The 144,179-nt window shown below is 36.5% G+C and overlaps 1 protein-coding gene across 1 annotated transcript; it reads right to left on the reverse strand.

Moving 5' to 3' along the window:
- Positions 1-34,172: 34,172 nt before the first annotated feature.
- Positions 34,173-94,961, reverse strand: HGF (hepatocyte growth factor). The gene is made up of 18 exons (XM_074827911.1): positions 94,829-94,961; positions 82,585-82,750; positions 77,792-77,904; positions 77,090-77,204; positions 70,947-71,089; positions 69,146-69,266; positions 64,270-64,388; positions 55,340-55,514; positions 53,231-53,358; positions 51,621-51,723; positions 49,510-49,649; positions 47,402-47,440; positions 46,827-46,923; positions 44,030-44,104; positions 43,288-43,434; positions 42,480-42,586; positions 40,475-40,620; positions 34,173-38,306 (listed from the first exon to the last, which is right to left on the reverse strand). The coding sequence occupies exons 1-18, from the start codon at positions 94,902-94,904 to the stop codon at positions 38,136-38,138; spliced, it is 2,181 nt and encodes a 726-aa protein (XP_074684012.1). The 5' UTR covers positions 94,905-94,961; the 3' UTR covers positions 34,173-38,135.
- Between the last annotated feature and the right edge of the window lie 49,218 nt (positions 94,962-144,179).

Here is a 144,179-nt window from a genome sequence, read left to right on the forward strand (position 1 = left end):
CATTCTTCTCCCTAACCACTAATTACAGAGTAAAACTTCCTCCTGCTTTCTCTGATTCCAACATCCTTATTTCTGAACGCAGCTCCAGCGTGTGAAGGGGAGGCTACCAGCACACGGGATCCTGTCTAGGCCTTCAGTACAGTACTGTGCTTTACTGAGCACAGGTTGGACATAGAAAGACTGAAGGGAATGATCTGACCCACAGATTATTATGTGAAATGGAGAAAATCACTCCACTAACAACTATGTTTAAGAAAATAAAAAAAATTGGCACCTAAGCCTGGAAGAGGGTTTCAAGCACTAAACTGCAGTTTCATAGACATTCTTAACCGTAGCCTTGAGATGGACATCAAAACACTTCGGTGAAACAATCTCAAAACTGCTGTTTTGGCATTCCCTATTAGCTGTCTTAGTGTTGTCAAACCAGTTTTCAGAGCCTGTCTCCAACTGAGTACACAGGATACAGAGCAAAGATCTAACTCCTCATTGTGAATGCTATCACCATATTTATGGCACCTGGATTTTAGGCAGTGCAGTGCTAAGTTGAATTAGCTCCTAACTCTTACCTGAAAAAAAAATTTTTGACTTATTGAGCATTGAACTTTAGCAACTCTAAACATTTTTGAGAATTACATTTTTTATGTTAATTCTCTGTTTAACACTTTTTGCAGGAAGACCTAGATTCCTGTTTGCAAAATAGTGGAGCGGAAAAGATCTTAAAAAGAAGAGTAAATCATAAACTTAACAGCAGAAATTGTAAAACTCATTCTTCCTGAAGGCATAGGCTCACGTAGGGAACAAGACATCATTAAAGTGATCCAAATTTTTCCATTCCATCTACCCATACTATTTTTAGGACTTTACTGTTTCAGATTTTTGAAGCCTGTTCGTACTGAAATGGTGATGTGCCATACAAAATAGAAATTGGAACATGCTTACTTTTTTGGCTCATGACAGTTAAGTAGGTGAAATCATCCTGGTTTAATTACAAAACAGCTCTCCCCAAACTATGTTTCTTACATTTAATGCTTTTTCCTCTAATAAAATGCAAAGGATTATTACTATATAGAAAATGTTATGTCATTTTTTGACAAAGAAAAAATATTTTTTCTGTCTGCCATGTGTTTAAATATTGTTCACTTTCCTCGTTCAAACAATACCACTGATTCAAAACCAGCTTTTGCATAAAGCAGGATTTGACCTCATTTAGGTTCATTCTGAGGAAGATATTTAGGGAAAATGAGTAATATGCTGAGAAATGTTAGTCTGAAGTCACAGGACAGGGAAAGTGGTTTCTAGCTGTCGTCTTCATGATAAAAGTACATTTTATTTAATTTAATAGAAGTAAGATGAGCTACTCAGAACCAGGTTATGTTCCCCATTACACTGGAAATATCACTACAAACTGAAGAACTGTCCCCCACACTACATGTCAAGTATTCATTACATGTTTTTGATTTACAGCTCTAAGTGCCAAATGATATAAAAGACATTATGTCAAACATTTGTCATAACTGTTGTAAAAGCTTGTATTCTGAAAGTGCCATTTCTTGGGCTCAGAAAACACATAGTTCTACTTAGAAGTGCTGACTTCTCCTGCAAACACAAATGCCATGGGCATTCATTCAGAAGGACAGCTGTCAGAGAAGAAGAAGTTATGTTCTTTTCTTGATGTCTGTCTTGATGCCAGATCATATACTCAGAGGCAAGAAACTTGGATTTAAAGCTCCTTAAAAGTGAACTCTACTAGACGTTTTCCTCTTTCAAGAAGAGGGCCTCAACTACCGAACTCTTAAGATGTTGCCTGCTCCTCCTGGTGGAGCTTTTGAAATAACCTGTCTGGAGTTAGAGCAAAGAAAGTTACTTCTCCCAGTCTATGAGCACACTGTTCACCTGAGAAGAGTCTCTATTCCCACTATTGATTCTGTGTTTTACATGATTCCTCCTTGTAAAACAAGCATAAACAGCCCTGGAGAAGGAACTAAAATTTGCAATCCTTCGCTGATCTCCAGAGTGGGAAATCATATTCCTTTCTTCACATTCAAGAAATTACTGACGATTTCCCTGAAAAATAGAAGATAAGATGTTGATCCTTTCAGTAGTAGGAAAAGCACTGAACTACCATTTCATATGACCTGAAAAAATGTATCAGCTGTTGCTTTGCTAATGACTCTTTTAATCATAGAATGATTTAGGTTGGAAAAGACCCTCAAGATCATTAATGTTTGTCTTGATTTATTTTGAAAGGGATAGTTTAAGGAATTTCCCAAGCGGTGAATCTTAATCTCAAATATGGTGAAACACATGAGCATCTGTAATACAAAATCTCTCTTTTCCTCAGATACGTTATTAACAGATGTCTCCCTCCCGCACATTCTGCAAACTCTTTACAGGTGACAAGGAAATTGTTTTAAAACACTATAACAAAGACTCAGAGCAAGCTTGTACCACCTACCCAAAGAGACCTTAAAAGATCCCCAGAAAATCATCACAGAAGAATAACACAAGGTTTTAGAAACAGAAGAGCATTCTTCAGGAAGTGGAAAGTGCTTTCAAGCAAGAGAAGTGGAATTGAGCATAAACTCTGGTAAGTCTAGAATAAGATAGGCCAAAAATCACTTTGTTAAATGACTGCATGAGGGACAAAAACTACAAAAAATTCTTCTTTAAACTTATCAAAACCAGGAACCATGCCAGTTTGTCTTCAGGGTTGATAGATGATATAAAAGGAAAAAATTATTTCTCCAACAAGACACAGTCATAGCAGAAATACTTAAGTGAATTATTTGCATTGTTGTTCCCTATAGAGGAACACAGGTAAGCTCTGACACTGAGCCTTTCCCTGTGGCAGACAAATCCAAGTAAATAACTCAAACTGAAGTGTGCTTAGAAGAGTTTTAGAGTTCTGATGAATTTTTTATCATTGATAACATGAAGAAAGCAAAATGTTTTCCCTTGAAAATTCAAAATCAGATTATATTTGAGATTGTCAGAATTGCTCAGATCAGCTCAGATGCTGAAAGAATAAAGGTGCTGAATGAAATGGTGTGATTTCAAAGAATCTGTCAGGAGATATCCAGGAAACTACACACTAGTAAGCCTTTAGTCTTGGACCAAGCAACTGAACTACACAATGAACGACATGAATAAATATAATTTAATAGAGAATGTTCAGCATAAGTTTTGCTGAGATAAATCGTGCTTCACTACAGATTGTTTGAGAAACAAGAATTACAGGTGAGCTACATAATATACTATACCTGGATTTTCAAAGAACTTTCAAAAAGTTCCTTATCAAAGTTCTTAACCTAACAGGAAAAGTCCCCTGCACAGATTAAAAGCTGGGAAATAAATAATGAGAACAAATAATGTGAAATGTTACTAGTTGTAACCCATGAAGATCTGCATTTCAATGCATGTGGCTAAACATAAATGGCCTGGGGTGAAGAGTAACACAAAAACTTTGCTGATACACATATTTTCAAGGCAGCCATGCCAGAAACTGACTTTAGAGAGCTGAAGATATCATATGATACTGGATGATTAGATATTATAAGGTCAAATGAAAATTGTTGATAAATATAAAATAGTTAGAAGAAAGTCTAGTTACTCACGATGGACTTTAAATAAACTGCTCTTAATGAGGAAACGGATCTTTGGATCATTGCTATTTCTCCAGAATCACCAGTTTAATGATCATCAGCAATCAGAGGAAAATAGAATGCTAATAGAGACAGAATAAGAAACCTTGTACCACTGTAGAAATCCGTGGCAAACACAGGCTTTTTATCCTGTGTAAAGTACTCCTCACCATCCCCCTCTCCAAATAAATATAGTAGAACTTGTAAAGGTATAGAGAGCTGTGACAAGGATGATGAGAGGTAAGGAATGCTTTCCATATGAGAAGATTTTAAATAGACTAGAACTCTTCTCAGAAAAAGAAGGAACTGAGAGTGATTTGATAGGTTGTAAAATCACGAATGGGCTAGAGAAGGTGATTGGGGAATAATCATTCATTGGATTTTATAACAGGAGGATGAGAAATCACCAAGTAGAATTATCAGGCAGTAGGTTTGAGGGAAGTAAAAGGAGTACTTTTTCACACAACACCTCATTATATTGTGGAGCTCACTGCCACATATTATTTCCATTGCCAGAAGTGTAAATGGATTCAAAAACACATTAAAAAAATTAAGGACTGGAAGATCCATCAAAAACTAATAAACCTGATGATGTGGCGCAATCTTCAGTCTGATAAAGCCCCAACAAGAAATGGCTGGAAACTGCATCGCTGAAAATATTCACTGACCACTACTGACAATATGATATTGACACAGATGAGTTTTAAATAAGACTAAAAACTTTTCTTAGCTTCTGTCACAGTTTCCAGCGAGTTCCCATTACTCTGAGCACAATTTCTGAGGTACATTACCCCTGTGTTCTGTCTTTAGTGACTATCTTCATCTGACAATTTATTTGAGCCTGTATGTTACACATGCACATCCTCATTCGTCTACGACCCTTGGATTATACACATGAAGAGAAACTGACATTCATTTTAGGTCAAATAAGTCCAACCAGGACCATGTTTCTCCCTCTGGAATTACATGTTCCTTTCCTTTGACCACCTAGGTTTTTTAATTAGGCATCTTAGTTCCATCATAATAGTTGGATAGGGCAGATCTGGATGGCAGAGGAGTTTTAGATTCCCTTGGCTTTAATAAAACAAAAAAAAAAAAAAGAAAAAAAAAAAAAAAAGAAAAAAAGAAAGGGGTGAAAAGAAAGATGAGAAGATATCTAGAAACAGAGAGGGAAACTATGAACACTAAGTTATAAAATAAATTGAAATTATCTCTGATGATTGTTAAAAATCAAACTGGCCAACAATATTAAGATGTAGTATTTTTAATATGTGTAACACATTTCCACATGTGAAAATTTCAGTCTTTAATTTTATTTTAACCCACCTTTTCCAGCCTCCTATGTTTCAATAATATGAATAAAACATTGAAAATTATTCATCTGTTAACCCCTTTCCTTGTTATTGGACTGCAGAGGAATGTTATTGAACAGTGGGAAAAAAAAAGTCACAGTTTATAAGGAATTTAACTGAAAGTACAATGAAGATTTTTTTTCATATTTTGTAGAGAGGACCCAACAATCTAAGCGGAAACTGGAGTGTTCAACATTTTTTTCATCACATGCACTATATTCTATTCCAGATATTATATAGTATCTGTACACAGACCATTCCAGAAGAATGATTCAATTCAACTATCTCAGAAATAGAAAACAGCCAATAGTACTGCTAAATACATATTAATAAGATAGAATACATTAACCTGAGTATATTGGGTTCATTTAAAGAACAGGGGAGGTCAGTACAATATCCCAATCAGCAGTATTGCTTTAAATATGGAAACTAGATGCATTCAAATGATAACAAATACACTTTACTTGACTATTATTGAAAAAGAAACAAAATGCAATAATGTGGTTTAATTATGCCACAATGCTACTATTACTGAGGCTCTCAAAATAAACAAACAACCACCAAAAATTAAAAAATTATTATCCACACAATTAACTAGCCGTTCTCAACCATTCAACTACAGGTTCGAATGGCCATGGTAGGAGAACAGAACAATGTCCTAGGGTTTAACAACAACCCCAAACACAGAACAAAGCTCAACTTCCTAGGGTTTAACAACAAACCAAAATGCACTATCACTCACCTAACAATGAGGACTCTCAACCTGGAGGAATCTCCTGGGGCAGCATCCCAACCTAAGTAACCTCAAGGAGTTTCCTTGGGTAGTGTCCTGACCCAAAGGGAGAGTCCTAGACCAAGGCATACTCCTCCAGGGGAGGGCTAGCTCAGAACGTCTCCTGCAAGGGACTCCATTTATACCCAGGCCGAATCTGATCTGTGGCTCCCACTGGCCAAACATCCCAACTAGAGTGAAGCCCTGAGAACATGGGCACTCAATAGCTGCTACACTTCAGCAGCGAAGAAACCCTGTTTTCATCGGGTGGGTGCACCTGCCACAGTTACCAAGTAATTTAAGACTGTGGCCCTTGCAGAGAATAGATCACCCTGTTTTCTCTGTTGGTTTCAATGTTAGGTATGCTATCAGCCCCATCTTTTCCTGTTTGGTCCAAACACATCACTGCCCTCCTCTGTACAAAAGTTCAGGAAGTTATATGCTTTTCTCTATATGTGGATAAAAAGATAGATATTTCTTCTGTATAATATCTTCAAACTCACTGGTAGCTTTTTCAGGTGGACTCTTCTAATTCCAACTCCAACTCATCAGGGAACTGTTTTATGCCTGATCAGTGTTTTAGAAAATGTAAATTTTCTTCACTAAGAGACCTATACTTACATCATGGTATTGCTGTCCAAGAATGAAAGAGAGACATCAGCTTTTGTAGAATGTGCTTTCATACTCACTTCATAGTCAAGTCCAGCCTCATTTGAAACAACTTGCTAAGTCATTAAGTCCCTCTTATAGATTTTGAGTATTCACACCAATTGACCAATTTACATATGTCTAGGTTCCAGGACCTACAAGAGTCTCTTTTAGTCTCCTGAATCCAGTTTCCAAAATCTGTCACCCATAAGCCAGGTAATATCTTGAATTACTTAATATATGACTATAATTTCAAGCTTTGGTGAAAAAAAATTTATTCACAGAAAAGTGTCCTGATTTTCACAGGTCCTGTACAATAAGTCTTTACTGAGGTTTTCTAGATAAAAATTTAAGCCTAAAGTGGGCAAGATGATTTAGGTGCTTCAAAACAGATTAAAATGATCTATGTTTGAAAAAAGATATGCTTTGATAATGGCCTGCCTCTCTTGTTACTGGATGCTATTTGTGTTTCAGGCAGTTGGAGACTGAGAAAAGGTGTTCCCTTTCAGTACTCAAATTTCATGACACTCTGCTATTTTTTTCTCATCACATGGGAAATCCCATACAAGAGAGAAGATATATATGAGTACAACTTGCAGTTACTTCAAGATGACAAATACCATAATGAAACAAAAGAAATTTCCCATTAAAATAAACCACATATCAGATTTTAGCTCAGATTCAACCGGCTCTCAACTAAGGAAATATGGCTTAGCTATAGATCACGGAGTAAATACATATCTGCTTTACTCAAAGTGGCCCATAGAGAAACAAACAGAAATATGAGCTAGCATTGACTATAAGAATAAAGAGGAAAGCCTTCCAAGAGCAGGTCATCTCATGCTTTTACCAATGTTTCCCTGAAAGGAAAAGATGCACATGTCTCCTTGCCTTTGGCAATGCTTAATTACCTTATATCAAAATAAGCTGTGGAATTCAAGGCCAAACATATCCAGTGAATGCTGGATCTCATACAGCTCAGAGTATTCCATGTCGCTGGATATAAAAACCATGAAGAACTGAAGTTTACCACAAGGTCCAGCAAAATGTAATTAATTTCCTTTGCCATAGCTAAACAGATTTCTAAGGACCTTTATTTATGCAATTAAAAATAATAAAAAAGTAGATTTAGGGAGTGCAGAAAATACTGGAAATAAGAAAGAAAAAGTAATAAAAAACTCCCATGTTACATGTGATTAGCTTTCTTCATCCTTTAATTAAAAAGACCACGCAGATAAGCTACGTGCTTAGTATTCAGTTTAGTCCCTTCAGACTGACTCCATCCCCACAAAAAACAATCTTGAAGTGCTTAGGAATTTTTTCACGGATTTTTTTTTTTCCTTAATACTGCATTGTTTCAACAAAAGGAAAAGATTTTTCAAAAGTGTATACATTAACAAATTTTCTTTGGGCAAAGTTTCATGTCTACCAGGAAGAAAACTCAGAGCAGGAATGCTATTACTGCTTCTACCTCCCCTATCTTTCTTTCACTCCCCCTTAATCATACTCCATTCTCAATTTCATAAAACCTAATTTTGTCTTGACTCAGACATTCAACAAAATCTACACAATGATTACTTTCAGGTCAGCTTGCTTTGGTGTAATTTCTTAGATATACACTGGGGAGTAAAGTATTCCAGAAAAAACAGGTGAACTAACTTTCCTGACGTGAGAAAAAGAAGCCTTGAATGGCTGACAGGATTTCAGACCTGATATTTGAAATGTCCTGGCTGTAAGGTACATCTTGTCCTTCTTGGATGAAAAGTCAAGATTAATATTTTTCTAAAATATTCATTTCATTCAATTCAAGGCTCAGTCATGAGTAAATTATATAGGCCTTAATAGGTCATCAAATGTTTTTTTCTCAGCTAAAGTAGTTGAACAGCTTTTACGGAGTTCTTCTATGAATGGGACAATCATTATCCACACACTTAATTTGAAAGAAATAGGAATGGATTGTTGGAGGGATCCTAATCCTTATGTAAAACTCCCATTCCCCTTGAAACAAGCACTATATACTAACAGAGTAACAGCTCTGTTTGTGCTCTTCTTTAGGGAAAAAAAAAACACAAAACAAACAACCAAAAAACCCCATCCTATACATGATTGCTTTTCACTGTAAAACTAATAGCTAAAATAATTTCTGGTGAAACTGAGTTTAAACAAAAGTCAGGCAAAGCAAAATGACTGTTGTATATTTAAAGGATATACACTGGTGTGCTTCAATAGTCACTGTCCTAATTGAATAGTTGGATGATAGCAAGTGTCCATTTCTGTTATGGAGTTGACTTTACATTTCTTTAAAAGATCCATTTGGTACCATTTTTATTATTTTATATTTTGCCACAAAGCACAGACGTGCTTTGGGAATTCATTTGGTTCCCTGCTTTAGGATGTTTTATGCAACCCATTTATCTACCCATTCAGTACAAAGTAGGAGAATAAGCTATACAGGTAAGGTAAGGTACAGAAGTCATATAAGGTAGAAGTATTTGTACAGCTAATGCTTTCAGGGATAGGCTGATTTTCCAAGGTTTTGGTTCAATAATTGATTTAAAATTGTTTCTTCCTGATTATTCATACTAAATTATCTGCATTCTTTCTCATGGTCTTCAGTATATATTCCAATATGGAATACTTCAAGGCTGTGAGATGTTAACAGTCCCACTGCCTCTTGCTGTGTGGGCACAGATTAATTCCTGTAGGAGAGGTTTCACTATGGGTAACTCTAATGCTATCAACCCTGGTTCCATCTTGCTGGGAAACTACTAAGATTCTCACACTTGTTTGCCATTGGAGGCAATGATAATATCCGCAGCATTTTTACATGTATTTTTCACTTGTTAGGATAAAAAGCTAAAATATTCAGCTGAGTTTTCTTTAAGCACGATATATAATTATGGAATTCCATCAAATCGGAGTAGATTTAAATATAAAATTGGAAATCAAGATACTAAAGTCATGAACAATAACGAAACACAAACTAAGATGGTATTTTATTTATTCCCATGTAGAGATCAGCTCCAAAATAAATTGTAGATCTTGTTGAACCATCAGTAGGTAAATCATGTGATGGCTCCTCTGTCCAGATTGACTTTCCCTTTGAACATTACCACTCCCTGAACAAAGCATTCAAGCTTACTCCAAAACAGAAACTATGTGATTTTACCTTCTTATAATCTGTGATTCTGGTCCATATTAAAAAAAAAAAAAAAAAAAAAAAAAATTGCTTGAAGTCGAAGGACCATAATGCTCCAAAAATCTTTAAATTACATGCTGACTAAAATCTGCTGATGACTGAACATAGAAACATTTTTTGTTCCACATATTTCAGCTTTCATTGCACCCCACAATTTCCTTTATTTGCCAGATTTTATATTATGTTTGATTTTGCCTCTCGTAAGTATTTGGAAAATGAACATTTCACATGAATATCATGACACATAATATTTCTTTCTCTTCCATGTCCCACAGGCAGTAATTCACCTGCCTCTTTTTTTTCTCTCCCATATAATATAGCTAACAGTGTTTCTCCTGCAGACACCTCCTCCCTCATCTTTGTTTCACAATTACTAACTGTCATTTTTCCCCAAAGATCTAACTGATAACATGTTTAGTAAACTTTGGAGCAATCTCTTTCTGGCTTTGAGGATTGCACCATTTCAGACCTGAAGAAAGGCTTCTGTGCTGGAAGCTATGTTTATTCAAACTGTACCAGCTGCTCTAATAAAGGTGTTCCCTTGAAGAAAGCTGTCTGTCTTAGTGAGGACACCTATTCACTAACAAAAACACCTGTTTTTTTATTATCCATTAGTCTATCTTTTATTTTTAGTTCAATAATGAAAAAGAGATTAAATGTGACTAACAATTAATATAGTGCTAATATAATGTAATTAGCACAGTATGACTAGCAAGTAATCACATACCACTAAGAATAAATAAATCATGACTTTGTGAATAACCACTGAAATTTAATGTATTCACAAATATAATGATCGTTGATTATTTCAAGTAAAATTAGAAGTATACAGGAGTTAGTATAAATGGTTTAGAGAATAAAAGACCGACTTTTCAATAGACAATCCAGCTGAGCTTAGGCTATATCAAAAACTTGGAGGCATCATCATTACAGTTATAGATGAAGCTGTATGATTTCACCTTTTTTGGTATTATATTTCAAAAGCTCTTTGTTGAAAGAAATGGCGTGATGGAGACAGAAGTGATGAATGCACTGAAAAATTGCTTCCTGTCATAAATGACTTTATAAACCTACTGGGAAATTTTTCATGTCTACATCTGGTAGATGGTGACTAATGCAGGATAATCAAATTAGAAATCATTCAGCCAGTAGGGACTAGTGACCACACAAAGGTCCAGTGACTAAAGCAAGATTAGAAGTTGATATATGTAAATCACAACTGATTCTAATCAGAAACAGATGCCTGATTTCAGACAGGTCTTCATGGACAAGATGTCAAAAAAGATTAGAAATAATTGAGTAGATGGAGACAATGACATGCAGACTATCTTATAGTACAAACAACTGACAGAAATCTATGCAAGTAGGTATGCATAGTTTAAATACAGTGTCCACAGAGAATACATATAACAAAAAAAAAAAAATTACTTTCTACCTGATGATCATTTCATTTAAATGAATAATATTCAGTGTGTACATCATGTGTAAACATATTGTGAAAATGTGGAATAGTTGATCAAATTGGACATATGAGATAACATTCCCATTCTCTGGTTTTTCATGGGCTAACACCATTAGAATCAAGCATTTGTTATTAATTTATAGACTAAAAGTATGCTTTTGAGGATTACAAGTTTATATTTATTCTAAACCAATTCTAAACTGTAAATTTACATTTTAAAATGTTCCTACCAGTGAACACAATTTAAAAATCATAGACTAACTGCAAAATAAATTTGCTGTGGTCTTTATTATCTCAATTTCTTTGTTTTGTTCTGGAACTTTTACTGCAACTCCATGAAAAATTTCTATACTTACTGATATATATCTTTTGGGGTTTTTTACAGATCCTATGTAGAATGTATATTGGTGCCTAATAAAGAATATAGGAGCTAAATAAAGGGATTTTTTCTGTTCTAATAATTTTCATAATCCATTGTCATAGTTTAGGGGTAATGAATATAGATATGTGTCTCCATCAGTACTTTGAAGAATAAATGTTAAACATATAACACCTCCTTCTCCTCCTACCTTATTCACATAGGTGCAGAGAACTAAAGGGCATGAATTTTATGTTGTATTACACAGGTTTGAATTTATGCAGTACACCTTACACAAAGAATGTTCTAAACTGTATCTGGAAGGATATGTTTTGCCATAAAAGGCTTTCTAGTGTTAGCAGAAAACAACAATGCTCTCTCTATAAAGCCATGAGAATATTTTACCAGTAATAAACATAAGAGTGAGCATTGAGAAAAGTTTGATATGCAGATAACGAAGTGCTTGTGAAAAGTCAGGGCATAAGTTAGTTTTACTAAATGAGATATTTTTATGATTCTCTAATTTTTAGTTATTTTCTGCTTTTGATAGATGATTCTTCAGACTCCGATTTTTTGCTAACTTCTCAGTCTGAATACTTGTGTGATGCATTTACACATCACTCACATTTTTGACTGGCCAACTAAGTCTCACATCGCTCCATCTCCTGTTTGGATGACTATTTTACAAATTATATTTGCTGATACTTAATCACAATTCTGTTCGTAAATACTCCTGTGAGTTGAGATTTAGAGGAACACATACACAAATACTACTCTGACATAAATGTTCTTCTAAGCCAAAGAACAATTTAGACAAAGTAAGAGTTGGAGACTGTTAGTAAAAATGTGAGTCAGAGGTTTTCCTGCAAACTGGGTGGGTGGGTAAGGTTAATGGAAAGGACTGAGCTTACAATAAAGTTAGACCTTCACTTTAGCTGACTGAAAAGGGCTGTCAAAATAATTTTCCACCAATGTCTTTTAGCAAAATGTCTTTATTGATTTTAATGGTAGGATCTTCAATATGGGTTTGGGCATAATGTAAAAGTTTGTTTCTACTATCATGTTTATAATATGCCTGGAACTCTTGCAGGTAAATGTGATTACATTTGAGTAACAATTATGCACCACTAAAACCAGTATCAGTAAGAACAGGCTCAAGCTGCTGGCTGCTATTAGAGTACATATAAGTCATGTATACTAAACATAATGTCACTAATCCAAGGATGAAATCATACTCCAGTGCAGAAAATAGGAACTTCAATTTACCCAGCCATATATAATAGTTTCCTAAAGATCAAGACAAATGTTTGTACTTGTACTGTTTGTTCAATGACTGATAGATTAAGACAGAAAGGAAATTGTGTAAGTGTATGTAAGATATATTTAGAAGGATAAATTCATGACTCAAAGCACATGTGTAATTAACGTCTAAGTCCTTCTCAGCTTCTGAATGCAAACACTTAGAAGCAGGAGAAATTAGCAAAAACAGAAAGTATATTACACGCACTCAACAGACAGGATTTTTGAGCATGAAAAATTCCACTCTTTTGTTAATTCTTTGAATCAACAACATATGTTGTTTACTTATTGTTGCATCTTGCAGAAAAAATAAAGTTGGCTTCAGCAAATAATGAGCAGATGCATTTTGAAGAGGACTGTGTGGCTAGAATTACGAATACCAGACAGTAATGCCATTATACTGTGGGCTTAAGGTTTTTCCACAGCAAAATAATAGCCTGCCAGGCAGACAAACAAATTAGCTGATGATGGACCTCCCTTCCACAACTAACCTTTAATCCAAACCAGCCCATTTAACTAATGAAGAATCTTCTTCTTGTACTACTATTATAATACGAAAGTGGTGTGGAACTGATAAACTGAAAAGAGTCGGTCAAGTTTTTGACCTTTCTCAGAAGTGCTTTTGACATCAGCTAGGCGAGAATGTGAGGATTCAGCCATTTGAGTAAGTCTCTAGTGATCTAGCCCCTAGAAAGTCTCAAATAACTTCCTTAGTCATAACAGGCGCTTTGGCCTGACTCACAAAACAGACTAGCATGTAAGTTCAACTCCCACTTAAAATTGTTAGTGGTTTGAGTTCATCTCACTTAGCTGTAACCAGATTAAACATTGGGGTCTAGTTTAAGGTAGTCACTTTCCAAGATCCCCATATAAACTCCTAAAAATCTTTCAGCTTCTGAATTTTCCTTGCAAAGTCCTCAGATTCTGCTTTAAGGAATGTGTTTATTTTGAGTAAAATATCGTAAATTAGCTTAGCAGCCATCTCCTACTTTACTCCTTTTGTACTCACAAAACAGGAGTTTTCCAACCTGTGACATCTGTTGACCAGCAATTTCAGCGTTTATGCAAATCCTCATGGAGGTAAAGGAGGATGAAGTGTTGCCCTTCTTCTATACAAACATTTTGCTCTTTGATGGTTTAGATGATGGAGCATTCAGCCTTTTATTCCACTGCCACATGATATGGCTTGAACTCACTTCACATTACTAGGACTAAGAAGTCGTAAGTGTGCTAAGTAGTAAGCTCTTTGGAAAGAGAACAAAAAAGAGAGAGAGCACACAGATTTTTTCTCTTCCAATTTTTAGTCAAGTTAGTCTAATTTTGACAAAATGAAATAAGAGTAAGCCAATAAACAGGTGAAGGCATTTTTCCCTGAAGGTTGTGGAAACAAATGTGAAAACATGTTTAAAAAGTAATGTAAGTCTAATCAAAATTTGCATGACAAAAGTAAGCTACTGTAATGGAATTGGCAATGTTACATTAGTACTGTTTGAAAAACATAGATTGATTTGTGGATAGAAAGTACATGTTTTGGGACAGATGTTCTTTCCCTCACTTGCCATTGAGTGCAATGTTGTCTCACTTTGTAGCAGCTTTGTGAGAAGACTTACAGTGTCAAAAAAACGGAGGAGGGATGAAAGTATACAAAGGGTTCTTTGCTCTTAATTTTTTAAAGTCCATTTTATAATGCATTCCATGAAAAAGAACAGATTTAAAATAAAGACCATGGAATCAATATTTTTCTTCCAAATCAGCCCTTGTGTCTTTGGTATCCAGAGTTAATGACAAATGGCTCAGAAGGTCATTAATTTTTCTCAGAGAGTCATTGTGGATCTTCATTGAATAAAGTTCATATCATGCTCTGATACTCAGGGAGTAACACTGGGACAAAGCAGTAAGATTTTGTTTGTACAAGAGATAAACTGCTGGAATGACTTTACCAGTCCTTGTCTGCATGACTTTGTTTCTAACTTCTGTAGACATTTAGCCACACAACCCAGTACAGCTGTCTTTCTAACTGTACTTATTCAAAGGCAAAGGGCTAGGCAAGTATATTATGAAAAGGACAATGCTTTTGGTTTATTGTTTGATGTAATTGACAGGACTGTACTGCCATTATTGTCCTCAAGTTTTGTTATGGATTAAAAACATTATGAATTATCAGAACAAGACCTGTTTGTTCATATGCTCCCCTGATTCCCACAGTACAATACCGTTTGAAAAGATGTATTCTTCCTTGAAGGTGGATCTTCCACGACTTCTCTTAGCCTGCTGCTCCACACTCCTGAAGACCTCATGCTTATGAAATTTGTGATTAACTGTGCCTTGATCTTTCATTTTCTTATCTGTTACTCAAAATTCTCTCTGCCTCATGATTTCTTTGATAAGGTGTTGCTTGTGTATTATAACTGGTGGTGGAGGCTGTGAGATGTATTGGCAATAAGTTTCCATGAGCAGAAGGTGATCTGAAGGTAGGTTGTGCTTGATAAACTGCAAGAAGAGAAAGTTAAGAAATGGCAGGACCCAGAGATAAGGCAGGAATGAGCTTTTTCTTTGTTTTGTTGGTGGACCAGAGTCAGAACAACGTGGGAAACAATATTCTGGAGAGCACATGTGACCCCACAGTGCCTATCAGTACGTTAACAAGTGTCCTACTCTACTGGTAAGAGAGGGGATGCTCTAGCTGATCAATATAGTTTGTCTGCAACCCAAAATCCTTGTAACACTAGGTGATATTCCTCTTTCTACTTGTAGTAAATTCACTTTTGATTTATCCCTGCTTTTACACACTTTTCTGTGACAATACCAATCATGAAACAATGTTTAGCTGTAGTTGCATCCACTCTGTTACTTCTGTGCTAGACAACGTTTCCCTGAATCACTGAAGTTAGTTCATAGTGTCTAAATTTCAGTGGACCTGTGTTCTCATATTCAGAGCAGTGCAGAAATAGGTTTGGGATCTCATCTTCTGCCCCTTCTGATCATGCTAGTACTACTATGATTTCAGAAAGATATTCCTCGAGAAGACATATCTCTGAACCAAAGCAGACATTTTTTTAGAGTATTTTGATAGGATACTGCAACAGAACAGTTTTAATAACAATAGACCAGGAAGCCGACCCTGACTTTGCTTATAAGCTTAAAAGCTCTTTGTTAAAGACTTTAAGAGCTAAAATATGAACTCAGCATCTCATTGCAGAGATTAATCTCAGAAGGGATTCTTCCTTTTATATAACATGTAAACCTCAAGACTGCTGATCTGTTTATCTAATGACACTTAGTATCACATTATCACAGTGAACGACCTTAAAAAGTACCATATAAATCTGGTCAAGTATTGCTAACTTTATACTTGGTTCTTTTCTCTAATCTCTACATTCTCAAAAATTTCCTAGTCTGAAATGATTCCACAGTATTTTATGGATAATCTAGATATACTGATTATGTGAAGACCAGCATATCACTGAGGATCCTCTCCCCAAAATGAAAGATATGTATCAGCAAGATATAGCATATTTATTGTTCAATCAGTTTTGGTACTAAATGAAGTAAAAAGTAGTAAACAGTACAGGCTTGAAGAATAATATATGGTATGCTCTTATTAATTGGAGGAGGTGATCATGTATATCCCATTTCAGCATTTCCAGGAAAAATTTGTTCCTGTACAGTAAGTTACAGAGGAACTATTTGCCCTTTACTACTCCATGAATTTCCAGAGACTATAAAGGGGATGGACTATGACAATAATACAATAATCCAGGTAGTGCAGAACTATGGTAATTTTTTTAAGAAATCACCTACCTGAATTGAATCTGATTTCAAGTGTCAGAACAACATGGGCTGTTGGAAAGAAATCCTTCAAGATACTTCAGACAAAGGCAACAGGAAATATAACATCTGGTGACCCTAAAATATAAAAGGTTTCTCCAGTAACTGCAGGGTTAAGTGTTTTGAATGACTGAAGGAGTAAATGGTCTTATGAAACTTAGGTACAAATTACCTTCAAGGCTGGTGCAGCATAAATTTAAAAAAGACATCTTTCTCAACATATATACCTTCCCTCATCTTATCTGATTTTATCAGGAAAACAATATTTTTGCTATGCTTTTTGATCCACTGGCCTCAGAGTTCTGATGCTGTCTGTAGATACTGTACCCTGCTGTTTACAACTGAATTAAACACACAAATTCAGACATTTTAAACCTGTCAAAAATTCTTGTAGTAAGCAGGCTGTGCATGGAAGGATGGCAGATAGAAAAAGCTTTCAACTCTAATGAAATAATTTACACCAAAATCATTCAATCCAGTCAGTCAGTTCTGCGGAATCATTCTTCATAAGGACATATCTGAAAGACACTTCAAGATGGACTCAGTCTACAAAGCAGTTTGGAAATGAATGAATTATTGTTGTGCTAAATGACCCTTTAAAAAACACAGGTTCATCCTTTCTCATGTACAGTTGTCTACAAGCATTCTCTGTTCTGCTGAAACTCTGTTATCTTTTGAGGCATCAGGAGTTGGCTGTTATCAGAGGACAGATACAAAAGTTGATTGTCCTCTAGATGGATAGGACATGACAAATTTTGTTTTGATCTGCCTTGGGGCATAGGAGATTCCAGCTCTTGTCTTAAAAGGGTGCAATGCAAAAGTCTTGATGTGAAATAAATTGGAATAATTACAATAACTGTCTAATTATACATGGCATGAAATAAACCTCAATTTCAATACATTTCAGGAAAATCTAATGAGGTCTGATGTTTACACCTATTTCCTGGCTCCAAGCCAAGTTAATGTTCTCATCACATCTGATTGGCTCTGGCAGGTTCAGAGTATGTGGCTTTATAGTAATACAAACATTGGAAATAAAGTTTTATAACACAGTATTCTAATCCATATTTATGTTAAAATTAACAAGTTTTCTGTCTTTTTGCTCTTTTTCTACCATTTATACTTTTTACCTTTATTTTTAAAATTGGTTTTCACTCTCTTGACAATCCTGATATATAAGAATATCTTCATTGGCAAACAGAGAACTGTGGCACAGGGTAGAATAAATAATTTCGTTGAGTTATGGAAAGTATAAAATCCAGAAAGTTTGATTTCACTCCATAGAATGAATTGATGCATCTGTACTTACCATTCACACCTAGTTAACAAGAACTCTTGTATCAACCAACAACAAGCTTCTGATGAGGAAGAATAGAAGAAGCAGTTCTGTTCCCTCTCCCATATAAACACCATAATGTTGTCAACTGCTGGAAATACAGGATAAACAAAAGCAAATTAAATCCTAATACCATAAACCCCATATCAGTTGGGACTTAGGTCTCTAGAGCATACCACATCCAAAACAGCAGCTCTATTTTCCAGGACAGCCAAATCTTGTATTTGAGAACTGCCTCCCTTCACAGCCTTAAAGTTCACCTCAGGTTGATCACAAGTACTTCTTCTGATGAGATGTCAATCTTTTAAATACCAGCTAAAGTTCTGCTGTAGTCTAGTTTATGGGCAACCACACTAGAAATACATCTAAACGTTCTGGAGAAACTCCTGAAAAATTTATGTTGTCATATTTCAAGCCAATTTTTATAGTGGACAGATACCTGTATATAGGTTAGATAACTTTCATATGCTCATTGGCCCAGGTCAGTGCCCAGACCATGACCTCAGGGAGGGAAACACTCTGCTGGTCTATTGATTATATCCTGAGCAGAGCCTAGAGTCCTGCTGTTATGATGTCTTACTCATTTTGCAGATTTGGAGATTTTCGATTCTACACAGACAAAATTAGTAGCGTGCATCCCAAGTGAATGGAGGAGATGAACATTTCCTGTTATTTCACTGTATTCTCAATGGAAAAGCATAGACATGTACCTTAGACTGGTTCATTCTCTGGTAGTTGCATATACAAGGCCACAGAGCAGACATTTGACTTCAGTAGCCTGGGACTCCATCTGCAGATCTCAGAAGTGCTTGTTTCTTTTCAAAACTGTTCAAGGAATGCAGGAAGATACATTAGAGAAGCTCAAATATTCTTTCTTCCCCTATCTGGGGCCAGGCACTTCAAATTGGAAGTGAACCAGTGCCTAAAGTGAATGGACTAGACACCACCATATTATAGTATTAAACAGGAAATCCTGAAAGAAGGAACTCAAGTCTTTGGTTCACATGAGAGGTTCAAGGCCCTTGTCTAGAAGGGAAGTTCAGAACTATGGATCAATCTGCCAAGTCCCAGCATAAACCATGGCAAGAATAAGTATATGCATATGAAAACAGGAAAATCTCTCTGGAAACCAACTAGGCAAGTCTGATTTTATGTTAAAATATGAGGAAAAGGGTAAGGCTAAGCCTCAGCTTTTCATGGGCTGCAAATTCCTCTCTCTCTGTTAGAAGAAATTATTTCTTTAGGATTCAATTTCAGAGTTTAATGCAGAAATTCAAACTTCATCTGGTCATTGATGCCTTCACTGAAATTAATCAGAAGGAAAACTGTGCTTCTTCACTACTGCGTAATTATGGTGACCCTTTGGCAGATGTGTGTGGATAAATTGCAGAGAGAATAACATATAACAACCCAAACCCTCTCCTTTGCCAGCCTAATATTTCCCACTATATCCCCAGCCGTATCTTGCAGCCAATAGTGAACTAATATAGAAATCCCGGAAAAGAGTACTAACATTACCTTGTCATTGCAAAGTCAAGTATCAGAGTGGACTGTAGGAAGTACAGCCTGAAGAGAGGCTGAGTTTAATGAGTGTCCAAACTGATTATCAAGGGAACAAAGTTCTGTAATACAAGTAAAATTGATTGAGATTTGAGTACAGAAGTTGGTTTTGCACTGAAACCACAGGAAAATGAAGCAGAACTGAGAGTCTTTTGGTCAGAAGGGAGGATTTTAACTGGTATAAATTTTTACCCCTAGAAATCAGGTGGACTGTTGCCATTGTTTGTCAGCTAAAGCTTTGGTCTTATAGATTTGATTATTCATATTTCCAGGAGACTGTTTTGGGAAAATAGAGAGACATGATGCATGATATAGACATTTTCAGAGACCTGGGGAGATATTTCATAAATGCAGAAAGCTTCATTCTTGACCAAATAAGTCCATGCAGAATTTTAAAAATGCTGAACAATATTTTATAAACAAAGTCAGTACACTGAAGATATACTACAAATTGAATTAGTATCTTTCCCTGTTTGCTGTATTAACTAAAACACAGACTTAAAGTTACACCAGAAATCTTTATAGAAACTTGGCAGAAACTTAGTACAAAACCCAGAGGGAGTCAGAATCATTATCTTACGTAATACAATGAAATACATTGGTAATGATTCAGAAGACATGATAGAAGTCTGCACTGTACATGTAATTCCATTACATTTAAGAACAATAAAAAAGAAGCAGACGGAATAGTACTTCTCAGTGAGGATAATTTTTCTGCTCCAAACATCACATGGGAATATTAGATCTGTAGCGACAACAATAACATTTTCATAATGGTGAGTGTAATCTCACTGCTATATTGTTGGAACTAAACTATAGTTTTCTGAACACAATGATCTCCACGGATCATCTCTTCCAAATGACTACTGTGTGTTAACCAGACAAGATTTCTTCAAACACTACATGTTTTATATCACTGTGTGCACGTTTGTGCATGTGTGTGTCCATGCATGTAACTTAGATTTTTTACAATAGTCTCATCAGAAGAAAAGACTCATTAAATAGTATCCCAGCCACTGCAGAATATGTTACAAATGAATGGGTATTGTTCTTTTTTGACTAACAGCTGCTTTTAGTTTAAGTAGTTTACTGTAGTTAAAAGCTCTGACAATCCAGATACTTTTTGCTATCAAGGTTTATCTCAACCTTCTAAAGTCTAGATAAGGGGTTGCCAGTTTTCCTGCTTCAAAGGAGACAAGAGTAATTGAAACTATAAACTTGCCCATTCATCATTAAAACACACATTTTTATAGGACCACAAAAGCATCTGTATCTTTACTAAGACAAAGCATGCATTAGACAGATTTAAACTGAGACTGCTCAATACAGCAGATCACTGTTCTGGCATTTACAGATGTTAATGTGCACACACTCCTTTCAGAAGAGGAGAAAATAGCACATGTTTAATCAGAAGATTATTTTACAGAGTGACATCCTCATCCTGCATAGTTCTTTGTTTTACCTGAAGCCAAGGACCTTAGTCCTTTGCCAGAGTAATTCAGTACCTTCCATGATGAGGCCCTATAACATTTTACAGTGTAGTTTCTCTCACTTGTGCCTTGGCATAAAGACAGTTTGGTACAGCTAGATCCAACACCTATACAGTCCTGAAGATGATTACAAACACTATGCCTTGGGCAAGTCTGACAATTATTCATTTCCACAGTCCATTAACAAAAAGTGGACTCTACCTACCAACTAAATAGCCCTGGTTTGTATAAAATGTACATAATTCCTTATGGTCAATTTGATGGAATCATCACTTCCTTTGTCATAGCTTGCAAATTCATCAAAGTTAGAAACAGTTTCAGAGTGAGTTAAGTTTACTCCGACAGGCTGCCATCATCATCAGAATGTATAAATTCCACTGTCTAAAGTAAGGTTTTGCCAGAGAATGAGTTCAAAACCAAAAAAAGTTTGGTTCCTTTCTCTTGTATTCGATAACTCTAAAATGAGCCCCTGCTTGTTTCCACTGGAACACTGCAAAGAAGGTTGCCTGATAAGATGTCCATTAGTTTCCTTAGTAAAAGATATTTTAGTATTATCATAAAAGAGGATTTTGGTTAACAAATCCCTGACAGATAAAAGTACAGCACTTTTAACAAACCTAAAGGTTTCCAACAAGTTTTTTTCCACTCAGATGTTGTATATTCTTCAAATGGTGGGTTTTGCAGGATATACAAGTAACCTCCAGTAAGCAAAATTACTTGTTTCATGAGAATGAATGAACGAGAACCAGTTGCACAGATATTCTGAAGATTTTATATGTATGTGTTTAGATGGGTTTCCTAAGGAAAGAGGATCACAGAATCACAGAATGGTTGAGGTTGGAAGAGACCTTTGAAGGTCATCTTGTCCAGCTCCCCCTCTCAAAGCAGGTTCACCTACAGCCGGTTGCCCAGGACCCTGTCCAGGTGAATTTTGAGTATCTCCAAGGATGAAGGCTCCACAACATCTCTGGGCAACTTGTTCCAGTGTTCAAACACCCTCACAGTACAAAATCTGGAGATTTATTTTCTTATATTCGAATGTAATTTCCTGTATTTCAGTTTGCGTCTATTGTCTCTTGTCCTGCCACTGGATACCACTGAAATGAGTCTGCTTCCATCTTTTTTTGCACCCTCCCATGAGATATTTATACTCACTCATAACATAGCCTCTGGTGCTTATGTTCCCCAGGCTGAACAATCCCAGATCCCTCAGCTACTCCTCATATGTCAGATGGTCCAAGACCTTAAACATGTTTGTGGCCCTGCAGCACAGGAAGCTGTTGGCTATGCTGTGATGGTACATCGCTGGCTCACGGTCAGGTAGCCACTGATCCATCCTTCTCTAACAACTTTTGAGTCCTCTGATCAAATTCACTTTAAAAGAAGGGTAGGAGTCTACAAAACAATTATGTTTCAGCACACACAGAGCCCTGGACCACTCACGTTACTGCTCCCTGTTGTCTGGTGAGGCAGATATGGTGTTACCCCAAAGGAAGATATTTAAGGGACACACATCCATAGGAAATCAAACTTCCTTATTTCCTATGTTAACAACATATCTTGTTTATTGTAATTGCACGGGCTATAGGCATACTATAGCCACACTTGCCAAGTCACTCAAGTCTGCAATCCAATCATATATGAAAATATACCCTAAAATCAACAGACTCCTGAAGTATTTAAATAGGATAATAAAGAAACTACTCCTAAATTATTCTATAATGAATATTATATCTTACACTAAATGATCTTAATGAGCCCAAAACCCAAAATAAAATTATATTTTTATACTACAGAATTTTGACAGCCTGTTATAAAACTTTCTGGGTACCTCTCTTTATGTATAACTTCTTTAGAAGTCCTTCTAGATCTATGTGATTAGTGTTTTTAAAAATATGTTTTGCCAGCCTCTTAGCCTCTTTTATGACAAAAGTCTATTTTATGTGGTTTTCTTGCTTGTGTCTTGTATACTATTTGTCTGTGTGAATATGGTTTGACTGGTTCCTTTTCTAAACCCCCAAGTGTATTAGTTACTTGCATACTCTGAGATCAAGCTTTATAACAGCCTTTGATGCTCTAACCTGAGCCTTAAACATTTTATGTTTGGAAGATCATCTAAAAAGAGAGGCCCTTTTGTTGTTCTGCTGTTGTTTTATATATGCACAAAGCCTTACATGTGCCTGGCACTTCATACACCTAAGAGCTTACAGAACAGAGTTTGGGGTGGTTTGTTAAAGGATCCTAAAAAAAGTCAGTGCTGAATATCCTCTCCTCAAAAAGCTGTTGCATGGTAGAACTGAATGAATTTTAAAACTCATTTTAAGATCTGGCAGTATGAACAACATTGGCATATAATTTTTCAGCAAAATGAAATATGCATGTGGAAGAAGAAAGAAAAAACCAAGATACTTGCAGTCTAATCCATTTAGCAATCTGTCTCTAATTTTAATGATGTATTTGTCATTTTATTACTCACGAAATGTCATTTGTATGAAACTGTCACTATGATATTAGAGAGAAACAGCTTGTGTTAAACTGTGTAACGTCTTTGCCAACTTTCAATGTTAGTTGCATTCTACCTCTTCAGAATTTCCCTTACGCTTTCAATTCAGCTTGGATATATTACTTCATGTACCAAACTTTTGTACATAGCTGCAGTACAAAACGTGTACATTTCATCTTGGGGTGGATACAGCAACTATTGTGTTTAGTTAATTCAACAATATGGAAATTATTCTCAAAATCATTGTATAAAAATAGCCTGCTGTGAAATGAATATCCTGCAGGATCCTGAAATATCTATCATAATTATTAACATTAATATTGAATAGGTGGAGTTGTAGTCACTTTCAAAGAGAAAGAACAATAATTTTTTAAAAAGCAGTGATAGTACATTGCCCTTTCTCTTAAAGATGCTTAATATCATCTTCATGCCTGATAATCATTGAGCTAGAGGAAATGTAGGTTTCTTTTTTTTTTTTTTTCATATATTTATATCAGCAACTATGACATGCAGTTCATTACAGTTAAATGCAAAAAATTCACAACTAGTCAATAATTCCCAAATTTGTAAAATTTTCTTCAGGAAATATAGACAAACACACACAAACACAAAGTTTATTGTGGTTTTACACATAGAAGGAATTTAGGGGTCTTTAGGTTCTCGTATGCCTTCTTTGAAAACCGTACCATTTTTCTCACATTTTTCATATTCTATTCAAAACTGTTGCTGTAAGTAGCTAGAAATAACTAAAATTAACAAATCTTAGAAGCACAGATTAACCTATATCTTCTTTTGTGAAATGAAGGTAATATCTGCTAGTTACCTTTGTATGGTCTCATAAGGATTCAGGAGAAAGCAATAACATTTAGTACAACAGTTTGAAGCATTAATCATAATAGAATTGCAATACTCTAGCACTCAAACCCAAAGAAGATTAACACTCAAACCCAAAGAAGGAAGTGGTTTTATTAAAATTAGATTAAATTATAGCTAAATTAGAGATATTTGCTAAATGGAAAATATTTCTAAAATGAAACTTTCTGTTTAGGAAGCTCTAAGCAATTTTTTTCCCATGTGTTCTAATGATCTGTCTTTGATTTCCATTTTGAAACAAAGTCTGTCCATTAGAAATTAACAATTTTTAGTAGAAAAGAAATTTGAAGAGTTAAATTGATGAACAGGGGAAAGATGTGAAGGATGTTTCATACGAAACAAAGCAATTCAGGCTGACACTCCTTTTTGCAGGCACAAAACCTTGACAACAGCAGGAAGGAGCATCAGAAACTTTCCTCTTGATTTTGTACTTCTTCCACTAAGCTGAAAAAAAAGTATCACAATTATTTGAAAATAGAGAATCAATGTTATCATGCTGCTGGGAGAGCCAATGTTCTCTGGGCCAGGGGCCAGGGGTGTCAAGGGCTCCCTGGAGCTGCAGGGCTGGGCCTGTCAGCCAAGGTCTGTCCTCCAGCCTTGACAGGGCAGGCCAGGGGACAGCCAGGGCAGGCCCAGTCCTGGGCATGGGACACCTCCTTGGGAATGAGGACAGGCTGACACTGGGATGGGCCAGGACAGGTGGAGACAGCACCCTATGGCCTCACAGGGGCAGGGACTGATGGCCCTGGGGGCTGGAATGGGGTCCTGGGCTGTGTCGGGCAGGGGGAGCCCTGGAGGTGGGCAGGGACAGTAGGGCCCCTGAGTGCATGCAAGGGTCTTGACAGACAGTCAAAGGTAACGTGACTGTTGACAAGCCAGAAGCAGAGACAAGAACTGAATACAATGCCAATAAATTCTATATTAATTATTTGTATTGTCATTAAAAAAATAAAAAGTTTAATGGTAATAAAGAATTGATACATATGTTGATTGCAAAGGACTATTTAAGAACTTGTTCTTGCTCTAGGGAGGAGCATATCATCAAATTCTACCACGTGACTCCTCATTTGTCATCAACATTTGTTTTAAATCCACAAATCTTTGACACTAATCTCAAAGCAGTTGCCTTGTTTGTGGAGCTGTGGAATCAAGCTTTGCTAAATGACTTAGCATAATTTCTTGAATATAATTCAATTAGCTCGATCAAATAATTCATGAGATTTAGGTATTTGTAGTACACTTTTCCAGTATACTTTTCAAGTCTTATTTAATCTTCAGAATTCCTTCTGAGGATGGACCATAGTTTAATTTATAGAAAAATGTCTGGAAAGCCAAGATCTGGGGCTTTTGCACATTTACACATATACTTTTATTCTATAATGTAATCATAAAGGGATGTTGACCCTGCCACATGTGAATGTTTTGGGCTTCATTCTGATCTTAGATGAAGCACATATCAGATACAGTTATCATCATGTTATAAATATCTCTATATTCTATCACATAAATGTCAGGCCTGGTATACAATCTGTCATTTGTAATTCTGAATCCTGAGATGTGTCTAGACAAGTAATACAGATGCTGCAGAGATATACACTCTAAATTCAGCTCCAGAGCACCAGCCAGTTATAGTTACTCCCCACAGACTCTGAAGTAATTGGACTGAATGTCATTAAAATGCAACCATATTAAAATGTTCTCTGCATTACCTTTCAACTACACAAAGACATATAATAAGACATCTAATAAGACTGAAGACTAAGCCACGACACCACATCTATTTTCACAGGAGTTACACAAGCTGTTGTTAAAGCAGAAGTAAATTTGAATATGTCCTTTCACATATAGTTGCGGCTGTTGAGCCTTTGAATGTAATTTTAAGCTGTTATTTTAAAAAGAGAAGAGGAATGGAAAGGAGCCATTAATATTTTTAATGTCAGTTTTGGAAGTCTTTTTTATGTTTATGGTGTTCCTGGCTTAGGTACTGTATAAACAAATCCCATCCCCAACTAGAATCCTTACCCACATTCATCCAAAGTCACAATGCTTTATAAATTCACTGGATTATTTGTGTCTTCAAAGAAAGGCACTTGTCAATGGGACTTATTTTATGCTTGAAGTTAAACATATGTTTAATTATGGTCCCAAATGAGGACCTAAGTCATTTGTTACAGCATCATCTATTCATGTTCATGTTATCGTGCTAAATATGTAAGAAGTGGAGGTCTACCTATTCTGTCTGAATTTCTATAGGTACATTCAGTACATAGGAATAATGTCACAAAGTCTGTGCATGAGATTCTTTCTCAGCACTTTGAACATTATGACAGAATTTGAAAAGCATAAAAAAACACAGCATGGTTGTAGCATGCACAGATTCATCTCTTGCTACAAGTATGATTGTTCCTGCTGTGAAATTTTTAAATTGGGCAAAACCTAGCGTGTTAGTTATCTGGTTCATCTATCTTGCAGATTGTAAACTGACTGCTTTGTCTCATGCAACTTCCCTAAAAAGAGTTATGTTAAAATTCACCTCAAAGATTTCCTGTTAGGAAAAATATCCACTTTTGATTCTTGCCCTCTTCCAGCTACCAAAGCTTTACCCAGCTAGCAGTCTCTAGGAAATACATCTTAATTTTTTTGATTTTCATGGTTTGACAGACTGCACTGCATCTGCCCAGACAGAAGAATTAATCAAATGAAATATCTTTGACAAGATTTGCCAGCTGGTTTTGACTGCTACATGGCAGTGCAAAACTGCTGTAAATACAGCAATTGAAGAAATTTATGGCAGCTCTGTATCATCAGGGAAATGCAGCAAAGACAAAATCCACTGTTGAGCCTGACCTTGGAATATTTCAGGTTATTTTTATTCTTCACATCATCATGTAACTGTTTTGTACAGAGATTCTGACTAAAGAGATCTCATTTAGTATCACATTGGTAGTAGCCTCCGTCCCACATCTTCCAACTGACCTAACATCTATTACAATAAATCCTAAGAAAGGTGACAGAATCTCCTATAATCAGATCCATTCTAGTTCATGTTATTTATTTCAATGAAATAAAAATTAATTTTGGAGGGAAAACCAAGCCTAGTGAGTCATACCTCTAAATGGGCTGTCCATCTTTGCAGCTGCGGTTTTGCAGTAGATTATAGGCATGCAAATTCTACTGTGCAAAAATCATTCACAAAAAGATAGTTCTCAATAATGTGAAGTACTGGACAATATCCTTAAGGCTGTAAAGGTGAAATATTAGGTACTTAAAGATCTTTTTAGTTTCTATTAAATATTTTCTTTTCTTAAGAGCTAATATTTTGTTTGTTTTGAATGTAAGACAAAACATTAGGAAAGGCCTGGAGGGAAGTCTAGTACACGAGTGACTAGTAACAGTCTAATCTCCCTCTACAATTGGAGGAAAATATGTTTTGGTTTCTTTCTTCTTAGTCAAGTAAACAGATAAATATATTTCCCCTGGCTTCCATTACAACAAGTTGGCAGTTACAGAAGAATCCTTTCAGTTTTGATTTCCTGTCAGCTTTACCAACAAATGACCGCAGAGTACAGTATTCTCTTGGTGTGGTTTTTATAGACTCTGAGCCTTAAAAGGAGCATTTCTGAATGAAATTGCTATATGTTCTCACTTGGAAGGCTTGGTTTGTTTTCTGTATGCAGTATATTTCCCCTTTTAATGAATGTGTGAAACTGGGAAAATCATAGCAAGGATGTGGCCTGAAAGAGAACATTTTTTTAAAAAATCCTCTCTTCCCTTGATCTTCATCTTCTAAGCTGAAGTCAAAAGACTGACTAAATTCAGATACAGATATAAACTGGTTGAGGCCACTTTTTCAATCTGCCCATACCAGGCAGAAAAACCAAACCAAACCAAACAATCTCTACATACAAAGAGCTGATCTCCTGGAAGTCAGTGGCACACTGCTGAGTGTTTTCAGCAGAGCTTGCTGAAATTTCTCCCTCAAAGATGAATTTTTTCTCATAAGTTGATCTTCTGAAGAAAGAGACCTGACAACAACAGGGTTCATATGCTGTTGTCAGAAGCTATGTAGTTCCTAAGCTCCTCAGTGACCACTCCTATGAGCTGGGACCTAAAATTATTACCCTGCTTTCTCACACCTAAAATTCTCTGAGGGTAGCCCTTTTCATTTGTCTCTACAGAACTTCTCTATTTCAAGACAGACATCCACTCACTACTCATGTGCAGGCAGTAGCCCATCTTGAAGAGCAATCAAAAGCCTACCATATGTGCAACAGTCTTTTCTAGCAGTTTTTCTCTTTTCCAGAGTGAGTTTTCTTTTTCTGCTCTCTCACACACCATGGAGCTCTATCTTTACAGGAATGGTCTCTGGAGAGAGTAAGACAAATGTTGTAGAAACGCCACTCCACTCAGTGCATTTGCTATATTTTGTTCTTCAACACATGTGTGCCCAAGTAGACCTTTGCTTTGTATTTTGCACAAGGAAAATGTCCTGCAGTGAAGTGTTCAGTACTGTTGCTGAATCTGCTGAGGGATGTAGATAGCAGTGTGGGATGGGGGGGAGGGAGGAAGAGAGACAAAGTGACTTCATCACTTCCATCCTTACAAAGAAGATAATGAGGAAAGCACTTTCCAAATAGAGAAAGTGAAGCATCTTCAGACAGCTAAGGAGGCCAAGAAAACTGCCAAGAGAGGAGTGAAGAGAAGAACATTCCAAAAATCTGTCCTTAGCAGACCATAAATCTTATCCATTGGACAGTTCAAACGCATCACTTGCACCAGCACTACTCTTTCCTGTTTATTTTCTTCCTGTCAGCATTAAAGTAGAATAATAAAGTACCAAACAAACAAACAAGACTAACAAGAAAATAAGCAAGAAAACCCAGCAGAGAAGAAAAGGAATTGGAGTCCTTGTCTGTCAGCAGTGTTGAGGAGTCCTTTGGATCACACTGTGATGCAGCCTGTACAAACACCACTGCCTCACCACGTCCGATCCAAGAAAAGAACTCACAAACTCTTCTTAAGTGTCTGAAATAACCATTCAGACGCATACGGGAATGCCAAGACTATATTTAAATATTTAAAAGGGAAGCACATCCAAAACTTTTGGATTATGCCCAAGCGAGGTGTCTTCCTTTAAGTTTTGGCTGCCCTAGCTCACATCAGCTTCACAGATTCCTTACTGCATTTATTTAGAAATTGTTTTAAAAGTAAGGAGTATTTTACACTCCTGAAGAATTTGTCAGGGAAGTAGGGAAAAAAGTCCATCCTTCCCAGTGTGGAGTGGGAAAGAGAGGAAATTCTGCTGCCAGTTTTGGAAGGGAATGCACAAGCCATACCCAAATAGGCAGGGAAACACCTCTTTGGAGGAAGCCGCAGAGAGAGGGAGCCTGGGGAGGTAAGCAAGCACTCTGAAGGGAAAACAAATGGATTTCAGTTGGAAACCAGCCTGGTGTCTGTCAAACGTACCAATAAAACTGACATGTTCCTGCAGACTGAGTTGGTAAGATCTGCAGTTCATGGTGGGAAAAAGTACCAATAAGAAAATATAGTAGCACTAACACAAGGGCCAGCTAAAGAAAACTGAAAAGACTTTTTTTCCCCCCCTTTTTTTTTTTCCAAGCATGTTTATAAACCAGGCAGGAAGGTAAGGCTAAATAAAACACTTCAGTAGAAAGTTAAAGAAATAAATGCTCAGGGATTAGTGTTAGGGGGTTATATGAACTAAAAAGTTCTTAACACTAAAGTGGCATCAGAGGCGATTAAAGAACACCATGTTTACAAATACAGTCCAGCCTCCCTGCTAAAATAAAGTGAGAAGTCAACCTGGAAAACCCATCCAGAACTTTAGAAGAGAATCCTAACCAAATTAACTAAGATAACAGCCTAGAAGGAGCTCCAGTAAGGAAGCAAGTTTCTACAGGAAAAATATTTGGGTTTAAACCAGCTTTAACATTAAGGCCAGCCTCTGGTGTTACCTAACAAAAAATAAAGTGGAATAAAAGGAAAAAAAGCATTCAAAAGGGTCTCCAAAGGCTGCGTACCATTTCAATTATTGTAAATGCAAATGGTTAGTACTGATTCCCTAGCGGGTTTGAGCATCTTAAGATCCAAGGCTGAGCTTTTTAATTCCTAATCTTTGGGGCCTTCACATGCAGATTATAGTTATACTGATGGGTCCAAACCAGCACACAGCTGGCTGAACACTAGTCAGGTCTACATGTCTGTTTCCAGGACAACAAACACTAATGCCAGAGCTTCTACAAGGCTGCAGACACAATAGATACATGTGTATATGCACACATAAACATGCACACACACCAAGACAAATGTAAATATGCTATCACTGCAGAACTGGTTGGATCAGTTTAGACCCAACTAGTGCAGAGTGTGGGAAAAAGGATCTGAGGTATATAAGGCTTTTTCTTGCAATTCAGGTTTGCACTACGGAAGTTTGCCATCACAAATGTGCAAATTCAGGATGTGAAAAATTCATACCCTCGGCTGTCACCACTAAGCTTCCTCTTGTTATTCTTGGTTACTAGGCAAAGTGAGACAAGTGGTCCTGGTAGGAAGACCTCTCTTCTCGGGTTTTCCTGTTCCTATACTAAGACACTTCAATTAGCACAGCTCTGGGGGACAGGGAAAATCCCACCTTATAACCCTTTTCCCGAAGTATCTGTGTAGACAGAGAAGTTCTGAATTAGTCAGCTAGATATCATTGTGAAGGCATCTGTGTACATTTGTGTGGGCGTGGTGTGCCTTTGTTTGTGTGTTCATGTGTAATCTGTGTACTTTAGTGCTCAGTCACATCAAGTCTCTTGTTTGATACAGAGGGCTGTGGAGCACCTCCTCAGGGATAACAAAGACTCACTGATGCGGGATCTATAGAAGCCACCTAGGCCACTAGCATATTCCTTTCCCTGTGTTAATGTACTTGATGGCAAACTAGGAACCTCAGTATGGTTAGTTGAAGGCTGGTATCTGAATATTTCAGGTCTGCAATGAGTTTTCACCTCCTACAGGTATTCTTAGTGACATATTCTGAATATGTCAACAGGAAAAATTAAAGCTATGTTGGGACTTTTCCAACAGAAACATAGACTTCGAAGAATTATAGGATCAGGCAATAACTGGGACTCAGCTGCCTCGTGAAGATGCGCAACGATGAAAAACAGAGGCTTTCAAGTGAATGTTTAATGCAAAGCTTCCACAACTTACAGTGCGGTGAACAACAAATTTTCTGAGCTTTCATTTAAATTAAAAAAAAAAAAAAGAGAGAGAAGAAACTATATGATGGCAGTTTTGTAACTGCTATGTGAAGTTACAGTACTGTTAAACACAAGGCTGAACAGCAGATGGCATATTTACGCCCAAGACATGAGACTTTTGTTGACATGCCTTGTAATAGCAATGTTGATGTAAATGCATATTTGCTCAGTCTGTGTATCATGTTGACATTAATCCTCAAGGAAAGAAAACCATCTGGAAAATTTTCAGTTAGTATAATCTGAACTGAATTAAATGCTATAAACTTGCATATTACTCAAGGTAAATCTTCTCTCAAGTGGAGAGAGAGGACTATATCCATGCTTGTGTTTTACACTAGCCTTGTCTAATCCAATGTGTGCCTCTAATGCTGTATTTCCTGCCTTATTTTTAATAAATTGGTATGAATTGCACTCTTCTGTATATATTTTTTCTCCCAGTAGAATATATCAAATAACCAATTGAGGATAACCCTAGCTTAAACAGACACACCTTAAGATATCTCAAGCAAATGTCAACGTCTCTTGGGCTCTGAAGTGGTATAATTTTTTGCTCTAGTAGAGAGTTTTCCCCCTAAGGAATTTATTAATATGTGTATAAAACCTATAATAGTAACTGCAACCATTGTGGTTTTTTCATCATTATTATTATTATTATTTTAAAGATAAATATTTGAATAGTAAATAAATCAATCTTTATGTTCAGTTAGACTATGAGCAAAGGTGGTAGTCTGCAGTGGAACTTTGATGCCCAAGTTTGAAGTAAAATATAAGCTTTTCTCCTCTGCCACTCAATACCAGAGTGGAACATACTCTGAGTGCTTGACTAAGTCAGGATCTGAAACAGTCCCATGACAAGATCTGAGGGGTTCAGAAAGAGGATTTAAGACCTATACATTAGGCCTAGATGGTGTTTTGAGAGGCATTTCAATGCAAGTAGGATCAGGTCCTCAGACACAGAAGCACAACTTGTACGACGTCTTTTGTGACCATATGGAGAAGTCATTGAACCTTCTCAAGTGTTCTGAACCAAAGTGAAACAGCTTTAGGAAAGCTAAAGCTATTAAGCTATTCTATTGTAGCTTTTCACACCATATATCCTATGTTATAAAACTGAGACAACATGAAAAAAAATGTATCTGTTCATTTTAGGGCTTACTTTGGTATTAACCTTTTTTATGGTTTGTCTTTTTCTTCCCAGCTGTTTTCTTTCCTATTTATTGCACGTGGTTTTCACTGGAACATAGTTATCCAGAAATCGGTGCTTTTGAAGGCAAAGTAGATGCACAATTGAACTCTACTAAATGGCCTGCTCTGTTTACACGAGGCTTGTTAAATAACAAAGAGCAAAAAGCAAGTACTGAGCATCAATGTGGGTTTTCATCATTTATCATCTGCAGATTATAGTGTTCTTGCAACTACAAAAGATAAAACCATTACAGAATATAATATGAAGGCAATATCCCTTTATAGACCTTTGCTGCGCAAATTGCTGTACAAGCAGTTAATTCTGATGGGTCCCAGGAGGTAGACAGGTCACCTGAACACCCTTAACACTTTAAATGTAAAACTATAGCAAGATATGGTTTTGCCATATGGATTATTTCTAGATTTTTATAACTTTGGAAGCATTCCTGCATGGTTAAAGTTATTGGCAAGCTTCCCATTGATTTCAGGAGTTCCTGATAAAATCCTCTGATTTTATGAATCAATTAGAAAGTCCCCTTTTCGGACTACAAACAGAAAGAAAGTGATGTTTACCATGGAAAATTCAGAATCAGACTTCAAACACTCTGCACATGAGTTTATTTGAAGAATGATTCACTGTTGATATAGCTGGAGTTGTTAGCAAATATATGTTTAAATCATCAAAATTGCAGTGTAACCAGAAATGCTTAGAACTTTGAAATTTCAGCTGGATAATGAAAAAGAATGAACTTACTGTCCCTTCTTTGAACTTACCTAACCAGAATGCTATGATGCTATAGGAGCTTGTCAGTACTCGGCTGTACAAAGGCACTATCCGGTGGGGCTAGTAATGGTGTTGCTTGTTTCCTTTTTTTGCTAGTTATTGCTGCTGTCTGGTTTTGATATTAAGTGCAGCAGTATCACCTAGGTTTGTGCCAGTTATTAGTCTCCTTTGCATCCTCTTTTGTTCCATCAGTAGTACGAAGTGATACAGTGAGGGGAGCCCTTTCTGAAGTGTAAAGTATATTAAAAGAAATACTTAAAATTTCAAGCCTCTCATACTGAAATTGTAAGAAACGACAATCCACTTGGTAAATATTCATGTTTAGGTTAAGCACATCCTTTCCACTGCAAATATACTCACCCCATAATATGCTTAAGCCATTCTCACTGCAGAATTCCATCAGGAAGCTCTTGGGGAGACTCAGCGGGTTCACAGCATGGATTTGGCTGTATCTGTCATTTTATGTGCAATTCTGCTATAGGACATATGAAGATCTTCAAAGTACCAGTCATCCTTACTCTGCAAACTAAAATCCCTCACTGAAATTAGAATTGGGAGCCTAGCAATGGGGTTCCAAACCTCTTCTCTAAATAAGAAATATAATGCTAATTAAGTTCTTTTTTATAAAATACTTTATTAAGAATAAGAGTAAACAAGGTTACAAAAATACCAACTTTATTAACTAATGAAGATGCCGTTAATTACAGAAGATTTGTAATACAAGTTATAACCACAGTGTTCCCTTTTCATTAGGCATTCAGCTAGTTGGATTTAATGGGAGCATTATTTTTCCCACTTAAATATGAAAAAATACTCTTGTCATATGCTGAATTCCACAGGCAGCTCCCTGAAGTTAGATCTCATGCAAGGAAACACCATAAGTAAATGCCCAAGAGGATGTTTAAAAAGGAACACTGTAAAACTTCAGGGTGAAAAGCCATGTTAGTTCCTGCCAGCAGCCCCAACATTCATAAAACAATAATATACCAGTGCACCTGAGGGAGGAAGAAAATAATTGATAAGGAAACAAGACTAAATAACCAATCCAATAGGTTTCATACAGGTTCCGTGGGGTCAACCAGTTTACAACCAGCTTTCCAGAAGGATGGAAATAAAGCCCCACTTCCTGATGCAGTTGCCATGGAGTTGAGAATCTGTGTGCTTTTCAGTGTACAAGGATGTATGTAGATCAGTGCACAGTCATAGGGAAAAGCACTGAGCAACTTTCAGCCCCATTCTTTTGACAATCACATTCACTGATTTCAAGGGACATTTTGCCTGAGTAGATTTTGACCCTCAGAGATATATTTGGACCCTCGTCTGAAAAGCTCTAACACAAGTGAGTAGCTCTGTCAAGTACATTGGCATTACCTGTAGCAAGGGTTTGCAGAATGCAAACTAGAGAAAGATTTCAGCAGTAGCAGCAAAAATCTAGACCAGTACATTCCCAATAAGAGCTACAGTTTCTCTGAGGGTCGTGAGGTTTATGAGAGAAAAGAGATCGGGGAAAAAAGGTTTTTTAAGGGAAAAATGTTTCATTAATGAAAGGAAGAAGCATCAGCCAGTTCCAATGCCCATCAGTAATTAAGTCAAACTAACTTCAGTAACACAAAATCTGCTCTTAGGTTTTAATTGCAAAATTTTATATCCAGTTATTACACTTTTCACAGACCAAGGATTATTTACATCAAGGAGAATGAAGATGAAATTCAATGGAGTTTAAGAACATCCTTAGATAAGAATTTAAGTTCTGTACCCTGTAATTCTAACATGAATAAAATCACATCTACAAAGTAATGTCCAGATCTCACTGAAGTTAGTAAGAGGCTTTCCAGCAATTTAGATGGGCACTAGATTAGGTTCCCTTGTTATTACAGAGAGAAAAATATTAGAACAGTGAAAAAATATCTATAGAGTGTCCTTTCTTAAGAGAATCCTGTAGTTATAACAGTTGCCTGGTACGGTACCATTGGTACCAACAAGAAATATTCACAGGAATAAATGAAGTACAAATTCATTACCACATATCATTATTCTTCTCTTCCCTTGCTTTTCAGAGTCTCACATGCCCTCCATACTGAGATAGGGAGAGCAAGAGCACCTGATAAGCAAGTGCATACAAACATGTTAAGTTCTGGAGCACCAACTCTGCACAATTTATTTTACTGAGGCGCTGCCCAGAACAAACAGGTAAAAATCCTTACACGTTGTCTAACAAAAAACAGTATTTTTATCATATATATATATATGTGTGTATATATATATATAAAAATCACAGTCTTCTGCACAGCAGAAGCTTATAACTAAAATATTTTAGGATTTGATTTTTTTAGATAGACATAACAAAATGCCTGCAAATATAATACAGTGAGCACATAACAATTCTTAGAATACAAAGAGTGAACATGGAATTATCTATTTTATCCACATTCTACTTGTGACTGAAAACAAAACTCACTTGGAGTTTTTTAAAAGTCTCTCTTAAAAAGTTAATCCTTTCAATAAGATATGGTCAGTATATACTTAGTAAGAATACACTCTTCACATACATGGCAATAATTAACTGTAAATACAATAGGCTAAATCCTGCCCTCTTTAGGCCTGGTAAGTAAAAGAGCCCAAAAGGAGCATAAAGCCTTCAGAGGCAGACAGAATAGATCGAGACAGACTATCTGCGTAGCATCCACAGTCTCAAACCCGCTGTACAGAGAAGTTGCATCTTGTCCAAAGAGACTATTTACATCAGGAGGAATTTCAGAAGCTCTGCTTGCTGAAAGACTTCTTTCCTTCTTCCTATGTGCCAGTAGAATCTGCTGGATGCTTGACACAAATCTCAGCAAGCCAAGCCACTTAAGCATGGGCTGAAACTCATCCCAGCTCACCAGGACATGTGAGCGTATTTGAGTCCCACTGAAGTCAAAGTGCACTGCTGATGAAAATAATTTGGTGAGTCAACATGAGGGCTGCCTCCCAAGACAGCTCCCCTGAAGTGGTTACTTTCTGCCAGGGCAGAATTCAACCCTGCGTCTTCTGAATGAAATGTCCTTTTATCTGTCTACACCATGATGTCAACTTAGCGGCTATGCAGTTAGATATGATATACATACCATACAATTTGCTACTGGAAACGTTTACAATTACATAGTCACAAGTGAAGTAACAGTGCAGTTACTTATACAATTACATGTACAGTAGTAAAACTAACAATTGGATATATGTTATATCAATTTTCCAGAAATTACAAGGTAATTGGTGCCACCTATAACAACATATTTGTATAATAATTCCAACCATACAACTAAATGTCTAAAAGAGAACAAGTGCTTTTCATAGATGCTAATTACTTGTTCCCTTTCCCCGTCAACGTAGAGGAAAATGGTAGTTCCACACACAGACAGGAAACACGAGCTACTGAACTATTGATGATGTTTTCTATATTACATACAAGATCATATCAATCTCTGCAGTAATTTTACTACCCTGAAAGGAATTATACAAATATATAATTTTGTCCAAGTCTAGGTAAGTTTTTATTAAAGATCTTAAGTCTCTGAAAGACTATTAATATATAACTTACTTTTTCCAGTATTAAGACTCTCAGCCAAGTGCCAGATTTAACTATTCCTTTTCCTGCTGTAAATACAGAGTTACTTTCATGAAATAAATAGAATCAACTGAATTTTTAACACTTGTCTGTTGAGAAAGACTGGGGCATATTTGATTGAAATTTCTTTCAATGGACAAAGTCTGCCAATAGCTAATCAGGATTAATTTTTCAAAATGTATGAAATACTCTCTTTAACATTGTAAATTCACAGTTATTTCTGGGACTAACTTTAAACAAATGATCAATAGTTTGTTAACCAGTCCGCTTCTATATCTCTTTCCTCATCCAAAAGGTTTTTTGAGATATCTGTTAGGGGACCACATACACACTGAAGGAACCAAGTGCAGAACTGGAGTCTATAAGCACTGTGTCAAAGGAAGAGATACTGACTTCTACGAGAACTCTGCTCATGGCAGGCTTGTCAAAGTCCATCAATAATAAAAAAATGAACTTCTAAAGAGATTAGTTTTAATGAAGTATCGAAATCCTTGACCTCTTATAAGGGGGGAAGAGTAATATGATCATATATGATGTCCTTGACAGATGCATCTATCTCTCACTAGGTCTTTTGTCATATATGAAGAGAAATATATGGCTCATAGAAAGAATAAGATGTGTTAAATAAAACCATAATTTGTTTCTCCTTCTAAGATAATCTGAAGAGCAGCATAAAAGAGGTCATATGATCTATTTCTTCAAAGCCATTTATCGTCCAGTAATAATATCTTTGCAAAATTGTTTACCCATTCAAGTATCTTCAGGAGATATGTCACCATACTTGCATATACTGTAAGTCACTTCAACATTTATAAAACAACACTGATAGACAAAAACACCAAAACCACCCATAAATATTAAAAGAAGTTCAACAAACTTGACTATCAAGTAGTTAAAAAATTGTTGATCTTTACATTACACATTAATTCCATGCTGTCCAAAATCTTTCTCTGAATGGAAGTTGTTGAGTTTTTCAAGGTTTCCTGTAGGTCATCATAATCTTGTGTATCCACCGTGAATAATATGAGACCCGAACAAAAATCCCAGGACGATTTCGAATGGCACATCCACGGCCAGGAACAATGACACCAACTACTATCTTCAGCCTGTTTTGGTCACAAACCAAGGGACCACCATAATCTCGCTAGGAAAAAATAAACATAACGTATGTCACTTCTCAAAGTGCTTCAAGACACAGTTCCCACCTGTCTCCTTCTGACTGGTTTCTTTTGGGGATGACTTAGCCCAATGAACAGCCAATAGAGTTTTTCTTGCCATAGGACAAAAACTAGCTTCCAATATCTTTTTCACAACCAGAACTTATGAGAACCAATGCCAATGTTGGCCTTTGAGCTTTGGCTGCTTGCCAGGCAAATGAAATCCTGTGATCCAATTTTATATGTGATTCTAGTGACTTCAGACTACCAGATTTTACTCTCCTCTTTCAGTAACCTGAAAGCATACTTGTTTATGTGCATGTAAACCAGAGGAGCAGAAAGTGTGTTTCCTGATAAACATCTTTGTTATAACAGGCTTTGCATCAAAGACTACTGACAGAGCCAGGTTAACAACCTTCTGTCAGTCAATCATCCTGCAAGACCCTAGGATGAGAATCTGTGTGTACTAATAGGGGAATCCCAGACGTAATAAAAGACAATATTTTGTAGACATAGTTTTGGGACATAACTTGTTAAAATATACTTTTTCATTATTCTGGGTGAATGAGACATCAATGACCAGTATATGTGTTCAGTGAAAATATGGAGTATGGCTGACTCAGATGGGGCTCTTATTTAGCATTAAAATACAACCAGTTTAAATCAGATTGAAACAGTAATTTAGATGATACATTCACATAGATTTGGAACTTGAACATACATACTGCAGTTTTTACCCAGATAAAACATATACTGAACCTAGCAAACTAGCTGCAAAACTAGACAGTAAATGTTCATGTCGGATAGTGAGACATTGTTTCAAAAAATAAAAGCTGACAATTGCCATTGTATTCTCTCCGGATCACCAGAGAAACAACAATACTTGACCTTTATTTGGTTTTGTTTTTTTTTTTTTTTTTCTGACTGACTGCAGATTAGTTCCCACATGAACAATGAACTATGTCAGTACCATCAGAGCAGCTCATAAAATACTTTCAGGAGTGGAGTTTCACTTGCCAATCTGATTTTGTTTCTCTGCCTGTTCTCTGCTGAGGAAAGTAGCTTCAAAGGGGAACTCAGGGAGCAGGAAACCATGCAGTGATTAAGACTGATTGCTAATATTAATTCAGTACATTTCTTCTTTCAGGGGAAAACAAAGTGCAAGATCCCCAGCAGACTTCCATGCACATGTTTCATTTACATGCTTTGACATGTCTGAGAGCTCATTTATGATTAAATATTTGATTTTTAAGAAAATACTTTGCAATAACAAAATGATTCTGTGGAATATCAATAATAAATGGAAGAGACCTCAGCCTGATGAAGACCTCATTTCCCCATGATTTGGTAGTACACTTGAGTAGGGAAAATTTCACTACTTGGTCAAAAACAGTATTATGAAATCATCTATTCTACTCTAGATATTAAATGCGTAATAATGTTCATGACTGCTTGCCTTCTAGACATCATCTAATCAGGCAGATTTTCCACACAAAAAGTTATATCTTTCTGTAAGAAATGATTTACAGCATTTCTCCTCAGATGTCTTTTCTCCATCATCAAAACTAGTCCTCAGCAAAACAACTGTATCAAACTATACTTTCACTGAAGTAGTTCTCCTGTTCTCACTGATATGTTGCTCAGGCTTCGTTAGGGAGAGCAAATGCTCCAGCCTTCTGACTAATACATATTTGGATCTTTCTCTTTCCTTCATAACTTTATCAACTCAATTGAGCAGTGACTTTTTTGTATTTTGAATGCAAGTCCTCGTCTAAGTAGTTAAATTTGCTCCAGCCTTTGCATTCTGATCAATCAAAATGTACTGCTGTTGCTAGCACACAGCCCACTTTAATCCTTATTATGCAGAACACAAATTTGTCTCTGTCTAGCAAAGTGTTTAGTCATATATTTAACATTCATATAAATCCTTTACTGGTGTGATGGTACGGTGAAAATCAAGCAAAGGTACCTCTTCCTGAACTCTGGCAGAAAATAGGTCACTAGAAATACAAATAATTTTCCAATGCCAAAGATTAAAGTATTGTCTTGTGTACAAGTTTAATGTGGAGAGAATAATTATAAAAAACTCCAGTAAATTATTTCTGGGAAAGAAATAAAAAGGATTATGTCTCCTAATGTGTTAGGAAATATTTACCTCACAAGGCCCAGCACCAATCGTTTCAGCCACAGCACAGATTTCTGACTCATTCACAATTATCTTCCCTTTGAGATATTGGTTGCATTTCTCATTTCCCAAAATAAACAGGTTTGCTACTCGGAGAAGGCCATCATAGTTAATTACTAGGATTGAAAAGAGAATGAAAACTTTATTCTATTTTAGGGGAAAAAAATAATTGAAAATACAGTCTGGACAAACTTACTCATGTAATTTCAGTTATTGTACTTTTTTTCCAGTACTCACATTTTTGTCCATCCTAACTGCTGTCATACATTTGTCTTTTGGATTTCTTATATTTGCTACAAATGAGATTTGCAATAAATTTGTTTGGTACGCATGTCTGTTCAGTTCTCTGAGAATATCTGGAGAAGCTTTTTGTATTAGAAGAAAGGACTATGTAACTGAGTTTACTTAACAGCTCACCTCCAAGTTGCCCTGTCATGTCACAAAAATCAGAAAAAGTGAGCCTGAGAATGTTGTGACTCCCATCAGTGGAGCGAGGATTTTGCTCCCTGCCTTAAACACAAGCTAATGTGTAACAATGCCTGTCATGGCCTAGGGAAGGATATGTGACTTGAAAAATACTGATCAGAGCAGAGTTTTTCTCATTCTGTGCTGGCTCAGCTACACTGAATGACTTTGTGCCTGCAAGGGCAGAGCCATAGCCTTGTGCAATCTCCATTCATCAGTGTGAAGGTCAGGAAGCAGGAGCCCTGTGGAGCTTACCCTTGTTCTACATGTCGAAAGACAAGTCTGCACAAGCTGCGAAGACAAATAAAGAGCCTGGACCTACCCATTCTCTGCACAACCATCAAAGAAAATGCCAGGCTTGCCCTTCAGGGACTTATTATCTTGTTTTCTTGGAAAAAATAGATGTAACACTTCTTCCTTACCTGACCAGGATGCAGTGAGGATTATAATAAATAGTGCATAAAATATAGTTCAAAGTCCTTGGATGACAGATGTTTTTACTGTATTACATAACTCATGACATTGCAAATTCCTTATCAGTTCTCTTAAGCTAAGCTTTCCTGTGATGCTGCACTGTGCTTCAGCCTGATTTCCCTGTCCCCCAGACAGCCATTTCTCCCAGAGGATGGCTAACACAGTCATTCCAGGAACATCAAAGGCAGTCATCTGGGAGAGGGCTGGTACAGATTACTAGCCACCCACAACGAAATGCGGAGTAAGGGTTACAAGGAAGAGAGCCTCAGAATTACAGTCTAGTTTCTGCTCTGCTTCCAGGACAGCGTGAGTATGTTGCTGATGCTTAGTCAGGGTCTGTGGCAAAAGACATTTGAGCACAGTAATTATCAGAGTAATTATTGTCAACTGGCAGCTATTAACTTTATCATCAACACATAATTAGCCAGATATAGTATTTACCAGACTAAATAAATGTCTGTTATCCCACATATTTGTATTTACTTCACACAAAAACTGTGTTTAATAAACATTAGTAAGGTTGCAAAGTCAAGTACTCAAAAGTTAAATGCCAGACTTAGGGCTGCCTGTGCATCCTCAGTTCACTGTCTTTGTGTATGTTAATGATGTCTTTGATTACATGATTCTGTATTAGTTTTTCCACAGGGCAGCCTGCTTTGGGATACAGAAAGATACTGCTCAAGTAGATGAATTTTTCAAAAAAGCGTTAGAAGTCTGCAAAATAATTCTGCCAGATTTTTTAAACACATAGAACAATATTTTTCTCCAATTCATTCTTTGAAATGTTTGAATCATTTTGTCTGTCACTGAAACAAACAAACAAAAAAAAGATAGACTAGTAGAAAATATTTCATGTTAAATGATCTTAGATAAAATGCTCAGAAATTTATGAAATTAGAAAAAAAATGAAACTGCATTTTATAACAAAAAGTGTTGGACAATCGTGGCATCAGGCAATACCAGCAGCCTCACCTATAATGACAAGAGGAAGTAAGCTGCCAATGTATTCATTTAGTTTTTAAAAATAGTTTCTTACATCCAGTGTATCCCCATCCATAAACACTGCAACTTGTCTTCTCTGGAATGGTACATCCAGAAATGGGCAATCGGATTATTTCTACAAAATTTGTCAATATGGCAGGTCTGAAAAGAGAAAACAAATAATAGATATAATGGATTTTACTTAACCTTCTAAAAGGTATCTTAAAAATGTCATTAAATCTATTAAAGATCACAGTAATTAAAAACTGTGCCAATTATTTTCCTTTCTTTTCCATCTTTGAAGAATATGATGGATTTTTCTACCTATTTTTTGTGCTACAGCTGTTAACTGTCAAAAGATTTCTTGACATGCTGTCACCACTTTTATGCTATTTAACTTGGGTTTTCATCTTAAAAGTAAGTAATGATGGCATTTCATTTGAATATATAGTTTTGCTAATATGGAGAAAGTTTGAAAGCTCATATATACACAAGGATCTCAGTTACAATTTGGCGCCTATTCTATAAATTAAAACCATATATATTTTTCAATGTGTTGTTTTTTAAAAACATAACAAAACAAAACAAAACAAAACCAACAAAAAACCCTCCAACAAACTTAAACTTGGTTATCAGGGAGAAAATGTAGGCACGATTTTTCAGAAGTAACATTTATTTTCTGATTAAGGTAGATGGACCTGTATTTCTGCATATATCAAGTAAAATTTCTTACAATTGAAAGTTTACACCATGGAGACATTATCTGCAGTATCAGAGGTAGTAGAGGACTGAATTTGCAAATCTTATTTAGGAAAAATCTTATTCATCAGTTGAAAATCCTGGAATTGGCAATAGCTACTAACCTGCTAAGTTTCAGTAAGACCAAATCTGACCCTGTGGGGCCATATACCAACTGGGAGATATTCAGAACTTGTCTATGCTTCTCCTCTCCCTTTCCTTTGATATTATGGACTCCAAGCCAGGCTTTGTAGTCTTTTAAATCTTTGTACCTAAATGAGGCAAAGGTGGTTAGGATTTTGCTGAGTTTATAATACAATAACTCAAAAAACTCTGCTTAATATGATTATGCTAGAAGATCTTAACAAATACTCTTCACTAGAAATGGGTTTATGCTGCCAACTGCTATTCCAAAATCAACATGCTCAGATGTAAGTTTTTGGTCTGAAGCCACTACATAATTTTATCTTTAACTGACTAAAATCTAATTTTTGTTTCCTAAGTGTATCCAAACATTCAGATCCTTGGACAGTATGAACCTTTGAACTTTTTGAGATTTACCCCAGTTTGTTGTTTTATTCTGTCCAGTTAAGCAGAAGCATGAGATTATTTTTATAAAGAGGCAATTGTCTAACCATTACACTTGGAAAACATATTTGTACTTCTATGAAAAATAGCCAGAACTCTTTTAGATTAACAACAATAATAACAGAAAATACCAAGGTCCCACAGGACTTTTACATCAGAAAAGCAGTGATAAAGCCAAACAGGAGGGAAAACCGCTGCATTTAAATTGAAGAAGTGTTGTGCTGATAAGTTCCTGAAAATAGATGTATTTCAATATTGCAAAACTACAGACTACTGTACCGAGAAGGGAAACACTGCCTTGCTGTTAGAACCCACTCTTCCTTTATCAAAGTACCTCCACAGATATGCTTATTCCTGTGGGGAAAAAAAAAAAAAAAAAAAAAAGGAAGAGAAAAAAGAAAAAAAAAAAGGTTAAAAAAAAAGTAATAGTATCAGTTTCTACATAGTCAAAAAGTTTAAAGAGTAGTTTTGCTCCCCACTTATTTTTGCTGGTGAAAAGTGGCTGACTGACAGCCTGTGAAAACATGTCTCTGTCCCTTTGCTCTGTAGTTTCAATACTTATAGTAACATGACTTTGCAGTGATTTACTCCAATGTATAAGAACACAGAGCAAAGAGAAATTCAGTTACTTTGTTCATTTAGTGGTTTCAAAGCTAAATCTATACTGAGAGACCTATTTTTTTTTTAAAAAAAAAAAAAAAAAAAAAGGCAAGCTAATTCTTTGTAACAGGAACTGGACTGAACTTTCAAGCAAGTCCCCAAACTGCCACCAGATGTAAACAACATTTAGTCATTATTCATGTAGGTATTATTCAAAGCATTGACCTCAAGGTGGAGAGTTCCTATTTGATTACAAGCCCTATGAGATTTCTGTCCCCACATACTTCAGTTGGAAACAATCTGCAATGTATGACATCCTACATGTGATTATAGAAAACCTGCAGCATAATATATCAAGTAAAATTAAAGCAATTAAGCATGACAGTTCTTTCAAAAATAAAGATGCCTGTGGAATGCAGATTAATTAGTTTCCTTCTTTGAGCTTCCAAAATCACATTTATTTTCTGCAGCTCTTTGGAAAGTGAATCAGAATTGTCAGCAATTTGGAAAAGCTTAAAATCTCACAATTTATAAATTCAAATCACACAAATGTTCAAAGCTTTTCAAAGAATTGCTGGAAAGACCCCAGACTCTATATGAAGTTCAAAGACATCAGAATAACACAGATGCTTGCCTTTTTTTTTTTTTTTTTTTTTAATTGTATTTTGGTTGAGGAACAAAATATCTGGTCCAAAAGGCTGGATTCTTTTTAAAATATAGATTGTGCCCAGTTTTATTATAAAAATGTCACAATCAGGAGTAGAAACGTGTTCTTCCATGTTATGTTTGCATCATTAATTGTTAAGAGGAATTTACCATATTGCATCATCTGCTTTAGAAGATTGACTAGTATTCATAGGAAGGTTAAACCTATTAAATTTGTAAGACAAATCTAGAGCTGATTCCATGAATACATGAAATTCATCCAAATATACTTAATTATACCTAATAACAGAATCTGAATCGGATATATAAGAAAATCGTCATTGAGTAGTTTAACATTTAGAGGTGGGCCTTGGTTACCAAATACGAATACAAGTTTCTACCTATCACTAAGCCTTTACCATTGAGACATGATAATTCCATTTTGACGTGTACAGATAGTTTTTTGCAGAAAGTCCCGAAATCGTTAAGGTTTTGTTTCAGACAACATTCTCTTTGCTTCCTTGGTAACAATACAAAATAAAACTACATTTTTGTGCCCACATGTAACACTTAAAAATACATTTTGCTGCTGGAGTTTTCCAGGAATCCCTTTTTCATAAAAGAATCTGAAATCATTTAAGCACTCATCTACTTAATGGAATTTTGTTGCATAGCATAAAATCCAGGTTCAACTACTATTAGTCATTTAAATTTTAGGCACCCAGATGTAATTCACCTTACCTGTCTAAAAGTTCGTCAAACATCAAGGCTGCTTTAAAAACAGTGCAATTATAATCTTTTCCAGAGTGATCCAGCCCACCTATCTTTAATTTAGTCTAGGAATAGAGTGACGTTCCTCCAGAAATATCTTTCTGTAACCATCTGCTAGACTTCCAGAAAGGTCTAGTTCTGATTGGATCTCGTAACATGCAAAGATTACTAAGGATGGGAAGGATCCCCAGAATTTCTCTATCAATGAAGCAATGTAGAAAATAGGCTTTTTATCTTTTCCTTTACTCCAGTTTTTCATTTAAGGCCTATTTTACAACATGGTTTCAAAAGAGATGATGAATCATAAGCTAATAGAATTGAGATTTACTTTAGTCTGTATCAGGAGACAAAAAATACTTTTTTATTTACTTTTTTTTCATGATAGAAGATACAGGACTGATACATATCTCCTGTTATACATTAATGATTCACACTTCCAACTGATGAGTTATGAACCAGAGTAATGAACGTAAGAAACAGTAATTCTGTGTTCTGGTTTTTACACAGTAGCAAAGTAAGACCTTCCATAATGTAATACACATTTCCAGCTGTACATGTTAGGGTCTTGTTTTACAGAATGAAAAGGTTTTCTTTATAGTTCCTACTTATTTTTTCAATACAGAATACATTTTAGTTGTGTACAATGATATAAGCAGAAAGTTAAATTTGACAAGGGGATAAATCCTGAATCCAACACTTCACTTCTGTTAAAGTGAAACTATTGATATAAAACTTGGGGTTTTTGTAACAGTCTCTAAAATAGTTTAATGCTGGATGCTAAGCCAATGTTACTAAAAGGTCTGCAGTAGCTAAGCAAAAGAGCAGAACTTTTGAATGCTTTAAAAGCACATGTGTGTAAGTTAGTGATAATGATCATATAAATATTTCACTGACAGAGTGAATACTGTGGAATCACCTGATGTTCCAGGAATGCTGATTTTCTGCTTTTACAGAATTTAACTGTAATCTAGAAGTATTCTTATTATGGACAACATTTTGTACAGTTCCAAAACAAATATCCTAGTAGATGTATTGTCTTTCTAATCAAAGTGATAGTTACCTGTATGTCAAACTAACCACCCATCCTTCGTTAGTTTGTGTTGGGATTCCATTTACAACTCTCAAATGTTTTGTTGAGGCACAAGGAATAACAGTATCTGAAAGCAGGTCCAGAGATCACATTTTACTAAAAACAGCGGTAGGAAACCTGTACAGTTGCACATAAGGACCACAAAAAGGTCAATATTTATTACAGATTAACTTTCCTGCGCTAATGAAATATATTTCTAGAGCATCAAAATTACTTCAGTAAAGATGGGTCAGTCTCTATAAATATTCATAGGGAATATAAAGTGCATATATTTAAATAGGTTTTTCAGAAATTTACATAGTTATAAAGCAAACATTGAAAATCATTGCCATATCTCACTACTGGCAAGACAGGACAGTGAGAATAGATAAAGGGTTATAATAAAGCTATTCTACATTTTCCCCTTGTAAAAGAAATTTTTCCCAAACTGTATGTTTTTTCTGTATCTTTAACTGGTCTTTCTCTTGTTTTCTGATCGGAAAGAAATGGCTAGTCTTAGAGAATAGAATACACGCACTGCACAGTACATCTGCAAACTTACTTACCATCCAAGCTGGTTGTAGTAGGAGTTGTATCACCTTCACCTAGACACATAAGATAACCAAAGTACCAAATTAAAACACATCTAAAAATTGAATACAGTAAAAATAAACAGCAAATGACATATAGTTAATTTTAATAGTTCACAAAGTTTTAAACTTCGATGATTTCTTTAATACTCTGCAAAAGCACAATTTGATACGGATTTAAAACAAGGCATAATTTCATTCCAATAGAATGAAATAAGGATCAAACATTTTGCAACAGGAGTTTCAAGCATTTTTCTTCTTGGCTGAATCTTGAATACATCAATCTATCATGTTCAATTTACATGTTTCATTCGAACAAGCAAATGCTGAAAAATGAAGGTGAGGCTTTTCTATAAGCTTTAAGGAACTGTAGAAAATCATGTGATTAAATCCAAATAAGATTCAATGAAAATTTCTCATTTCCTTAGAAACCTTTGAAAATTCAACCATCCTTTTATGTTGCTATCAGCAAAAACTTATACTTATCAAAACGTGTTCCCCAAAATCTGATTTGGTTCTTCTATTTAGTCCAAGTCAATATACAGTTACAAGGTTACTTAAACTTGGTTCAAAATTTTTGTCTTCAGTGAAGTCTGCAGAATGACCCAGCATTATGAGCTAGAGGCACAGTTACAGCTACTGAAAGTTTGCACAGGTGCAGTTTAAACAGTCTCATGCAACTAGATTTCCACCATTAAGCATATATATATATATAAATAAAGGTAAAGAGTTATATATATAGTTAAATTTCCATGTCTATGTATACACATATGCATATGTGTATGCATATATATTTGTGTATGTACATACGTATACATATAAATATATATATAGTGCAGTTTGAAGAGATGAGTTAAAGGCACCAATTCAGTGCACTTGGGAACTGCCAGCATTTTGTCTGTATTGGTCAAGCTGGTTATCAGTACCTGAGTGAGCTACTAGTAGTTTAATACTAGACCATACAAGTTACACTTGTAAAACAGACATATTCTAGCTCTGGAGTTTGATTCTAGAAATCATAATATTCACCATTGCTGTATACCCTACAAATCTCTTCTGTGAATATTTCCTTAGGATTTCATAGATCCAGATAATGAACTCAGAATGAGTGAAATAAAATTTATATTTCTTCGACTGTTGTTCTTTATCTCTATTGACACAAATAACCTTTTGCACAGTTTGTTTACTCTTCACATAGATGCCAAAATATCACCTGAGACTTCAAATATCACTTCTTAGAGATTCTGCAGTTCAGACTATGAGGAAATGCAGCAGATTGCTGCTAGGAATGAATGTAACATTATCCTTAACCTCTAGAGATCACAGACATACATTCAAAAGCCTAATTCCCCATCTAAATGCTCTCCCAGGACATACAACACAGTGATTTAGAAATAAGAATTGAAGAGAAAAATTTTGAACATAAAAGTGAATTTCACACTTTTCAGAATAAATCTATATTTTTCCACCTAATGTCAGTTTAGTACTGAATTTTAATTTTGTTTATTTAAGCTATTTAGATTTTAACATGCAACTTTGGAAGAATGATGTTCTTAGTTCTTGCCAGGAGTTAAGTCATCCTGTAAACATCCAGAAGCAGAATCTAATCTATATAGCACATATACACTTCAGCATACATATAGTGAGTTATCCTAACTTTACAAAGTAGTATAGGTCACATAAAAAGACTATGCAGCTTGTAGCACAGAAGATAACTGTCCCCGGGTTTCTTGAGGCCACAGTCAGCATTCTGACCACTAGACAATTCTTTGTCTCTGTCCAGCCCTCATTCAATAGCTAGATCTGCTGGAAAATGTTTGACAATCTGTAATAACTCTTTTATGCTCCTGCTGCATAAATAAGCCTTGAAATCTCCAAGCTGGTCAAGGAAAAGGACCCCTTGTTCATATATTGCATAAACAACTTCTGTCCATTCATTCTCAGTCATGCACAATTGATTCTTTATAGAGTTACACACTTTCTGTTGCCACAAGTGACAATAGAAAGGTATGCATGCACATGTGACACCATGGCTTCACTGGGACTGTGCAGTTGACAATGCCTGAGGCATACCAAGTACTCACATCGAGAAATAGGACAGTAATCCCAGGGAACAAGAGGATCATCTGTGTAACACCAGGGACCATGAAAATCATCGTCTGGATTGCGGCAATAGTTTTTCTTCAGTTTACTAACATCTGGTTCTCTGAATATTTGTATATGCCTACAGGGAAAAAAAAATTCAAAGTGCTGAAAAGCTTTATACTATAGCCCAAATTTCCAAAGGTTAAATGTTGCTTTGCTCCACATTGTAATATTAGCTGATTGAGAAGTCTACAGGTCAGGGTTTAGGGCTGGTTAAAATCAAAGGGAAGATGAGACCCAAATATTTGCTGGATCTGGGTCCAAGTTTCCTCTGGTTGGTATTTTAAGCACGGTGTCCACTGGACAGCTGGGAGGTTTCTAGATCTCCTGCTTGAGCTAAAATCCCTGGATACCCTCAGGAGGTATTGTTGCACTGATTCGAAGAGTGTCTGTCTTGCCCTCAGCAAATTTGCAGGCCTCTCTGTCATCACAGGTACCTTCTCCCTGAAGATTAACAGGTAGCACAAGGGAGCACTGAACCTGCAAAGCAAGCTGAATCTTAGACAAAGGAAAGAGAAACACAAGAAAGTTAACAAGACTGAGCAGCAGGCAAGGAGAAGGATGAATGGTTCAGACAGACTGCGGTGATAAGTCATCTAACTTGCAGACCTATACGAGGCATTTTAAAGGTGAAATTTTGGAGTGAAAATCTGAAGCAGAGAAAGCTGTTTATTTCTGACTTGTCAGACAGAAGCATACAGTCTTCCTTAGTTATACCTACACTGCTCCTTTATTTCATAACCAACTGCTTGTAACACACCCATAACCAGAGTAACTGCTGAAGCGAGACAGATAACTCCCCAAAGGAGTTTCCAGATGGAAAATTTGTGGAAGAGAAAAAAGGCTAATCTGTGCTCAAGATTATATGAATGTAATTGCGTCAAGCATCCAGTAGGTTCAAACTGTCTCGTTCACAGCTATTTGAAGACTTAGCAGAGCTCTCAGAAGTCATGATCTTAAACCTCTGCCTCTCTTACATGGACAGTAAACTGGAATATGTATGCTGTCTCTCACCCTGTGTGGGGAAAGCCACGTACAGTCTAGTTGGTGGTTCCAGACATTGCCACTGAAGTCTGCCTTTTGCTTACAGCTTTCCCAAAGGTTAATTTACTGATTTACACACCTTCACCTGACTGACCATCAAGTCAGCAGCAGGAATCAGGGACAGTGGAGAATGGCTAATATTGGGCACTATGACTGTGGTGATCATGAACACTAATTCAGCAAGTACCAAAGGTAGCATAAACATAATCCCATCAGCTTCAGAAACTTAAAGAAAATTAAGGGAAAACTATTTCCATCTGGGCCACTAATTGTGTGATATCTCATACATAGCAAAATTTGTGATGAATCTCTTTGTATGGTACCTGGCAGTCATTGCTCATGTCAGTCCTGACATTTATTAATCTACTGTTCTGAACCAACAGAGACAACACTGAGGATCCTGGCATGACTGAAAAAGTCTTGGAAACACAACTTGTTTTGTACTTATTGCTGATTCATTTTTACTTTAACAAATAAATTAAACTAACTTGCCATTTCCTCTACTTGAATATGAAGCTAAAGTAGTGATAAACAACAGAAATTGCAAGTTGCTTTAACAGCGTTTGATGTCAGTGTCATCAGATCGTAGACTCAAGATTCAATTTCAGGCTGCAAGGGACCTTAGGTGGTTTCAGGTCCAACTCCCTGTTTGAAGCAGCATGAGCTATGAGATCAGATGGTGAGATAATGATTTCCCGCTTCATTCCTGCTATACTTTCATAGAACAAAACTTTCAAGGACAAATATGGGGTAAATCAGGCCAGTAAACTAAACACTAAGAAACATCCCAAAGCCTGCAATTAGTGGTTAGCCGAAACAAAGACATGTTGTGTAATATATTTAAACACCAACAAAAAAAAAAAAAATAAAAAAAAAGAAGATACGAAAAGCTCCAGGGCATAAGGGGCTATTTTAGAACCACTGCAGAAGAAAAAGATATGCCGTCTGGAGGCAGTATTTAACCAGGACTCACTGAATCATCCCTTTCTGTTTCATATGTACACACCTACGTAAGTCTTCAATATTCTTGTCCCATGTGGAGCAAGGTAGCCCAAATCTTGTCTTGGAGAGATTCCCCATGTAACTCTTGCCATTGCCACGATAACAATCTGAATAAAGAACATTGAGACAAAAAGAAGTGGAGGGTGATTGTACAGGTATTGAAAACTCTTCCATCAGTAATCCAAACAATTAATCCAAATAATTAAACCCAGATGTGTTTAAACCACAACACAAGTAGAGCAAACACTATACACTATAAATCAGACAACTGTATAAATCATGTCAGAAAGAAAATGGTAGAACGTTTTCAAATTTAGATACGTAATCTGCTTAAGGCCTTCATTCTCAACACAGTACCATTTTAAATTTTGTCTTACTTAGTAAAACTGGGAAAACTTCATTCATAAATAGTCAGTTTATGGTTAATTTAGAAGGGTCACATAGAATATTCTAAAAATTGTCAGGTGCTCTATTATACAAAAGAAAGCAAAAATTCCCACCTGTTCTTCCCTCCTGAAAAAACACGCACTATTAACCTATTTGAATCAACTTACCTTTGTGTAGATTCTAGATACTGGCAAGAGTATATAATTCTAGACTTAAGTTCTACTTTGACAAAATGAAAAAATCAACATGACTTTAATTTTAATGTAATTCAAAAACTTGCCTGTTCACTCCAGCAGAAGTCATGTTTAATTCATAAGCCTTTATCACAAGCCTTTCTGAGACTTTTCAAGAGGATTGTTTAAAATGATCACTACTATGAAGACTTTTTGTATAAAGCATTTAATTTCATATTCATCAGTATTTTTACTTCTTGATAATTGATACTTTACAAAAAATACAGAATGAAAGTCAAAGTTTAACCCTTTCTCTAACATAACTATTGCAACTGCAACTCTTTCAGATTTTAAGAGAAAAAATGTCTAAAGTTTAAAGGTGGAGATCTTAATGCAGCCTGATGTAAAGTCATAGGTCTGAGGTCTGAAACTCACTTTATACTATGATTGATATCAGTTCTCAGGATGCAATAATACTCCTTAGAGTAATACCAAGACCCCATGGGAAAAGCAACATTCACCTGAAGACTCAGTGGACTTTACAGGCAGAGGTAACAGCCTGAAGCTAAGAGGCTCTATGGGAAGTCCCATATGTTTTTTTCAGCTCAACTCCTTTTAGACAAGAGAGTATATGGAAAAGTTAAATTTTTTAAAAACTTGCTTTTGGTGGCCTCATATGCAATTATAAAAAAACTGTAAACCAAGGAAATCACCTCAGCTCTGGTAAAAGGTCTTTCAAACTAAGAAAGGTAAAACAGTGGAGCAGATCTCCAGCTAATATAAAATGGCACACAAATTCACATTGTATAAAAATCAGATCTAACAGTAATTTTTTGCTGCATCTTTCCCTGCTGGAATTGAAACATGAACTGAGAAATTAATCTCATTTACACCATGATGAATCCCAAGTATGCAAATAAAGCCAAAACAGAACTACACAGGTGTAATACAAATGTACTGAGAGAAACTTTTCCAGTTTTCAAGCCTGCTTATCTGCTGTTTGGAACAGTATAGCGTTCACTTAAAATCACGTTATCGCCCTTCCTTCTGTTACCTTGTTCATTTGATACATCACACTTAGGAATCTGGGAGCAATAACCAATACGGATGTTTGGGTCAGTGGTAAAACACCAGGGTGATTCAGATCCATCTGGATTTCGGCAGTAGTTCTCCCTCAAATCCCTATAAAAATAAATATGTTAGCTCACAGCAGGGATAATCTAAAATCACTGATGCATTCTATTGCTTTTTATTATGAATTAGCAATCATATAGGCTCCTTAAGGTCTGTATGTTACTGATCAGTGTCAAGTGCAAGGAGATGAGGAGCCAGTAAGAACACAGTGTCCAAAAAAATGTAACAATTGTAATAAGAATATGGTTATGGGAATTCATTTTCAATGGACATATGTTTTGACTGGATATAAGATTTCATTTGAAGATTAACAATATTTTCAAAATAGCTTATTTTTTTCAGGATTCTCCATCAAAATTTGCATGCAAGTTGTCATAGGATACACCTGCAATCCATTACAAGTGCTTTTAAACACAAACATTACCAAAGTGCTTAAAATTCCCTGTACTTTGAATGGTTCTGCTTAGTTTAGAGAAACAGAGTCCTGTAGACTGTCAGCAATTCATTTAAGAAACTGAATCTTGGAATATAAAAAAATGTATGTAGAAATTCTATACAGCTGTTACCTTTAAAGTAAGAGTTAGTCACAAGGGAACATCTTTAAATGTCTATTGCAGCTTGCATGAAATAGCCAAACCTTTTAAATGTAAGTTTTATTTTCCCATCTCCTGAGAGCTGTTGCCATGATCTCCATATTTCACTGTATTTTTCCATCTGCAGCACTTACTGATAATAGACTATGGGAAGAATGGGCCTAATACTGTATTTCTTGCTCATGTGAGTTTTGAACTGTTGTCCCAGCAGTTCTGTTGATTTTAATCAAGCTATTGGCCTGAATAACCACTATGTTCTCAAGCACTGGCTAATAAGCAGTCCTAGTATTGTGAGCCCCTCTACACTGCTAGGAACATTGTTAAAACTGCACAAGTGCACTATTCCTGTAACAGTGTTACTCAGATACAGCGTAAATTGTTTTAAGTGGCAGTTTGTCTGAGAAAAACCTGTAGGATCAGGCTCAAGCACTAACTTCCAGGTAAATTCAAGGTGGTCCTGAGACTGGCAGAGGAGTCTCAGGCTCGGTTCTATTTTCCATTACAATGATGATACGTTTTCAGTAGATGTGTTACAATTCACAGTATTTGATCAATAAACTGAATAATAGTAGTGAAGTGTTTAAGACAACAAACCTAACTGTTATGCTCAAACAAGCTTTTGTTAGGGAGATAATCTGAACTCAGACTGGAATCTTTTCTTTACTTTGAAAGATCCACATTATCAAATTCCAGCACAAGCCCAGATTGATATTTAGCCATCAATAAAGACATTTAGTACAAACTGGGCTTTGGGTCCATCTTGGTCAGCTAGGTTTCCTCTATGCTCAGTGAAAAAAGAACTGAAAGAGTATGACTAAGGTAACTGCCTAAAATAAGTAGATTATTCACATCCTGGGAATTTATGAACTGTACAGAAAGGTTAGATGACTAGTGGTCCTTCAAGTAAAAGCAGTCCTATTCATGCAAGTACGTTTAGTAATGAGACAGAAAAAGGATTAAAAAGATAGAAAACAAGTATTCTCAAATATTATAAATGTCGAGTATTGCCAAGGAGATTACACTTAGGTAACATTTAGGACATATTAAATTAAAGTCAGTAAGCAAACTGCAAACAAGTACTTACCTCCATGAAAGAAAAACAATAGTAATGTACTAGCACTATGGGGATTCAGGTCCCAGTCTGGAAAACTTCCATATATTTGACAATCAATTAAATTGGTGAATACATCCTTGAAGAAAAAGTTTATAAAAACCCCTACAGTTTCACACAAGTTCATCCAGAACTAATATTTTGAGATCTGAAGAACTGATTTTCCCATGTTCAAATGGTTTTCAGCATCAACACGTAGAGTGAATGCATCAGGTCGCAGAGCAGGGACAGGGATCCTAAGGTCCACTTTGGTGGCATGTATTTCTAAATATTTGAAAACTAAGCTCTTTTCCCACTGCAGTAATATCCATATGTCTCTACTCACTTGCACTTGAAGTTCTCAGGAGTGATGTTGTGCTGGTGAGGAAACTGGGAGTCCCACCGCTGGCACTGGATTCCACTCCATATGGTGTTGGCTGTGCCGCGGTAACCCTCACCCTGTCCCTGAATGCATGTTGACGTCTCAGCTGCTGCCTCTGTGCTGTTCATGGCACTTTCATCTGCAGACCCAGAGAAGAAGTGCTGTTTTATTTTCTTAAGACTGACTCTGGCTTAGGATGTCAGGTTTGAACTCTACATTGTAGTTGAAATTGTAGTAATTGGAGTTCTTTGGAGAAATTGCCTATCTAACGTCTTCTACAGAATACTTTTCTTCACATTCACAACATCCATGAAATCAAAATAGTTGTTAGATCTTATGCTAGTTTATCCACTTGCAGGTGAAAAATCTCAAACATTTAAGAGCTTTTGTTTAGTGAAAGACCTGGCTTATGCTATATCATTGAATATTAGAAGATATTCTTGATTACTCTTTCCAGTTCAGTAAATATTTCTCATTTGCTTAGCTTTACAAGACTGAGTGACCACCCATGTGCTCAGTGTTAAACATGTTAATACATGTTTGCAGGATTAAAAAACAATTGGTTTTCTCCAAAGAATTCCCAGAATATCAAGTCACAGGAAAAAAGACGCAGATTAAAAAAAGAAAAAAAAGATAAATCCTATTATAAAGTAATGTGCTAAATCCTCCTTGAAGTTTCTCTTTTTATGCCTCATATAGTTAGAGGGGGAAAAAAAAAAAAAAAAAAGCACCCAGATTTTGGAAATCAAAGATCAGTATTCTCTACAGAGAGAGACAAATGTTTTAAAGACTAACAAATTCATCAGACTCAAGATCTTTTACAGATGTTGATATACTCTGAATTCAGCCTGGTGTGGGCTGTTTTGAACTAAATTCAGAAAAACAGTGGTTTTTTAAATGACTCATTCACATAACTTAAGAGCCTCTATTTCTTATGCAATTTTCATAATTACAAATTAATGGCACAGATATTGCATCAGATATATACAAAAAAATACAAAACTAAATACACTACAGTAAGAGCAGCACTTCTGCAATGTCCCAGAAAGCTCCCAACATAATATTTTTGTAAGTAACTGCCCATCTGTTGGTAATTGCTATTGCTCACAAGACTAATTTTATTAATTGCTTGAAAATATTAGTTCCCAGCAGCAAGTATGTTAATAAAGTTTTAAAATTAGTTTTCTTCAAATGGTCAGTGATTAGAACAATATTTGCATGTTATTCATAATATAGTACATTCTAGGTAACTTAAGCCAGTTCTATGAACTTGCAGAAAATATGGATCTTAAGGAAACCAAATGTCATAACAGATGGATTTGTCTGATTTGCTGTCTAATCTTTGACGTTAAAGATCACTTTCCTGTCAGATGATAACATCAAGTTGTGCAGTTGAATTATACATTTCTCTATGCTGGAGAAAATTTCCCTTTTTCTCTTCATCTGGTTAATGTTTTTACATCAGTGTTTCACAGTCAAATTAATTTCCTGTCCTTCCATAAAATCATTTTGTTGAACATTCCTTCTTATACATCTACAGATACACAGCTCATCGCTAAATCTTATGCTATGTGTCTGGACAGTGACCTCTATCTGTAGATCAGATTTTGCAATAATTTGTCCATGTCAGAATATTCTATTTAAAGGAACCAGACAAACTTAACTTTCACATTGTGATAAATACTTGCACAGCCAAGCCACTACTGGGAAGACTTACATTATAATGGGTAAGAGAGAAATTATTTCAAAATCTGCAATGTGTGATGGATTATCTGCTACTACAACTTTGTGGCAGCTCTCAGTAAGAATTCTAGTGATGAAAATGATCACTAAAACATTTTAATTTGAATTCATAAAGCAATTCTATCATTTCAAAAGGTCCACAGAACCCTCCACAAACTCTTCTAGCTATACCACCTGCATTTCCTACAAATGTCTACTTTTACAACATGAAAAATGAGACTCAGAAAAATTTCTGAAATTTAATTCTGAAATTCTGAGGGCTTGTGCCCTCAGAAACATCCTCTCCCATTCTGGCTGTTGAGTCTCACAGAAAGCTCAAAAATTATCAAAAAAGGCTCAAGAAGCTGGTGATTTCCATAAACAGGCATGATGGGAACAGTCTCCCTGTTAATGTTAATGAAAGGTGGGCTGGATGCACACAGGGACATGCAAAATCTTGAGCAGCAGTGCCTGCCTCATCAGGCATTACAGAGGTGTTCTGCAAACTATAAGGCAGCTGCCAAACTCTAAGAAGTGCCCAGGTTAAGCCTACAACTTAAATAGTTATCTCTGTTCAGTACTGATCTTGTTCTTGAGACTAGTTATTCTTGTCACCCACATAGCTAATTATCTAAAGTTTAATACCTCTGAGCATGAACATCAGATGTGCAGAGCACTGGTGAAAGAGTCCTGAGACCACACTTACCAGTTCTCTTACAAGGTGGAAAAAAGATCAAGCTAAAAATCAGTGAGACTGAATTCCCATCCTTATCCTAGCAATTCCTCTGAAATATAAATTAAGACCTGCAACTCCAAGGGCTTTTTCCAATGAGAAAGACATTATGAATTAAGTTAGAAGATGAATTTAAATTCAATAAGCAATCCTTACTATGCAGGCAGGTACTTTAATTTTGTATTAGAAGTATTCTTTTTTTTGTTCCGGTTCAGGTTTTATAGTTCTGAACTGAGATAAAAAGTACTTTTAAAGGAAGATCACACAAAATACCATCTTATAAAAGACTATTTATTATTGATTAATTGTCACTTCTTATTCCTGTATGAAACTTCATTATGAAAAGAAGAATTTGGTAATTGTCTAGCAGCATTTTGCTACTTTTAAATTTTGCTGTAATCTTTTTTTTGTATTCTGAATAACTCAAATTAACCATGTAATTCAGATAGTTACTTGAGGATTTCCTGTTAGTAGTATTTCCACCTTCACGTGTTCACTGTGAAGTCCTCAATGAAAGTGCAATAATGCAAAGGTGAGTTTTTTTCCAATAAAACCCTCCCTATTTTGATACTTCAGAATATATATCTTTATTAATAAGGGCCAGCTCATACATTCATAGATGCTTAAATAAAGAGAGGAAACATTATCCAGGGCTTCATGTGTAAAGCCACAGATATCTTCTCAGTTCTGGTTCTCACAGTAATGCCAGCATGAGGGAATCAGCAGGGACCTTGAGTCATTCTACAGCTGAAGTAACCAGTTAGAATACTATTTTTGTCTTTAATCCAAATGACCCAGAAGAAAATCCTGCACAAATTTGAGGTCAATGGTGAAACTCCTACTGACTTAAAAGAAGGTAGGGATTTTGCTGGAGTATTCATGGCCTTTCATGGTAATACTATCTATGTATTTTTGGAAAAAGGCATAATTGGAAAAGAAGCAGAGTCCAAAATTATTGCATCAGGAAAATTCCTACTTTTGCTTATATTGTTGCAATGTGTTTCCTAGTGTGTCAGTCAACAATAGGAAATATGCCCTGATTTGTAACAAAAGATTTTAAAAAGTAAATTTTAAAAGATGTGCCTAACTCAGTAAAGAACACAGCAAAGTCCTCATTAAACACAATCCATGCAATTCTGAAAATGTCAGTAAGAAACTTGAGTGACATTATGGGGAGAAGCTGCACATGCTCAGTTACAGTGCCTCCAGATATCCCTACCTCAAGCAATATGATCTACAGTTCTGGGCAGTATGATAGCGGCAGTTCTTTTCTTTCCATGTGTTTCCGTTCTTCTGTTTCCATGTTTTTCCTTCAATGTATTATCATAGCACATTAAGCATGAAAAAACCCAGAACAACATTGATTTATAATGGTTTGGGTTTTTCTTCAGTAAAAACATATGAGAAAGTGAAGAAATAAATTAGACCCAAGCTCAAGAATCACAGTACTGAAAAACTCATTGTCGCCTAAAACCTCCATACCTACAGTTCATTTGTCCTTGAGCACAGAGAGATCTTTCTGGGTTGTTCCAATATCTACAACTACTCTTTAAATCAAACAATTTTTAGTTTAAATCCATAAAAAAAGAAATAATCTGTATCTCTGCAGGTTCAGAACTCTTAAATCTCACTTTCGAAACTATCATAGAAATGAAGAAAAGGATCTGAGAAGGATCCTTTTTGAGGAAATGTAGATTAAGCCGTTGCATTCATAACGAATGCTGGACCTCTGCTGTGCCTCCTTGTGAAGTGAGGTGGAAGGTAACACTTTATCAGCTACTAAACATCAGTGTCTCTTCACTGTCTCCTTTCTATAAACATCTTTATCTTACATAAATATTAAGCTTAAACTGAGTGTCACATTTATTTGTTTACATACTATGATTTAACAAATAACTCTTTAATCAGAACTTCACACTCAAATGGGCAGTTGAAATCTCTGCTTTTAAAGAATGAATAATCTAATATTGGTGATTTTTTACCTTCCCAAAAGTTGTAGGCACATTGTAACGGTTCATTTTACACCTAGATTCTCAATTTTTTTCATTACTTGCTCTTTCCCATCAAACCGAGACCCTTATTGAATAGTCTCAGGGTTTTTTGGGCACCAGTCACTCCTGCCTATTGTCTATGAGTACAGACAGAAAAGGCTAAATCTGTGGTAAAATCAGCTGGGTTGGTTGGAAATCAAGTAGGCAGCACTCAAACACTGTCCTTACCATAATAATTCCATACACCTCTGCAGCTCTTGAATGACTGACATGTATAGCTTCATTTCTGGGCCTCAGCACCTCTCTCATAACCCTATAGCTCATCCACAGAAGTGCAGCTATCCTTTTTTCTTTTTTATTTTTAAAGCAGTCTTAGCTCCCCACTCCTGTCTTCCCTGTAGTCCATGTCCTCATTCATGCCAAAGTAACAGTAATTTTCTTTTTTCATATTTGCTGTCAGCATTTCCATTTCTTCATTACATCCTATACTTCTTTATTGCTGTTATAGTTGTCCTTTTATCCTCTCTTCTAACTAAAAATTTTCTCAAGCCAAAACCACAGACACATATGTGAGCAACTTCAAACCAATCCTGGGGTCCCTGAAGTCTTAATCCATATCCAATTTTTGCAGCTTGAGCCATCTCTAATCCCTAATTGCTCCTGTCATCTCTTTCTCACAGCCCTGGCTGTAAGCCACAATGTTTTATGCTGCCTTCTGTGCTTGGAAATAAAGTTACAATGCCCTCCTGTCTCTTCAGTCTTAAAAACATATTTATTTTCTGAATGCTTCCTTCCAATGACTTTTTTGCCGAAAATTTTGTATATGAGCTGTTGTCAGCATTTTGGCTATAGAGCATACTAGCACTCATGACATGAAGCAAAAGCCACAAGCAGCATGCTGCCTTGTGGTCACTTCCCCAAAGAGAGGACACCTACGTTTTTGTATACAGTCCAAAGACTTGCATTTGCAAAGCATTTTTTCTAATTAGTATTTCTTGTAAAATATATAAACAGTCTTCAGCATAGGAATTAAAAGCCTGTGTGAGAATCCAAACCACAAAGCTATAAAGACATATAACTCATGATGTTCTCTTTTTAGTGTACTGAGATTGCACACAGCCACAGCTTCAGAAAATGGAGCAGCCACTGAAACCCAGAATGGTCAGTGTTTTGGGCTCCCTGCTAGGAGGTGGGAAAACAGATTTTCTATGTCCCTCAAGAAAGACAGAAAACTGAAAACAGGGCTTTGATATTTTGTGTTCATATTCTGGCCACCAAGCTGGTGATACAACAGTAATATCAGTAACAAATTCCCTCTCTGGGTTATAAAGGAAAGCACTGAACAGCATCACATCTTATATAGAGGGCAATGCCGTATGTCTGTGCTAAACATCCTTTGAAAATATCCGCTGAATTAAGCACTTTCAAGATCTTACTTTTGTATTCTTCTCATATACATTGCTTCAGTAATTTCGAAAATTCTATAGTTTTCTGCAGTGAAAATACAGTTTTGCATGCGAAATTTTCACTGATCTCAATATACTGAAGATGAAGGAAAGAATTTCTAGTTAGTTAGTCAGCTTTGGCCTCGAAATGAGACAAAAGGCTTTTATCACAACATTAAAATCATAACATTATGAGGGTTTTTTAAAAATTCATTTTGATGATTACTTTTTCTTCAGGACTCTAATGGTGCTTGCGTAGACAAAGGTGACATTACAGTAGTTTGCAGATCTCCCACCCTACTATTTTATAAAGCTTAGGCCAGACTGTAGATACTGAAAGTTACATGGACTGTAAGCTTACGTGACCAAGAAAGCCAGATGTGAATCCTCAGAACATGAGCTGACACATCAGCTCAGGAAATGCCAGAGAACAGAGGTTTATAAAAGTTGTATTTGTGAAAGGCAGCTGTAATGTAGGAATATTATATTTTTTTGGTAATAAAAACACTTCTGCTGGGGGAAAACAACAGATCTAGTAAATTACGTGTGATTCATATATTATCTAATAATTAGAGAAATGTAGGAAGCACTGTTTAATTTAAAAAAAAAAAAAAAAAAACAAAAATAAAATTAAACCAAAAACACAAACCAAAAATTCAAAACAACAACCACCACCCTAAATTAATGAATTAACTAAAAAATTGGAGAGATGATTCAGTTACAGAGCTAAGCAAGACTCTTTACAATGGGGAAAGACTGAATTTTCCCATTATCAAAGATTATCAATACTCTAGATACAATTACATGAATTAGTACTGTAGTTCACACAGAAGACTTTCAACATGGGTGTGACTTCACGGGTGCCTGATGCAAAACAAACAGTAGTCCTGTTAAGTTGCTTCTGTCTCTGGAGAACCTAATTACAGACATTTCTCAAACTAACAGATTAACCTCACTTTTATACAGTGGAATAATTTTGCTAATTTTAACTACCTTATAGTGGATTTATGATAGTGCAGAATAAAATCAAATATTCCACATCAGGAAGTACATTAAGAGTATTCTTGCTCAACCTTTGGATTTCAAACAATTGACTAATTGATGAGAAGTGACTGACACTGCGAGACATTGCACTGACCTACGCCGAGAACAAGCAAGGAGAGAAAATTCTGACCTATTGGTAGCAGAAGCAGAAAACATGGCATAATTTGGTTTGGTATAATTCTAAGCGAAGATGAAGAATCCCATGCTTCCCCTTTAGGTAGCAACTGCTCAAACATAAAGGTTCATGCCAGAGCAATTCCCTCTTCTCACCTTCTTGCCAGTATTCATATATAAGATAAAATTCTAGGAAAATACAGGATTACATTGTGGAAACAGACTTTTTGTAAGATCCACTACTGTCTCTATTTTATCAGGATTTTAGATACCCCAGTAATGGTTTATTTTGGTTTTTATAATAGCAACAAGAACAAAATACAGAGAACCCTGAAAATTAAAGAGTCGTTAAAAATCATTCTTTTTATGATTTTTTTTTTTATCTTTTTTTCCCTTTTTAAAATTCTCACATAAATCCAGTTCCAGGTGAGCTTTATTGTTCTTTTTAATAGAATTTATTTTCTTCTTCTATCCTACTCTCAAGAGAGCCAAATGAATTTTACAATGACATAAGCCTACTGAAGTGACACTTAGAGCTAGATGAAAAACAGAGAGTGGTTTCAAGGATTTTTTTTTTTTTTTTTTAACACTTAATTTTGGTCAAAATTGAAGCAGGACAACAAAGGAAACTGAGTTTCCAAAACTGCAGATCTAAGAGAAACTGACTTTCTCATGAGCTAACATGACACTGAATTTCACTGAGCAGTTTTAGAAGCTTCCCTTTGACTCTACTTCATGGAAAATACAAAAATACTGCTTTCCCTTTTCTGCCTGTATACCTTAGGGCTCTGTCACAGGTCTGGGGCACATGAAGCTGACAGTCTTATAAAGTATGGGTTCAGTTAAAGTCATGCCTTGTTTCAGAAATTGACTTTATTCCCAAGATGTTATAAGCAAAGTATATTGAGTAAAGAGAATACAAAAAATCTGCTGAGATATTATGAGACTTCCTCTAATATCATGCTTGTGCATTGATTATTTCACATGTTGTCTGTTCACTAAGGGCAAAAAATTGGACTCCAAATCTCGTAGTGAGAAGTATGGGAGAATAGAGAGGACATTATGTACTGCTCATTTAAGATATCTAATTATCAGTAGAACAAAGCTGTCAGAGCTATCACCAAAGTTAGAAGGATCTGAGCTTTGAAGATAGAACATGCTGCAGAATGCTCTAAAAACACTGAACTAAAGCATCTCAAAGTGGACATCCAATATTTGTGTACCTTAATGTTGCTTTGATTCAATACCCTGTCTGTAAAGTGAGGACAACAAAAACTACCATCTTGTAGTTGACAGATTAAAAGAAATTAATTGCCTGTGGAGTGCTTTGATACTGTAATGCTGAATATCACAGAGAAACCCACAAGGTAATTAATAATTCTGTCTCCAGTGCAAGGCTGAATAGTATGCAGGAACTGAGACCTAGAATGGCACAATGTGCAAGAGGAAAACAAAACGATGAACAGTCATTGACAGAGAGAGCACTGAGTAGGGAAGGTGTGCATGCACCTACTCCCAAACTGTAATGCAGATGCCCAGCATGGCCAAACTAATACTGTATATGAGATCTTCATGATGATGTTGCCTCACTTTTTAGTTCTTGATTTTCCTACATTTTATTTCAATTTCCTGTATGTAAGATATTCCCGTGCTAAGTAACACACAACTCTTTTATTTCTTGTCCAGATTAAATATAATGTCTTTATAGGAGATCCTCTTTGAAAGTGATGTTTTAAAAGTCAGTGAAGCACAATGAATGAACTAGCTCTGCTCCTATACTGCTTGAACTATCTGAGTCCAGATTTTGGAAAGGAAAAGGAAGTAATAAATTTTGCTTGAACTCACCACACGTTTTAATTGCACAGAACTCCCAGGGGGTGTTAGGGTCAAGAGTGTAGCACCATGGTCTCAGCTTGCCATCAGGATTGCGGCAGTAATTATCATCAAAGCCCTTGTCAGGATATCTGCAAACCACAACAAGAAACGTGTCAGGGAAGTCTTCCTGGCAACACTGCACAGGCTTGTACAAGGTACTTAAAGGACAGTCTTCAGCAGAGGCAAACAAGAACCAGTTACCATTAACCTTGGGTCTGATCCTGAGATCCTGAGATTGATGCAGATACTCTTTTAACACTATTAGAAAGTTAATAACATAAAATGTCTTTCCAAATATGCAGCAGAATCAGACCTCCACTGAGGGGATTCCCTGCTGTGCTAATGCACAGGATACCGGATGGGGTAACTCTGCTAATTGCTAAACTCTTGGTCTTGTGTCTGTCAACTGATGACCAGACTCTAAAGCCACTCATTTTTTTAAAACAGCCCAATTAAGTGTGGATTATATAAACACTGCCTGGCATGCTGGTCTTATTAAGAAAACAGGTTCTTCAGTGCAACAGCCCTGAGTTCAAACTGGAAGCTATTTTGAGTAGCTATGTTGCTAATGATAGCTCCATTTTTGTAATAGAGCTTATTCTAGGTCATACCCTCATATTAAGCATTGAGGGAAAAAAGGAGAAAAATAAGGAATTAACTTCCGTCTCACTTTATCTCATTAAGATTTGAAACTGTTGTGCCATTTAATTGTTTCCATGTTCCTACTGCCATCATTGAACAATCAGACAGATATTCAAGATAAAGAGGTACTTTTGGCATAAATGTGCTATATTAATATCTATAAACTTAAAGGGAATGATATAAATGCATACTTTTTTTTCCTCCTGTGAATACAAATTGTCTTGGTTTTCCAGTTTTATTGAAATGTGTTTGTAAAAGAAACAAAAAATAGATTTGCCCCTGAGGGAAACATGAAAAGTATGTAACAGAACAATAAAGTTAACTACCTGGGAACCTGAACACATTTACAACTGCAAGCAGATGTGTTTCTCACAAGCAGAGGAAGGTATGATTTACAAGCCTGTGTTTTTGCTAGGATGCTTTCTCTGTCAAACAATCATCCTAATTTTGACTCATGCATTTGCAACTTGATCTCCCATTCCTTGGGAAAAATCAGATTCCTTCATCTATACAAGGGACAGGGACAGCGTTAAAGTAGAATTTAAAAAACAAAACAAAACAAAACAACCACGTCAAACCACCAAAACCACCAAGGAGAAACCTTACAAAACTGAAAATGCAAGAGCAGTCAAGAATGTGGTAGTTTCAGATCTAGCAGGAGTACCTTGTTTCCTGCTACACAGAAGACAAACTGTAAAGGAAAAAATGGTGTTCAAGGATTTCACAAGAAAACAGTTAATGGGCTAGTAATATAGCAGAAAACAAGGTGTCTTTGGCCACCCAGTAAGTACAGTGATGAGCTTTGATGTCAGCAGCACATGCTCTGTGTCATGTAGCAATGGAGAGTTAGTTCATGGCAGTACCCAGGAACCAAGGTGAGTCCAGGAATGCCAAGGTATCTGCAGTCATAGCTCCCAAAAACCATTCAAAACAACTGGGGATATAAAGAACCCACTCTCTAGAAGGCAAGTGTCTTTCATAGCACTGAATGCTCTGTCTTTCCTAATATTATATGATATGTCCCCACAGTATGCCAGAAATATGTTGTTTACTAATTAAAACTTAAGTAGAGATATAACAGTTCTTTCAGGATCAAGCTTTGAGTGTCTTTGTGGGATGGAGTAGTGTTCATGAACTATATCTTTCCACCTACTATGTCTGTGTGCCCTTTTCTAGAGCAACAACAGCCTTCCCAGTCACTGGTTCTTCCCACAATATTCAGGCATGCTTCTGCCTTCCTTCATATCCAGCAAACAACAGTTCCTCAGTTCCTATAGAAAAGGCCAACTAACACCTTTAAGACACAAATATTAGGGATGAGATAAACACCAGGGCTTCAAACTGTTCCACACAATTCACAGTGAGACTATGGAGGATTCCCTGAGAGCTCATCCCTTTGCTCTGCACACTCCTCCTTCCCCAGAACACTTGGGCACAGATATCTTGCTGAGACCCAACAAAGAGCCCGAGGTTTCCAAGATCTTTCAGAGCCCTACATATTTCTTTTTTTTTCCCCCCTGGAACTGCAGTAGCTGTACTTCATTGCTGAAACTGAAATGAAACATTAAGATACACATTTGGTGTCAAAATCAATACTTTTTTCCAGTTTCTCGGGTAGGGGGAAGAGTGTTAGATGAAGAGATAACATTTAGTCTCTTTGAAGAGACAGATGTTGTTTTCTAGCTCTGCTTGAACTACACTGAATCTTAGTGTCTTAAACTCTTCACCAGTATTTCTTTTCCCTTTTCATTTTAAAAGATATGCAGGACTGGAAACTTGATTTTGTATAAAGTGCATTTTCATACAAGAGATATAAACCAGAGTATTTTAATAAAAGGATATCTCCAGTTATTCAACACTTATACTACAACTCTACTTTCCTCCAAGAAATAAGTACCCATTTTCACCATATATTTGATTTTGAGCAGAAAATATAAGCAGAAGAGGAGAATACTGTTGCCTCCTTATGCTGCTCTAGGCCTATCTAAGTCATTATCCTCAATGATCTCTCTTCCATACTGAGGCATAATCCTGTCCATAAGGAGTACATGAGAGAACTGGAGCTTCCCAATGCAATTCTGCATCTACTAATAGCTAAAAATGGGTCATGCAGGAGCTGTTTGGGGGGATTCCTACTGCTAGTTTTAATCACATCTAAGTGAAAAGGTATTATCAATTCTTTTCAGTAACTGACCTCTGAAAGGAATAAATACGGAACAAATCATTGAGGTGACAAAAAAGAAAAGAGATGTATTCATCCAGAGCTGAAAGCATTGTCCAACAGCAGGGAGACTGCAGCATCTGAAAAGATTAGTTTTACCTCTCTTTCTTTGTCATTACAACTGATTATTCCATAAATGAAAATAAGTTTAAATTTGCCCAGCCAGTCCTTCCTGGTTTCCAAGTACTTCACATTACCCCCAGATGATATAGTATAAGCCTCTCTAGAGATTGCTGTATTTTAATGGATCATTTGTTCCAGACCTCCTCTCTTATTTTTAACTTAAATAACTATTTAAAAAAAAAAAAAAAAACAAACAAACCAAAGCCCACAAAAATTTTCAAAGCTAGTATAATCAAAGTATAGTTGTCACTACTTTTAGTGACCATTCCATTAAGTAAATAAAAATCAGTGTATTAGAAATGTACTGGACCCCAGTTACTCTTCTGAAAGTACATATATATCAGCGCAATATGGATGGATCATGTTTTGATTTAAAAAACATTTTTATTACAGTCTGAAAACTCTCAAGAAGACATTTTTTGAGGAAATCTTTCAAGGAGGAAGGCGATTATTCGTGAGACTGCAGTTAGCCTGAAAAGTAATTTTGTAAACAATCCAAAATTAACAACAAAAAAAAAATCCTCCGACAGTAAAATTATTACTGTTTGTACACATAAATTCTATAAATGATTCACTCCCAAGGAGCAAAATTCTTTCTGTGACTAATTCAGCAAGTGCATGGCAAAACTCAGAAACAGATTATCTTCAGTCCCAGTCTGTTATTACAAAATATTTATTGTAGCAGAACTATGGAAGAACCTGCTATTATTCATGAAGCAGATCATCTGAGCCAAGAGGAAAAAGAGGTTACATCACATAAACTCCAAACCTGCAGGCCCTAATGTTTTACTGAATAATCAGGCTTTCTAAAATCTACCAGTACCAATATTTCTGAGTATAAAAATTATGCTTTATTTAGTAGAACACTTCAACATACATAAAGATACTTTCAGTGGAAGGTCTCAATTATTCTGTCTGTTGATTCTTGTAGTCTTCCTCTGGCAGTTTAAATTTATTCAAACCATTTTATAAATGGAGTTAATCCAAAATCCAGAGTAAAACTGAAATGAAACTTTAGTCCAGTTTAAGAGAAACACAAAGGTCCTCCTGTGTGGCCTAAACCCCCACACATCATCCTTCCAAAAGTGTGTATTATAGATGACCCTTTGCAGTAGGGTGAATTTTACCCTCTAGGACAAATCCTAATAGGGATGCAATTTGCCTTGTTATTTCTGACTCATCTTTTGGCATTATGTATCTATGTCTAAATTAAAAAGAGAAAAGAAGTCTTACATATAATTCCATGTGCATAAAAAGCTAAACAGAATGATGAACTCCTTTTCCAGGCTGAAAAAGAACATGTAGTGGACAAATGCTTTTGTCAAATGAATTGGATACTTGCACCTGATTACAACAAAAGACCATCTACAGCTTTAAAGCTGTTCAATATTTCAAAAAAGAAGCATACTCTGACTTGACAATGTTGCAAGTTTGTATTCACTAATTGTGTTAAGAACTCTAACAAAACTTTGACTTTTAATCATTATTTACTTTGTGATTACTTTAAGGTATTTTAAGCTGACTGAAGCTGCTTCACAACATATACAGAAACATTCAGAGGTTAATTTTTTATTGTCAGTGAAGCTAGGGAGAAAATTTTGATCAGTTAATACAGTGCATGTACATCACTGCACTACACAGCCGTGGCATGTAGCCACAACGGCACAAAATAGCACCCTGCATCTCCATCATGATGGTAACCAGCCTGCACACACCATGTGTCAGAAGCCCAAGGAACTAGAACTGGTGAACTCTATAAATTTCAGTTCAGCTAACGTTGATTTTGCCCAACTTGTTCCAGAACGTGTGTAATTTTCAGATTATAACCACATGGATTTTGTTGGGGGGAGGAGAGGTTACCTCTCTGGACGATATTTGTGCTTGTGTGGTCTCTGAAGATCCCAGCGCTGACACTCTTTGCCTGACTCGGTGTGATCCATTGGCCCTCTGTAACTCTCTCCGTTGCAGGTCATGCATTCAACTAGGAAAAAAAAAAAAAAGTACTAGTAGTTTATTATGTTGATGACTTGTAGAACAAAAAAAAAAAAAAATTAAATCATATCTCTGCTGTCATAAACTGAAACCAACCTACAGAGGTATAAAAAAGTATCTTTTATTAGGTTGGTGTGGGAAATGATTTGGAATAGAAATGCAGCTCTTAGATCTAATCCAGATGCTTAAATTTGGTATCATTTTATAAGACACTTAAGGTTTTAAGGCAGGTAGGTGTGAGCTGCTAGAGGCATCCATGTTCCTAGCAGATTTTTAACCTTACCTATAGTTAGTAACAGAGAGACACACACATCTAAGCAAGGAGTATTTTTGAGAGGTGGTATTTTCTAATTAAGTAACATATATTTTTCTAAGTCACTCTAAGTCATAGTATAATAACAGCACAAGATTAAGCCCAGAATAATGGCTGAATCACAATTTCATGCCATACAGTCTGTCTCTTTAAATTCCTAGCACTTTCAGCTACATATGATACTATTTCTTTTAGATACTAATTCTTTTTGGCAGCTTAAACTATGATACATTTTCAGCCCTGGTTTGGGAAAGTGGGTGGTAGAGGGAGAGTGGACAAAAGCTACCAAAGGGATTTGAAATCACTGTTGAACAAAATATGCTTCATAATTTAGAATGAGAAGTCTTAAAATATAAATTTACCATAATTAACTATAGACACATTTCTGAAGTGCCCTCTAATTAGAGTAATTGTAATGAAGGATCACTTAGTAAATAGTAATTTATGCAATTACAGATCTCACTCTTCAGTCAAAACATCCGCTACCAAAGTCCTCATCCTGCAGTGAGCTCCAGGTCTTATCCCGTTTGAAGCTCACTTAAACTGATCATTAAATGTTAGCTTTTAATAGATTTTCAAGCTCCTTATAAATCACTCTTTTCCTCCCTCTCTTCCTCCCTCTCTCCTTTCCTCTCCCTTTTCTTCCCCCACCACTTCATAGCTATTGCACATGACACATTAGTAGGAAAATTAAAAGCACCCTATCTTGAGGATTTAAATGGGTTGATTAACTGGAACTGAATTGGCTGATTAGCAAGATACAAGAGCTTAGTTTGGAGGTTAGCAGAACTTAAAAGTCAACAAATGTAATGGTGCACATGAAGTGTCTTTTGAATTCTGTGACTTAAAAGTCAAAACGGTTTGGATTTATAAAAGGTTTTACATATTTATACTATTCGTTTGAAAACCAAAATGCATGCTTAGATTGAATTCTCATCCTGTAATTCAGTATCTATATTTTCATCAAAAAGAAGAAGATTTTACCATGGAAGGGAACTAGATGATTTTATCACATAGTAATACTGAAATTGTGAATGGATTCACTATGGACTAGACAAGTGAAAAAAGGGTCACATCTGTGCAATAAGCATCACTTCATTGTTCCAGATCCTCCATGACCTGAAAAAAAAGCTGCTGAGCCTGCAAGCTTGTTCAAGTTTTCCAGAGTACTGGAACATAACAAGATCTCCTCTTTCTCTAATAACTGCTTTTATTGCTACTTGAGTTACTCTTGCTGAGAAATCACCTATTCTTTCTCCAAAGTCCATGAACAAGTGTCACTGAAACTATCAGAAGTTCTGCGTACCTGCTGCCAACAGAGAAAGGCAAGTTTACACACGAGCCGTGCTGGGTTACCTTGTGAACAGAGGGGGATGTCGCAGACTTCATGGCGGGTCTCTGGACTGGTGGTGAAACACCATGGCCCTCCCTCTTCCCCTCGGGGGTTTCGACAGTAGTTTTCCCGCAGGTCTTTACCCCGATAGCTCGAAGGCAAAAAGCTAGTTTTAAAATGACAATCATTACAGTATAAGAGCATGCAAACTTTGGTGTTAATCATACTATTTTTTACAAACAATTAGAAACAATCACATTTCTGCTTCCTTCTCCCTCCACCCTGCCTACACAAATGCACACACCCAAATATCTGTCCATACACAAATACACATCTTCAGTCAGGATTACTCAATCAATGGCCTAAATATGGGAAAACTTGTCTAGCCCATAGCTTGCTCTAGTGAGTTTTACTCCCATCCCTCGGGCATCCAGAGCCAGCTATCTGCTGCAGAGCCAGAGGCAGCAGCACACTCCCTGCTGGACAAGACCAGCTTGTAACTACTTTCACAAGGGTGGAAGGCCCTTTGACAAAGGGGAAAAATGTATTGGATGAGTATGGGAAAAATTCATTGTATCCATAGCCATGTCAGACCCACCTTTCCAGTGCATGTTGTGCACATATAGCAGGCCCAGCTGGGTATAGTGTGCACCTACTACATAAAGCCCACAAGCAGAAAACTTCTTCCCATCCCTGGTCAGGGAGAGGTAGAACTGAGCATCAGGAACGTGTGAGCGTGACTGAGCAGTGTGACACACCATGCTGAGAGGCTTTCACTGCCCAAAACCATGGAGTGTTTTGCATTTCAGCATCAGAAATTTCCCCGATACTGCTTCAACTGTCTTGCTTCATGTTCTGCCACAAGCCCTATTGTTGTCACCTTAGGGTCTGCTACTTATAGACCCACTCATCATTGCTATTGTACAAATAATACCATTTAACAGTGATCTAGATGACTTAAACTGTGTTCTCCCTTTCACTATATTCTCTGCTGTTGCTGTAATAACAATACCCCTTAAGATTTTTCCCTTAGATTAGTTCTCAGACCAATGCTAAGGACTTTGTTTTTCTTTAGTGATTTTATAGAAACATGAGCTAATACTATATTTTTTTGCCTAAAACACATTTTTGGTATGAGACTCTGTCACTTATACTCAGTCCATCAAATATAAACTCTCCAGGGTCAAGGATTTGTGTTCTTAGCTGTGTGTAAAATTATGTGCTTATCTCTAGAGAAACTCCCACATACACACTGACATATATATATAGATATATATATATATAAAAGTAATGCCACTTACTTTTTCCCTACCAACTAGGGAATAGCTAACCCCATAGTAAGGAGCCCAATCCCAGAGCTCATTCTGTTCAATGCCACTGCAAGAGCTCACAATCACATTCAGACTGCACATTGCAGACAAACCCAGTGGCACTTCACTGCCAGTTTCATTGCAGTGATGCTTAAACAGCAACTAAATTTCTGTAGTTAAAAAGCACAGTAAATTCAGAGTTATGCTCAATCCCATGTAGATTTTTTTTTCTTAATTAAAAAGTTGGGCAAAATACATAGGGGATTACACAAAACTTGGAATTCAACTTAACAAATTGATTTAATTTTTGAGCTTTATTTTGGGTATTTGTTTGTTGGGTTTTTTTCTGTTGGGGCTGGTTTTGTTTTGTTTTGGTGTGGTTATTTTTTTAATCAGCAAGGGATTTCAATTGTATCTATATTCTAGAGAAAAAAAAAGGAATAAAATTTCATCTAGCTTCTTTTACAAGACTGTAGACTCTTGTAGCTTAAGAAACTAAACTAAGTACTTAAGACAGTCTTTATACACAAACACTGATTTAATTTATACACAAAAACAAAAGAAAAATGTATGGTTCCTGCTGTCCTTGGCAAATTCAGTTATAAATGAATAAATTTAAAATATTAAGAAAGAGAGAGAGAGAGAAACAGAAAGCAAATTATGACATGTGAAATTTTAATCATGTTTTACTTCTCTTAATGAAATCTTTGGACTAACTGAAGTGGAAAATACCTCTGTTAATTGCATTGTAGTTCTAGTCAATGCAGTGTGGAAATGCTTTTCTTATTTTTAGTGCTTGAACAGAATAATTTTTATGTTGTTACTGCTGCCTATAAAATTGTTGCTTCTGATTTTCTTCTGTAGTTTGTAATATTAAAAAAGGGAAAGAAAGGGAAAGAAGGAAGACCTGGAGAACTATGGGCCAGTCAGTCTCACCTCTGTGCCTGACAAGATCATGGAGTGGATCCTCCTGGAAACTATGCTAGGCCACATGGAAAATAAGGAGGTGATTGGTGACAGCCAACATGGCTTCACTAAGGGCAAATTGTGGTTGACAAATTTGGTGGCCTTCTACGATAGGGTTACAGCATTTGTGGATAAGGGAAGAGCAACTGATGTCATCTACCTGGACTGTGCAAAGCATTTGGCACTGTCCTGCATGACATCTTTGTCCCTAAATTGGAGAGACATGGATCTGATGGATGAACCACACAGTGGAAAAGGAGTTGTCTGGACGGTCACACTCAAAAAGTCGTGGTCAATGGCTCAATGTCCAAGTGGAGAGCGATGATGAGTGGCGTTCTTCAGGGCTCAGTATTGGGACCGGCGTTTAACATCTTTGTTGGCAACATGGGCAGTGGGATTGAGTGCACCCTCAGCAAGTTCATTGACGACACCAAGTTGTGTGGTGTGGTTGACACACTGGAGGGAAGGGATGTGCCATCCAGAGGGACTGTGACGGGCTACAGAGGTGGGCCCATGCAAACCTCATGAAGGCCAAGTGCAAAGTCCGGCACATAGGTCAGGGTAATCCCATGCAAATACAGGCTCGGAGATGAGTGGATTGAGAGCAGCCCTCCAGAGAAGGACTTGGGGGTATTAGTGGATGGAAAAGTGAACATGAGCCATCAGTGTGCTTTTGCAGCCCAGAAGGCCAGTTGCATCCTGGACTACATAAAGAGAAGTGTGGCCAGCAGGTCAAGGGAGGTGATTCTGCCCCTCCACTCTGCTCTTGTGAGGTCCCACCTGGAGCACTGTGTCCAGCTCTGGGGCCCCCAACATAAGAAGGACACGGACCTGCTCAAGCGGGTCCAGAGGAGGACCACAAAGATGATCAGGGGGCTGGAACACCTCCCCTGTGAGGACAGGCTGAAAGAGTTGGGGTTGTTTATCCTAGAGAAGAGAAGGGTCCAGAGACTACTTATAGTGGCTTTCCAGTACTTAAAGGGGGCCTAAAGAAAAGCTGGGGAGGGACTCTTTATCAGGGAGTGCAGTGATAGGATGAGTAGTAACAGTTTTAAACTGAAGGAGGGTAGATTTATATTTGATATAAGGAAGAGATTCTTCACTGTGAGGGTGGTGAGACACTGGAACAGGTTGTCCAGAGAGGTTGTGGATGCCCACTTCCTGGCAGTGTTCAAGGCCAGGTTGGATGGGGCTTTGAGCGACCTGGTCTTGTGGAAAGTGTCCCTGCTTATAGCTGGGGGGTTGGAACTAGGTGATCTTTAAGGTCCCTTCCAACCCAAACCATTCTATGATTCTAAATCTCACAAATTTTTCTTAGCTAAAGACAGCCCTGGGCAAACTTTTCTGATGGACATTGCAACCTGTGTATGTGTTAATGCAGTATGTCAGTGCATATTAGAATATTTTATTTAATTTTCCTGCTGGAAAATCTTTCTGCTCAGAAATTATGGACATTAGAAAATACAGGGAGAAGACATTTAAAATTACATCAGATATGCTGTCAGAACATTTAAAAAAAAACCTCTAAATGAATATTAGATGGGTCAGATGAATAGCAGAATGGGTCAGATGAATATCAGGATGGGTCAGATATACACATGGCTTCAACAGGTACTGAAGTGACATTCTTGAGGGAGGAAAGGATGAGGAGATGCAGCAAAGACCTATCCAGAAATGGAAGATAGAGCCTCTCCTAGAACTGATTTGTGCGCTGATTTAATTCAACTATATTAGCGAAGGAAAAAAAAAAAAAAAAAAAAAAAAAAAAAGAAGCTAAAAACTGAAGCCAGTAAGAATAATGGTAAAAACAGATTCAACCACAGCAAAAGTCATGGAAATTAGCAAAAAGTCTGTGAAGTACTGATCTACTCTTTGCCCATTTCTCTTTAAACCCTTTTTGCATTGGCTTTAACCATTTACATAAAAAACTCTTAAGAGAAAAAAAAGATGATCTTGTAATCTGTACTAGGATGGAGATGAAAATAATGGAACCCTGACTTCAGCTGGGGAGTCTCCAGGTTCTACTGGAATACAGATAAATAAAAATATATTTTTTAAATCCAAGTACAAGTTTAAAGTCTGAAGTTAATTCAATTCTTTCTAGAATGATAATGAAAAATCAGTAAAGTACATTTCTCCCTTGAATATGAAAAAAGGATTTATTTTCCAATGGCACTTCATGATAATCAGATGTTGAGAAAAACTGACCTAAAAATCTAAGCCTTTCATACTAATAAGTTCCAAACACACCACTACTGTCTGCTTCTTCCCATCTCCCTCATGTCTCTGATGATGAAATCATATTTTCTGATGTTGAAAAACAAAATTAGCATGCAGCCACCTCATTTATCCAGTGACCTTTTAAAAATTAAACTTATTGCACAAGGCAGGAGAAAAGTCATTCTCATAAAATTCATCATAGAAGAGTGGCTGTCCAAATGTATTAGATAATACTGTGTATGCTGTATATTAAAATGTAATTTAGTGCTAATATATACTATCCAGACAGTTTTCTTTCTTTAATTATATAAAGGCATATGTATATTTTATAGGATAAATGCTTGTTGTTGTTTAGGCTGTAATTATTGAGAGTTCTTTCTCTTCTAAAAGATGAAGATTGTATATTTCAAGGTGTTGAGTCTCAAGAGTTCATCACTGTGGGAGCTGATGGTGTTTATCTTATGTTCACAATTAAGAATGGGTCTGGTCCCACACTGAAAATCAGACACACTACCATCTATATTATAAGCAGACAAGTCCAAGCCTGAGGCTCAGCTTTGTAGCACATCATGAGGAGAGAACCCAAGTATCCTTGGCTTTTTAATGTTGTTCCAAGATATCATCTTGCACACTGGATAGATTTGGTCAGGACAAGACTAAGCAGTGCACAGCCCAGTTCCTTGCTAGCAATCTCCAGCTTGGCTCCTCCTAAACAAAGTTCTGATGCTGGGAGTCCAGAGCAATAGGCAGCAATGGGGATAGGAAGCTTATGGTTGAGAGGCCTCTTCATTTTTGGCTCTTAAGGGTTTATTATCTAAATGGCTAAAGCCAATACAAAAAGGCTGAAAGAGAAATGATCAAAGAATAGACCAGTACTTCATAGTCCAGCAAAGTTTGTCATGGTTAAATCTTTTTTTACCATTACTCTTACTGGCTTTGGTTTTTGGCTTTCTTCTCCTTTTCCTTAGACAATATAGTTGAACTAAGTCTACTCTCGAGGTGTAGCTATGGCCGCAGTTGCTCCCTATATCAGGTCTTAAACTCAGTAAAGTCCCATACCTGCTGCATCAGCCTTTAGTTGTTGCTCATATGATCTAAAGGAAAGGATTTCAACAAATCTGTTCAGTCCTTTCCATGTATTTGTTACCTGGTCTAAGAGCTTTAGAGTTTAACATACTCTACAAATAATAGTCAATAGTAACTATGCAAAATAGAGTAACAATAAAAATATATTGATTAAATAGGTGGGTTACTATCCCTAATACCCTTTGCTTCCTAATATTTTTTAAATTACCAATTTCCTGGGAGTTTATTAGAAAACAGCGATAAACTTCCAGACCCTAGGCTGAAGTTACACAGATGTTTTTTTTCTGCCAGTAGATGATAAGAGATCAAAAGGATATAAACAGCTAAAAAAACTGACACAGGAAAGGAAGGGATCCAGACACACAGGCTGGCATTAGGAGAGATCTCTTTGGAGCAAGTCCAAGAAAGTAAGGATTTTCTGGGATCTGCAGAATGGCATCTCTTGCAGAAAGGCAATACACCTAGGAGACTTTGTTGTCTAAGGTCAGTTTTCTCATAAATTCTTTGTCTGCTAATAAGTAAAACCATGCTTTATGGAAACTGTCTGAGCACTATTCCCATTGTCTCTGCTCCTGAACTCTTACCTGTGCTCATGGGGGATCATTGAATTCCAGGCTTGACACTGGATACCACTTTTGGTAACCGATATCGTTCCTTTGTAGTCTGCTCCTTTTCCAATGATACAATTCCTGACATAGTCTATTGAAAGAAAAAAGACGAAAATCAGGGGTTTGCTTAATGTATTTAAAATTAGAGCTCAACATCAGTTTTCACATAAAAAGAATGCATTTTTGATAACCTTTAAATAATTATTAAAAATACTGTTTAATTGTCCACATACATTCTTGTCACTTTTTTTCAAAATATTGATCTCTGACTTCCCAAAGAAAGCTACTGAAAATGTTTCCAAAGTGTCTGATTGACCAGAAGTCCATGTCTGAGAACTTAAATCCCCCACTCATTAATGAGGTAAATAAAAGCAGTAAGTCAACAGTAACTCATACAACTGAGCTTTTAAGTAGTAAACTGAGGTAGCAATTCAGACTAGTATATATGATGGTAGGCAAATATGTAGGTTGGAAAACTGAGCAAGAGGAAGTATGTAGACAAACTTGCATGACAGCAAAACCAGGATATTTGTAAATAAACTTGTAGGATGCAGCTTTCAGAATGCATAAAACCATCCCATGTCCAGAATGCTCCTACAGCCAAAAAGTCACTCACTGACTTAATCTTTTTTCTCCCTCCAAAGCTGGAAAAACAAAATCAGTAAATAAATCAGTTACCCTTCTTTTCATAGAGATCAAACGCATGGTCTTGCTTCTTTCTCACACCATTTGTCAAGCTGTTGAAGGATAACCAATGGCATCGTTTTGTAACTCTGTCATAAGCAAAGGCCCTGCAAAGAAATTCTGGATGAGAAAAAAATCTCTGTGTGGTTTATAATAATGACACATGGCCTGCCAAGGAGCATGCAATGACATCAGATTTATTTTTACTGGGAATGTCAGAGAAACAGCCCAAATTACTATTTAAACCCACAACTGTGCTGACAAGAACAAAGAAACAAAGAAATTAAATTGATGTGGCCATTACATTAAATACCAACTTGGTTGTTCACACTAATCTAAGAGTTCCCTTGTCATTAAAGATCTTTATTTTAAAAGTGAGATGAATGTGACTGAGACAACATTTGTGTCCGCAGTTGTGCTGCTTTCTGGGGGAAAAAGACGAAGACTCTAAAACGTCTTTACTGTGCTTACAATATACCTCTGAAATAGTTAAGTATCTCCCACTGATGGCTTAAGGAAAATTCAAGCACAAGGAGTCTTTTTCTTGCTTAGAACAACAGAGCTGTTCAAAAACAAGATTATTTTTATTTTTATGAATAATCTAAACTGTGATAGTGTACTTACAGCTTGTCCTTGTTTTGCTTTTGTTTTGGTTTTTTTTTTTTTTTCTCTCTTATTTTTAACTGCTTTCAATGATAGAGTACAATGTGTGCTGAATTGAGTAGAGGGGGGCAAGAAAGACAAACAGAAATCAGAAGAGTAAAAACACTTTCTTTCAATATTTTAAATGAAATGTGCAGACCTTTATCTCCTAACATCATTTTGAAAGGAAATTCCTTAAGTGTAGGTAAACTATTTTAAAAGATTTTAAAAACACAGCTCATAGCCTGTGTGGGGACAACAGTTATTCCAATAAGGAAAGGAATAAAAAACAACAAAAAAAACCCAACCAAAACCATTGGAAATTACTTTTTCCCTTAATTTTTCAGTAGAACAAATCATTGACATGATACTATTGTCTCTAGCCCACCACAAAGTCCACATTTCTGTCAGTCATCTCAAACCTTATTTTGACCTGAGAAGGCGTTTTAGTAGTACTTGATAATATCCAAAAGACACGCAGATTTCCTGCACTTCATCCGAACTTTTGCTGTGCCATATTCCTGAGTACTACATCCCCCAACTCAAAGCTCTTTGATCTTCATTTAATTCCCCTCTCATCATACAAGTTTTTCTGTGTGAGATCTTGCTGGCTTCAGTTAAAAATATTACAAGATCCTATCCAACCTCCCTGCTCTTCTCTCTTTCAAATATCCTCTTCATTATCGTTTCCATCACCAAACAGATTTTTCATCCAACTGCTCTCTCTACTCTGTTGACTCCAAATGTTTCCAACCTGCTAACCTTCATCCTTCTGCCCTTGTTCAGCCTTCTGTTCTCTCCTGGCTAGTTCTCAAATATGAGCGTATCCAAGTGCCTCTAACTCTATCTTCACAAAAATATCCTTGACCTTTCCTGCCTTTCCAATTACATTCTCTTTTCCCCTCCTCCCTCCTAAAGTGGGAATGCAAAATGCACTGTTTACAAACATTTCTTTCAGTTTTTGCCTTTCAGTTGCCTTTTGGTTTCAGCCACTTCTGCACATAAAAGTTTCTAGCAATCTTTTCTTGCACCCAAATCTGGAGGGTTTTTACACTTCCAAAGTCAACATATTTAAGAAAATTCTTTGACTTTCTTCTACACTGCCTATCTCGGCAATTTTTGTTGTTGCTATTTGTATTGAGGTAGCTGGTAGATTTTCTGATTAGATACTGGAATCCTGTGGTCTATACTGGAATCCCTTTCTGTGTAAATACAAAGACACTCCAGAAATTAAGTAGATAACAAAGGATAAGACAGGCACTGCTTTGTAGGTAAGGAAGTGATATATCTGCAAAAGTCATCTGCATAACCAAGAAAATAGTAACTATACTATCTTTTTCTCATCCATAAGAAATGTAGTGGAAAAAGCTGCAAGGATGACTGAAGCAAAACAGTGGGAGTAATAGACTGCAAATGGTGATGAAATAAAGGAATAAGAACAGCTTAGGAGCATGTTAATAAAGTTGATAGGGAAGGCAGAAAATGATGCACAGAGTTATGAAGTCAAAAAGACAAGGTAAGTGAATCTAAGGGGTACTTTGATGGGGGATTTTAGGAATAGTATTATGAAGAAACAAGTCTAGGTAAGGATCTTGTAACTCAGCTGGAAATGATCAAGGTCTGTCCAAGCACGATAGCAAGGGAAAAGAGAAAAGGTCCATTCTGGGAAATGACATATATTAACTCCAACAAAAAGGTGTCAGAGTTAACAACAAGGATTAAAGATTATCAAATATAATACTTAAAATTTACTTGCAAGTGATACAGAAACTTACCATAAGTAAATCAAAAGTTGTCTTAATTCCACCCCCCCCCTGAAAATAAGGAGTGGCTGGTCTTTTATAAGTCTGTAGTGACTGGAATCTGCTACTTTACCACTTTCTGGTGGAAAAGAATCCCAACCCTCTTCCTGCTTGTGTACCTCACAGGGCACAGATCCAGGTGTTGCTGCTCCCAGTGGTATTGTCACAATTATGTTACAAAGTATTTCTATTTTATTAGATCTTAATACTTAAACAAATAGAGTTTGCATCTAGAAAATAAAATATCAGTGCTGTAGTACTGATGCTCCAGGTGATGGAGAACTACTGCATGGATATGGAGTATCAGAATCAAGCCATGAAAACATCAATAACCAAAGCAAAATCCAAGCTTTATATTTCAAGTATTTAAAATGCCATTTTGTGTTACTTCTCTTCTTATTTTAGAATGCTCCCACAGTAAGCAGAAACTAATTGGTTTTAATTTAAGTTGGCAACAAATTTCACCTTGTAGTAATCATATACTGGTATGAAGTTAAAGACTGGGGATCCTAGGAATAGAAGGGAAACATTAGTAATCAGTGGTTCCTTTAAAAGGGAACACATGTCACATATGTTTACAGTAGCATCAAAGAACTATGCACACTACAACAGGACTCATCTGGGGCCAAATGGGAAACCATGAGAATGTTCCCAGATACAGAAAATCCATCTTGCTTTACTACATAGTACTAGAACATGCAAGACCTTATCACCTACACTTCTGCTGCTGGACTTGTTGAAAATGTGTCAGGGAAAATTGGAAATTCAGAACATGAGTAGTCAGATTTGTAATTCTTTTTGAACTTCAATGCAAAATAATTACATGACTGATTGCAATTCTGCTGTCTGTGAGTAGGACTCTTCCAAGCTGTGCTCTCAAAGTCCCTCATGGCTCCTCTATGTTGCTTTATTGATTGATTACGGCAGGGAGAATTTGCCCCTTAATGAATCCATCAGACACTGTCCTAATAGAAAAAAAAATTCTTCACAAATGAGAAAATTTTAAAAATTCAGAGAGATTCTATTTATGTAAAATAAATTCAACAAATATATTAACTTACTTTTTATTTTCAGAACACAAGTCATACCATACAGAGCAGCTACAACTAGCCTGAGACAATTTTACTAAGCAGATGTTGGAATACAGAATTGTTGTTTGCTTGGCATCATTCAGAATTTTTTTACACTGTGCAACCTAATCTTACAATATTCCTTGCTGCTGACCATCAGAACTCAAGGATCTCTTGCTTTATTGAATACAACCTGATCCCCTTGGCAATGATATCAGTGGAAGCTCTGCCAATAGGAAAAGGAGTGGCTTGTACCATGTGAAAAATATTGGTGCCTGGAAAATATTTTCAAAAAGAAATAAGTAAACTCTGCTCATTGTTCACACATATAAATAGCCAAAGTACAAAACAATACATATTAGATCTTGCAACACTGGAATTAAAGGCTTAAAGAAGGATTAAATTACAGTCAAGGACCTTTTCTGCCAAGGAAGAGCTTTTGTTATCGCATCTGATTTAGCTTTCATTTGTAGCGATTGTCAAAACCTTTTTATGGTTCAGGATCAGGCTCACATTTAGGCCAGTCATCCAGTCTCAAAGATTCTCATGCATTCATGTCCTTTCATTTATTGCTAATGGTCTAGACTAAGAGAGGCCAAGGGGATAATTTAAGTCTAATACATGGGAAAAGTAATAGTGATTTGTTCCAAAAAATAGTAGAGAATATGTACAAGACAGACAAGCAATCAGCTGTATGATGTGTTTCTAAGAGACAGCAGATGCTGAAGAATAGCTATCAATACTCGTAATGACTGTGCAGCCCAGAAGGTTTGATTCCATTGTATCAGATTCGTAGTACTTGCCAGTGAACTTCAGCAGTGTATGTGTCTGTGCTCCATGTGTGAGGTTCCCATTGATTTCAGCAGGAGTAATGTGCAAAGAATGAAGACAGAATATGGTCTGAAGTGGTGCTGAAATACTGCAGCTGTGATGTGTGACAATAACCGTTTTATAAGAGACATAAAAATCTCAGAAATGTTCACCGAACACTACAGTGCAGCACAAGTCATCCACATCTTAACATGAGTACATTTTTTTAGCTATGTTATGAAAAAGATTACGGATTGGACAAGCTAAGAAGACAGAATAACTCAAACAAAGCTTCAGAAAAGACAGACACTCTCTGGACAGGTAGAACAAGATCATGGAAACCAAAAAGCAGTCTTTAGGTTCAGTACAATCTACCACTGGTGACAATTACAGAGACCTTTGGTCAAAGGGTGTTATATAGGTTCCATTAGGAGAAAAACAATAATAGAGATACATAACTTACTTGCAAGTGAACGAAAGGCCTTTGTTTCTGCTGCATCTCTTGGCACATTGCTCAGTGGTATTTAACAGCTTGGTTTTTACTTCCAATGTTTTGTTTACTTTAATGAGCATCAACTCTCCGGTTTTTTTGAAGTCATGAAGAGGATTTCTCCTTTTTCCTTTACCCTCTAAGAAAGAAGCAAAGAAGAAAAAGAGAAAAAAAAGACAAAAAAAAAAAACAACCACTGTAAAGAAGAGTGTTGAGGTTAAATATGGCATTAGATATGAATAATATTTATTAGGAATTATAGGAACATTGGTACCTAAAGCAGAGAGAAATTCACAAAAATAAGGTACAAACAGATAGTTGAAAAGAACTGATTATTGTAGATGGTGATCTCCATTCTCAAAACCAGGAATAGTAGGAATTATAGCAAAATTAATTTCAAATAAAGACTTGTATAATGCTAAAAAAGGGTAAGAGGAAAGTTTTTCACCCTTTGTAAAATGTTTTCAGAACCCCCAAAATATGTCTGACAATAATAATCTGAGATCTTATAAATATTTCTGTGAAAAACTCAAGTGAAGAAGATGAACAAAGGTCTTTTTTGGATGGACAGAATGTAGTTACAATCAGAAGGAAGAGGATCTAAAAGTCATAGAGAATCATGATCTGAATGTGATACACTGTTTTTTAAAACAACAAACTTTTTGTCACAAATTGTGAAAAGAAGTGGAGCCTGGAAGTGGCACAAAATAATCATTTGTCCTTCCTCTGCCCCAGTGAAGACTTAGTGCAAGTATTATGTCCACTTTAGGTGTGACTGAATTAGAGCTGTTAGCCTACAGAAAAGAAGATGAGGGGAGGCAGGAGCCATAGCACAGAAATAGTCTGTACTGCTACAAAGGTTTCTGCAAAAAGGAACTCACTGATCTGTTTTTCATGTCTCTATTGAAATGTCCAGAGGAAAGAATATAAAACAGCATGGTAGATTGGCTAGAGATGTTTGGCTAAAGTACAAGGAAAAGTCTTTGATTTTTGCAAGAAAAACCCACAATTTTTCCAATATGTATGTTTGGTTTTGGTTTTTTTTTCCATAGAAACCGGTCTGTCAGTGTAGGCTGCTTCATTGTCAGTGAAGGCAGATGAGTACCTCTGGAGAGTGATTCTCCCTATTCTGACAGATGAGTAATATAGGCAGGACAAATTGTCCTTTGGATCTATTTCTCTTATTTCACTCAGTGATCTCAGATGATCTTTCTGGATTGGATGGCTAATCCAGGTAGGGTTAGGTGAATGAATCCCTCCTTAATGTACAAAGTTGGTAATAGTATTTTTCATAACTTCTTTCCATGCAACTGTTTTCACAGCTGTCCTTTTATTTTTCTCTACAGAATCTGTAACAATGAGAAAACAAGAATGTTCAGGATCAATTTATTAAATTTTGCCAGAGTCTTTCAAATATATGAAAACTCAGCCTAGTGCTCTGTTATCCTGAATAGATAATTCCTCATGCAAGTGCAGAGTGTACTTAGGTCAGTAAATATCTGCCTGGTGCACTCTGTGCAGAAGCTCAGAATAACCCTGTAAATTGCAATAACTGAGACTCTGAAGGAGTTACTGACAACTCCAGATATTGTAAAGTCAAAGTGGGCTTAAGGGTGTTCCCTTTGCAGAACTTCCATCCTGATCATTAAGTGAGCTCACATTTTCACTGGATTCAGCTAAATCACACCTCTCAGTGGTGAGTTATCCCTAAGACACCTAAAAATACACCAAAGACATTCCAATCAGATTTCATCAAGCTTCAATCTTTAAAAACAAGAATATCAAAGGAGTATAATATTTCTGCTACAATGTACCTATAAAATAATCTTCAGCCCATCCTACTCCTTCTTTTTCAGCTGCTGATAATGAACTATGCTATTTCCCTGCACCTAATAGCTCATAATTTTAATTTCAATTACAAACATTTTCAGAAAAAAGAATTTAGTTACCTCCAAATCGACGTTATATGAAGAAGCTTTTGATGAAAAGATCAGATGTTAATAGTTTTGGTGCTGTGTTAGGGACTCACAGCTCTCTTAAACATTTTCAGCCTTGCATTTCTGCAGTGCACATGCACCCAAAATGTATCATCGTGTTTAGGGAAATGCTGTGAGGACACTCTTTACTTAAGTATCAGCGCTCTGTTACTGGAAACTGTTGTGTCTACATTGAAGCTGCTTTATTTTTTGTTGTACCTGTGATACAGCCAAAGTTTGCATCTGCTCTTTAGGACAACCACAGAAAACAAGTCTTCTATAAAGATTTTGTGGCAAATTTCTCAATCTATTATTTTACGAGACATATTTGTTGGTTCTATGTTGTCTCAGCCAAGACTTTTATCTCAAATGGAGGTAAGAATCTGTACAGAAATATCAAAGTATTTTCTTTCAGTTTCTGATGCTAACATTTCCCATCTACTGATAAGTGTCATTATCTTAATTCCCAATGATAACAGCTTCTTAAACTCATGAGCTAGCATGCAAGAATATGATTTTAAAAAAATCAAGAAATTCTGTTCTGCCTGAAAAACATGATTCACAGTTCTGCTTTTTTTTTCCTTCTTTTCCTAGCAGTTGTCCAAAGAGGATTATGGGTTTGATCTTGCATTTAGCAACTCATAACAGACTGATTTACTTTAGCTTTCAAACAACAATGTTCTATAACTTGTTTATAATCCAAAAGGCAAAAGGCCAAATGCATTTGTGGTGTGACTGTTAGGACCATCAAAATAATGAAAAGTATTACTTTTACAACTCTAACAACAAAATACATTAAAAAATGAGTCTTTTTACTTCAAATAGGTGCTTTTATTATTAAAATCTTAAATCAAATAGTGCTCTAGAAATGTTCTACATTAAAAATTATCATAAAATATGCTATAACTGATGTTCCAAATTTTTGATTGCCATTCATTTCAGTTTCCTAAATTTTGATTAATCAGGACATTTGGTCCTCTGATGTTTCTTGTAGTTGAATATCATGTTACTGAGGAAGTCTGACATTTCACTTAAATTTGAAAATAGCAGGTGATTCAAACACAAAAGAACCCAGTCAAATATGAATCAACATATTTTCTTCAGCAGAAACAATCACTAACTAAAAATATTTCTTCAGCTGACTTTAAAAAATGCTCAAAAACGTGAGGATGGTGACTCTTTCTGTTTCTTAACATGATAACAACTTTAGCTGACCAGAAAAAATAAAAGCTCAGTGTCCAAGGAAATGGGAACTACCACATTTACTCCAGTAGGATGCAGCATTGAACAAGTACGCCATAACATCATTTAGAATTTCCAGTCTCCCTGCTGGAGCTCTTCCATTTCCATAAACTTCTTTTTAAATATTTGCTGGAAAAAAAAAAAAAAGTTCCTCACAGTAAAAGACATTTACCTGGAGCTACAAGAACTCATCTTTGGGTTCCCTTACTACCTATTTCATATGAGGTTTCTGTATAATCTTCTCAGAAATGAAACATTAACTGAGACAGCTCAAACTATAAAGCATCTGGGGAAAAGTTTTCCAACAATACCTTTCCTTGAAGTAGTTCCAGTCCATGCCAAATCAGTAATCAGAGATAAAGAAAATTATCATTCTGCAGCATTTTAGTAAGAAAACTCACTAGGAGGTTGCAGTACTTGCATTCTAGAACATACTTAACAGCAATTTTATTTATATTTATACAAAATAGGACCAGTAAAACATCAACTACTGAGAGTAATGGATGTCATAATATTCAATATCATAGAAATTAAGACAGTTTCTTGATTAACAAATGAAATAGGTTTGAATCAGCAACATGTTTGTATTTTGATTTCTTCCTCTCTCCAGATATTTTTTAATCATTGGGTTAATGGGAAAATGGCAGCAAAGTAGCTTCGTTTTTCTCTTCTGGTCCTGTGTCCCACCCCAAAAAGGACTTTGGGCTCCCACACCACCACACCATTCAGTCCTGCAACTACCTGATTATGTTCTATACCTCAATTAAAAAATCACACCTTGCAGAAAACAGTGTCTGATACTGAGCTATATAAGAGTCAAGAAATTCAGTATAATATAATCTAATTTCAGGTCATTTAGAGTTCAAATACCTAAGCAAGTCAAGTTTCAGACCCTTAGGTCTTAGTTTGATCACAAAAAGGATTTGGTTTTGCATTAACTGTTTAGTAGTAAAAAACTAATATAGCCAATATGATACCATTGTTGAGGTAATCAAAATGGCATATAGGAGGTCAACAGGCCTAAAGATCATCTTTCTCCACTATGAGATCAAAACACTGTTTGTATTGTTCACAGCAAAATTTTACAACGAAATTATCTGACTTTATCTACCTCATTTGTAATCCCTTTCTCCTTTCGCCGCCAGTCCAGCTTTATCTAATATAGATGTTATTTAGGCTTCAGAGTTGTAGTCGTACAGAGTACAACTGGAGCATACTGGCTGTCTCCCCTAGAAAAATCTCTGCTTTTATGGACTTGTCATAGACTCTTACAAAGCTTTTATTAAACAGGAGTTATGATGCATTCGGCATGTCAGCTTCCAGGGTTTCCAAGTTTCACTCTAGTCTATGCCATAGTGCTTTCTTAAAGAAACACATCGTGAAGTCTTGTGATAATGTGAGAAGCCTCATTCCTTTTGTTTCTTTCTAATTTTGCATCCCACATTATTATACAGAACAAACACGTTAAAACTCAACACCAAATTTTCCAAATGAAAAGATAACTACATTTAAATTAAAGATTTATATTTAAATCAAAATTCTTAATGACATCTTGATGGTTTGCTATGGAGTTTTATTTGCTTATTCTGTTTGTTTACACTTTCAGAACTTCAGTATCTTACTAAGTAGTTTTTTACTTTGTTGTGAAAAACTTTCAACTGTGTGGGGTAATGAACATTTTTTTTTTCTACTATCATAGTTACAGATATAACTAAGTTGGATACAGGTCTTTATACACTGGATGGAAAAAAGACCTTTTATAATTTTCAGGTTTGGAAAAAATACAGTCACATAACAGCACCACAGTTCATTATGTTTGTCAGATGTCAGAGATAAACTAAATCTTTGAGAAAAAAAAAAAAAATTAAGATACCTAAATTCCTTAGGCTGGTACATGCTGTCAAAGAACTGCAGGAATCAACCACAGTCCTTCCAAACAGAGCAATGAAATACAAAATAAGATGGCACGGGGGAGAAAAATTTTAAAAGAAATTGTCCACACACTGTGTAGGAAGCTCAGGGAAACTGAAAATTCAAAATGTATTCCAGTGAAGAAAAATGGTCATCTGAAGTGACACAATTATTTCAGAAATATAAAAGAAACATAGTCCCTTTCTTTAGTATCAATTAGCATTGTAGATCTCTGTTTAATATTTTGTGTCATGTTTGTAATGAAATTAAGTCACTTGACCTTGAGCAGTTAACAGATGGACTAATTAGAGATTGAATTATTTGTGTTATAATTGATAACCAGGTCAGAATGTCAAAATAAGATTATCTATTAACTTAATTTTGCAAACAATCATCACTGCAAGCCAAAATAAACTGGATTTCCCCAGTGAGTTAGAAAAAAATAAAAAAAAAAAAAAGAGCAAGCTGAATTTCATGTGATTTAAAACTCTGTGGGGAGGGGGTAGGAAATCAGAAATCTACCATCATATGAAAGATCTTCAAGGAAAAAAAAAAAAAAAAAACAACCTTAAACACATCTGAAATAAATGTAGAAAATCACAGTTCAACACAAGAAACGTAGCAGACATTTTATCAGGGAATAACATGCTCTACAAAAATCGCATGGTAACACCCAAGCAAATGTATTTACAAGTATGTATGTAAATGGAAAAAAAAGAAACAAGCAAATGTTAGATGTCAATAAAATGTACAAAGCAAAAAATCTGCAAAACCATGGATTATCATAGTGTCAGACAACACTTTTCAGAAGAGATATCAAAGCTGAATGCTTATCTCAGTATAGTGACAATATAATATGAAAATAAAAAATAAAGTATGTTTAATTATATGCATAAAATTGCATTTGGCAAAGCTTGTGTAAGAAGCAAAATCAATGAGTAGGGTTTGAAATAAAGTAACAGTTCTCAGCATACTTGGGTTGAAAAACAGTGTGTAAATAGAGTGAGGTGTTTAACTTGTCTATAAAACATGGTCCAAGGGATACTTTTAATTAAATTCAGTAATGTATTTCCAAGACAATTCTATTCAAAGGATATAAAACATCAAGGGTAAATTGCATATTGGTGCAAGCCCCAGTATGACACCATAAATATACTGGCTTCATTAAGAAAAAAATAAAACCAAAACTTGACCAGATGGTAAAAGTAGATGTTACTAAATGGTTTCAGACACCACATGCTTAAGTTAACAGAATGGTCACAGTAATAAAAGAAAAGATGTTAAAGGTGAATGTTGATACTAAAATAATTAATAGGGTTATGAAAGTATTTTTATCTATGAGAATAGTTAGGAAGCACTTTTTAAACAAATACATTCATGGCAATTTTCTCTCTTAACGCAAGTTCTAACAGAGTCACTTTGAGAAAAAGAATTAATGCTCAGCACTTTTAACTTACTTTTAACTTACTTTCATTTACTTTGACTTCTCCTTATGCCTGTTTCAGTATCAGAAATGTCCAGATTGCTGGCTAGAATGCAAAAAAGTGAACACCTTTTCCAAATGACTTCTCATTTGGAAAAAAAAAAAAAAAAAGAAAAGAAAAGAAAGGAAGAAAGACCAACATAATGAGAAACTGAAACAATTCTGAAATGTGCCCAAGAAAAAAACTTTGCAGATTGAATAGTCTTAGATGCCAGATTAAGTTTAATGCGGTTATTTATGTAAGACAATAATTTGGCATGAAAGAAGTTTACCAACCATACTCATAAAAACTGCAGTCAGCTGTATAGATGGAAAGTCACCAAAATAAAACCAGCTGTCCAAGGAGGCATCTCTAGTTAGTCACAATTAAATAGTTTCTCAGAAAGGTATCCTGAGGATGATGTGATTATTTTAACTTCTGAAATTTATTTTCTTGGCAAAAGAGCCATAAGGAAAAAAATCTACAATTTTTAGAAAGTAGTTTTAAATATAGATATATAATACAGAGATAATTTTTTCCTTATTTTTACATTGGCTTTCAGTCTAGTTGTTGAGCAGATTCAGGAAATGCAAAAAGATATTTCTTTTTGGCTTTACATTGCATATTAACACTCACACACACACCCATACACGCATACCCCTTATTAACAGCTGCAAAGATTGCCATGTTACTTGGAACCCAACTTCATGTTTATTCTAAGTCCTGCCTTTGTAATACTCTCCTATAGTCAGGGCGAAAGCTCAAGAAGCTAATGATAATGCTAACAACTGATAGTATATTCTAAAATTGGATGGTAGATGCAAAAGAACAGCTCTTTTTCTTCCAAGAAAAGGTTATCTGCTCAGCAGGATGCTGGGACCCATTGGCAGAAACAAATGTTCTGCAGTTTGTACTCTGACTTGCTGTATCTAACCTCTGGCTAAATTACTGAGAGGATTTTCCCTTGTAAGATTTGTCTTCTTGTGCTTTTTGCACAAGAATTAAATCCCCACCATTTCACATTGCATTCCACAATCTTTACAAGCATTTGGTGTCTCCTCCGAGGCACCCAGCACGTTGTGCGCTTCTTTTGCGTCAGGGTCTCAGACACCACTGAGGATGTCCGGGCATGGAGTGTGAGATAAAGAGAAAACCACAGGCAAACAGGGCAGGGATTTGGGCAAAACAGAGTGACAGACTGCTGAGGGCAGCAAAACGGCCCCTGTGAGGAGTGATGAGAGTCTTGCTGCATGTTGTATACATAAAAATAGTGCTACTGGCCAAGGCTGGGAGTTGTAGGAAGACCTGGACCTGAGGGGAGACGGAGGGAGCAGCCGGTTCCCAGCTGGGCCAGCAGCACTGAGGACTGCCAGCCACGGAGAGCTCATCAGGCAGCACATGGGTGGAGGCCCACAAGCAGTTGAGAACTCCTGCAGCTAGATTTTGCCAATACATTTGACTAGTCTGCAGTATGTTCCCACCTCTGCTTTGCCACAGCGCTGCTTTACGTGTAGGTACTAACCATGTTCAGGAACAGCTCTACCATCCTCTAAGGGCACTGCCACAAAAACCTACAGAGAAATGATGGAATAACAGCGAGGATGTCCTCACCCCTTCCCATTTCTTTGTAGCTGCCATACTTCCCCACTGCAAGGTACCATCTTCGTTCACATCATGCTAATTCTCCTACTATTCATGCCTCCCAAGCAAGTGTGGAGATCAATCCTTTCTCATGTCTATGATCCATCTTTTCTCACCTCCATGCTGCCTTCTAGCCTCTGTCCTTCAACCCCACCTCAACACTGATGGGGAGAAAGTGAAATTCCAATGCTCATCCAGTACAAGTAATTGCAAAATGTTCAGGGCAACCCTTTCCTCTCCACATCAATTTTTACCCATCAAGAGGCCCAGTTATCCTGCTTTCAAATCTCCTTGGAAAAGTTCGCAATGCTTAAGTGGCAAAGTAATGTTCAGCCTAAAGATCCAAAGGGGAGATATTACACTCTCTGAGGAAGACTGCACATTTCCCTTCTAACCCTCGCTTCGGTTGAAGTATTACAATAATGACAGATGAGCTCCTCCAATAAGAGGCTTTCCTTTCCTTGACTTCAGTGCACAATTTTCCAGAGTTTTATGCAACATTTTAATCTCATGTCTTTCAACTCTACGTTCTCCTGCTATGTTGCTTATGAAAATGGCATTAATAGAAACAGAAAATCTGTTAAGCAGGGTAAGTGCTGTACTACATGTGAGAGCAAAACAAGCAGCCCCTGGCACTGAGGACCAAAAGGATTCCATTAAACAGAAGGAATACAGTCTTCCAACTGGCAGAGTATCATTTCGCTTTGTTGACAGTATATAGTATAATGATTATCTACAGCTGGGATGGGGAAGTATAAATCACATTAAATTTTTAAAATATACTTAGCTATGCAGACCACAGGAATACACAACATTCATACATTGATTATGGCTATGGGATTTTATTTTATTTTTTTTACGCAATAGTTATTTATAGGAACTAAGTGCAACTCCCACATCTTCATTAGGAACTGCTTCAGATCATCCCAGCTACAGAAAGTGCTGAGAAATTTGAATAAATACACTTGGCTGACAGTCTTTTCACAGAATAATATCTCTTAAATTTAAATAAATCTTTAACATTCACTCTCTCACAATAAACGAATCTATTTTTTGCTTTGATTAAAAAGTCATTTTTAGTTTCACTAGATTAACATTATTAAAGAGATACTGTCTGAGAATACTGAATAATAAGAATGTCTGGACATGGAAGAAAACTCCCTGATAAAGTTATTAGCTACAGATTAATTTCTTAATGCAAGTGACAGAGACTTAGAGGATACTGATAATGACTAGGCAAGTAGTCTATAGGAACCTTGCACATTTATCTTGCACCAATCACTGTCTTATCTTTTATATGTTAAAAAGAAAATCAGAAATTGATAGTGTGGACAGCTTGCTGACATTAAAATTTCTTGGTGTTTTCTTCACCCTCCTTTTTCTTTACCCATTAAGATAACCCAAATGTATTAGCAAGCTCAGTAACACAGAATATTGTCTTCGCACAGAATCTAGGGCATGGGATTCCAAACCTAAAAGATCCATTCACAGAAGAAATAACATTCATCATTAGGTACATTTAAAATCAGCTTTGACAGAACAGTAATAGAAAAAATATGGACATGCATTAGCAAAATAATTCTTTTTTTCCTGTTTTGAAATTATTTTAATCATTTAGCTTATTTTTCATATATAAAAATAATAAATATGTAGGCAAATACTAATCTTTCTTAAAATCAACCCAATAAAAAAGAACTCAATGTCCTGTACAAAGATACCATTTATGTTTAGAAAGAAATCAATGTGCTTTCAGAAGGAAATGGCAGAGCTTCCCCTTGCCTACACTGTAAAAACCCAGACACTTTTGCTGAAAATCATATAGTTTTAAGAAACAAGGTAAGTATAATGTCAGCATGTGGTAAGAGTCATCTTTCTTGCCCATAAGCAAACAATAGGATTGATTAATATTAAGGTGGGTGGGGCAGGAAAGTTAAGAAAGTGAGGGTTGCCAAGAAGCTGTCACTATAGAAGTTGGCCAGAAAACAAGTTCTACTCTGTGAAAAATTCTGAAGTTTTGGAAATCTAATTTTCGTCCACATCAAGATGAACCATCCACTCTAAACTGGAGAGCCCATTGGTTAGGGCACAACCCTATTCATCAGCCTACTGATCCTGGCAGTACTGAGGCTCTCTTTCAATCTCCCCTGTTGGAATATTAGATAGATTAAGTATTCATTGAGCTTGGTAAACTACAGACCAGCACTAAAAGCCTACAGTCAAGGACTTTCCCTCATTCAAGAAACACATCCTATCAAGAGAGTAAGCATGACCTAGCTTTTTATGAACCTGGCTATAGATCAGTTTCTGAATCTTTGGCCCATGGAATAAAGTTGGGGGGTGTATTTACTCTACTTTTTTTCAAACTAGCCCATAAATTGATAAGTTTCTGTCACAGGCAACGGTTTCTCAACAACAGGTTCCACAAGCTATTGTGAATGTCTTCTGCAATTTCTCTTTCATTTGACTCAGCGGAACCAAGCCAAAGAAAGTTTCTGTTTAAAAGGAATTATTTTTGTGAAAAGTTTTGATGGATCAGCATTTTCCAGTAAAAAAACCCCATTTCCTCAGAAAATTCCTAACCAGCTCTAGTCATCACTTTTCAAAGAGGTCGCGTGTCCATAAAATGGAAATTGCAGTGTACATGGAACAGGAGTTCAGAAAAGTCTAGTAGCACAGCGCCTGTACGTCTGTGTCACCTGCTAAGAATGCCCATGAAAACAAAATCATCACTGAGCAGACTGAGCACAGAAGCTCTAGTGAGATGTTCAGCATCCTACAGAACCACACTCTTACTGTAGAGGAAAAACGACAGGTTTTACTGCACGTGATGCTGCCAGTCTTTTTTTGACTTGTCCACTCAGATGACAAAATATTCTCCTTTGAAATCCTGTTTCAAAATATTTTTTAACTAGAAAACGTAGCTATGTCTTGGAAGCCATCAACATCACTTGCCATCTGCATTGCCTGATGCCCTCAGACCTTGCCCAGGACCCAGAGGCTGCATGTGCCTGCCCTTGCACTGCCCGCTCCTGGAAGATCCTTCCCCTGAATCGTGGCTGTCTTTTGTTTCTGTTTGTGCAAAGGTCTGACCCTAACAATGTTGCCGGAAGGAAGGAAGGAAAGGTTTGTAGAAACCTTTGCAAACTTTTTTTTTTTTTCCTTAAACATCTCCCCGGAGGGCCAATAGAAACACAGAGCTAGCTCTTCAGATATCCAGTCCAAGGGGGACACTTCAGGAAAGAAATTCAGCTAAAGAGCTTCCAGCACTTGATTACTTATTGTTTGTTCCTCCCCCCCCCTCCGCCACCCGGATTTCATCGGGAACGTCTAATGAAATTACAAGTATTTCAGTCTGGAAATAGCATGCTCATGCTGCTGAACTTCAGCAAGGACGTTCCCTTTCAGCAGCGTCCTAGCCCGTGTTCTGGGTATTCCTTGTCAACTTCTGTTATTTGACATTTATTCTACCACTTGGAAATTAAGCGTAGGTGTTCGTGTCCGGATAACGGCCGGGGGCACCTATGGGCACGGATGAGATCTCCTTCTCCCGCTCGCAGTGTCTCCAGGGCTGCCCGTCCCGGGCGAGCCCCGAGGTCCCCTTCTCCCGGGGAGGAGCGAACCCCTCCCCAAGCACCAAGGTGCCGTGCCGTGCCGTGCCGTGCCGTGCCGTGCCGACCCGCGGGGACCCGCTGCCGCAGGCACAGCGCGGCTTGTCCCGTTCGTTCCGCCCCTCCGTTCCGCGCCGCTCCGCACCGCTCCGCAGCCCTCCCCGGGCGTCGGAGGCGCTGGGCGGGCACCGGCGCACCTCAGCCCCCGGCCGGGCACCGGCGGGCCGGCAGGAGCTGGCCGGGTCTCCCCGCCTGCCCCACCTGCGGGGAGTGCGCCCGGTGCAGCGCCCCGAGCACCCACCCTCGCCACGGCGAGGGAAAATGATGCAGCTGTGAGGTGGAGGGGGGTCACTAGCGAAGTGGTAGAAGAACTAACCTGCCCCAGGGACGGTGGTGGGAAGCAGCAGCAGCTGATGGAGCAGCAAGGCTGGCAGGAGTTGGGTGGCCCGCATGGTGCTGGCGGCCCCCCCGGCGGCTGGCGGGGAGGAGAAGGGGCGATGGCTCCTCGGAAGGACCCTGTGCACAGCCGGTCACTAGAGGAGGCAGAGTGAGCCGAGCTGCTTTTTATTGCGATGATCTAAGTTTGTTGTGTGATTAACTGGAAAGATCTGGGTCCCAACTCCCTCTTACGGTAAGAAACTGTTTAACAACATTCCCTCTCTGCCTCCTCTCCTCCTCCCCTCCCCAAGAGCTGCCTCCCCTCCCGCCCCGCAGCCAGCCCAGGGAGAGGGCTCTCATCGCTGCATCCCTCCCTCCATCCTTCCCTCCCTCCTTCTCCCCTGCCTCTCTCTCTCCCTCCCTCCGTCCCTCAGGGGCTCAGGAGGAGCAGACGGGATGGGACGGGGCCCCCAGCTCTTGCCCCCGAGCTGGTGTCTGCTGCTGTGCAGCCACCCGGAGCCTCCAGCCCCTCCTGGTCCCACAGCCTTCTTTGCCCTCTTGGCTTCAACCAGAACAAACCTCTCCCGCCCTGCAGATATCTCCCTTCAGAACCTCGCCCTTTCTCCACCTGCCCCTTGGCCCCATCCCCAGGCAGTACCCTCATCCATATCCGTTTCAGCAGGACCCCCCCACCCCAATGGCCAGGGACAAAGCAAGGCCAATTACCCAGTAAGGAAACACTGCTCCTCCAACCTGCCCATGGCTGCCTCCGGCCACCAGCCTGGCCTTTCCATCACCCTCTTTGGCGATCTGACAAATGCCACTTCCCCAAAATTGTGGCAACTCTGGGGAAACTAAAGGTCAAGTATCAGCTGTCTGGTGTCGCTCCATGGAGACAACCCTCAGTCCAAAGCGAGGCCTGACCTTCCTTCTGTCACAGGCAAAGTGGTTGTAATTCTTCTATCGCACTTCATTTTAACCTCATGGAAGCAATGGCATTGGTTTTTGTTTGAAGTCATGAGACCAGCCTTTGTGACACATGAGTGATCAAAAATAAACACTTCAGGAAAAGTTCTGCATTAATTCAAACTGCTCGTTTCTCCCATGCACCCACCTACTGTCTACAGCATGAGTGTGTGACAACACAGGAAACTGTTTCCCTCCATTTTCCACAAATAAACCAGAGACCTGCATGTGGCCCTGTGCCATGTGAGTCAGAAAACAGGTCTCCTTCTCCAGCCCAGACTCCTTTGACCAGACTTACTATCCATACTGCTGATAAACACCTTTGAGTGAAACAGCTTTTCTTAAAAATGGGTTGTTTCCCAAGCCACAAATGTTCATTGTTAACTTTTATTCAATTTTTCCCTATATTCCCAACATATTTTTTTTTCCACCCAACTTATGCCCAGTAGCAAAACATAAAATTTTGATTTGGGAATTACTGTCCTGGTAAGTGAAAGAAAGGGGACAGAAAGGAGTTGAGAGGGAATCTGTGAAGAAAATATTTTGAACATTTGACATTACAGGAAAAACACAGTTATGTGAGAAAAAAGAAAAATACTTTCTGAAATCTGCAGAATGAAAATTATTTCTAAGGGGCTTTTTTTTGCTGTCCTTGTTTTTCTCCCAAGAATAAAAGTTAATTTACAAGAGTTCCTTAGAGATGCACAACCTGAGAACAGATAAAATGTATTCCACTGGTCAATGACCTTGTGTGAGATCCTTGTCCGCTGCAACTGATATAACACGGATATCTCACTTAGGTTTTGTTTTCTGTTTTTCTCCCCGTGCTTAAAGATAGACATAAATATAAACAATATACACCAAAATAATCATAGCACCATGCAGAGCCCAAAATAGCCACATTCTGTTAACCAAATATATTTGATTTGTTGTCCGTGGATGTGATCAGTGACCTTTTTTTGTATAAAGCACAAAATCATGCGCCATTAAAGCCAAGTAGACTTTTTTGCCGCTGACTTCCCTGAGGGGAGTATTTGGCCTGAAGTCAGATTTGTCCTGAATTTTAGGAAGGTTTCTGTTGTGTCTCTTGAGGACTAGGGTGCTCCCTAATGGAGAAAATATTTTTCTACATAGATTCCTATTATTAATACATAGTCCTGTGTATTATTCATGATGTATCTGCAGTTCTGCTTGAGAGCTCAAGTCGTGGGCATAAGCTTCTTTGGCTGCATATATTATGCTGGGCAGGTGCAACTCTGTAGTCCTGGTTCTCCATTTGTCCAATTTTGGGGACCTGCTGAAGAATACCTCTGCCTTTTACATAATCCCTGTATCAGTGGAAACTAGGGCACATGGGTGGGGGTCCAGGGACAGAAGGGCGATTAGAAAGGGAAAGATCCTTTAGATGCTATATTCAGATGCTCTATTTGTAGGCAGTCAAGACAAAGGTTTGCATCTGGATCTGGGAAAGGAAAATGCGCTTTCGTCCCGCATCATATACTGCGAAATGTAGTATGATCCTTTTTCTGTGTCTTCTTGCCCCATGTATTTTACAACTGAAGCATAATATTTTAGTTCAGTTCTATCAAATTTTACCTTGAAATGAATTTCAGTATGAAGGAAAGCTGCAAAAATTGCATTTCATGCTTAAGTTTTCAAAAAGAATTCCACGTTGAGAAACTAAAGATCTAAATACGATAATCAAAAGTTGTAGGTTTTGTGCAAGAATATTCTGTTAAGTTTTCTGACCTTTTGAGGGCATGTTTCCTGACCTATAAATCTCTTTCTCTTTTTCTGTTTTTGGGGCTTAGCTGAGAGTAGGGATTTTTGGTCATCTTTTCTTTTTCCTTCTATTTTTTTTGGCAGCTATGCAAACTTGCCCCGATAACCTGACTTTCAAATCAGTGTAGCTCTGCATTAGGAAATTAGCATAACGTTTCTGTAGAAGATCTCTAAAAAGAATAGAGTTACTGCACAATTTACCAAAGATGTATTTGCTCTGGACTGCCTACATGAGTAAAAAAGTATGAAAACTTTATTTTGGTTGGAAAAGTAAGCAGACATGACCAAATACATAGAAACTGCTATTTTTATATTCCCTTTTCTGACCATAACCACAGCTGGATCTGTTTTTCAGATGTAACTTGCTATTCAGAAATGCTAGATATTCACAGTTTTCGCAGGAATCTTCACACACACACAGAGTAATACCAAGTCACAATTAGCTTTAAAAAAAAAACTTTTCTAAATGAACCAGCATCTATCATATGAATCATCTCTTGTGTTCAAAATAAACCTTTTTACTTCTTGATTTATCTGGTATACATATCACTCTGTTAAGGTCCTATTGGATAATAAACCCAATAAAATAAGCAAGTGCACGTAGTGATTATTCTTCAATGCTGAGTTGATTGATAAAAAAGTCTCAGGCTGCCTGAGAAGTTTAAATCAAGTAATTGTGCTCCACATTTCCAGCAGGATAAATTTTTATTGTCTTTTTTTGTAAACTGAGCTTGAGACTAGGAAGGGAAAAGACTGAGGTATGGACTGTGAGATTCAACACTGCTGGGAAAGGCAGAGTTTAAGCAGAGCTGCAGCACATGCCAGGTGTCAATACTTGCTGAGGCACTGCAGACAGAGCCCCAGCTGGACTCATGGCACCTTCCAGCCTAATCCCCAAGCCTTCTTCAGGCAGAAAGAAACAGGAAAATAGGGTGAGAAGGCTGAAAGGAAGAGAGGAAAGAAGGGGATAACAAGATCCAAGCACAGGGATTAATGTCTAGTTGAAAGCAGAAGCTCAGAAGCTCCCCTGAGTCCACCATTTTAGGTTCAGCCAAAAGGAATTTGCATGTCATCATACTAAATGCTGCAGATCTGAACTGCCAGCCCCAGAGGGCAAATTCACCACACCAGTCAAGTGTTTAGAGCCCCATGAAGTGAAGCGGGAGAGTGTGGCACCTCAGATGAGGCTTCTTGTTGATTAGCCACCAGGGAAACCCAAGGATGAAAACAAGAGCCACACTTCCATCTGCAATGTAGGTACTAATTTACAGTCCTGAGGCACTCACCTCTGCAAACATGGTATTCACGGTTAAAATTCCATGTGTACGTAATAACCTAAACTGTCTAGTTTTAAAAAGCTTCTTATTCCTTTGGCCCATGTCAGAGTTTACAAATAAAAATTAGTCAGGCTCTATTGCCCGGCTTTGCAGACACAAGGTATGGTATGATTTGGCTTGAAACTATATGGTTGCCCTTTCCTTTACCCCAAAACAGACTTGTGCAAGCAGCTTCACACCTTGATTGAGCATTTCATGGCACAAACATGCAAAATAATTCAGGGCATATGGAAAATACAAAACAGTCTGGATTATCATTTTATACACAGGTGCATGGTCCTGGGGACTTAAAAATATGGTTTTGAAGCTGCTGAGGTTAAGAAGGAACATGAGCTCCAAAGTGACTTGGTTATGCTTGGTTCCACCTGTCTTAATTCACATATATTCATAATATTCAAACATACATAATTCACAACTCTCCCCACACCCAGACTCCCAGGTGCTCAGGTCCTAAACCCTAGTCAGGTAATCCAGCATTCAGCCTTGCAGACAATAATAACATAAATCCTTTATGGTTTTCCTGTGTAAGACATATTGTAACTGCTTTTTACATATATATTACATGCTAACAAAGAATAATTAAGATGAATAACAAAACAATTTTTAATTTCTAGTATGAAAGCCATTTAAACCATATAAGGCATGGTGCCCAATAACAGCTGATGATAATACAGCCCTTCAAGATCAGTTTGGAAATGACTATTTTCAATATTTTTGGAAAAAAATTAATAAAAGAAAAATGCAAGAATCTATATAGAACACCTTGCTATTAGTAGGAAATATCTGATCAAGTTTTATCACATCAAAATTTAGATATTTCCACACCTAAAAACTTTATCTACAAGGAGATAAATTTTGCAAACAAATGTGCATGCAAAATGGCTATTTTAATAAAAATTCCCAGTAATATCCTTTTAAAGTTTTGGGGAATGCGGTGCATTGTGGCTATGCTTTTAGGAACACAAAAAAATTCCTCACTCTGCTTAGAAGAATTGTTCCTTGTACGTATTCAGAGTTTAAGTATAGTGACTAAGGATGTTAAACTTTTTGTTTAAATTTGTTTGTTTGCTTCCTCTTCTATTAGTCTCTGCATCACCAGGAGTCTAGAAAGGATAAACATCATTGGTAGTACTGTTAAATAGATTCAAATGTACTTTTCCTGTATTATTCAGGGTGTAATTTGATCTATAAAACCTTTACAATAGATTTTTTCTGGTGCAAGAATGTTAAGAAAAAATGAACCTCTCATTGACCTCAGTCTACTAAAATCAAGTTGTGGTACTGGCCACTGGAAAAACAAACAGAAGCTGAATACATTTGATATGAAGCAACAACCCCAGAAGCCCGTAATTTACATACCATAGTTACTGAGTTACTTCTCTGAGGATAGTTACTCTCTATATTATTTAACCATTCAAATGGGTATCCATTTGGGCTTCTCCATAAGTGTTTCATTTTTAGAAAATAAAGAAATATTTTTTTATGCTTATTAGAAGATACATTCCCTAGGACAAAGTAGTCTTAGAATCAAAGGTTTGGCTAAATTCATCTGTAGTTACTCTCCAGTCTTCAGATCTCCTTCTTTCCAGCTGTTCTTTTTTGATTCAGAAAGCCTTCATTTCTTTGCATATTTAGGTAAACTACAAAGCTTAATCATGATCAAGGAAATCTACATGTGTATATACATGTAAGAGCATTTCATCTTTTCTATTGTTGAACAGTTTGAAAATATCAGCCCAAACTATTCAACCACTAAGGAAATCTCCAAATCACATTGATTTTAAAATCACCTGCTATTTAAAGCAGTTTTATGATTTTCGTGTCTGAGCTAACATGTGTATATATGTGATTTTGACAATAATTTTCACAATGCTTACTCTGAAACTTTGGTATCTACAGATAATTCACCCTTCCCTCTGCATTTTAGTCAGTGAAAACCAAGAGTGTACTCAAGTAAAACCACTGAACATACCTGGCTGAATATTTTTTCATTTAACTGACTAAATCATAAAACTGAGGGTAGTTTTTCAAAGATATTTTTATGTATTAAATCACAAACTGGAGAACAATTTTTGGATTTCCCAGAGCAATTTTCAGTAATTGCTCTTATTTTAAAAATAAACTTTTGAAGGATTTAAAATCAGGACTTTTTTTTTGTTTCTTAATCTGAAAAAAAATAACGTATAAAAGAAAATCCAAACAAATAAATAAACGAACAAAAATGATTTCCAGGAAAATTTTGACAAAACAATGCAGAGATGTTAATGTAAGCCCATGTATTGTTTTTTCAACTTAAATTTGTGCTTTTAAGTTGGGAAAAATTTAAAACAGGTTCTCTGTAGTATGTATTTTACTTCTAGAGGAGGTAAACAGTTGGCAGACAGCAAAGGGTCCTTATCTTCCAATATGATACTTCTGTAAAAGAAACATTGTTAAGAGATACGCTGAGAAGACCCTACCAAAACTGATGCTGAAAGACCAGCTACAAAAAATTAAGGTACAGACGTTTAGAAAAATGAGATATTGTTATAAAAAATTATTAATATCTCTCAGAGTGGTAGACATTTTAAAATGTATTTTCAATATGTTTAGAGTAGCAAAGAATAAAATTATGCTAGTCTTTGACTGTGAATTATACATTATGGAATAACTTCAGCAATTCAAAAATCCAGAGACAAAAGCATTAGTCCTTTGAATTCCAGAGAATGAAGACTTCCAGAACTTGCTTGTCAAGAGTAAATTCTCTAGGATTTCATATCAAAGGGAGAATTTCTGCCTAGGGTGCTGTTAAAGATTTTAGAAAGAAATCTATACAGGGATTCATCAGTTTCCTAGCAATCTCTCAGATATGAGGACATATTAATAGCAGCTCAGAGAAAACACAAACAACAAAAAAGAACTCACAATACATGGCCATAAAGCACTGATCTTTCCTGGTTTAAGGTTTGTAACCCCAGAGACAGAAAGCTTGCCAACACATCAGAAAAGATGTTATCAGAGGAGGAATCTCAGCTTGACTTCTTTTCAAGAACAAGCTTTGGATACTTTATTTGAATCAAAGTCTCCTTGTTTGGCATATGAGCTTTGTAATGCAGCTACTGGAAAATAGTCAAGTAGGGAAAAGGGACATGTGGCTGCAGAATCAGGACAGGAACTCTCAAAGGAAGACTAGGGCAAACTGTTAAACTTCTCTGCTGTTCCCATTTCTTTATATAATAAAGAGAAACCTTTTTCAGTACAGTTTTGTCCCTTAAAGATCTTACCACAGGTTTTGCAGGTACTGATAACAGTGTGATAGCTCTACATATGCTATGCCAATAAAACATATACAGTTTTTTTCTATGCTATTTTTAGTATTCTGTACCTCAACACTATGACATCTATTTTTATGAAGTACCTAATCCCCACTATTCATAAAGATTAATTGTTGCCAAGCTTTTTCTTATAAGTGAAATCTGAGCCTGGATGACTAGGATTCACTGCACATTAAACAGTGACAGAGAGTCTTGCCTTAGCATATTCTTCTGCTGAGGATTTTGCTACCAACTTCTGCAGCAAAATAAGATTGAAACAGAATTTAGATGTCTATGGGCTGAAGTTACAATTCTAAAGCTGTCTGCTTGTTCACATGCATCAGCTTTGCTCAACTTTTCTAAAGTTTTGATCCCATTCTTCACGTCCAAAACGAAACATAAATTAAAGAATAAGCTTTTGAATTTGGAACGCTACTGCTAAACAAGACGGTATGATGGCCTATTTCAATATTTTTTTTCAGATTATTAAATAAAAGTATCTTCTTAATAAAATCAGATTGATATGAATAGACATAAAGAAAGAAACGCATTTACAATAGTGGCATAGAAAAAGCTTTATGGAAAAGTGTTGGGTTTTTTCTGCTGAATAGCAGTTGTGGTCTATCCTAAACAGAAACACATTATTTCTGACTTTGCATTATTACTGCAAGGTTTTTTGAAATCTTTCTTAAAATAGAGATATACAGATTAATACTTATTGTATATTTAACTCCCCGTGTCAGTAACACTGGTTTTTAATTTAAGAATCTACAGATTAGGTTGAAGGACAAGTCCACACAGACAAGAAATTTTATCTGACAGTAATCAATGAAGGTTGTCTAGGGAAAAGTATAAAAACAGAACAATTTTGCAGTAATACTTCCTTAGAATGTTTTCCAACCTGCCAACATTTGATGGTCATCCAATTTTTGGTGCTATGAAATTAATTATCTTCACAGCGATTTATGAATTTTTCTCTCTTTATGCAGCTTACTAGGGTTCTGATGTAAACAGCCAAACAAAAATATGGGATAAATCAGATGGACAAGGAATTTTCAAATATACACTTTTGTGAGTTGTTTTTAACTTCTAATACAAAATGTTTCACATATAAAACCCTGAAAAATAATAGCTTTTTCATATACTATGGAACAATAAAAGTTAAGTGTTAAAATTTTATTACCTTTCCTTAAGAAGAAAATAAACCCAACAAAACAAACCAAAACCCAAGAACCCCTCTGTCCTTTACTTGATTTTTATGTAAACACTTGAATAAACAATTTTTAATAAGAAAATAAAACCATAAATTCTGAAAATATGTAAACTCACATGCCACATATCTGATGAGCTGTTTTTTACCATTCCAATGTATTTCTTCATTTATTCCCAGTAGATAAAACAATGTGGTTTCAATTCATATATTAAAGACCAATGGCAACAAACTGTCTTTATTTTTGCCTAAGATTATTTTATGCACATGTCCTTCAGTTATGGAAGCACTTCAAATAAACCACTGAGAATGTGCATTGAGGACCCACAGGAAATAGAGGGCTATGTCGCTCAGCTTGAGATGAACAACATTTAAACTACTTTTCTTATAGTTTCTCCAGGAGAAAAAAAATAAAATCTGGTATTTGTTTCCCAGGATTAAAATAGGAAGCACACTATCTACAATTAATCTGTATTTTATGACAAGGAAGTTTGATATAGTCCCATTGAAAGGGCTGGTTTAGAAAGCTGACTCTGTATCTGGAAATAATCTTCCAATTTTTAACGGGAGGCATAATTAACCAAAATTTTGAATGCTGTATGTCACATTTTAAAAAAAAACTTTGAGCACTAATTACTCTGGTAAACCACTTATATGCCTCATTGCCAGTAGCTGACAGAGTATATGAAATTTAAGCTTTGATTTCATTTTCTCTCTCTCACTTTCTTTTTCTCATTCTTTCTCTTTTTTTCATTCTTTCTTTTTTCTCCCTTCCTCTCCCTCTCTTTATTTTTCCTCTCTTTCTCTCTTTCTATTTCTATGTCTTTCCCTCTTTTCCTCATTTTCTCTCCATCAGCCTCTCCAATTAACTTTCTCTCTGCCTTTCTGTTTTTCTCTTTCTCTCTTCTAAAAGTTTAATTAAAACCCCACACAATTGCAGAAGTCTTCCTGTTTATTGTCAGTTTAAAAATACAGTTTTATAGGCTAAGATTTATTAATTAAGTTTTGGCCTACAAAACAGACCCTAGAAGAAAAGTTTACAAAGTACCATGAATCTGGGGGCAAAAATTAGCAACTACAACTCCAGCTACTAGGCATTTTAAGTGGCATATCAAAATATGCTATCAACCTGTTAATTGTCTTCTTTCCTGACTTTGCAGACACCAGAATGACTGCTGAAATATGAAGTTACAATAGAACCAGAGAAAATGTTCTTCAAAGTGCAATAGATTTACAAAGAAACTTTTTAAGGAGGTAAAAGGAATAATAACAAACAGCTTGAATTATTCTATCACTTACATCAGTGTATCCATCTAGTACAGATAAAGTGCTGGCACAATAAACAGCAGCCTATTAAATCTTTATTTCCAAGGATCTCCTGTTACACAGAAGTTAAAGATGGAGGTTAACAGTGGAGACGCACTTTTTTACTGATCACAGAGATCACATCTGAAGGTGTTACAGCTGGGAGCAGGCATTACAGAGGGACACATCAAGAATATGTCCCCGCGGTTTGTGATGCTGTATAAACTCTGTAGCTTCCTGCAGGCCAAAAAGCAGTAGTTGTAACGCCAAAGTTTTCTAAATTTTGCTTATAGCCATTCTCTCTTTCACATAGAAGCTTAGATTCAGAAAAGCATGTAAAAGTCTGCCTGGCATCCCAATTCTCATGAATGTGTTTTAGAAAACATATAATACAAATGAAGTTTATGTTTTCCCTAAACTTCATTCTTCATCATTGATAATATAAACTAGTTGTTCTGTGTGACACATTTAAAGAGGTAATAAAACATGTTCACAAATTTAAATCCTTGGCTATGTCCCATTTATATCTATGGGACTACTCATGTTTTAGACATATATTCAGAAGAACTTTCTTGGGTCCAGGCATATGGGACTATTTTTATGAAATGGAGAAGGTACTTCAGAGGACTTTGACTCCAAAATAACTTGATCAAAAGCTTACAGAGTGTAGTGGAAACCCCATTAAATTTTATCCTGAACCAAAGCACAACAACATTGATTAAATACAAATCTCAGCCTTGTAAAATCAAGTCTGAGTGAACAGCTAGATATTGTGATGTAATTCAAAGAAGAGAATGTTAGAACAGAAAAATACACATTCAAACTGAAAATCATAGGTCATCTGGCCAGATGACCAGTGAATTCCAGTGAATTAGCAACCATTGTGAAATGAGTATTCAATCAAACATGTCACAACTGCAACAGGAAGGAAAAACATTTTTCAGAAGTGCATCACACTGTTTAAGCCAAAACTTACTTGATGAACAATGGAACAATGACACAACATTCTTTGTAGGTAAAATCTCTGCAGACAAGAAGGCTGTGGAACAGCAACTGCAGCAAAGGGATAAAGCAGTTTGTTTGTTTATTCATTTTTTTTATAACTAGGTAATAGAGCATAAATGTTCTATATTAAAGAGTCACTGTATCATGGTCAAATTTAATAAATCAGAGAGAACAAAGTATAGTTACAATAGGTTGTAAAAAAGTGTTCCACTTAGTATGTCTAAATAAAAAAATGCAGATGTAGCATTTGTGTTTGGAATGGAAGGTTGCCTACCCACAAATCCATTTTAAAAGGCATTTTTATGTACACACCAGGGGAAAAGAGTGAAAACAAGAAACATAACAAAACTTTCAGACATAATCTTGAGTCCAGGAATTCTGTAAAAATATTACGAAAAGGGAGGCAGCTCATTGACACCTGTGATTCCATCATAAATTGATGGGAAAACTTATATTTCTGCTTAGTCACACTGTATTTCTGCAATGTTATAGCCTGTATTTCCTACACATTTCTGTCTTGTAGTCCTCCAGCCTTACCAAAGGAAGCCCAGCTTCCTGGATGCACATGCGTCCTCCTGAGAATATGGATCTTTGTCCCTGTCCTGCCTTCAGCTACCTGCCACATCCCACAGCAACCAGCTGGGCTGGAGGCAGTGAGATCAGTGGTGGACTCCAAAAAGCACACAGGCTATTTTGTCGTGTAACATGGTATACCTATATTGACTGCTCACAAACAAACTTAATAAACTATATAATGATTCCACACTAAAGGGTCTTTTTCCAATGGAAATGTTTAGGTGGGCCTCTCACTTCTACCTAGTTGCTAATTTTGAGTGGTATTCATTTAATCTAATGCTAGATATCTATGGTTTTGGCAACTATGTCTGAGGTAATCACTTAGCTTTCATTGTAGCACTGTTAGAAATAAATAGTCATTTTGGGGCACAATTAATCTAAATGGATAGAATAAACTTTCAGGGCAACTTTCAGGTTGCTCTCAGAGTATCCTGAAAGCATTTACTTCCTCTCGGCCAGATGCTTACCTTTCTGAGTGTCTTTAACATAACTCCTTTTAGCAGAAATATACTCATTGATTTTGATTGCCAGAAGATAATGAAATTAACAGATGAGGAGAATAGGAAAAAACATGCTAAGAATTAAGGAAATACATCCAATGAGACAGAAAGTAGGCAAAGGGCAGAAACTATGTTGTTCTAGTGCACCAGAAGTGTTCTAATGAATTAGACAGCCATCCTGATAACAGTGGACTCACATGAAACTGCCATGTTCATATGTTTATGATGTAATACAGAATCCTCACGAATTTGTGGAAAATTTACTGTGGACTTCAGATTTTGGTTTGAAAGACAGATAACACAATGCCTCGGTACAGCACTCAGGCGTGAGTCCAGCTTGCAACTCAGAAGCTGAAATGAAGATTTCTTAAGTCTTAAACTGTCAGTAACAATTTTGAGGGACAATGAGCTGTTAACTCACATTTTCTGAGTGTTCTTCTACGTACATCACAGCAAAAGAAAATCAGGACTCTAGCTGCAGTATTTCAATATTTGTTTTAAATGTCTGTTGTTTCACCTAAGGGTTCTAATTCCCTTACACTATGAAACTATGAATCAAGAATTTAACTCTGGAGAAAGACATGGAGTAATCCCCATATTTAAGCTTTTCCACTTTGCTTCTTCGTTTAGAATCCAGGTTCAATATATCTTTATTGACATATGCAAAGATATTTCCAAGATTGTACCTATCTGTTTCTAGAACTAGAAATATGTGAGGCACAGCATTCCAGTGTTGGATTTGAGCTAATTACACTTTCTGAGATTAAGTTAAAACTGTTAGGCACAGCACCATGTTAGCATGCAAATATTTCTCCAGGAGCCAAAGGCAGTACCTCTGACTTGTCCTACCCTGTTATGTGAAAGTACCAATGTGATCAAAGGTAGCTAAGGGAATATGGGCAACTTGGCATATGATGCAACTTTTTAAATTTGTCTAAAAGTAGCTCAGGCATCCTGCTCTGGGTTATAGATTCCTTTTAGGGGACAGTTTCCTAGTTTTAAAAAACCCTACAGTCCTTTCCTTTTACATTCCTTGTTGAATTTATCACAACTGATGACAACAGAGGTGAATGGAGCTCCAAAAAGAGAATGATAAAATCTATTATGATATTTGAAACACTTACATGATTCAGAATTTTATTCTGAATGCATTAAACTTCCAGAACATGACCATTAAAGAAATTATCTCTATTGCTAATATACATAGTGTATATAGAAGTTATATGAAACTGCTTTCAGAATACTGAACATTAATTAAAGCTGACTGGGAAGTTGCAGGTCAGATATTTTAAAATCAAAATGAAATCAAAATCAAAACTGAAGAAAAGGTACATTTTACAAGCCTCTTTATTTTTAAGGAGCTCTGAAATTACAAAACAATCTGAACTTTTTGACAGATATCAGAATTTAAAATTACATTTTCCACTTCTAAGAAATTTCTAGATATTTTAAATTAAAATCAGAATTAATGTGTAACAGAAAGAACTACAAAATAAAATTACAATAGAATGAACCATTTTAATTGCTTCAATTCAATATTATTTTAATATTAGTTCCCCAAAATATCAGATTTTGACATTTCATCAAAGACAGGAAAAACCTAGAAAAGTAGAAAAAAATAATGAAATTCTTATGATAATAAAAAGTAATTTCCTGTGTAGCTATGGTTCTGATTAGATAACTCATGAGTCAAGAGCTCAAGAGGTCAATGAAACCAATGTTCTGGTCATGAGGACAGCATATCAATGTTATAAATGAATCCACCATTATACATTACCTAATTTTTATGTATTTATTATCTTTCTGGTGTTCTGTGATTTGTGTTGTTAGTGTAGAAATCCATATGGGAACATGTGAACATAATATGTAAATCTGGATATGCATTATGTCCATGAATAAATTTCTTTATCTCACTCACTTTAGTTACTGGTTGCAACAATTCTTACCCATAATATCCAGAAGGTGTTGTGAGGCTCTGTTCATTCATTAAAAGCATGAAATCTGCTGTGACAGCTTTGCATGAACAGTGCTAGAAGTCTATAACTAAGAAAAATTATGTGCTCATAGGTTTATAACCCATGCAGAGAAACCCATTTCTTTATATTTGCATAATCCTGTTTAATAGACTTAAACCATAATTAGGTAAATTGGTAACTTCCTTGTCAACATTGTTAAGTATTACAACTATTAATGCTTCTTGCACTAATATTACAACTGGCAGTCATCAGCGAAATTTATGCTTTAATTAAATTATTGATTTGTTAATAATCAAATATTTAGAAGATACAATAAATACAGTATTTCTTACTTTCTTGGAGTCAGAATTTCACACAGAATATTTTATTTGGCTTATTTTCTTAAGATTAAAAAATATTTCTCCCTCACTTTTCCACTGCCTTTCATTTTCCTCAGATTACTTTATTAAGTTTTGGGTTTAGGGCTTTTTGTTCTGTTTTGTTTTAAGTTTTCTGCAGGAGAAGAACCTTCTGGGGAAAAAAAAAAAAAAGGCAAAAGAAAACTGGGATTCAAAATAGACACTTGTCAGCTGAACCACCCTCAGCAGACCAGCAAACTCCTCTCTTAAGCATTCAAATATATGACTGTACATGAAAATCAGATGGGCATGAGGAAATGATTCCATTTGCCAAATGCAGTTTTGAACCATATGGCAAACAGCTGTTGTTCAGATGAGCAAACCTCTGAGAAGCTAATTTGTTAAATCCAAACAGAGGATCTTGCAGTGAAAAATAAGTACAACACAGCACCTTGGAGTTTTATTTGTAATCTACAAGGCAGGAGATAACGAATACACAAAATACAGGATTTGAGTGGTTGCCATTGCTGAAACATGCAGTAAATGGGAACACAATTCCTCATAGTCATAGCAAATTACCACAGACATTTTCAGGAATGTGTGATAATCCAGGGATTGCACAGAGGGCCATTCCAGAAAGATTTCTTTTTGTTTTATGATGTTATCACTACTACTTAGTGCTACCTTGTTTCTGTCTCAACGTATCTAGGGTAAAACCTGCCAATTGATTTTATTATGAACAGTTGCAAAGGTTATTAAAAATCCTACCTTTAAGAGTTTAGAGTACATATGTGAGGTGAGATCCATGCTGTTTCACTGCCTGCAGCTTTTTCTTTCATTTGAAACCCTAAACTGCTTTCTGAGTCTATAGCAATGTTTGTAAATTTCTTAAAGAGCGCTTCCTTTCCATGGAAAAGGCATATGCCATATTTCTTACCAGCCACAAAGCTGTCTCGTGGAGGGCTTGTCCAGACATATCCAGCAGCATGTTAATTTGTGGGGCTTCCTGAGGCAGGAGGAAGCTTTGAGTTCTACACTGAGACAACTTCCAGTCATAGGTGAAACCATGACTCCAAGCCAACAGGCTGCATGTCTTGCCTCAGGACTCTGCTCTTGAGTGTCCTCGACGACACAGATTTATGCTATGTCTTACTTATGTAACTTTAAACATATATAGAGAGATATCCTCTGCAGAGATTGGATTCACATAGAAACAGGTTCTCAGGAAGGTATAAATCTGTTCACTGTAGCACATGAAATAACATCATTTGAAAAGAGAAACTGGTCTGATTTGTATGTCTTTCTCATATTTTGTCTTGTGATAGTTTGATGCGCAATTTTTCTCATCAACTTAAGATCACTTACAGAGTTCATTACCATGTGCACATAATGGCACATTCTTTTTTTTATTTCCACAGGTGTGCTGAAAGTACCTGAAGTAGGAAAGTCACAGAGTGAGTGAAAAAAAATAAGATATTTACTGCCAAATTGCTTCTGGATTAAGACCATAAAATCTAAAGGATGGAGAAAAAAGGAAGAAGAATGAGGCCAGATGGTCTGTTGGAAGGCAGTGGAGAAGAAGGCTTACCAGTTCTAGTTCGAGCAAGGCAAAAATCTGAGAAAATGGCTGCTATGTGGATACTTACATAGTTAGGTCAGTAATCATTTCAGTTATTTTTTTTTCTGGTACTTTTTATAAGAAAGACAAGGTAAGAGTTAGAAATTAATTATACTTAATTTTAATGTACGTATTTGTCAAGAATATTTAAAAGTCAAGTTAGATGCCTATTTTGTTTCGCTTGCAGGTCTAACTTCATGAATTAAGTGCTTGAATATGTTCCTTTATCTTTCACTCTTCAACCATATTTAAATCTGAAGACTAATTTCTAACCTTGCATGCAATAATATTTTATGGAAGCTTAAAATTAAAGAGATGTCTGACACTCAGTAGTGCTTGTAATTTTTGTCTGTTGTGAGAGGATACGGTTCCATATATTTTCCTATTACTACTTTCTTAATTACATTTTTCTCTCTCTCAGCCTTTTCTTCTTGACTGGAACCACTTCGCTAGTGATTAAAATATTATTTTATATATGTGTTCCTTATGGTCACTTAATGTGTGGCACTACATCATTTATTTCCTCTATCAAATTTGGCCCTAAATCTCGCTACACAAAGTAGAATTATAATTCCTGAAGAAATCCAGGAAGCCTAACTTTGAACTTCAGGACTTTTCTTGGTTTCAGGGAAATAATCTCTATCTTCTTATACTCCGACTCAGAGACAATTCTTTTCTTCAGAAGAGAAATACATCAGGTAGGACTGTAAATATTTATTATTTAAATAGTACTTGACTGTTAATGGAAGCCATATGGCTTGAAAATATTTAAGGTGGGGTTTTGGGTTTTGTTGGGGGGAAGTGTTTAATTGGCTTACTTATAGTCTATTCAATGTAAATTCTAGAAGGTACTCGTTTTTAAAAGTCTCAACTAGTGCTCTTAAATAAAAAGTAAGATTAGCCACCTGCATTGAGGCGTTCTGAAACCCATATTCTCAAGAATATTGAAAAAAAACCCAAAGCATTAATTTTAAATACACAACATATAACATTGTGAGTACATGTATTTTGAATACTCTGTTTGCAATAGTATTCTTATTTAGAGAGGATTTTCAGTCTCCTATATAAACATTGTTTTGACCTCAAACATTTTTAGTTAGTTCTTCTAGTTACTATTCTGTAAAGGAAGAAACTATGCCAAAGAGATTGTGAGACCGAAAATTGTCATTTTCACAAAATCACAGAATCACACAGAGTGGTTAAGGTTGAAAAGGACCTCTGGAGGTCATCTGGTCCAACCTTCCAGCTCAAGCAGAGTCACCTAGACTAGGTTGTCTAGGACTATGTCCAGACAGCTTTTGAATGTCTCCAAGGGTGAAGACTCCGTGACGTCCCTGGGCAACCTCTACCAGTGTCAGTGTCAGTGACCCTGACAATAAAAAAGTGTTTCCTTAAATTCAGACAGAACCTCCTGTGCTTCAGTTTGTGTCTGTTGCCTTTTTTCCTGTCACCGGGCACCACTGAAAATAGCCTGGCTCTGTCTTCTTCATATTTATGTAGATTGATAAAATCTCCCCTGAGCCTTCCCTCCTCCACGATAAAAGGTCCCAACTCTCTCAGCCTTTCCTCATATGAGAGATGTTCCAGTCCTGTAATCATATTTGTGGCCCTTTGTTGGACTCCCTCTAGTATGTCCATGTCTCTCTTGTACTGAGGAAACAAGAACTGGACACAGCACTTGACGTGTGGACTCACCAGTGCTGAGGGGGAGGGTCACCTCCCTTAACCTGCTGGCAACACTCTTCCTAATGCAGTCCAGGATACAATTTGCCTTTTTTGCCATAAGGGCCCATTGCTGGTTCGTGTTCATTTAGGTGTCCAGCAGGACCCCCAGGCCTTTTTTTAGAAAACTGCTTCACAGCTGGGCAGAATGGGATTCCAATCCAGATTTAGACATGACATTTAGACACCTGAATTTGTCAGCTTTTAAGTATCTACATGCAGCTAAACTCATTTTAATATCTGCAAATATAAGGGACAAATTACATTTTTTTTTTTATAAATACAGGTAGAAATCAACATTGGTTGAGATTCCCCAAAGTCTAATTCTACGCAACAGTCTCGGACACTCTGCAGCATCTCGAATTGCACTAGTCACCTATATGTATGCAGTTGAATCAAGTCCTTTGTTAATATAGGCAACAGAGTCAAAAGAACCTAGTCAGCTAACCAAACAGTGTCTGCTTTTGAGAGATGTGAATGCAGATCTTTAGTGATGGGATCTTTCACATTTAGCTCATACACAGTCATCTATATCATAGACAACTAAATTTAGGTATCTGAATCTTGAGTTGAGTTTCTTTGTAAACATTGAAGATCCATTATAAAAAATGCTAGCAATAGTTTGGTTTCTGGCATGTTACGCAATAAACACATTACAGTATTTTTTAAAAAGACGTTAAAACTTACTCTTAAAAAGTTTTCTTACTTTTCAAATACATACCATATAAATATCTTAGAAATTAGAAATAAATACAATGTTATTCGTGCATTTTCGAATTAAATGGAGGGGAAAACTCACAGGGAAAATATGATTCACAGACAATTCATAAAACTAGATGCTGCCCAAATAATGAAACACTTGTTTCCTTCAGTTCAACTAGCATTCATTCCATGATGGATACAAATCATATTCCCTTCTTCCCTCAGCTCCCAGTTTGCAGACAATAACACCCAGGTAATTGGATCAGATCAGAGCAATTGTCCAGTCCTGCTCATTCTGAATTACCAGAAATCAAGACTCACATTTCATTCATGCCTCCAGATCAGTTTAGACATAAACTGTGAGACGGCTATAACCATTCACTCTAATCTGCCAATACTGTAAAGGGAAGGGGGAGGAAAGAAGAGAATAAATGAGATATAAATGCCACTCATCAACACATGGCACAGAAAAGCTGTGCTAGCTCATGATAGGACAGTATGCCCGCTATGGGTAGGTTTAATACATCTTTCTCAGAACAGGAAGCAGAAAGTAAAACTGAAATGCAGAATGGGGCTCTCAAATCTATATTATCAGTATTAGGGTAATCAGATGTTGAGCTACTCACCTACACATTGCCTCACATTTGGGCTTGTAAGAAAGTCAGATTTCACTTTTGAATAACAGGACTTTTCATTGTAAAGCCTTCCTTCTAAATAATAATTCTCCCTTATAGAGTTTCCGACTTGGGGTCAGTGACTCCAAATCACTTTTCATTTTCCAGCTTGCAGATTTTTAACTCTTGTTGTCTTCTTTAGTAATTTAATCTTTCTAGGTATTTTGCATTGGAATTCTTTCACCCTGTTATCATTTTACTGTTGCCAAAGACAGCAGCCTGAATGAATGATTATTTTCATTTCCATTAATACTACTTAATATTGCAGGCTGATTAAAAGAATCATATGAGTTTCACCAAGATTCATCATGCATCAATACTAAACAATCTACCTATATATATCTGCTATGGGTTTCCTCTTCCCAAACAATCTGGTTTTCATGCTCAGATGATACACCTTTATGTGATTTTTTCATTTCAAAAGCATAGTAAGGAATGACAATGCAAAGGACATCATTCTCTTCAGAGAAGTGACCTGCACAATGAAGAAATAAGAGGGTTCCTTTGGCATATCCTGAGGGCACCTATTTCAATGTCGAGAAAAAGTGGTTGAAGGAAAGGCATCACTCTATGAACTTTATCACTATAAGAATTTGCAGAAAGTCTGTTCTTAAAGTTCTTAGGAAGTCACATCTGAGTAAGAATGATGCAAAAATGAAAATATTAAAAATAAAGAAAAAGATCCATAAATAAATAAATCTTTACCTTATGACTGTCCTTGTCCTGTTGGAAAGACTTTCCAAAATGTTATTGCTCTGATGCTTAGAAATCTTTATATTGTTAGTGTTTTGTTTTCATGCTAAGGGTGCTCATGGCCAATTTCTCGTGCTTGAAATGCAGCTTCTCTTAAAATACTTTTCTGCCCTCCTGTTATTAATAGAGATGCATTACCAAAGAACAGTAACATCTCTCTGTGTTTTACCAGGACAAATGGACTGAGTTTTTTCAAGCACTGTTCATAAAGCCTGAATGTAGGTACCTGATCTTTCTCTGCTTCTGCATTTATGACTAATGAACTATAGGATAATTCTCTGTTATGAGATCCACATGTAAGTCTGGACACATTATACTGTTGAATTTAATTTTATTCCTAGCAATTTAGTCCTCTAAGTCATCATTCTTACAATGACAATGTTTATGTTTAACCTGCTTGATGTTAAGAGTTCTCCCAGCCCTACCTCAGGGCAAGATCCAGGCACACAGGAGCCTCCCCTCCACCATGCCTCAATTTACAGAAGAAAGATACACAGATATCTGGAGCAGAAGGGAACTTTGATATGTTCCAGATAGGTCATCAATGCAAACAGTTCAAGAACTGGGACTTTTGGTAGCTATGAGGTGTAATGTGACAACCAGTCTAAATACACCCAACATCTTCTAACATGCTACCATTAATAAGCACTATGGAAACATGTCTACTTTTTATTCTGTATGTCTACTTTTTATTCTGTAGCCACTAATTAGAAATACTAAACAACATTAGCTCCAAAGAATTGCACTGCCTTTACCCTGATAGTTACCTTAATCACAGTCTATTGTTATCTTGCCTTCACAAATTTATAATTTTATTGTAATAAAATTAATAGTTTCCTATATGACATAATATCAAATATCTTTGGATATATGCACTGTCCAGAAAATGGTGATATCAAAAGGTTCCTTTCATTTAATTCAATTAATCAAGCATGGCATGATTAAATTTGATAAACTCATTGTGTATTATGTCATTTTCTGTTTATTTTGAAATCTTCAATTACTCTTTCTTCCAGGTGTTCCATATTAGAAAAGTTAAACAATTATTCCTCAACCACCCAAGATCTCATTTTTCTTCTTTTAAAAAGAAATTCTGCATTGTATAGCTTCTAGCTATAAAAGATAATCTTCAACTTGATAAATTTTTTATTATTTCTTGTTACATTTTATGAGTCAGTTTTCTTAATGATCTGAAACGATGCTTACCAGCCCTCCTAAATTCAGCTGAAAACTTCACAGCACACAAACACAGGCACCGCCCAAAGACCTCCTACTCGTCAGTGGAGAGACAGCAATTTTCAGACACCAATTTAGATCTTAGGGAGTTTGAATTGCTTTTTATAGAGGCTTTTTTCCATTGATTTTAAAGGGGCATGGGAAAACCAGGCTTCTGATTGCTTTGCTTAAGTGCTTAACGCTGGGAAACTCTGCCAAGGCCAAGCACACACAGGCGCTACTGTCCCTCCTTGCCCCAGGGCTCCCCCTGCCCTGTCCATGGCCTAGGACATGTTCCATCCCCCGGGGCCATCAGTGCCTTCCCCAGAGAGGCCATAGGATGCTGTCTCCAGCCCTGTCACAGCCTTGTCCTGTCTGACCGTGGGCCTTGTTGAGCTGGGCCCACACCACTGGCTGATGACCCAGCCTGAGCTTGATGCACCCCTGTCCCCACAGCCCTACCTGGCCATCCTGGACTGGGTCTGACCCTGGTTCCCCTCATTGGCCTGGAGCCTGACCCGCACCTGAAGGCCAAAGTCCCAGCCCAGGCTTGGCCTGTTGTTGTCCCCGAGGAGGTGCCCACAGCCTGGGGGCTGTGGCTGCCTCAGCTGCCACCCCAGCCTGCCCTGTCCTTGCTGGAAGGAACAGGCCCTGGTTGCCAGGCCCTGCCCTGCTGCTCCACGGAAACCCTGACACCCCCAGCCCTGGCCCACACAGGGCCCTGACTGACCTTGGACCTGGGCTTTACTTCCTTTGCAGGTGTGGCACTTTTTTTTTTTTCTATCTACCTCCTCATTCCAACAGTTACTCTGTTGAATGCCAGGGTCTGGTGCCATATTAGATAGACTTTTATCTCTACCCTTCACTGAACAAGAGTCAGACTTCCAAGTTCTAGATATTATTAGAAAAGCCTTTTTCTCACTTGTTCTATTTTCCTTTGTAAATGCAAACCCAGCTTGACTTTTTGAAATTGTGACTTAGTGCTTGCACTTTTTGACCTTTAAAGTGTAGTTTCCTTTAATGATCAGTCCTTTTCCCATTCCAGATAGGCTCCCTGTTTACTTCTAATATCCTTTTTATGAGATGGTTGTTTATCCTGTTAGGCCTTTAAAAAGCTTTCTTAAAAGTTTTTTTCTCTCTGGATGAGATGAGAGTCCCAGATAACTTTTGTACGTTTGACTTATATAAATTCTGGTCTTGTTCCCCATTGATGTTTTTGAGTCCAGTTAACTCATTAATTAATTTTCTTAATTGTCAAAGTTTGTACTTTGGAAACAAAAAACAAAACAAATCCTTAGCTCCTGACCCATCCTACTGAAGTCATTTAGAGGGGAATGAGCCCAGGATGGTAATACTTCTCCCTGTTTGCACAATGTATTTGCGAAGTGATTTATACTAGTCCAGTCAAAATGCAAGCACTTCTGTTGATATCGAGTTTAATTGGGCACAGTAATGACTAAAGGCTTTTAAAGGTCACTGCAGCCAGATGTTCAGCTATTAGTCACCATCACCCAACAAACTTTCTACAGTAAATAAAGATAAAATAAAGAAACATTGCAAACTTCAACAAAATTAGTGTGTGGGACTGGTAGGATTATATACTTCTGCTTTCTGGTCAGCTATGTTCAATTCCCCCAGAACACAAAATCTCACTGAAAATAAGTTTTACCCTATAAGGGAAAACCATCCTTTGCTTTATGCAAGCAGTGAGGCTTTACTTTCATGATTAACACAATTATAGTTTGAAAAATACAGGTTTTGTCACAATTCTGATATTTTACCCATTGAATAATCAGGGTCTTTTTTTTGAACACTACAGTGTGTGTAACCTCTTGCCTCTGAAAGTTTAAGCAACTAACAACAGCTTCCTCTTTGCAGTTTAGGAAATAACATTGAAAATGGGTTTTTTAGGTTTCAAAATTTCATCCTATTGGAATCAAGGTTTGTGTTCATTACCCTTGGCTTATTAATATCTAATTTCTTGATCTTTTAAAATAAATTTTTACAGAAATTGAATACATAATTTCTAGAAAGCAGTTTTTATAAACTGACTGCCTCTGATAATATTTCATACAGTTAAATAGTATTTTCATATGTTAATCTAAAATAATTTTTCAAACTTTTTTCTACTCTCTTCCTAAAGTGCACATAGGTCTTTCAGATTTCTGTAAGAGCTCTATATTTCAGCTTCTCATATTACTCAGAGTTTGAATAAATACAAAGACATTTTCACCACTTAGAAACTAGTGCAGGATCTAGTTTTCTGATAAATCAAAAAATTCCACTGAAGTTGTTTTAATTTTAGGAGAGTTTAAAATCAAATTATTTAAAATGTCAGTGCACAACCTTCTCTTGTAGATATAAATTGGTGAAATGTATTAGTTCAGAATTAATAGAAGCGTAACTAGGAATTGAACAACCATCATTGAATTCTGTGGAAATGCTTTTCATATGTAATTAGAATTCACATAATCAAATGTTATGAGAAGGCAATATTTCTTAGATACTTTTGTTTATCTTATTAAGACTTACAGAAGTGTTATGAGAAATCTCTATCAGGTATGTACCATGGAACATTCTTACACTGAAGAAGGAAAGAAATGTTACTGAATCTTCTTTCCAATTCATCTTTACCATGTTTCATCCAAAAGGCTCTGCTCCTTATTTAGCAGCACTCTGCTTCCCCACTGAGATAAACAGCATTCTTTAAAAGATATATTGCCAGACTTTACAGTAGAATTCATTTGCTGGAGTGATAAATCTAGAGCTAAACCAGAATACAGTCTCATTTAATCTGAGAACATTGTCACAATTTATGTAATGGGCTGCTCTAAAGGTTAACAAGAAAACATCCTATCTCTTTTTTCAAATGTCAGCCAAATATTTTATAGATTTCTCTCCATCCCCTCTTGTAGCCCCTTTAGTTAAATTAGTGCAGCTGTCTGAGAGATCAGATTTAAGGCCTTTCAATGTTCCCTTGATCTGAGAACAGATGCCTCAGGAGTATTACCAGGCAAAAGGTAAAGTGGGCTAATGCAGCAAATTTTCTAAGCACACTATATACACAGAATTGATAGGTGGGTAGGTAAAGATACACTCTATCTATTAAGAGACTTAAAATCCTGAAAACAAGCTTACAGTGTCTAGAAGCAGATCCAGCTAAAATACATTGGACCGGTGCTGTCCTTTATTTATAGAAACAGCTGGTAGAATTTTGGTTGGTTAAAAATCCAGTAAAAAGTTAGTTTAACAAGATGACTTGAATTTAGCATTGATATTGAATGGAAATAAGTGTACTTTACAACAAAGAATTTTGAGACTCTGGAGAACTCAGACAAAACCATGATCTCTAGGCACAAGAGCAAGGAAAAAGTCTTTTCCATACTCTTGTTATTTTACCTTTCTTAGTTGTTGGAGGCAAATTTTCTAAAATTATTCTTGTGGTGTAAAATGGAGTCCAGTGTTTTCCTTTGGGCATGATGATCAGAGGTTGCCTGTCTTCTGCACCTCTGCAAATGAAACTCTTCAACCATAAACAACTTCACCAACCCATTTGAAAACAACCAACCACTGAAATAAGGCAGCACAAATTTTCTTTCCTTGTGCTTCTTTCCCATAAATGTTAGCTATACTCTAAGTAGGCTGTTTGGCTCTGGGAACAAATCACCCGAGTCTGGGTGCTTGTGTTGATGCACCAAGTGAAATTAAAAAACTGTAATGTGAGCACCACTGACACCACCTCCTGCAGGGAAAAAGAAAATCTGTTCTCAAATCTCTGACCATTAAACAGAAGATGAGTAGCATAATTTTCAAAGAAAAGAGTGATCCTTATCCTACTCCTCCAAAGAACACCCAGAATTTTTCTCAAGGCCTTCTTCCATGCCAGGGCCCTCCATATGTAGACCAACAATATTCTTGCTTCTGCTCTAGTCCCCAAAGGGAGTGGTCAAGGAGTCATCAGATAAATCCTTTCTGTACCTAATCTTCTTATGGAAAATAAGTCAACATAGATGGGACATGTACATATGGAAAATAACCATATTTTGTATGGTAAAAAACCCTATCATGGCCAATTCTTGGTTTGTAAACACCTGAAGAAATGGTCTTGTAGAAGGACTAGAATAGCTAAACCATACATTCAGTCTTTGAACTGACACAACCATAAAATTTTTTAATATGTCATAGCTGTAGAACAGAAAAATTAAATCTTGCTGGGGTTTTCATAGGATCTAAGGTTTGTTTAGCACATTGTCCATTTTCACCTGACCAGAGTGACTCAAGGACCAGCAGACTGTCTATGCATTAAAAAATTATCCAGTGTTCGTGTTTCAGTTTTTCTATTGCAATACTTTCTATGTCTGAATCATCAGTAAGGATATCATCTTTAAGAATGGCAACCAATAAAAGTATTTTATAAATTATTGTCATAGTATGATCAATTATAGGCACAGAAATCTGTGTTATACAAACATTTATGAACATGAGATGATCATACCTAAGTGATTGGGAAAAGATTGATACTGTATAGTTGGAGCAGAGACACAGTGTATCTTACAGATATACACTGAAGCACCTGAAAAGTGCTACAGATAAAGCAACTAAAAGTGTTATCCTATAGTGCTACCACTGATGTCTGCCAAAATAAACCTACTTTACTAGAAATTGTCATCAGTTTCTCATTTGTGCTGTAAAATTAGCAACTCCAGCATTGTTGGGAACAGGGAGGAGAAAACACACTACAGTTTAAAGTTTTCTGAGATTTAAAAATGTTTTTTCAAACACTTGGTGTTTTACTACATTAGCTTAAGCATTGTGAAACATCCCATCCACCCTTGTAATTAAGCTACTGTTTATTTGTTTTTATGGAGTTTAAATTAAAACCATGATTTTTCCTACCTAAAGGGAAGCCAGGGTTGAGCAAACATCAAGAAAATCATAAAAGAGAAACTTCTGTATGATGTTACTTGTTTTTTCCTATAAAATATAAAGGGTGAAATCCTAGCCTATTGAAGTCATTGGAAGATTTGTAATTGACTTTGAAGGGCCGAGATTTCACCCTTAAGAAACAAGGCTAAATTTTCCAAAAGCAGTCTCTGATTTGGAGTTGCTTGTATGTGCCTGCTTGATCCTTCAACTGTGCTGAGCTTTAATGCTCTAGAACTCAGAGCTGCTGATGCTCAGCACTTCTAAAATAGGCTCTCACTTGTCTTAATTTGGATGCTTAAATCATCACTGCACCAGGAATTAAAAGCTGCCTTTGGAAATTTTTAGCCTACTTCTTTAAAAGGGTTTCAAAAAAATGTACTGTGCATGTCAAAAACTTTGTTATTGTTATTAAAATAAGCTGTGTGGAATAAATTGAGAGCAGAAGTGAAAATTGGCAAGAGATATGATCATGAAAATAGCAGTTTTTCAGTGTTGCCCTGGTTTTTGTAACCCTACTTCATTGGACATGTTGAAAAAGGGGAAAAGAGCTAGTGGGATACTTCCATCAGACTCTATTAAGAGATAAGAAGAGTCTGAAACTACAGAAAACAGAAGTGACACATTTACAGCACTTGTAAAGGAGAGGTAGAGAGAATGGATTTGTTTAAAGGGCACATTTAAATCTAGATTGACAGTTTCATATTGTTTAAACAATTTCCTCATCACAAACTAGTTTTTTCTTCTTGAACTCATGTGCTTACCATGTTGCTATCAATCATTAGCAATAGAAAGCTGTAAGAAGATTCATATGCAATTAGAAATAAAAAATTCTTAGACAGTATGGACTGAATTCTTGAAGGTATTACATGAAAGGTACAAAATTATCTCTGTTTTGCTGTCTCCAGCAGGTGTTATATGTTTTTTTCTCATGCTTCCTCCTTTGTTGCAACCACAGGGCATAGCAGACGAGAAAAGGGGAGAAATTTCTAAGAAGGAACAAAAGAGAAAAAAAGTTCACAGTAAAACTGACTTCTTACTTGGATGGATTTAAATGATGGAATTTAACATATCTCTATATTGGTGCAAGGAGAAGAGGTCCAGGGCTGTTCAAGTATGTTTTTCTTCCACTGGAAATATGGAGTATTTGGGAAACCAAGAAGTAGTCAGTATGACTCCTCATTGTATTGCACTATATCAAATATCTACACAGAAATCTGAAACACCCATGAGGATGTTACACACTTTATACAAAATTCAACTCCTTCCTTTTAGCTACATCAAAAAGAAGGCAAAGACTATATACTAGAATAGGTCGCCTGACAGACCAGGATGGTTATAGGTCACCAGATCCTGCATCCATGGGAAAACAAAGATTGATGTAGCATTGCCTTTGATTCCTTCCCAATAACCTTACACATCTGAGGTGTAAGTGCAAGTCCAGAACAAAGCTTAAACTCATATCTTCAGCACCTTAGCAGATGGAACTGCTAATTCTGCCGCCAGACCTTTACCCCAATACCTGTTCTACACCCCAAATGCAAAGAAAGGGTGTTTCTGGCAAGCAAAATGAGATGAATTATTGGCATGTCAGAGACAGAATACTTCTAGGAGGCAAAATATACATGTTGGGAACACCCTGACTCAATGGGTGATTCCTCTTCTAATGCATTATCTAAGTAGACCAGAAGTATGGTTCTGGGAAAAAAACAAAAACAAAAACAAAAATACCCAAGCTGATGTCTCCTTTCTTTTCTTAATCACACTGTAGCAAGTAATTAGTTTCAAAATTATGTCAGTTATGATGCTTACTCTTCAGATCATCTTATCTCAATGGAACATCCTCCTCTTCAACACGATTTCCCACCTCTTACACTATAATTGTTCTGAGCTCCAAAAGGCAAGGTTTTATGGTCAGTACAAGTGCCGTCTTGGTTAGAATGAAAATCTATATACATACAACTCTTTCCCTATATAAAAAAAATTCCACATCTTGTGCCTTTTTTAAAAAAGATCAGCCCAAGAAATAGCTGAGGTTTAAAAGTTTCAACATGACATGGAAATAGTTGACACTGTACTGCAATGTACAGTCTTGTTCCAGACAAAACCAGATACATGATTAGAAAAGTGCCTGATGAGTACTCTTAGGACCGAGGTTCTCTTTTTTTTGTTAACTTGTTTAGGACTTTATTCTGTTTCCAGTTCATTTTACACAGTCTTAGATATACTTGTGCAGAATGGAATTAAACTGGGAGATAATAAACCACTGTGTTTTCAGCAAACTTTGTAAACAAAGGAACCAAATCATAATGTTAACTCTAAATTAATTAATCACTAAGACTTATATTTCAGTAATATATAAACTATGAACATGCTTACTATTAAAACTTCTTATTGGGTAATGTCCATTTTTGCACAATATAACGAGGAAAAAAACATTTGAAATGAGCTTATCTTAAAAATCTTTTATATCTGTTGTGTACAACTGAAGTTTGTAAAAGTAAATTCTAACTTATTTCCCCCTGAAAATATATACACTTTTTAAAAAAGGTAATATTATTTTTGAGGAAGAACATTCTAACAAGAACTAGTAATGATGAATATTGAAAAATATATTCCAGTGTGTAATATAGGAAGATGTAGGCCTTGTATATAATCTGAAAAATCTGTAAATACCGTAATCTTTTCAGTCAAATGCATGCAGATAGTACACGTTCTTATGCTTAAGAGAAATGCTATTTAGGATCATTGAAAATGTTGGCAAATGGAAACTCAACCAAATTTGACCTAAACACATTACACACTCTGATATATTGATGTCAGAAAGACGAAAACTTCTACAATAAATCCTCCATATTACTGGAAACTCATAATTAAAATGAAATTCGAGTAAGAATACAAAAAATATTATGTATATACATCAGAATCATTAAAGGCAAAAATGTTCTGTTATGGTGGAGGAATTTTTAATAGCAAATAAAAATATGAGCTTTCAACGCAACTGTACAAGAAAATATTTTATTTAATTACATATGATCTATATTCTGACTGCTGTACATATATATTTGTATCTCTACACTTTATTATGGAATTTTCAAAAAAGCAAAAGGAAAATAAGTAGTAATATTCAAATAACACTGACTTTTCCTTTCACTCCTTTGAAAACCCAAAGGAAAATGTTCAGTCTGCTACCTTCATTAGTCTGCTAATTAGTCTCGTTGAAGACAGACAGGAATGTTAAGTTGTACTGTTTTTCCATAAAGGTATGAGAAGATGACATATTTGTGACTACTTTCACATCACCAGAAAGTGTTTTTCCAACTCAGTTATCACACTGATTTGCCAAACAAAAAAAGTGTGTCAGCAGTTTGCATCCCAAAAGAGACATGATGTTATGGCTGATTTTTTTAACAGTTTTGTCCCAAAATCTGAAAAACTGGACCCAGTTCTGGTCTCCATTATACTGTGGAATATTGAATCAAGAAAAACAGTTCATTCAATAAGTCATTCTCAAACAGATCATAGACCATACAAACATTTCTGCTTTACTAATTAATATATACTCACATGTTGAATCTTAGGGACAACTATGATGATTTTGAGGAAGAGTAACATTCCCAAATAGATAAACAAAATGGCACTAAGATTTGTATCAATATTGTACAAGAGTGGAGGAAATCACAATTAAATTTTTTCCATAGCTGGAGTTGGCTGGAGCTGGAAAATTAGTTGGAGAGAAACTGTGGACAACATTTTATTGAGATCTTATTCTCCTACCTATAAAAACATAGGTAGGCAGATATTCTCCTGAGGCTACTACATACGCCATTAATCACATTTGTAATTGTATTATAAAAAAAAATTAAAATCACCATGTGAATAATTGAATGTGAAATTTCATTTTTTTCCTTTGATCTCCCTTTTCAACATTAGGGTTTAAATTCATGATCTCATAGCATCAGGTAAACAGCACTAACAAAACTAATTGATCACTAAAGTAAACAATACTTAAACCAAGATTAAAATGGCACTAAAAAGAGACAGTCTTAGTGCGGGCATGCTATACAAATCTGTTTATGTCTGTTAAAAAGAAATCAAAATGCTGGGACTATGTACACAGTTAAAGTTATGTAGAAATAGTGGTGCTCCACATACTTTTAAGGGCATGTTTTCACTACATTTAAGAAAAAAGGCAAGGTTTTTTGTGCAGTGGGGTCAAAGAGCAGTCTACAATTAAATAATATTAATTAGTAGAGTTATTGGACAGATATTCTGAAGAGTATAAGAGTTTATATTTGCTTTGAAAGCCAACTGTTCTAAATAAACATTGTATTCTAGCCTGTCAGTAAATTTCTACTCTAGACTTTGTTTCCCAACCCAAAAATTCTTCTTAAGCAAGATATTTGCTTAAACACATCTGTATATTTTATGGTTTGATCTATAATTAGCCACAGCGATGTGTTATAATAGCTGTGCCAATGTGGCACATTAGCTGTTTGCGCTTTGTTCATAGGCGATATTGCTCGAGTTTGGCATCCTTCTTCACTCTTCCAGGAAACCCATGGTTGTGATATTTGAGTGGAACTGAAGTAGTATTTTAGCTGTTCTGATTATTTTTCCCCTTTCAGTGATTGTGCCACTACTTTATTGTAAGAACACAAAGACTAGCAGAAATCATAAAAACAGATAGAGAACTAGTAAAAGGCCACCCATTTAAAAAAAAAAAAAAAAACAACAAATCAACAGAGAAATAAAAGTAATAGGATTCAAGGTGCCCTTTTACCCTTTAATTTTCCTCATGACATGGTATGTCATGAATCATCTCTCTAAGGGACACTGCTGATGTCAGACAAGAATATTCAGTCACTTTATTTTTTAAGGGGGGCAGCAAAAAAAAAAAGGGTCATGCATTTCATTTTTAAATTTGGAAAGTATTGCAGAGCTGATCCAAACAAAGCAATAAAGAGGTACAACAAGCCATCAATCCAAGTACAGGCTTCAAAGGAAAAAAATACCAAAGGAAAAGGAGTGCCTTGGTGTTCTAATTTCCCTTGGTGGCATTTTTCTCTCCTTTTTCAAGCACATTATGAGATTATTTTTCTTGTAATTAAATTGTATTAGAAACGGTTTATATAGAATTGGCGAATAAAAGAGAAAAACAGTTAAACACAGGCCTACATCAGATATTATTAAAATATTTGCCTAATGTTTGTGAGCTTTCCATCAAAATTTACTCAGGTACCTCTGACTAATGTGAATAACTGGGACAGAGAAGTCAGGCACTGAAGTCTCAGGGAGAGATGGGCTGAACTTCCATCACTGTCTGATGGGAGCACAATTGTCAATATTATAATGTCCTACACAGACCTCAGAAAAAGTCAGGCAGCACTGTCCTGGAGACAGTACAAACACAGAGTGACAGTACCTTTATAAGGCTTGCACTCTGTATATTCATGAAAGAAAGGAGGCAGAGATTGTACAGCTGGTAGTAACGCACCAAGAATAGAAACCGGCTTTGTGAGCACCAGGTTAATGCCATGTTAACTGTCTCATTTTGCTCTTGCTAAGCTGCTACGCTCTAGATTCTGCAAGCTTATTTTCACATAGTAATACCATTGAACTCCAATTATAAGACTCTGGACATTAATTAAAAGTGCCTACTCATACTTTTTAGCCCTTATGCCATGTTCCACATTTTCATATGAACTTTAGTTCTATAAAAAAACAATAACCTGAGTATTAAGTGAATCAAATACTCCATGTACTCTTTCAGTAATCATCTGCTTGTTCAGAGCAATTAACAATTAGTACTGATGCTTGTTGAAGATGAAAATTAGACTACTAAGTTTATATTGCTCTCTTCTGGGTTTTTTCTTTGTGTGTATTTTAAAATTCAATTTTTTGTTTCGGTTTCCTGGCATGAAGGGCATAGGGCATCAGTATTTTTGGACCAAGTCACCATTACAGGAGATCCTTTCAAGGATTTTCAAATCCAAAAGGAAGAAATATTTAAAATCTGTTAGGTCTAGGAGAGGCCTTCTACATGATTCATTATTAAATATAAACCAGGTCCAGAGATACATCAAAACTGACACTAAAACTGTCACAAAAAAGCTGTGGATACAGCTTTTTTTATGAAAAGAATTTTCATATAAGATCTTCAGGTGCCCTTTCTTTGTGCCCAGAGTTCTCTAGGGTCCTAACATTATGGATGCAGATTACTTACCTGGTAGTGAATGAGTGCCAGAGACACCTAACTCTACATGTGCTAAATATTAACTCAGATAAAGACTTCTAAGGTTAGGTGAGGTCAAATCCACCTATTAGTCCTTGACCTGTAAGACCAGCAGATGAAACAGCAGAAAAAAAATGTCACTTTTAATTCTACTCCTTTCACTCTTTTAAGGAGGATTGCAACAACATAGTTTTCTCTTTTCAAGGAAGTTGTTCATTTCTTCCTTAGTAGCCATCTCTCTGGCCTTTCAGGTACAGGTACTTTCTGGGTTTTCTGCACAAGGAAAACAAGGTTTCACTTTCTGTGCATCAACTTTGCATCTCTTTCATTCTCTCATTTTTCCTTTCCAGAGTGGTCTCTTCACTTTAGTGTGTCTTACGAGCTTCACAGAGTCATAATGGGTATGATGCTCTCTTTTCCATCTGCTGAGCCAGCTTCCTTATTCTTCCTTCTTCCTCATTCTGTTCTTTCTTCTTTGTCACCATCCCTGAGTAATTATTCTTCTTTTGCCTCCCTACTATATTAATTCCTTTTACTTTTCCCTTACTTTCCAGAACAAATGAATTTAGGTGACTATGCAGAAGACAATAGCTCCATATTCCAGTGAATGTATAACTTCCTGACAATCGTCCAGCAGATCAATAGAAAAATTATAGCCCATGCTTCAACCATTATGATAAATTCACCTGAAATTTGGATTATCTGTTTTCAACAAAGATGGAGAACCGTAAGAAAGGACAGAGGAATGCTTATAGATTTCAACCACTGACCTGTTGTCTTGCTGGTGGCATTATCCTGTAAAAAGATCCTGGTTCAAGGTCTGTTTTAAAATTTGTAAATTGCTGTTCTCTAACTAATTTAGGAGTCTCAAGTTTATCATTACGTGCAAATTTACAGCTGTTCCATCCATCATCAAGTTGCTAATAGGCAGTTGTGCAACTCTCAGGAGCCTGCCATAAGAAATAAGAACAGTAGGTAGCTGCTACAGCTGGAATCCCATTCCACCTCAGGAGTTTAACAACATTCTCAGATGTGTAAATGATCCATTAGTAACCCGAGGGAATTGCTACAAGCGTAAAAAGCTGCCATCAAGGAATGAGATGAACCTTTCACATTGTGATGAGAAACTGCTGGAACAGAGAATCCCTGTACACCAAATCTTAGTACACAGGTCAGGAGAATATTTGCAAACAAATATCAAAGACAAAGATGAAAAGCCACTGAAACTTGATGGTCTGTTCTCCTGTATGAGAATTTTTCTGGGATCTGTCTTAACTTTATCTTTTCTTCTAAATCTTAGAGTGTTTATAATATCTCAGTTGTTGCTTTTACTGCAGAATAACCATTCAATCAAGCACATGAGCCATGGTAGCTTCCCTCTGACTTTCTTTTTCTGGCCTGGCTCAAAGCCTGTTTGATCTTCCTGTTGTCCTTAATGCATTTAGTCATTTCCCTTCTTCGTGGCAGCCAGTTTCTCCCTGGCCCCCATGGTTGTTCTTCACTGCTCATTTCTCTAACTGCTCTGTCAGCAGCACCACTGGCAGCTCTGTTTCCTCATTATCAGCCATTACATCAGGACTCCCCCTTTTCCATGTTTACTTCCTCATTTATTTATATGGATTTTTGTCTGCCATGCCTAGACTAACTACTTAAAATTTACACTTCTATGCTCCAGAGCTTTTAGAGTTATGATCTCACTCATACTGTTCTCATCTAGAATATCTCATCTAGAATACTATGTCTGTTAAATCCAATATAATCAAGGTAAGTTGTCTACACTACTTTCTTTAATAATCACAGCTAACCATGCTCTTGTATTGCTTGACCACCGTATAACTGTAGCTTAAAATAATTTAAGACTTTTTTCTAAATTCACCATCATCCATACTGGACCAAATTCAGCCCTTTCTTTCTCCACAGCACCCTAACTCTAACCCATTCTCTTCCTATCATCTATATGTATTTTAATATACATCTTTTAGGTTTAATAAGCCCCCGAAGGTTTCTGCAGTAGCCATTTCCTCTGCTGATGCACTCATCATATCATTCCAGCATCTCTTCCTACCTTCTAGTCCATACATCACATAGCCATTGCCAACTTCTTTTTCAAAGTGTATATTCCTTGTTGTTTTCTTATCAGTCTTTATATTTTTCACCCCTATTCACTGTCCCCATGCTTGTTCCTTGAGTTCATAAACATATCGTTGGCAAACCAGACTGCTTAGTTTCGTGCAATCACTTTTAAAATTCTCACCTGCAAATTAAAAAAAACCAAACCAAAACAAACCAGAAAGCAATGAAAGAACAAAGAAGGTAAGACATTGCGAAGAAAAAATGAGGAAAATGCAGGACCATTTTAGTAAGTTCTTCTGCTGGGTAACTGTATGACCTCACTGTCATGCTTTCCTCTCCCCTCGTGAGTTTCTGACTTGTGACACGTTAAGTGTAAATGACATATTATTTGAATAATTTTTTGTGAGAATCTTAGCAAATTCGTGGCCACACAACAGATAACAATAATGCAATTTTATGTTTTTAAGATTGAAAGACAAAATTCTTTCTAGAGACTCAAGTGGAAGTTCAAAATAAATTGGTAGAATCATTGGCTGAGATGGCATCTCTGTTATGTAGTGGAGATCCCTTCACAGATCCACCTTAAAAAGCCATAAATTCTTAAGAACAATCACTATAGGGAGAAGAGAAAAAAAAAAAAAAAAACAAAAAAAGAAAAAACCCACTTTCTTTTAAAAAAGACACAGACATAGTCAGATCATATAATTTGATCTTGTCTGGTTGTTATTCTGGATGTCTGCAATACCCAAGACTGCACTTTCACTTCCTAAACACTCTTCCATGGGCAGAATGCTGTTGATGACTCAACATCACCTTCAGAAACTACAACTATTGTTCTCTGAGGGGTTTAGTTCCTGTTCTTTTTATTTTGGTTGGATAATTGTATTGTGTTTTATTCTCTAACTGATCCAACAGCGATGTTGGCAAATATTGCTTTTCAAGCATGAAGAGTAAACATCACTGATAAAATAAGAATTTTGTGCTATCTAGACTGTTTAAAGTGCCATTATTTTACATGTGTCCAGTTATTTTGTTGCTCTTCTCTTTTATTTATGGAGTGAATAAATTACAGAGGCTGCTTCACCACCAAGTAAAAATACAAGGTGTTAAGAAATCAAGGTGTGATTGATTTGACTAAATGTTGATGACTGCATCTAAGTTAGTTATCAAGGTCCCCATTACAGTCAGTGGAAAGAAGCAGCAGTGTCAGTCACTATTCATTTCCTTGTAAGTCGGATATCTAAAACAGATCAATGTGCCCTTTTTCCTGTATGTGTAAAAGAAGCATGGAATGATTATTTCTGATGTAGATAGGTTCACTATACATGTGTAACATTTGCTGATAAAAATCTTATCTTTACAATTTAACCTTTTATTGTCATTGTGGGCCTAACTGTTCACTAGCAACAACTATAGGGATATAGATAACTGTCACTTCCTCCAAGACCTTATTTTCTGCATAAAAACCTTTCAAGAAAACCACATGACTGATCAAGTGAAAGAAGTCCAGCCATCATTTAGCTTCTCTTTGTCCCAAATACACTTGGTAGTTATGACAGGAAATGTAACCAAACTGTGCAGGAGTGTCCAAAGGCCACTAAAAAGAAGCCATAGGACAACCCTTTACTGAATCAGAGGGTTGAGGTAGAGCTAGATGTTTCTATTTTCCTTTTCTTTAACAAAAACTGCCTTTCTGTTTCACAACCTAGTATCACTAGTGACTCAGATCTCAGAAATACATACTATCCAGGAAAGAGGATTTTTCTTTCTCCTCTCTCATCTGTAAGTAATTGCCAAAGATGAATTCCCAATAGTCATGTAAATATGAATCATAAGTGATTCTGTCATTTGGTGATGAGTTGCACTCTATATGTTCACCTAAAACCCAGGTTAGCTCTGAGACTGAAAAAAAATTATTGTAGAGGAAGACAGAACATATTCTTGTAGCAGGTCTTAGTGGAATGATGTCCAGGCTGCTTAGAAGGCCAGTATTTGCTGGAGGTTAAGGCAGAATTCCTTCATCTACGACCATGTAATGCTCATATTGTAGACTACAAAAGCTGGCAACTACCAAAAAAAATATTTCTAAAGGTAATTTGCCACTCCACATGCTTAATTCCCTTATCTTTAAATCCCTAAAACATCTCCATGTTCTGATTTTCCATCTCTACATTCACCTTGACATCAGATATATTGGTGATTTAATGTAGACTTAGTGTGAGTTGAAAATGCAGTAAATCATGGTACTGCTCTGAAACTTGTTCAGTAAAGCATGTCTGTTCCACAGACATAGGGGATTTTTAAAAGAACTTGAAAGGAACTTCTTCTTTGCCATGTTTTACTTCATTCAGCTTACCAGAGTAGTGGGGTTAATGATGTCTTGCTGAAAGGGGAAAAGGAGGTAGACTGCCCATGCCATGCCAGCTGGCCAGAAAAAAATAAAAATAGGAGGTTCAGTTGTAAAAGTAAGCAGCATAATTTGCCTCCTCTGGTTAAAGGAAGATACTGAGCATTATTCATCTACAGGAAGAAGAGGTGAAAGGGGAATGTAAATCTTAGATACATAATAATACATTACGGCACACCGAGTCTGATATTTATGCTAAAAAACTAAAAATGTCAGAACTTTGCTGAGAAACCACTTCCTTCTAAAGAGATCTTTTGTTCAATAATTCTTAATTTATTTCCTATTATATTTCCTGAAACCCTGAAGCATTTGCAACTCTATCTCTTATATGTTCATGTTTCATTCTATTGTTTCATTGTCATCAGTATCTGCTCATATGGATCCCTCCTTCCAACATAGTTAAACTAATTGCAAATATGAATTAAAAAAAATCTGTTTTATTTTAATGAAGATGAATTAGCAGTTGGGGAGGGAGAAAGAGAGAGAGAGACCTTAAGCCTCTGATCTATCTGTACCAGCAGCAACCATCTTCACAAATGATTCCTTCACTTAATGAAAGAAGTGTACAAAAGCTAATAAATTCCATCAATGCAATGGATTTTGAGTGAAAAAACAATGAGAAATACCTTGTAACACAAAACTGAAGGTTTTGCATTAATATTAAGGAATTTTGCCTATGATGCTAAGGACCTCGTTATTCAGAATTCAGAGGAGTAGGTACTTCTGAAGGCTCTTCTTTTTATAGTCTGCCTGTCAACTTTTCCCATGTTACTGAAGCCATCATTTTAAAAACTTGTACTTCTGAAAAGTAACTCAAATAAGTGCCTAAATATGAATCTAAGAATCTATTTCTAGCCATCTGGTTTTGAAAATATTGGTTCAAAAGTTTCACACTTGTTGATTGGTGTCTAACTCAGAGAGAGATTTATTTGTCAACACTACACACATTCTCTGAACTTCCTGTACAGTTTTCAAATAGCAAAACATGTTTTCAAAATTATCTTTGTAATTGAGCATGTAATTTCCATTAAAATGAATAGGAGTGGCGTGTCCAAACCATGAGGCATAGAACTGCAAGGCACTTACTTCCTTGATCATCAAGACCAGAGCTTTTTTATTACAGACAACAACATCATACAGTTCTTTCCATCAACATATTAAAAATAGACATGTTTCATGCCACCACAATCTTATTAAAGTTATCATAAAATCTCACTGTGCTAGCAGTTGCAAATTTTCTTTTGATGTCTGGCCTAACCTTTTCATATTCACCCATTCTGTGTTCTGTCCACCTCTCTTTACAGCATGTTTCTGTTCTCCTGATGCGCTTAAATAAGAACATCTATTTAGACATATTTAGGCAAATTTTGGACAAATTAAAAAATATTGGATCCAAAGTGCTGGTTTTAGAGGGCTGAATTCTTGGTTGGAAACACTGTGACTGTGGCAGCTGAGAGCTTCAGACATTTTCCATGAAAAAAAGAGAGCGTGAGTGAAGCCTTTCAGAAAAACTATTTCCATTGTTTTGATTAAAAGGCAGTTTGCCCTCCTAACAGTACAGTGTCCTCAGGTAATAAAAAGCAAAGCCCTTCTTCAGTCGTCACCTATACTACTAGTGACTCTGTGCATTAGGCAATCTCTGTGTCAGTTTGGGGTTATTATGAGGCCTAGTTTTGTATTCTAAAGAGAATAGGAAAACTTGAGTCTTGAAAACACTCATTTCACTTGAGCCATAATCACTCAGGTCACACTTATGACAATCCACAATGTAATGTTTTATGTGAGCATGCAAGGAGAAGGAGAGCTGGAGAAATTCAGAATTATATGGCACATTTTGTATGCCTTTTGGAAAATACCAGATGTTATGCATTTATAACACTTGGCATTATGATTGCTGTAAAATGATTTAGTAATTCTGATTACCTTAAGAAGTAAGACTTTTGCAACCAGGTAATCTATTAAATTGTCTGTCTGGTAAGTACTGAACACCATTCAATTCCAACTTCATTGCCTAATTTCAATCTCAATCAAAAAGAGTAGAAGATTCAAAAATATATTTCTGGAAGTTTTGTGAAAATTTGGAGCATATTAGAAAAGAAAAGGAGAGACTCTCCATGAAGGAAATGCAGACAGAAGTTAGCTGTTACCCAACCCCTTTGGAGGTAGCTGTATGCCCACTCATGCTGAGTATCATCCAGCTCAGCTGATTAAACATGCATGTCTGCAGGTCAGGACTAACCCCTCTATGTGTGTTAGTCTATGCTAGGTGGGGACCAACCCTACTACATGTGTCTTTTGTCTGATTGGGGGGCTCATATTCCATATGAATGGTATCACCCCTACCTTGGAGAAGGATGTAAATCCATAGGGGATCAGCTTTCCACTGCTTATGGAGCAACAAAAGAATCCTGTTATGAGGTCTGTAATACATTAATCATTCCTACTAATGAGCAAGACTAGGTGACTTAGATGGACTAGATGATCTAATGGTATTTCCCATCCTTAAGTAATAGGATTACAATAAAGCAACTGTACTGCACTGGGTTAGACACTGGTGATATTATTAACTAGAGAGGACAAAACAAATGTCTCAAGGTTTCAGGCCATTCTTAACCTCAAATTACTCAGCATTATAGATAGATTCTTCAGGTTATAAATGGCAGCTGAGGAACCCAAATTACTTCCAGAATTTGCTACATATAGGCATTTCAAAATTAAGCTTGAGTTTTCCCCTTTAAAGTGTTTTCACAGTCATTATTAATATAGTTAGGTGAAAGATCCTTTATATGTAGACATTGAACTATCATTGATGGGCCCCGAAGACTTGCTTCCTTATGGCCTTCTTAGAGGCTAACACCCTGTGAATAGCTAAGAAAAAGTAACCCTATTTCCTAATGATTCTTTTTTAAATGAGAAATCTTGGAGGGATGTTTTGAAAATACGGAATCAAAAGACAGCTAATCTGCACTTTAATGATAGTGGCAGTAGCTCCTAAAGGTTATACTCTCAAGATATGTTTCATACTATGATGAAGACTCAAAACTGAAGATTTAAGTCATTGCCAGAAATCTTTCAGGAAAATATTACCTGCTTAAAGAATCAAATAGCTACTGCTGCGAGTTTACCTTTTGAAAAATACAGGAACATTTGAAAGCATACCTCTACCTATTTATTCCCCAGCTTTCAAGTGATCCCAGATTTCAAAGTTTCACCTTCTACAGTAAGGGGAAATTTCCCAGCACTGCCTGTCATACCTCTATCTGGTTCCAAAAAAGACCCTCGTGATATAAGGATAACTTAGATAAGCTTAGATAGACTGAATTTGGCTCACATTATAACTACTGGCATTTTTTTAATTTGCCCTTTCACACCATTGTGTAGCATGAAGCAAATTACACTACATTGGGCTGAGTTATCATTCAGATAAAAACACTAAGGAAATTCACCGGAAACATTTTTGTGTGTGGTTACATCATTGACGTCAATTCAGAAGTTCTGTGTATCTCAAGAACAGATGTCAGGTTTCAAATGTTTTGTATTATAAATAAATTGGCTTTTGACCTGAGTAATGAGATAGCTGTGCTTTGGCTGTAAATACAATTACTTATGGCTAAACAACTGCAAATTTCCAGCTCTGAGATGTGTTGACTTACGGAAATGCATGACAAAAGTTAAAAAAAAAAAAGAAACAAAAACAAGGCAGAGACAAAAAATGTTTTTTTGAAGATACAAAGTGTTTTACTGAGAATTAGAGTAAATAGATTTGAATAATCCTTTTTAATCAACATAGTGAGAAGTATGAATGAAGATATACTGAGATGTAATGAATGAAATCTTAGTGATTTCTCATTTTACTTTACATTTTTTAGTTCTTTGGAGTCTGATCATAGGCTAAGAAAAAATAATTTTAAAAAAACCCAACAAAACAAAACTCCAAAACTTAAAACCTGAAATGAAGTGATCCAGTCAAGAAATGTTTCCTGACAAAACTCCCTCTTTGTCTTGAGAGCTGAGGTAATGCTGCTTTGCTGTCACTTATTCAGGTGAGTTCTTTTTCACAGATTTTAAAGGAGTATTTAGGTGGCATAGCAAGCTGCAGTTGCCACAACAGAAGGAGCTGTGATCAGTTCAGTCAAGGGTTCAGGATCAGATTCACAAAGTCTCACTGAAATATATCAGTCCTATCTTCTAGACTTGCAAGGCAAAATTTGGATTGAAGTGAAGGACAAAGTCCAAAACTAATATAAAGAAAGTCACCGCTTATTCAGTGTCCAAATCTGAATGGGATCAAAATTGGCCTAACTCCACACATGCCATCTCAAAACCAAGTGAAAAACTGTTACCATAAAGTTATTTTAAGGTGTAAGCGATGCCAACACCTCATTACCAACTGACAGTCTTTCCAAATAGACCTGTTTAGTCCTTTCTTCTATTTCTGTCTTGAAACCTCATAGAGTGGATTGTCTATTCTTAAATTTCATGACACTGATGACAAAACTGTCTCCTTAGTTCATTTTCCTTACGTTCATTTTACCAATTCTGAAGATTTTTACTGATGAAAAGAAAATACAGTGAGTGAATTTGCACCTTCCTGCTGAGGTATTGCTTTTCCACAGTAGGCCTGGCTTTTGTAAAAGATTTATCCTGGAATATGATGAATTTGTTGGCTTTGGGTGCTTTGATGTGCTCCTTTTTTCTTTCTTCAGTGACTTCACAAGGGTCTAGCAGAGAAATGAACTAAACGTCTATTGAGAAAATACGTTATTCTTAAAACAATTACCTATCTAGATGAAATGCTCTAAATATAATTAGTAGCACTACTACAAATATTTTACTAAAAATGTTTTTCTTTGAAAACAGCTGTTTCAAGAGGATATGTCCATGGACCTATCTTTATTATTCTTTTTTTTTTTTTTATGTGTTTTGTTTTCTATAGCAAATCCAAAGCAAAAGGACTGAAAAACTAAATACAGATATAACACATCAAAAATACTCCTTAAGAATAGGAAAATCTTTGTACATCTGCCTAAAATATGGAGTTGGATTTTTTCAGCTAAATATGAACTTTTTTTTAAAAAAAAAGAAAGGTATTTTCAGCATTGTTTTCCCCTCTCCTTCAGAAATGCTTTTTAAGACCAGTTCCCAAATATCACTCCATTATGGATTTAAGCCAAGGCTGCAGTGGTGGCCATTCAGAAAAGTGAAAGCTGGCTCAGCAAATCTGCGTTGGCACAGGATTTGAGAGATTTTCTCTCTCTTTCTTGTCCTGGAGACAATTAGCTTCTCTTTGCTTCAGTTCCACTTCTGGAATAGAAGTGGAGATGTAGAGGTTTGTAAACTCAAGTAAGTATTGATAGGATTGTAACAGCCCTACATAATACTATGATTTGCTAAAAGCATCAATTTATTGTTAATGGTTATCTCAGTGCAGACTCTAAACCCAAAATCAGCATCCACTGGTGATTATTTACTATAATTAATCCTGGAGGAGCTGAAACTCTTGAGGTGCTTGAGGACCTAGATTAATTCCAAAGTATCCTGAACACCTTGCACTACATTCTCATTATGTTCAGTGCCTGAACTGCTCTGTGACAGACTTACACTTGATGGAGGCACAGAGACTGCACTTGCACTATCCCATGCATAAGCAAAAAGTAGTTTAAAGTACAGAAATTCAGGCTCTATACATAAGAGAAGCCACCTTAGTATAAAACTGATTGTGAAACATGCTGAAGAAATGGAGCGTAAGGTTTTGTTTCCTGAACAAGTATTACACAATTTTAGCTTGCCAAGGTTTGAGTGTCTCTGTATCATGCTCCATCAAACAGTGTGAATGTCCCTAAACCCTGTATATGCTTTATCCATGAGGTCCCGTTCACATAGAACAGAAAGATTTGGAAACTATGAAGCATTTCTCAGCAGCTCTGTTAGTGGTACTCTTTATAACTGAATTGTTAGAAATTATAAAGGGGAAATTCAGTGTTCTTTCATTTTGTTTGCATGTTTTTTGGTTGCTTTTGGAAACTCTACAGCCTAGTGTTCATAGTATCTTATTAAAAGTGCTAGGAAAACTTAAAGGGAAAAAACATAGAGCTTAAACTTGGAGTGCCATCTGGACCTTACTTCAGTAGGAATGCTATCTTATTCATATAGAGAAGAAATTAATAGTGACAATGCATAATATATATTAACCCTTGGAAAATCCCTTTGCAGAGTATATGGAACTGACATTGATTAAAGCAGAAATCCCACATGTGTTTTTGTCCTGTTCTAAATTATTCAGGTCCTAGCAAGACAGTGCTTCATGCACATCCAAAAATAAATAAATCTTTGACAAACCAATAGTTTTTTGAAATCTGTATTTTGAAGAAGAAAAAGAGAAATTATATGTCCATCCACAAAAATTAGAAAAATTAATTTATTGTTGGTTGGGAGAAGATTTGTTCCTTTCTGGAAAACAGAAGGATTTGCCTTGTTATCTTAATAAATTCCAAACCTTTTGAAATGTCAGAAACACAGAGGGCTGCACTCTTTTTTTTCTTTTTTCTTTTTTCTTTTTTTTTTTTTTTTTTTGTTAATCTGTTTTAACTTTCCTGCCTGGACTACCTTTACAGAATTCTATAATTTATATTGTTAAGCACCTACTTATTTCCACTGAGGAAGGAAAAAGATTCTTAGGAGACAGACACTAGGTAGATCTAAAGATTTACCATAAATTTGGAATAAAGGTTACACTTCTTTGATACAAAACTGCACAATGAGCACTGACCAACATTTCCCCAATAGCTGTTCTCTCACCCTCTTCTGTACAATGCATGCCTTTGCTTTTTCTCATTATTTTAACTCTGCATCATTCTCATCAATTCATTTCTTCAAGGTGTTTCAAAAAATATTAATGAGCAGATAGTGTGGCATTACAAATTTCTGTAACCAGTGTAACACTTCATAGCTCCAAATAAGATTGTGATTCCACTTAATAGAAGACAATCATCTGCCCTGGCCAACCTGCAGTCTAATAGAGGGGTCAGTCAGAGGGTAGCACTACCACTGCGTGATGAATGAATGGTTTATGTGTGAGGAATGGGCATGAAATGATAAGATGTTTTGCCAAATATCTTATAGGATATTTGTGGCTGAACCACCCATACTGCATGCAATTAGTCTGACCACACAGTGAGGTCTACAATGTGAAAGTGTGTACCTATTTTTATAGTCAATAGACAGAAGTAGGCATTGGTAGAGTGAAAGTCATGTCATCCTCAAAGGAGACATCTAAACATTAGGTAGAAAGTGTCTAAAACCACCTCCTTGATCCATCATAGACAGAAAGCCAGGTATTGAGCTCAACAACAGACATCTAGAATATAGGCACACATGGATCCCACCTTGTGCTTTTGTATTACAGGACTGTTCAACTTTTCTTTGGTGCTTCTTTGAAAGAAAAAGAATTATTCCCATTATAAAGATGAGAAATTGGAGTGACAAAGAAAATACATTTAAAAAAAAAAAAATTATGGGTGCTACTGTGACTTCTTTGTAGACAACAAGTATTTGAATGAGTTCCAGAACCGTGACTGAGCAGTGAAAAAGCAAAATTAGACACCTCAGAAAGGAGTCAAAACAGCTAAATGGCATTTGTACCTTTTCCAGAAAGTAGGCATCTCTTCTCCTTTTCTGTGTAAAATTACCAATGAACACTCCCTTCTTGGAATATATTGAAGGTTAGAAAGAGACCCCTACACTCTAAGTGCCTCAGTCCTCTACACAAGGCTCAGGCTCTCTCAAATGCTATTTCCTTGCACTTCCCTTGGAAAGTAAGAGTTATATTTGTAATGCCATTAGTTTTCATGAATGCTCCAAATATTTTGCAGGCATTCAGATATCTGTCTTACATAAAAATCTCTGCAGCAGTATAATGTTTGTCTTTTAACAAAAGTCCCTTAAAGGGAAAAAAAACCTTCAATCCTACAAAATACCTATCATCTCCATCACCCTTAACCTTCCCTGGCTCCACAGTTCCCTGCTAACAACACAATTTCATTCTGCCTCATAAAGCTGCTATTTCTTTTGTTATTTTCCATCTCTATTTTTCTCTGTATCAGAAGCTTTAGGTGAAGTTAACATCTTTGAACTATAGGCTGTTGAGGACATGGCATCTAATTAAAACATTGCATTACACAAGCTGTGACATTCCAGAATAACATTTTATGACTGATTTCACAGAGCAGAAGTGTTATTACCTGTAACATCTTCATTTTCTTGTTTTAAGTGTGAAGGAAGAGGTTGTGGTAGCAGCTGATAGCAAGAGAAAAGGAGGTAAATCCCCAAGTACTTCACACACAACTGGTGTCCCTTGCTGTGTAGAATTGTTATGACATAGGTGTTGTCAGGTTGTTGGCAAAAGGCTCTGCAAAACATCTCACAGGACTCCTAATCTAACAGCCTGACACTGAGTAGTGCTTTACTTCAGGGATGCTCATATTAATAGAGGATATGAACTGAGCTTGAGAAAAGGGCATGGAAATCGGCCTTATGAGAGGGATTTAGTCTCCCAGACATCCTTACTCTGATCCTGAGGGATCCCTGACCTTGTTCCCTGCCATGGGTACCTGTCCTTCCTAGTTTCCTGTTCCAAGAGACTGTTACAGGATTCCCACAGTTTTGTTGTTTCAAAGGAAGGTTGTCACCAAGAAACTGATCAGTGGGATTGGTACATATATTCTTAAAAGCTAATATTTTCCCCATATATTTAAAGGAGCAGAGAATCATCAAGCAATAAGTGATGGTGGTTTTTTCTTTTTTTTTTTTTTTTTTCCTGTTTCGTTTCTGTGTTTATTTTCTAAAACACTCTTGTCTTTATACAATATTTTATATGAAAAGTATGAATCTCCTAATGTAACAAGAGTCTCAGTGTTTTATATTCTCTTCTTTTACAGGCATGTAAGAAAACCTGCAGTCCTCTGCAGGTTTTCTTACATGGAATATGAAATACGGGACTTAGAGTAAAAAAGTAGCTGTAGGCAACTTCCAGCCATGTGGCGTCCTAATGACCAAATATTCAGTATTCTCAAGGTTTTCCTTTACTTAGATTTTAATTAAGTAATTAATTTGAAGAATAAACATGAAAAAGCACTTTCCCTAAAGGGTATTCAATTTTGGAAGAGACTAGAACAAATTTTTTTCTTAAAAAAATAATAATTTAAAAATTCAATAGAAACTTTTATGATTCCTGGCAGAGTAACAAGATTCGGAGCTAAGCTTTGCTCATGCCTCAAAGCAAACCGAATGCTCGGCCTTTCTAACTTTCAGAAAACTTTGGCTAATTTTCCACTATGTGCCTCAATTTTGCCAAGTTGTAGGTACCTGAATTTATTTAACTAAAAGTGTTTTTCCAAGGCAACAGAAACCAAAAGTCTGTCCATATATCATGGCTGAACATCACCCAACTTGCCTTTCTCAGCTTCATACTATTTACAGGATAAACAGTTAAAATTAGAAGTGTCTGTAGATTAGACTGTATATCTAAGCACTGGTTTATTGAATTTACATTTTAAAAGTCCACAGTTGATTTGAATTCAAAATATGCAATAGAGCAATCAAATGATCCTTTTAGCTTTCTTTTTCTCAGTCAGAAATCTACACACATAGGAAAACCAATGGCCTAGTGCCAAAAACTGAAATCCTTTTCTGCAGCTTATAGGAAGTTTCAATGGCTTTACAACCTGATAATCTGAAATGGGAAAGCCAAGAGACTGCTGAATTGTTACTTCAAAATCAAATTGATGAACAGGACTTGTAAGTCCTGATGCAGCTAACCATGGCCTTCAAACAAAGCTATAAACATTTATACCAAGAAGGGTTATCTTCCTGTTAAACTGAATCACTGTCAAATAAGCTGTCAAACCCTTTTTTTCTTTCCCTGTCCATGCCTACTTCTTTCCTTTTATATTCTCTGGCATAAAGTTCTAATCCTCAGTCCCAATTCAGTGCCTGGGGCACTGTTTTGCTGTGAGGGATGGCTTCCACTTTTAATGACTGACTCTGCTTCTCATGATACAGGTATCATGCTGATCCTGCTAGAGGATTAAAGCAGAAACTGTTAGGCTAGATTTAATTTAGTAACAGCTTTTTGGCTTTTACATCAACAGCAAAGTACTTAGAGCAAATGAGATGTCACTCACAATTTTGTGACTTGCATTCACTTCCAGGAGTGCTGCCTCCAGCAGCTAAATTGCAGAGATGATGGTTTCCAAATCCTGCCTTGTGGCAACCCACATCAGTGATTTGCAACAACATAAACCTGCTTGTGAGGCTGCACCCATCATCTCTCCGGGATGTGGCTGGTCTGCTCATGTGGTGTCCCAGCCTGTACCAGTGTTACTGATTGTTGCTGATTTGTTATTAATTTGAGATGATTTTAATGATTTTTGGTGATTTTGATAAGGAATGATTAGGCCTAATCAATTAAACGGAATTTTACAGGAGTATCGGTTTTATAAAAATATAATAGTGTAAGGTTTTAAGTAGTTGTAGAAATACTGTATTTAGTTTAGAGTAACCATACAACCAGTTATGCTGCTACAAAGTCCTTTCTGAAGTCCCAGGCTAACACCACATAGGCTAGTAATAATTATTAACTAGACTTCTATTCAAAGAATAAGACTCATGATGACGTACCATTGTTAGACTGTTTGGTAAGGAGGATTTATTGCCCTGTAGACCAGGTGTTCTAAAAGTTACATTGTGAAAGGGCTTCGAAGCATGTTAAAATTGCAATGTGAGCCAAAGTCCTTGAGTCAAGGACATTGGAGGGTCTTTCGAGTCAGTGGTCTGTGGTGGTCACAAAAGCAGCCCCCCGACTCAATTCAGGACTCAAGTGCACATGACTGGAAAGAGGTAGGAATAAGAAAATGAGTTATGGGAGTTATCACGTTTATGTATGAGAACTTGTTTATTATGTATTACTGTATCCTGTATAATCAGCATGCTACGTGAGTTAGGTGGGTGTTGTTGGTGAGATGACTCCCCTGCGCACCTGTCTGTTAATAAAGGTGTGTCTGCTTATCTATATCACATTCATGTCGATTAGTTCTTTTATCCCATTTTAGTAACACCAGGCTCACAGCAGCCTTGCTCTCTGTGTGCTCCTGCTCTCATCACACACACAAACATGAAAGGATTTCCTGGAGCTCTCTACCTGACTAAGCTCTTGTGGGCAGGAGAAGCCATGTTTGTACAGTTCCTGCCTGCAAGCAGAATTGTCCCATCTCTGGACTGCAGAATGGTGTGAAGACTTCTCATCCATTTTATCTGCTCCTGTACTTCCCAGGGCAAACTGTTTTGGCTGAAGGTGTGGAGGCTGGATAGATTCTAATCAGGTTTCTTAGCAGAGATCGGGACACTGAGTACAACACTCAGAGCCCCAGACTTATAATAAATGTACCAATTTGTAGGTCATGTGTACGGCCTTGTCCATTTATATTAAAGAAAATATTTAATATAGTCCTACATACACAGCTTTCATAAGCTTGCACTACAGTTTGCTTGAAGTCAACAACATATCGGTATGGATGTCACACCACAAGTATTTATTCCTACCATACACATCTGAAGTGACTTGGCTGAGCTGCCTGCTTAACCTTTTCCATTCATAATACCTGGGGGAGGTGAATGGACTGAGTCTGTGCCACAACGTTTTAATATCATCTCCAAGCTCTTCTTGTTAAGTCTTTTAGGCAGACTCTAAGTTCAGCCTCTGGCCCAAACAGTGCTGTTAGGAAGATTTCTGTGAGTGCAATTGCTGTATGTATTGTCAGCACAAAGATAAAGTAGGAGGCACCTGCCTCCCCTCAGTTAAATGGAAATAGGCAAGCCCTGTGGGCAGGGAGTTCATTATTTCAGCACTGAGTGTGAAACTGGAAAGAAGCTACACTCATATGCAAAATGTGAGAAAATAGAAAAGGAATAGTTAACCATGTAGAAATGCCAGCAAATTCTCAGAGATGCATTTTATCCCAGATGAGAATATGAACTAAGAGGATGACCCATACATTTTAAAGTCAGAGAGTGTATTATAGTCTTTTGGGACAGTCACCTGTATTGCATAGGTTGCACTCGTGCAACATGGTCATGTATATTCACATGGCTGGGTTTTGGCCCATTTTTCTCAAGGTTTCTCTGTTTTCTTCCCTTAAGCTGAATGTAATTAGAGATGGGATCAAGGTTGTGAAGCACAGAGTTACATCTAATGGACCTCACAAGCAAGGGACTTTGCAATTAACATTTGCAGCTGGACCATCCACAGGCCTCATTTTTTAATTCATTCTAACTTCACAAAGTAACTAGAGAATTGTTCCACATTAAGAATTTGGCTGGTGCTACATGCCTGGTGAAACAGCCTTATCCCTGCAGTCCCACTGTGGAGGTGTATCTTGTAGCCAAGGCCTTAGCCTATGGTGAGCCATAGCTAAAGGCTTGGGGAAATTTGTCTCTAATCTAGAACAATGATTTTTTATTATTTATTTTACCATGTAAGATTTTTGCCTGAACTAGTCTCCCCATTTAACTCCTACTTCTCATTAACCACAATTAAAAGAGCAAAATGTTTGTGATTGTGAGACCCAGACTAACTGCTTCTGACCCACTGCAGCCCTGTGGTGATTTGGGTTATATTACAAGAATGCTGAAGTGACTGAGACCTCTGTTGATCTACACAGATGGTGTTTTGGTTACAGATGGG

The sequence above is a fragment of the Strix aluco genome, chromosome 5 (assembly GCF_031877795.1).
Source record: "Strix aluco isolate bStrAlu1 chromosome 5, bStrAlu1.hap1, whole genome shotgun sequence".
In the NCBI taxonomy this organism is placed as follows: Eukaryota; Metazoa; Chordata; class Aves; order Strigiformes; family Strigidae; genus Strix; species Strix aluco.

Excerpts from the sequence above, each read along its gene's own strand:
- HGF (XM_074827911.1), bottom strand. The coding sequence starts at position 94,904 with ATGCGGGCCACCCAACTCCTGCCAGCCTTGCTGCTCCATCAGCTGCTG. Across the intron at positions 77,905-82,584 it reads GGCCTTTCGTTCACTTGCAA|GGCCTTTGCTTATGACAGAG; the intron begins GTAAGTTATGTA and ends ATTTCTTTGCAG. Across the intron at positions 53,359-55,339 it reads CCTGAGAACTTCAAGTGCAA|GGATTTGAGGGAGAACTACT; the intron begins GTGAGTAGAGAC and ends TTATTTTTATAG.